At 43.3% G+C, this 131614-nt stretch overlaps 3 protein-coding genes and 1 pseudogene across 3 annotated transcripts; 1 reads left to right on the top strand and 3 right to left on the bottom strand.

Moving 5' to 3' along the window:
* The first annotated feature begins 28038 nt into the window (after positions 1-28038).
* LOC110257821 (protein CEBPZOS pseudogene) lies at positions 28039-28283 on the top strand (annotated as a pseudogene).
* An 18953-nt stretch (positions 28284-47236) lies between these two features.
* LOC146394797 (adhesion G-protein coupled receptor G4-like) lies at positions 47237-63623 on the bottom strand. The gene is given in 9 exon segments (XM_085008472.1): positions 47237-47506; positions 48669-48759; positions 50449-50504; positions 50507-50726; positions 54077-54155; positions 57160-57428; positions 60399-60520; positions 63245-63348; positions 63563-63623. Coding segments are annotated over 9 exon segments (1272 nt in total).
* Positions 63624-63975: 352 nt separating this feature from the next.
* Positions 63976-112325, bottom strand: ADGRG4 (adhesion G protein-coupled receptor G4; the record flags this gene model as incomplete). The annotated part of the gene is given in 39 exon segments (XM_085008471.1): positions 63976-64050; positions 66807-66908; positions 71927-72043; positions 72046-72075; positions 81546-81705; positions 82924-83068; positions 83071-83139; positions 93097-93162; positions 93165-93210; positions 95210-95259; positions 95262-95345; positions 97527-97601; positions 97604-97676; positions 97678-97690; positions 99741-99798; positions 101033-101067; positions 102897-102963; positions 105272-105378; positions 106925-107336; positions 107339-107368; positions 107371-107518; positions 107521-107729; positions 107989-108523; positions 108526-108596; positions 108599-108727; positions 108730-108952; positions 108954-109151; positions 109153-109307; positions 109310-109638; positions 109640-110069; positions 110346-110868; positions 110870-111081; positions 111084-111144; positions 111147-111502; positions 111505-111682; positions 111685-111857; positions 111860-111910; positions 111913-112316; positions 112318-112325. Coding segments are annotated over 39 exon segments (6207 nt in total), but the record flags the coding sequence as incomplete, so codon positions are not given.
* A 9-nt stretch (positions 112326-112334) lies between these two features.
* LOC100621767 (adhesion G-protein coupled receptor G4) lies at positions 112335-131091 on the bottom strand. The gene is given in 5 exon segments (XM_021079871.2): positions 112335-112510; positions 112513-112887; positions 112890-113102; positions 130498-130833; positions 130836-131091. Coding segments are annotated over 5 exon segments (1356 nt in total).
* Positions 131092-131614: the final 523 nt, after the last annotated feature.

Below are 131614 nucleotides of genomic sequence, written 5' to 3'. Positions count from 1 at the left end.
CTGGATACCTAAAATTTGTATTTTAAAAAAATCTCACAAGATCATCCCTAAAGTGCAGCAAGGGCTGTGACCAGTATTGGGGCCGGGAGATGTTAAGTCTGCAGCTGGGGGTCAAACTATCATTGCCTGGCAAGGAGGGAGGTCTGCAGACCATGGCAACAAGTCAGGACCTTTAAAAGTAGGGTGTTGGGGGCATGGGAGTGACCGCATTGATCAACCTACGAGGTGGCCGGCTGTCCCCTCTTCCTTTTTGCTTTTCATGGTAAAGCATTATGTCAATAGAATTCTAACCACTGTGTTCTTTCTCATGCTTTTCCCAGTGGAAATGCCACATTATAAGACACTTTGGGAATTCACTGGCTAATTGAATGAATAATTCAATCTCCAGGAAATTAAAAGCAGTACAAACATCCTTTTTTAAAACTTCCACTATGAGCTCAAGATGGTACTTGGCAAATACATTTGAAAATATGTGGATCTTATGTATTTCTGGATTCACAGCATCGATTCCAGTGGCTTTATACAGAATAGCCTCTCTAATTTTTTGTTGAATGAATGAAGGAAGGAAGGAAATGAACATGGCTCCCTTCCCACGCGATCAATGGAACTGAGCTTAGCTGCTCAGACGTACTCTAGTTTAGGAATGCATACATGTGAGACAGATCTCTTGTCTTTATATTAGTGAGTTAATGTGAGCTCTAAAATAAATTACTGTAACTCAGAATTCTCATGTGTGCTGCTACTCTCAGAAGACTTAAGTGTGTGAAGCGGAGGTAGAGTTATGACTCTGAGCTGGTATATCAATAGATCTGATACTTCCTCCTGGAATATGTGCCACCAGATCTGTGCAAGCTTACATGTTGATTATTAAAAAAAATTAATTGGGTCACAGTGTGTAAAAAATACTGGGGAATCAACAAAAAAGCTTGTAAAATTATTGAGCTAGCAAAGTTGCAGTATATAAGATCGACACACAAGTTTCCAATGCATTCCTATATAGTAGCAACACATATGTGGAAGGAAATTAACAATATGACCATTTTTAATCACTTGAAGGAAAGGTAATACTTAGGTGTAAATCTAACTATACACACACACACACATATGGTCTCTATCCTGATACGCTGATGCAAGAAGTCAAAGATTTAAATCGATGGAGAGAAATACCTTGTTCATGGATAGGAAGACTCAACATAGTAAAGATGTCAGTTCTCCCCAAATTGAGCTATAGGTGTAATGCACTTCCTATCAAAATCCCAGAAAGATGTTTTGTAACTATAGACAAGATTATTTCAAAATATATCTATGGCAAAGGAACTAGAATAGCTAAGTTAGTTCTGAAAAAGAATGAAGTGGAAGAAATCACACTACCTACTGTTAAGACTTACTATATACCTACAGTAACCAAGGCAGGGTGGTATTGTTATGCCAATGAATATATCAATGGTTATAACAATATAACTTCCTTGAATACATACCACTATATCTGTGCAAGCTTGCATCTTTATTATTAAAAATAGGTTACAGTATGTAAAAAATAGGCACATAGATCAATGGAGCAGAGCAAGGATCCTAGCCTAGGTGAACATAAGTAGGTTCAATTGAATTTTTACAGAGGCATGAAAGCAATCCAACAGAGAAAGAATAGCATTTTAACAAAGGATGCTGGAACAACTGGACACCCATACACAAAACCGAAATTTGAATGGATCTCGGTGGTATTATGCTCAGTGGAAAAAATCATCCTCAAAAAGTTATCTGCTGTATGATTCCATTTATATAACATTTTGAAATGACACAGCCTCAGAGATGGAGAACAGATAAGTGGTTGTCATGGGACAGGGGTGGGGGGTTAGGTGTAAATGCAAAGAGGCAGCACCAGGGCATTGTTTTATGGTAGTGAAAACAGTTGTGTCTTGGTTGTGGTGGTGGTTACACAGATCTCTACTTGGGGTAAAATTGCGTGGAGCTAAACACACCTAGGTGAATGCGGGTTTAAAAATTGCGAAAAAACATATAAGGTCTTTCATTAACGCTATCATACCAATGTCGGTTTTCTGATTTTGATATTGTACTACGGTTATATAAGATGTCACCTTTGGGGGAAGCTGGGGGAAGTGTGTGCAGCTTTTTCTACTATTTTTACAACTTCCTGTGAGTCTATAATGATTTCAAAGGTTTTTTTTACAAAAAAGGTCTAAAAGCCAGGTGTGTGGATTCCATTAAATTATCCTAATCATCTTTGCAGGGTCATCAGAGTTATTATAAGCTCTGTGTGGTAGTAATAAAGATTCATCGAGCACTTAGTATGTATGAGCTACTGTGCTGAGCGTTTTACATTCATTATCCCCTTTGATTCATGCTGTAGCCAGAAGAAATAGGCAGCATTTTGTCGCCTGCCTTTTATAGACCAGGAAACTGAAAATCAGAGGAGTTCTGTAACTTGCCCCAGGTCACAGGGCTGTAAGTGACAGAACAAAGGCACGAACATGGGTCTGTCTGACCCCAAAGTTTGCGCCTGAAAACAAAATGCCATTGTGACTCCATCCCTGGGCAGCTGTGAGGCCAAAGGGAGGCGTCGTATGTCAGTTGCCTGGCTCAGGATCTGAAATGTAACTGACAATCTAGTGACGAGCATGCTTTGCTATCATCATCTTCATCATTAGATGATCCCCAACTTCAATGGTTCAACTTTACAATGGTGTGAAAGCTACATGCATGCAGCAGAAACCCTACTTTGAATTTTGAACTTGGATCTTTTCCCGGGCTAGGGATATGCAGTAAGGTACTCCCTGGTGATGCTGGGCAGCAGCAGCCACGTGGTTACGAGGGAACTACCGATACCCTTACAACCATCCTGGACCCACACAACCATTCTGTCTTCGCTTTCAGGACAGCATTCAATAAATTACATGAGATATTCCACCCTTGATCACAAAATGGGCTTTGTGGGAGATGATCTCGCCCAGTGAAAAAGCTAATGGGCTAATGTAAGTGTTCCAAGCATGTTTCAGTTCGGCTAGGCTGGGGGTTACTGTTGTGGCTCAGCAATAACGAACCCGACTAGTATCCATGAGGACGCAGGTTCGATCCCTGGCCTCGCTCAGTGGGTTAAGGATCTGGTGTCACCGTGAGCTGTGGTGTAGGTCGTAGACCTGGCTTGGATCTTCTGGCGTTGCTGTGGCTGTGGTGTAGGCTGGCCGCTGTAGCTCAGATTTGACCCCTAGCCTGGGAACCTCCATAGGCTGCAGGTGCAGCCCTGAAAAGACAAAAAATAAAAATAAAAGTAGGCTAGGCTAAGCTGGGATGTTCCATAGGTTAGGTGTATTAAATGAATTTTGACTTGCTATATTCAACTTCGGATGGGTTTATTAGGACATAATCACATTGTCAGTGGAAGAAGCTCCATCGTATTTACTAAACGTGGTCTTCGCCTTCGCTCCGAGGAGTGCCTCGTCCTTATGCTTAGGGCAATGCGAATAGTGCCGTAAGAAAAGAGGCAGCGTCTCATCTGTAAAATCAGAAAAATAACGACCACACAGCGTTACTGTGAGTTTTGCATCCAATTCAAGGCGATGATGTGCGTGAAGGGGGCCCTGTAAACAGCAGAGCTGCCCAGGTGCTCGCTGCATTACGTTTTATTCTCTTCCTTCGCCCGGAGATTGGCAGCTAAAAAGCTTTTTGCCTCTCAGCCATGCCACAATCCACAAGCTCATCACCCTGCTCGCGCGCTCTGTGTTTCTATGGCATCAATCACCATAGTTTCTAGATTCTTTGACAGGAATATTAGGTGAAAGGCAGTTTAACGGAAAGAATCAGTGAATTTGATTCAAAGACCTCCACCTTCTCCAGCTCGAAGCTGCTTCGCCATTTATTGCTTCCAGATTCCTTTTGTCGAAACTTAAAAGCGATCAACTTAGAGGTTTTTTAATTTATTATTATTTGTATCGAGGTGTAGTTGCTGTACAATATTATATAATATACGTGTGTACAATATAGTGATTCGTAATAGGAAAAGGTTATATGCCATTTATAGCTCTTGCAAAATATTGGCTATATGCCTCACGTTGCACAATATACTCTTGTACCTTATATAATACCTAATAATTTATACCAAACTTAGAGTTATTTCTGAGGGGGTCAGTAATGGATAAGTGTCTCCCAAATCAGCTTTCCTCCTGGTAAAGAATTTTACAGTTGTTCTTGTCTTTACTTTTTTTTTTAGTGCTTGGAAAAAAGTAAAAATAAAAGGATAATATTTCACAGCATAAAAAGTTACCTGAAATGCCCATTTCAGTGTCCATAAATAAACCTTCATTAGAACATAGATACTCTCATTGTTCGGTCAGCATCGAAGAGTTGTAAAGCTGAAAATATTTGCTAGCTGGCCCCTTCCAGATAAAGCTTGCCAAGTCCTGCTCTGCATGATAAGAACGTCAGTGATCCCAAATGAACTTCTCCACGAAACAGAAACAGACTCACAAAGAGAACACTCTTGTGGTTGCCTGGGGGGAGGGAGGATGGAGTGGGAGTTGGTGATGGGCAGCTACACACTGCTAGATAAAAACAACAAGGTCCTCCTTTATAGCACAGGAAACTATATGAAGTATCTTGTGATAAACCACGGTGGAAAAGAATATGAACAATAATGTATATATGTATGACTGAATCACTCTGCTGTACGGCAGACACGGACACAACAGTGAAAATCAATTATATTTCAAGAAAATAAATGAATAAGAACCTCCGTGATCCAATATAGAGGCAATGGAAGCTAGCGGGTCCAACACTCCACCTACATTTAGCCCCACACCACTCTCCTCTTCACTCCACCCCCACCCCCCACATTTTTAATCACACTCATTTCCCAAACTCTATCAGAAGCTCCTTGGAGGGAAGAATCCACTTTTTTCGCTTTGTTATCCTGCAAGATGCCTGGCAGGGTTTTACTCACAACAAACGATGCGTGTTTTTTAAACAACAGAGTGGATCAAATTTCCATAGCAACTGCATTTCTGAAGTGTCACCATGCAGAATCCTTTATACCCAATCTATTCCATTCAGTGCCTGAGGTCAGATGCAGAGATGCCACAGGTGCAATAGTATTTACGTTTACACTCTATAGCAGGAAGATTCAGAAATCACGGCCCTGTTTCAGTGCCTATTGTTTTTACTCTTGGGGGAAAGAAAACCTTCTCAATGTGTCAGAAAACCCCCGAACCAGAAAAAGATGGATACACTGCATTACACGGTAATAAAGGCTTAATGCGTGGCAGAACCACCCAAACAAGGTAAAGAGACAAATGAACTGGGGAGAAAAGGGATTAATGTCAGAGAAAGAGCAAATTTCCCTAAATGAACGGCTTTAACAAATCGATAGGAAAAAGACCAACAAGCCTTAGAAACACAGCTGAAGAAGATGGACAGCTTGCAGAAGAGCAAATACAAATGGCTAAGTGACATAAGGAAAGATGGTCAGGGAGGTTCTAAGTGCAAACTTCGATGCCCATCCTGGTCAGTTCTTGCGCTGGGAGGCAGAAGAACTCGCGAGAAGTCCAAGGCGAATCCATTCTCCCGCATCTTCATCCCTTAGGGCGTGGACACTTCCTTCAGCAGTCACTTAACACACACCTGCTACCAACCAGACACTGCGCACAGTTACTTACTTAGGCGCTTCTCTTTTTTCTAGATCAAGGTAGCATCACGCCCACTGCCGATCAAAATGCAGAACATCCTCATCCCCCCGGAAAAATTTCTCAGACATCTTCCCGGTCTCTCTGACTCCCATCTTTATTTTGATTTCTGTCATCATGGATTAGTTTTGCCTCTTGGAGAACTTCTTATAAGTGGAATCACACAGAAAATAAGAGGAGACTCGGCTTGGGTAATAACAAGAGAAGTGTAAATATAAATTCCACCACCATGCCATTTTTTTTTAAACCTATAACATTAACAAAGCTTAATGACACATTTCATTCATGCAAGCGTGGGGAAACCATGCTCTCATGCACTGCGAGTAGAAGCATACATTTTCTCTGGATAAAAATACTCATGCCTAAAAGAAGTGGAAAAGAAAACAAAGCATGCCTGCCTTTTGACTAAACAGTTCCTCGCCCAGGAGTTCATTCTACAGATATACTCGTCCATGTATTAAATGATTTACACACAAGGTTAGTCTTTGCAGCACTTTTAATAACTGCAAAATATTAGAAACAACCAAAATATAAATCACTAGGTGACTGGTTAAATAAATGATTTAAATAGAATACAATGCAACCATAAGGAGAATAAGATAGTGCTTTACATAAATGAAAACCGTAGAATTTTCAGTGTAGGTATATCCTCTTCTAAAATTTGAATTTGTAACATGTAATGCATTCCTTATACAAAAGTAAATTTAATTTTTAAAAATATGTGTTTATGTCTTGTTGAGGTTTTCTTTTTTTTTTTTTTTTTTTTTTTTTTTTTGGTCTTTTAGGGCCACACCCTTGGCACGTGGAAGCTCCTAGGCTAGGGGTGGAATCAGAGCTGCAGCTGCCGGCCTACATACACCAAAGCCACAGCGACACCAGATCTGAGCTCTGTCTGTGACCTACACCACAGCTCACAGCAACCCCAGATCCTTAACCCACAAGAGCGAGGCCAGGGGTTGAAGCCACGTCCTCATGGGTAGTAGTCAGGTTCATTACCACTGAGCCACAACGGGAATGCCCATGTCTTGTTGATGGATGGTAGATACTTCAGTTTGTTTCATGGTCATTCCTTAGACCTATGCTAGACATTTCTATCTTTCAGTAATTAATACAACCTATTGAAGACAAATGGTTATTTTGAAAGGTAAGGATTTGTCAATTTAGGGAAGACTTTAGGCTATTGGTCATAAACGTTAGCACCTAACATTTGAATCTGTGGCTTTGCAATGAAAATCAAGGTTTGTGGAAATATACATACATTTTCATTTAGTCACTGGCACTGGTGGAGATGAATATAGACAAAACCTCCCGGGTCCAGTGAATCATTAATTTTGACAATGAACGTGTAAATAGGACCATGAATAGAATTTCCAATTATTCCCCTATACCAAATACATCAGATAGGTTTTAGTCATGACATATTTATAACGAGTGACATTTCTTCCTTATTTCCTGTACGCCGTTCTGGGCAGCCTAATATTGATCATGAGAGAACGAAGGGCTCTGTCTCTCCCCAGGTCTGTTTTGGTTTGTTACCCCTCCAGACAAATGTCAAATGCATCGGGATCTTTAATGGCTACCTCCTAAGTTAACCAAACGAGAAAGAGTCTCTCTTCTCTGAGGGCACTGTTTCTAGCGATGAGATTTGATTGAAAGCACGTCCACATGCATCTAAAATTGACTGGTCTGACAGTAATTCATTTTGCATATACTAACTACTGGGTCTGAACGTCCTCAAAGTCCAATGTCTCCAGTATCTAAATAATAGACCGTGTGATTTCAAAACTCTAGGACTAGCCATGCTTTCCAAGGACACTAACACGTGTTCTTGCCTGCGTGCTGATGTCCCTCTGCCATGGGCTGGGCGCTCTGTAAAGGCAGGGATTCCTCATCTTTCCATCCTTTTTTAAGCTTACTTCTCTAGGTTCTCATAATCATTATCATAGAATAAGTGTTTGGTCAGCTGTCAAATGAATAAGTACCCCCCCCATTGTTATCTACCATATTTTATTTTATTTTATTTTATTTTTAGGGCCACACCTGCAGCATATGGAAGTTCCCAGGCTAGGGGGCGAATCGGAACTGCAGCTGGGGGCTACACCACAGCCACAACAACGCCAGATCTGAGCCGTGTCTGCGACCTACAGCACAGCTCACAGCAACCCAGGATTCCTAACCCACTGAGCGAGGCCAGGGATCAAACCTGCAACCTCATGGAAACTATGTGACTCTGCTGAGCCACAGCAGGAACTCCTATCTGCCACATTTTATTTCATTTGGCTTTTGTCTTTTTAGGTCCGCACCCGAGGCATATGGAGGTTCCCAGGCTAGGGGTCGAATTGGAGCTACAGTTGCCAGCCTACACCACAGCCACAGCAACGTAGGTTCCAAGTCACGTCTGTGACTTACACCACAGCTCACGGCCACGCCAGATCCTTAACCCGCTGAGCGAGGCCAGGGATCGAACCTGAAACCTCATGGTTCCTAGTCGGATTCGTTTCCGCTGCACCACGATGGGAACTCCAATCTGCCCCATTTTAAAAAGCAAAAGTCGAGACTTACTTTATTATGTAGACTTTGGAGTCAAAGTAATAGGCAGAGAGCAAGCAGGACTCCCCGGTCGTGCTTTCCTGTCCCCATGAAGCCCTGACCAGCCACGTCCTAAGTCCTATGGTCTACAAGGACTGGCATTCAAAAAGAATCGTGTAAGAATGCCAAAGAATAAATAAGCACAGGGAGTTCCTGTCGTGGCACAGCAGAAATGAATCTGACTAGGAACCATGAGGTTGCGGGTTCGATCCCTGGTCTTGCTCAGTGGGTTAAGGATCCGGTGTTGCTGTGGCTGTGGTGTAGGCCAGGGGCTACAGTTCTGATTTGACCCCTAGCCTGGGAACCTCCGTATGCCTTGAGTGTGGCCCTAAAAAGACAAAAAAAAAAAAAAAAAAAGAAGAAAAGAAGACTAAATAAGCACTAACACAGAAGCACTGCAGTCTTGGCCCGCACACTAATTTGTGCCTTGTTAATTTTATTTTCATCTTTGCTGCTTGTTTCATTTACCAACATGGTTAAAACAGATCCAGACAATTTCTAAAAGAGAAGCTTAGAATTCAAATTGTTTATGGTTTAAACATCTGCTCATTTGTTTAATGGAAATTAAAAGCTCAAACTTCATTTGAGTACATGTCCCCACCTCGATTTACTGCTTTTATCCATGTTTGTGTCTAAACTTCTTGCTACTCTATAAACCAGGAGTTGACAAACTATGATCCATGCATAGACCAGTTACTTGTGTTTGAGAATAAAGTTTAAGGAGAACACGGGGACATCCCTTTGTTTATGTCTGTGGCTGCTTTCACAGTAGAGTTGAGTAGCTCCGGCAGAGACGGTGTGGCCCACAGACTGAAATTATTTACTATTTTGCCCTTTATAGAAAAACTTCGCTGACCCCTGCTATTTCTGCACAACCATATGACAAAAGATCTAAAGGAGGGTACATTACCTCCACAAATAGCTAATCTTTAACTGTACTCAAATATGTGTCAGACACTAGGAGTTAGAAGATGATGAGCACCCAGAATAGAGTTTGTACAAGACATCCTTTCAGCACCCAGAAAAGTGCATATTCCCATTCCAGAGACAAGGTGAACAGTGGCGCATTTGCCACCTAAACATTACAGTGAAAAGCCCCAGACATGAAGATCTGAGGCAGGCGAATCTGCTCTGCCTTTCACAGAAGCAATGATATACTTTTAGGAGAAATTCATTCCAGCAGAGAAATACCAAACAACCAACCAATGTAATGGAAAGCACGTTGGGCTGAACATAAGAAGACTCCTGACTCTATAACTAATAAATAATAATAGCTACTACATAAAGCATTTATTGTATGCCAGGCATATATATTAACTCGTCCAATGCTCCTAAAAATTCTATGAGTTAGGGGCTTTGTTCATTGTCCTCAGTTTACACATGAGAAGGTGCAGAGAAGGAAAGGGACTTGTTCAAATCACACAGCTGCTCAGTGGGACTCGGGATTTGAACGTATGTAGTTGGGTTTTGAAGTCTGGGCTCTGCCTTTGACTGATTCTATGACTTTGGACAGCTCATGCCATCTCCCTGAACCTCGGTCTCCTCATCTGTAAAATAAAAATGCTGACTTGATCTCTCAGGTTTCAAGAGCTATACTATTTCAAGATTCTTGGAATTCATAGGCATGTACATGTATCTAGCACGGTGGGAATTACAAAGACAATATTCATTTATTCAACAAATAATTAACTCGTATCTCCTATGTACCAAACTGTGTTCCAGGCACTGGAGACACAGCAGTGAACAAAACAGACCAAACAACAACAACAACAATGCAGTGCTAGCATTCTAGTGAAATGCCATGATGATAATAATAATAATAATAATAATAACAAAAAAACATTTGTAGAGCAATTACAATATGCCCGGCACTGTGCTGTGTAATTTACGTGAGTCGTTGTGTCTGCTGCTTTTCACAGCAGTCATGAGCCCTACGGTACCGATGAGAAAACAGACTTGGAGAGGGGAGGTACTTACCAAAGGTCATGGCTAGGACGTGTCAGAGCCCAGATCTGTCTACTTGCAGAGTGCCTGTGCTAACTCCTGTTACACTGCTTTCCTTATAAGGCCTTTATAACCAGTGAACTGGCTAATATACAGTCAGAGTGAATTGGCTTAAAAAGCATCTCTTGGTATTTTGATAGTTTCTTAAAAGTGAAGCAAGGATAATGGTAGGAAAGTCGCATCAGAAACTCAGAAGTGACAGGCCAGAACATAAGGATTCCCATCTCTGTGGTGACCGCTGGGCCTCTAGAGAAGACTCACACAAGGAATTTAGAGACTGAGTCTCTCATACTAGGGTTAAAATTCTGGGACAAAGCAGGAAGGCAAAGCATGCCCTAGCCGCTGGCTGGCGACTGGGGGAACACCCCAGGATGAAGGAGGACTCACTCTAAAGATAGAAAAAAAGAATGGAAGGAAGGGTGGAAGGGAGAGAGAGGGACGTGGGAAAGAGAGAGAGGCAGAGAGGGGGAAAAAAGGAGAGAGAGAACATACTTGTGTCTTTGGTCTTGACTTCGAAGTCATCAAAGACTACTTTTGGGACGCAGAGTGGCCTCCATCGCATGCCCTCTAGCCCAGATCCTACACGAACTTGTGCCTCTACAGAGTGTACCGCCAAGCAGGGAATTGACTCGAGCTTTCAGTAGCAAAACTGTGCAAGGATTGAGAGACAACTTTTGTGAATGTCCTCGAGTTTGGTGGGACATTAGGGAACAACGTTTGCAAAACCTGAATGGAAGCAACCATTCCAAAGTCCACTCTCAGGAGATTCCAGTAGGTCTTTATCGGGTCTTTAGTGCCTGTGTGGTTTTGTTTTTCATTTTAAAATACATTTTTTTTTAAACAACAACAACAAAAAAAGGAGTTCCTGGATGGCTTTGTGGGTTGAGGATCCGGCATTGTCACTGCTGTGACATGGGTTCGAACCCTGGTCTGGTAACTTCTGCAGGCCACGGGTACGGCCAAAACAAAAATAAAAACAATGCACGTTTTATTGACATAGAGTTGGTTTACAATGTTGTGTTAATTTCTGCTGTACCACACAGTGATTCAGGTCTGCATGCACACACTTGCATTCTTTTTCAGAATCATTTCCAGTACTTGAGCTTATATAGCTAAGGTAAAGCCAAAGGCTGTATCACTGTCTAATGAATTTAGAACGTTCCACTATATCCACTATTGTACAAATGTCTTAACAACCCATTGCTCCACAGGGATCCAACTGGCTGGGTAGGTGCTAGAATCTAGCTCTGACAGCGTAGTGTGTATATATGGGGAGTCCTTCAGGCTTGAATCTAAGCTAGCATTCAGACACATCTCAATTCATTCATCTCACTGAGGCTTCCCATCCATCACTCCATCGCTGCTTTCAGTTCTTCCGCTTCCTCCCACCCTCCCTTCCTGGTCCAGCTTAGATGCCATGAACCGTTATTTTAATCACTTCTTTGCAACTTCCATGTTTCTCTTTCTCCCCCGCTCCTCTCTCGCTCTCCCCACACCATAGCATTCACTTGGCAAAAGTGCAACTTTGATTGAACTCAGCACATGAGCTACTAGATGTTTCTGGAGATAATTGCAGAACTGAGATGCCCGCCTTCCCTTTTAGGTCATGATCACCAATGTCGAATGGCATTTAATATCGCCAGGCAGTCCTGGCACATTTTCCTAGTAAATTCATTATATCACTCTTCAAAGTAATTATTTCATATTTCTTTTTTTTTTTTTGTCTTTTTGCCTTTTTCTAGTGCCGTTCCTGCGGCATATGGAGGTTCCCAGGCTAGGGGTCCAATCGGAGCTGCAGCCACCGGCCTACGCCAGAGCCACAGCAACTCGGGATCCGAGCCGCATCTGTGACCTACACCACAGCTCACAGCAACGAGGGATCTTTAACCCACTGAGCAAGGGCAGGGATCGAACCCGCAACCTCATGGTTCCTCGTCAGATTCGTTAACCACGGAGCCACGACAGGAACTCCCTCATATTTCTCCTCTCTCCTCAACCTTCCTATACTCCTCATTCTCAGCAGATTATCTCACATCACACTTCACTGAGATAATAGAAGCCATCAAACAGGAATCCCCTCCTTACTGCAGTTATCAACTTTTATTAGATATTATATTAATATCTAACTATTCCTAGTCTTGCATTGAAGATTTCAGTACCTGAATTACCATCGTCTCAGCCCAAACTCTTGATATTCCTGGACTTCAACATCTAAGTTTAGGATCCACCCAACACTGTAGCTGCTCAGATCCACGACTTTCTTTCTCTCTTTCAGTGATGGTTTCCTCTGTTCCACTTCAGCCACTCAGCCCCTTAGTCACTATCCAAAAATGCACCACCTGCAAAATGTTGCCTTGAAGCATCTCCCTGGGTGAAGAGAGATACCTCCAGCCCTTCGGACTCACTTCTTCTAGTCCCCCTCCTGCAACCATTCTTCGACTCTTCTTTGGACCTCCAATCCATTCGCTCTTCCACTTTTGTCCCAACCGACTGAAACCCTCATGTCTTCGCTTTCTTCCTTATCCAACTCAGACTCCACCATCCAATACTAAGACTGGTCCCTCGCATATATCCTCAAATGGCTGGTCCCTTTCTTCCACCATCATTCTTGCCTAGCAAAAGCTCAGTGGGGGTTAAAGCCAGCTTTCCACCTCCTCTGTGCTAGCTACTGCACAGCTAAACCAGTCTGGAGGAAAACACACAACCATACTGACTGGTCTCGCTTAATAATTTGGCCCAAACCTCAAGTGGGCTCTTGGTAGTGGCTGGCTGGCCTCTTACATACCTTTTTCTCATCGGGGCCCTCTGCTTGCTATGCTTCCAGACCGTTATTTCACCCCTTCTCCCCTCAAATCTTAACACTCTCTTCACCTCTTTTTCTCTCAAAAGATGACTTTTTGGGAGTTACCACTGTGGCTTAGTGGTAACCCATGTACCCATGAGGATGCGGGTTCCATCCCTGGCCCTGCTCGGTGGGTGAAGGATCCAGCATTGCCATGAGCTGCAATTAGGTCACAGACATGGCTCAGATCCAGCATTGCTGTGGCTGTGATGTAGGCCGGCAGCTGTAGCTCGGATTCGACCCCTAGGCTGGGAACTTCCATACGCCGCACCTGAGGCCCTAAAAAAGTTTTTTTTTTAATTTAATTAATTTATTTAAAAAACAGGGGTTCCCATCATGACTCAGCGGAAATGAATCTGACTAGTTAGTATCCATGAGGACGCAGGTTCAGTTCCTGGCCTCCCTCAGTGGGTTGAGGATCCAGCATTGCCTTGAGCTGTGGTGCAGGTTGCAGATGCAGCTCAGATCCCGTGTTACTGTGGCTGTGGTGTAGGCAGCTACAGCTCCGAATCAACTCCTAGCCTGGGAACCTCCATATGCTGCAGGTGTGGCCCTAAAAAGACACACACAAAAAAGCCCCATGTTTATTTTCTTATTCTATTGAGAAAATAAACGTGCTAAAAAGAAAATTCCATACATCTCTACCACCGAATATACCCACTTAGCTGCCTCTCTATCCACATAATTCAGTTACTCGCCAATTAGAGGTCAACCCCTCTACCTGTACGCTGGATGCCATCTTCTCTTGTCTCCTGGAGAATACGGCTCCAACATCCAGGCCCCCACCCCCTGCATCAAGATTCTTTTTTTACTAGATTATTACCATCGGCACACAAAAATACGTTCTGTCATTCATCAGAGAAAAGCCAAATATCCTTCAAGCTACCACTTATTTGCTCCCTTTTATAGCAAAACTCAAAGAGTTATGTAATTTCATGGTCTCCAGTTATTTTCCTCCCATTCTCTCTGGAATTCACTTGCATCAGGATTTTATCTCCACCAGTCAACCAAGATTTCTCCTAATAATTTCACCAATGTCCTCCAAGTGTCAAACCCACAGCCCACTGCTCAGCCCTCATCTTCCTCAACGTCACGGAAATGTTTGCCACACTGGCTCCCTCCCTCCCTCCTTTTTGAAATACTTGACTTTCTGGAACCCACACTCTTCTGGTTTTCCTCTTGCCTTGGGACCATTTCATCACATCTTTTCCACCTGCTAAATGTCAGAGAGCTCCAGAGCTCATTCCTTAGACACTTTTTCTTCTCCATCGAGTGCCCATGTGTCAATGGCCACAGTTTTAAGTGCCAGCCATCAGTTGATGACTCCCAAAGTGATGTCCCCAGTTAGGACTTCTCCCCTTGGGCTCCAGACTCATCTCTTCGACTGCTGACTCTCCATAGCCACTTAGTTGTTTAAGCCAGAGCTGGCATTTCACACCTTCAAAACAAAACTCTACATTTCCTCATTAAAAGCTATCCTTCTCGTAGTCATCCTCATCTCAGATAATAGTACCACCTTTAGCTATTTGATCAGCCCAAAAGCTTAAGAGTCATCCTGGGTTACTCTCTTGCTTCCACACCAATCCATCAACAAGGCCACTCAACTCTACTATCACAATCATGGCCAATCCATCTACGTCTCACCTTCCACAGCACCATCCCAGCCCAAGGGACAATTACATCTTGCTTGGCTTACTGTAATAGCCTCCTACCTCGCTCCCCTGATTCCTCTCCTGCTCTTCTGCAATCTGTTCTTTACAGAGTAGCCAGAGTTATCATTTTAAAAAGTAAATCAGGGGAGTTCCTGTTGTGGTGCAGCGGAAACGAATCCAACTAGTAACCACGGGGTTGTGGGTTCCATCCTTGGCCTCGCTCAGTGGGTCAGGGATCCGGCATTGCCATGAACTGTGGTGTAGGTTGCAGACGTGGTTCGGATCCCATGTTGCTGTGGCTGTGGCGTAGGCCCACAGTTGTAGTTCCTAGCCTGGGAACGTCCATATGCCTCAGGTGTGGCCCTAAAAAGCAAAAAAAAAAAAAAAAAAAAAAAAGTAAATCAGATCATGGCTTCCTATTGTTGAAGCTACAGCTGCCAGCCTACGCCACAGCCCCGGCAAAACGGAATCTAAGCCGCATCTGCAACCTACACTGCAGCTCTCAGTAATGCCCGATCCTTAACCCAGTGATCGAGGCTAGGGATCGAATCCACATCCTCATGAATACTAGTCGGGTTCCTAACTTGCTGAGCCACAGTGGGAACTCCTTGATCACATTTTTTAAAAATAGCCACTTCAACACCTCCACGCACACAACCACCCAGAGACCCTTTAACCTATGTTTCTTTCTAACACGTCTTCCTCTGAAATTTTATTATATACACGGTGTTTTTAATTCTTCACTATGTGCCTTCGCCATTAGAACAAAAACTCCATGACATGAGAGTGGGGGCTTTGTCTGTTTCACGTTGTCCTCAGATAGAGCCTAAAACAGTGCCTGGTCTGTGTTCATTGAAGGAATGAATCTTCTGATGCCCGAATTCACGAGTCTACCTTCATCTACCCTCCCATCCCTGTTGATGCCACGAAAGAATCCCCTTTTTCAATGAGGACCAAACTCACTACATGCGAGCTGCCGCCCGACTCTTCCCACCCACCCAAGGCTTTGATTCCTTTACTTGTTCCCCTCTTTCCTACAACTTCAAGCCCTCTATCTCTGCTAGAACATTTCCATCAGCATTTGAACACAATCGATTATCATCTCCTTTCTTCAAAAGATGCTATACACTCCTTACCCTCTCCCAGATTTCCCTGTTTCCCTTCACAATGAAACCGCTCTGGACAGGTTGTCACATGTTGTGCCATCTCCATTTTCTCGTCCACCATCCATCTCGGTTCTCTCAGATCTGGCTTCTTTGCTCATCTTTCTACTGAGATGGCTGTGAATAGTTTCGCCAGCAATTTTTGCGTTGCCGTGTCGAATGGACACTTTGGAGTTCTCAAATTCCTTGACTGCCCAGCAGTATTACACGCCATTAACTACTCCCTTCTTGAAACTCCCCATTCCTGGCATCTGGGACATCACACTTTCGGTTTCCCTGCTACCTCGCTGCTCATTCCTTCTCAGTGTCCTCTGAAGGCTCCTTCTTTTGTGCTTGACCTTAAATATTGCAGTTCCTCAGCATTTGGACCCAGGTCCTCTTATCTATACTCCCTCTTCCTAGGTGATATTATCTGGTCCCATGGCTTTAAAGACCACCGATAAGTCAATGAAAGCTTTTGGAAGGCACTGGGGCCCAACATCTCTACTGAAGTTCCACTCTGATAGGGTGTAACAACAAAACCAGAAGAGAAGAGAGGCCTCTTTCCCACTGGCAGCAGGGTTCTGTGTAGCTTTGGTATTCCAGATGCAGTGGGAGGTAGCCATGACTACTAAGTGCCCAGCATCCTTAGAGATAGCCAGCACATGCCCAGGAGGAAATGGAAGGATTTGTGAGTACATGTGAGGCACCCTGGAAGGAGTTTATTATTGGCAACATGAGTGGGAGCCTATTCACACTGGCAAGGCTGGAGATGCACAGGATATGGCCCAAGTCCTTCTATTTTATATTTGGTGCTTTTCAGGATGTTGACATGAGTGGTTGATGGCCAGGTGGGGGGTGGAATCTGTGTCTGATTCTATCCTGCAAAAGTACTTCTCACTGCTTGCCCAACACCATTAATAAGTAGAAGAGAATGCCAACTACAGCAGTTATTCATTTGGGGGAAATTAAGGGAGGGTGGTCAAAAGGTTAAAAAAAAATAGTTTTGGGTCAGTACATTTAGTCCATTAGTTTGCAAGGCTTTTAAATATCCCAGGTAGAATGTAATAACTCTCTATGTGGCTCTCTACTTTGCCTCATTCGCTGTGGCTTGCGATTTTAAAAAATAGATGTTTTTGAGTATGGGAAGGTTCTATAATTTTATCAAAGGTCTTACCTGGGCCAGACGAATTGTCTTCCCTGGGACAGAGCAGCAATCAGGTATGACACAAATCAGTTCCAGTGCTCTTAGATGAACGTACAATAGTTAGGGTACCAATTCTTTGTGTAGGAATCCGAACGTATAGTGACCACTCCCTGGAGTGTACAAGGGCCTTAAAAGACATTTAAGTAATGCCAGTCAGTGAAACAGGTGCATCCTGTTTAAGTCTAGAATATTTTTTTCCTAAGCTTTTTATGTGTATAGAGGGGATGGGGGAAAGATTGGGGACACATTACCAATACCTCTAGGAATCCATTGCTCCTGGATTGTCTGTTGGGGATATTCTCAAAGAAATTAGTGGGAACTTGATGGTCAATGGCTGGTCTCTAACTGATGTCAGTTGCAGTAATGAACTTAGTAGAATTTTAATCAGTAAGATCTCTGAACCTTTTTGCCTCCTTAACCTTGGTCACCTTGGGGATAACATTTTAAGAATAGAATTGGGGATGAAGATATTGGCAGAGGCACAATGAAGAGATAATGAAGACAATAACAAACAGCAAAAATATGTACCTTACTGTGTCAGGACTGTGGCTGAATGCCTTATATATATTACCTTATTTAATTGTCACAACCTCCCTATAAAGTAAGTCCTACTTTTTATCTCCATATTACAGAAGAAGTTAAGGCTCCAAGAGATTAAATGAGTTGCTTGAGGTCACACATCTAATATGTGGCAGAGCCTGAATTCAAATTCAGATCTGCCTGACCCGGACTCACACTAGAGGTTGTTCCCTCTGCTAACCTGGAAAAAGGGGGAAAGAAAGGGGAAAAAATTGCCACTGGATAAAATATAAACTATTACACTCAAGTACCTAAAGATATCAATAATGTGTCTCCAAACTGTTTCTCACCCCCCTAATTTGACAGAAAAACTCAGGAAAAATACATTTCAGATGAAAATTAGGCCATTTTTACTTTCCCTCAATCATTTATATTTTCCTTTTCTCTTTTCCGAGAAGCCACTCACGGGTGCCATGCTATGGGGATATTTGTCCTTATGTTGAGAATATTGAGGTTTCAAAACTCAATTTCCTAACATAGCAAGTTAATTGCAGTCTTATGCTGCCTCTCAGGGTGATCTTTGATGCAAGAAGCCCTGGCCCCGGTCACTAGCCACAGCAAGCAATCAGCCCGTAGCCCCACGCTGCTGGCAGGGTTCCTGTCTGAACACATTACTCCCCGGCCCTCCTTGCCAGTGCAGAGAAGTTGGGCCTGGGGGCAGCGAATTAACCAAAATACAGGCCAAAGCCGGTTGGATGTGGATCCCAAGGACTGGAGGCTAAGATGGAGAATTACCCAAGGCAGCCAGGGGCGAAAGAGGCAGAAGTACAAGTTCAAGGGCTTAGTGGGTACTGAGACTCAAGCTAGGGACGCCAGTGCAGTCACTCCACCCCACCCCCCCAGCAGAAGGACGGAAAATGGGAGAAAACAATGGGAGCAGAATAGAAAGAAGGTTGGCAGCTGGTTGAGAAGACCCTCGAGTAGTGAGTGGGCCTTACCAACAGCTTCGCTGGGCATTCGGAGAGCTCCCACGTCCTACCCAGCCTCCTCTCTCACCTTTCTCCCGTCACCTCGTGTCACGAACACAGAAGGTCCTTCCACACCCCCTGAGGTTTTCCATATGCTGTTCCCTCAGCCTGGATGACTTACCTTCTACATCTTCGCCCAGAGAAACCAATTCATCTTTCAAGGACCTCCTTAGACGCCACCTGCTCTGCGAAGCCTCCCTCACCCTCCCCGACTCAAAATTAGTCACTGCATCTTCTGTGTTGTCATCAGCTTTACTTGGATCCTTCATCACCAGCAAATTCTCTGTTAGAAGGTCCTCGTTTGTCATAAGGTGTCTCATGTCTGCCTCTCCTGCTCATGTTTAAGCTCTGCGACGGCAGTGTTTTCTTCCTTATACCCAGTTCTTTGAGGAACTTTTTTGTCCTATTTATCTTTGTGTCCCCAGGGCCTAGCAAAGGAGCTAGTGAAGCCGTTGCTAAATGGTTATTGAATAAATGAATAACGGATGAATGAGGCGTTAGTGAATGAATGCCAGAGATCAACTACGGCATAAAAAAATACTGAAACAGCAGCCAAGGCAAAAACAAACAAACTAACTCAAACACCAAACCCCAACCCGTTTTATCCGCATACCAACCACCTTTTGCCAGAAAAGCCTTGCCATGGCTTGGAAGTCACGTATGTTTAGGTTAGGACAAATATAACATTAGGACATTGCTGAAGAGGACAGCAAGTGAGCGATTTTTGCTGCAGCAACTAGTCTCTTGGTTTAAAGCAGGAAGAAATAAAAATCCATCTCCAAAAAATCCCATTTGCTGCTTTTCACTCTTGACAGCAGCACACAACTCTCGGTAAAACAGCAATGCTCTTGCAAGAACTCAGACACACAGGATACTAACGCACGTGTCCTTTCTCATTAACTTTTTGTTATTCTTTTCTCAGCACTAACTGGCAAAGTACACAGGTGAGACAACAAATGTCAAGGAGAGATGAAGAAGAGAAGTGTTAAAAAAAATAAAGATTCAAGGTAAAAGATGAAGCAACCTTTGCCCACTGGGCTATGCTGTTAAGTGAGTCAGCTGTCCTTAAATCGAACAGCCACCAACTTCTAAAGAGCTGAAGAAACTTACTATGAGAGAGAGAGAGAAAGATACAGAGATACAGAGACACAGAGACACAGAGAGACAGAGGCAGACAGAGGACATATACCCGGGTGTATGAAGGAAAGATAAGAAAGAAAAAGCAGCAACTCCATCAAGAAAGGAGGAATAAGGGAGTTCCCGTCGTGGCGCAGTGGTTAACGAATCCGACTAGGAACCATGAGGTTGCGGGTTTGGTCCCTGCCCTTGCTCAGTGGGTTAACGATCCGGCGTTGCCGTGAGCTGTGGTGTAGGTTGCAGATGCGGCTCGGATCCCGAGTTGCTGTGGCTCTGGCGTAGGCCGGTGGCTACAGCTCCGATTCGACCCCTAGCCTGGGAACCTCCATATGCCGCGGGAGCGGCCCAAAGAAATAGCAAAAAGCCAAAAAGCCAAAAAAAAAAAAAAAAAAAGAAAAGAGGAATAAGAATGGACTTGGACCTGCAGATAGAAAGTTCTTGCAACTGAATGGCCGAAACTGTTTTGGCCTTTCTGGCAAATCAAGGCAATAATTCATGAAGGGCTATAAGTCTCTCCTTGTCTAAAGAAAACCTGCCCCCCGAGAGTAAGGCATCAACTTTGAGCTATTTCTCCAGGAGTAAGGATAACTGTTTGAAACCTTCCCCCACTCTCTTGGCCAGGGTCCTTTGCAAGTTGTGACCCACGCTGGCAGGCTTGGCTGTGACCTTGAGAAGGGGGGAACCTGAGAGGCCGACAAGGTTCTCAACGTGAGGAATTGCTAGCTCTGTGCTCCTACCCACTGAGCTGCCCAGCTTTGACAAGTGATTGATAAGAAACTTGCCTCCAAAAAACCATATTTTTTCAAGCAAAGGTTAACACTTAAAATACAAGCATTTAGGTGATTTACTTTGACTTCTTTTTTAAAAGGAAGCCGTTGAAAATTATAGCGATGGATTCTTTAACTTATCAATTTGGAAAACCTTTTCAGAACATAGGGAAGCAATAACTAAAATTTTCTATTTGTTAATAAATTTTTCCCATTGCCAACAGCTTAAACCAGTCCCCTCCTCCCCAGAAAGACAAGTTACAGCTAACGCTTAAGCATTCATCTCCCTCTTCTAATTGCTGTGTAGGAGTTATTCTGTGATTCTGGAAGGAAACTTCAGTGAATAAATGAACGACTCTCTCATTGCTATTTGGAAGTTATAAAAATTACAAGACATCATTCCATTATATTCTCTCATTTCCTTGTCATTGGAAAAGGTTCCAACCTTTCATCATATTAAAAAGCAATTATCAAAATGTTTTATTCCATAATAAGTTTGACTACTAGGAGAGAAAGTATTCAGAAATCAAAATAAGGGGGTTCTTTTTAGCATATAAACAGGTGAGTCAACCTTGCAAATCTGAAAAAAAAAATATCAGTGAAAGATTACCCTTAAAAGCAACTTTGGGAACTTTTTTGCAATTTTGGTCTCTGATTTTTCTCTACAGACTAATTCCTGTGAAGCCATTGTGATTGCATGAAAGACGTTATCTTCTTGCTGACTCTGCAAGCTGATGGACTTGAGTAATAGCTCCTTCCAAAGTTGGCACACAGTGCATTTGCCAAGGTTGCTGGGCTTTGTTTGAATCTGCAGAGCGCGCCCTTCTGGAGTTAGCTGGTCGACCAGTAGTAGGCTCTGAAGCCGCCACGTGCAGGGCACTGTGCTTCCAAGCTCGGGAGAATTACAAAGGGATTTAAAGATATGCCACCTAACCCCTTTGTAATAATCCTTAACATTTGTACAGAACCTTACAATTTACAAAGGACTTTCCCCTCGGTTATCACTCTTGATCCTCACAATAACCGAGAGAAGCCAGTACCAATCCTCATGTGATACATGATGAAACCGAGGCTCAGAGGCTTTAGGTGCCTTGCCTGACGTCATGAAGTGAGTAAAAAAGGAGCCGGGGCTTGGAGCCCAGGTCCTGCCATGAAGAGTACAGTGCTCTTTCATGCCGTGTTGTTTCTCACACATCGACAAATGCAGGGGCACTCGTGAAAGGGACAGAGCAAAATCAAATTGTACACAGAATCAGCAACCTGATGTAGGAGTGGGGAGGGCTGGAATGTAACTCAAAGCTGCGGCTGCTAGACCGCAGGGCAGCTTTGAGTGACCTAGAAAAAAACGTGCCCCCTTCTGATGGATGCGGTCCTGGAGGTGCGCAGAGCTCAAGAGCCTTTGTGGGAAGTAGAAGAAAAGGAAAAAAGAGAAAGCCGCCCTTCTTCCCAGCAGCTTTGGCCAGTGCTGGGGTATAGGTCCTGGTGAGCATGGTTCAGCTTTCAATCCTCAATATCCTCCTCTGCTGAGTGCCCTGGTGCCCAGCAAATCTAAGCAGCCACACATAGCGGTCCTGACTTAAGTGACTAGGAGCCTTGAGAATTAGGGAGAGCTGGCTAGAGTCTTGGCTACTCAAAGTGTGGTCCTTGGCCTGGCAGTATGGGTTTCACTTGGGAGCTTGTTAGACGTGCAGAATCTTCCAGACCTCCTGATGGAGAATCAGCATTGTAATAAAATGCCTGACGGATGTGCGTGCATATTTAAGTTCGAGAAGCAGCGGGCTACCAACTGGAGGAAGGCCAGGAATCGGAGGTGGAGACAGGGCAATCAGTGCTTATGCAGAGACCGGCAAGCAAGCTGGTGTAGCTGCAGAGGGCGGCACTCAGAGTAAGGAGGAGCCCTGCCCTCCAACAGATGGAGCTGGACTTGGAACTCAGTGGGGCAGGAACTTGGACTCTTCCTGTGTTACTTCATTGGGTGCTGTTGGGAGCATCTCTGATGCCTTCGGCCCTACATGTCTGAAGGTCTAAAGCTCATGATGCCACAAGAAGGCCACTGTCTGGAGATAAGAGAGAACATTCAATCCACTGCAACAGGCACCCCGGTGAAGCTGTAAACAGAGCACTGGGAGAGCACGAAAGAGCAGCAAACACCTCTGCCTGTGAAGGATTTGAATGGAGAGTAAGACCATGAGGAATTAGTAGAAATTGCCATAACATACGTTACTCGACACAATCAAATATACTTGAATTAAAAAAATTAATTTTTTTTTAAATGTAAGGAATTGCTCACACAGAGAGGACAAGGGTGTCTCTCCAGGGAGAGATGTTTATCTCCCTCGCTGAACTGCGCGCCTTTGTTGTGGGTCTGGTTTCGTTCCAATCTTCCTTTCGTTCTCTTATTTCAAGGCCTAGCACAGTAGCCAGGGGACAACTGTGAATGAATGCTTGTTAAATGACTGCCAAACCACTAGGCTGACTGGATAAATAAGCTTTGGAAAGAGGAATCACAGAGACTAACATGGGAGGGGGACCTTCTAATTGCCCAGCATGGATGCGGTTAAAATTTGCATTTGGGCTATGGCTGGAGAAATGAAGGAAAGATCTAAGAAATTCTCTACTATGCTAAGATTTTTTTGTCTGAGCGGAAAATGTAACAATGAGACAGAGACATGCTTAAAATACACCTTCGTTAAATCTGAATACTCCTGAACAATGAGCCGAACGAACCGCAATCAGATCCATTCTCTCCAAATGGGTTGAGTGGAGGGCCCTGGAAAGGCTGCTACCAGGAATTAGGCCTGCTTCTTCCAGCTCTCCGTGGGGTTCCATTTTGCTTTGGGTGAGAGAATCGGCTTTTTTTTTTTTTTTTTTTGCAGATCTTCATTGCACCGGATAAGTCAAGAGTCCCCTGAATGAAATTTGCTCATTAGTCTATCTTTTACAATCTGTATAATGCTTCTGGGGAGCGGCAGGGGGAGAGGTCCCAGGCCAGCAAGCCCAGGACCCAAAGGGGCTCAGGTGGGCCCTGTGAGTGCTAGAAAGCACACAGCAGCCCAGCAGCCCAGAGCGTCCTTGCACCCAGTATTCAGGTCTGCAGCATAACTGGCTTGGAGCCTGCATATACTGTAGGTTGAACACAGATGCCATATAAGCAAGTTAGGCTCTGCTCCTTAGTGTAAAATAGTATTGGACTTTCAGGGAAGGCTATGTAGTTTCAGATGGTTGAAGCCAGTAGAGTTGGTGAAGGCTGAGAAGGGAGGAGAGACTCCATATGAAAGATGCAGAGAAACGCTGAACCAAAGTCTGTGGTACTTGGAGAAAAAGCAGGCGATAAGGACTCCAGAGGCATTTCAATTTTAGTATATGTGCTGCCGATGGGAGCCCTCTCCAGAGGCATTTCAGAACTGGGGAACAAATTGAATGTGGGTGGCCAGGCATTGGAGAGAACTGAGAATGACTCCCAGATTTCTTATTTGGGCAATGGCATAGGCCGAGGCAGATGGGATGAAGATAATGAGTGTGAGTGTGAACACGTTGAGTCTGAGGTGACTAGGAGTCATTTAGGTGCAGATGTCCAGTAAGAGGCGGAAATATAGGGCTTGGAGTTCGGTGGAGAGGTGTGGGCTAGAGATACAGACATGAAATTTACAAGCACATTATTGCTAACAAAAGCTGTCCCTTGGTTCTCCATCCCCGGGAGAATACACAAAGCAAGAAGAGGAGAGGACTGGGGAGAAAACCCCAGGCAAAAGCCCACAAGAGCCAGGACCCAATGGTGTCAAAGAGGCTCAGTGGGGACAAAATTTAGGCACTGATTGTCATTAATGCCCTGCAATTGTCTGTAAGTTTGAAAAAAACAAGAACTTTGAGGATGAGGGCTGAGAGGAAATCATCAGATTGGTCCACGAGCAGGGGTTTGATGATCTTCGGCAAAGCTGACATTTCCATGGTGCAGCAGAGGAAGGAGCTAGGTTGCCGGAAGGGAAAGATAATGGCAAAATGAGACCTTGGGGGCTGTGAGGGATGTGGTGTTGGAAGAAAGAAGCATGGGGTGCTGGCTTGTGGGGGAGACAGGTTCTGGGGCAGGAATTTTTGTTCGCCAGAGGTTTGGGTTGCGAGCAGAGAAGAACAGCTTTGGGTAATGGAAGAAAGGGAACTGATGGAGGTAGGTCTCTGAGGAGGTGATGGATGTGGGTGTCTTAGCAAAAGAACATCTTTCCTTTAAAACACAAAGGAATTAACAAATAAACACGATAGAGTGTGATGCTTTGGAGAACATCTTTACCATTAATAGAAATATTAGTGCCTGGAAAATTAGCAAAGAGGAAAGATATAATCAGGCTTGGCTGCGTAAAAGAATGTCTCATTTGAATCACTCACGCTAACAGCTCACCACTTATGTTTAATTAACATACGGCACGCTAACTCTTGTGTATACCAATACATACTTGTCAGGTTAACTCCGTTTTCAGTTTTCCTTTATTTCACAACTGAACTCTCTTCAGGTCTGCTGAAGCGTCCTAACCTGGAGCTTATGTAATATTGTTTGTTCACGGTCTTAAAAAAGATTTTAGAAGGAGTATTGGCTTAGGAGAAAATTCTCAGATGTCAGTTTACTTCTGTGACATTTAACTTGGCAATTAGGGGATGACAGAGGAAAAAAATAATGTATATCCAGGAAAAAAAAGGAGGCCAGCATTATGGCCTTGTCACACTCAACAGATATGCTCCCTAATGGAGGTGCTTGTCCCATTTTGAGAGAAGATTATGTTTTTGAAAGAAGCTTTTTTCCTAGACCTCTGGTAGTTATACATAATTACTGCATCCTAGGGAACACAAATGTGATGAAAACTCAGCAGATGTGTTTTTTGGAGGTCATCTGGTGAGATGTGGTTCAGTGTGCACCAGAGCAAAACTTATTCTGAGATTTTTTTTCCCCCCACACAATGACTCATCTGCTGCTCTAGACACTAAAATCTGTATTATTTTAAAAGGTATTGGAATAGGCTTTTCATTCTATTTTAATTTTATAATGTTTACTGGGGAAAATTCTAAAAGGAAATAAGTGACTTTTATTGAGTGCCAACCATGCGATAGACATGTTACATGTACTGTCTCAGTTCCAAAAAATTTTGTGTGGAATATTTAATGTTTTTCATTAATGTTGAGAGACAGACAATTGTACAGATCCCTTCTTACAGAGGAGGGAGCTGAGACATCAGCGGCTACCGACCTCCTATTTCTTTGTTTGTTCTCTGAAGCAAACACCACCGAAGAGCTGCCTCTGCAACCTGCCTCCAGTTTTTTCTGAGAGCTACTCCAATCAGGCTCTTGCCTCCACCACTTTGTTTTTGTAATTTTTTATGATTTTAAATTTTTTATTATAGCTGATTTACAATGTTCTGTCAATTTCTGTTGTACAGCAAAGCAACCCGGTTATACACACACACACACACACACACACACACACACACACACGTTCTTTTCCTCACATTATCCTTCATCATGTTCCATCGTCACTTTATAAAACCTGCTCCAGTGAAGCCACCAATGACCTTCACGTTCCCAGTCCAGGGGTCCGTTCTCAGTCGTAACCATCTAGGACCTGATGGCAGCATTTGAGACAGTGGATCACGCCTCCCTCCTCCCTCCGCCTTAGATCGCAGGACCCCTCGCCGTCTGGGTACTTCTCCGACTTCTCGGACCCCCTCGTCTCCTTTGCTGGTCGTGCCCCATATCTGACCTCCCGATGCTGTGGGGCCTCAGGACTCAGTCCTTGGAGCTCTTCTCTAGTTCTACCCCTCCCCCCAGGTGGTCTCATCTAGCCTCATGGCCATCTTCATGCCTGCAACTCCCAGATTTGTACCTCCAGCCCAGACACTCCCCTTGAACTTCAGACGTGTGTTCCTACTGAGCATCATCATCACTAGGATTGCTTTTTTTTCCTTGGCGCACCCAGGAGTTCCTGGGCCAGAGATTGAATCTTAGCCACAGGTGCAACCTACACCACAGATGCAGCAATGTGGGATCTTTTAACCCACTGCCCCGGGCCAGGGATCAAACCCTTGCCTCTGCAGCGACTGGAGCCACTGCAGAGACAATGCTGGATCCTTAGCCGGCTGCGCCACAGCGGGAACTTCCTCCACTAGGGTTTCTAATAGACATCTCAACATGTCTAAAACGCTGTTCCTGATTCTTCCCCACCATAAACTAGAAAGAAGGAACACCTGCTCCAAACAACGCCTTTCATCCGATGTAGGCAGGATTTCCGTCCTTCTGGTTGTTCACGTACAAAACCTTAGAGTTATTCTCAACATCTTTTTCACAGTCCCCATACCCAATCTGTCATGAACTCATGATGGAGTCACCTTCAAAATGTGTCCAGAATTCAACCATTCCTCGCCCCCTCTACTGCCATCTCCCTGTTCCTTGATCTTGTCAGGAACACCTCTGTCCATCACAGGTAGCCATATGGCTAATTTCCTCTCCTCTTTGCCCACATGCCACCTTCTCAATAAGACCTAACCTGACCACCCTATTTAATAGTGCAAGCTGCTCCCTCTCCCCAGCAACACAATGCCCAAGTATTTAACTCAACTTTTAGTCCATGACACTTTCCACTTTCTAACTCATCATATAATGTACTTCTTTATTGCACTGTTTGTTGCCTATCTCCTGCTATTAGAATTTCAGCTCATGAGGGCAAGGATTTCCATCTGTTTTGTTTGCTACTGTACCCCAAACACCTGGAACAGTACCTTGCGTATAGCAGACCCACGAATGTTTGTTGGATTGTATTAACAAGCTTAAGGGTCTTGCTGAAGTTGGTTCCACAGTGACAGTTCTAGCATTCGAACTCCAGCCTCTCTGATACTAACAATTCTACTGCTTCCTGTTGTAGCCTGGGGCAGTGGTTCTCAGCAGGTGTGCCCTGAACCCCTCTGGTGAGCCAAGAAAGACATGTGCTTTTGTTATGACTCAATAAGCAAAATATTATGGTGATGATTGTCATGAAGAATATTGTGGGGAGTTCCCTGGTGGCTCAGCAGGTTAAGGCTCTGGCATTGTCACTGCTGTGGTATGAGTTTGATCCCTGGCCAGGGAACTTTCACATGCTTCAGGTGTGGCCAAAAAAATTAAAGTAAAAAAAATTTTTAGGAGTTCCTGTCGTGGCTCATCAGAAACGAATCTGACTAGCATCCATGAGGATGCAGGTTCGTTGAACCCCGGCCTCACTCAGTGGGTTAAGGATCCAGTGTTGTCGTGAGCTGTGGTGCAGGTCTCAGACACGGCTAGGATCTGGTGTGGCGTAGGCTGGCAGCTGTAGCTCTGATTTGACCCTTAGCCTGGGAACCTCCATAAGCCTTGGTTGCAGTCCTAAAAAGACAAAAGCAAAAAAAAATTTTTTAAAGAAAAGAATATTGTGTTGAGTAGAGGCCCACGTGTACTTGCCTCAGGATGGCCTGCACTGTGGAACCACTAGCAAAGCAGATCTTTAAAGGAGTTTTAGTAGCTGAACTTGTGAGCATTTTTGGAGCATATTTTTTTGTTTAAACAAATGAACGTAAGGCAAGATTTCAGGCAAATGATAAGTTAAGAAGTTTCCCTTCATCTTGGAAGTTTATTCCATATCCATTGGATACTCTGGAATGTATGGAATCAGAGAGTAAGAGCAAGAAAAATGGCTGAACAGCAAAAATTAGGAATTTGACCATCAAAAAAGGTTTGCCGTATTTCATAGCATCAGGCAAGATTAAAACTCCAAAGTTGACATGGATGGATTTTAGAATATTTAAGGTTAAATGAAAATTCTAATGAAGCAGAAGTTCTATTCTTCAGACTGTGAGGAAGTTGATAGATGGTTTATTTATTATGTTATAAATGGAGTTTTTTTACTACTCAAAGTAGTTCTCCCTTAAAAAAAAAACTCCCCTATAATTCTCAATATGTAAACTTTCCAAAATTGATAAGAGAGAAAAACATCTATTTCTGGTATTTATTACATCTTTTCTTTTCCATTACAGTGTATTGCAAGATGCGGAGTGTGGATCCCTGTGCTTTGCTTCAGGCCGTGTTTGTCTATTTCGTATAGAGCAGTTTGTGTTTGCTGCTCCCAGACTCCTCATTTATCCCTGCTAACCCCCTTTCCCCGTTGGTAACCAGGGGTTTGTTTTCTGTGTCTGTGAGTCTGTTTCTGTTTTGCAAATATGTTCATTAATATTACATTTTAACCCACATATAAAATCGTATTATCTAAAAAAAAGTAACTACAAATTTTGCTTTTGTCCATTTTCACTTTACCTGAAACAATATTCAAACTCTGCATCAATGTCTCTGGTACTACCAGAGCCACTTAGTTGTTTGTTTTTTTTCCCGTCTTTTTGTCTTTTTAGGGCTGCACCCATGGCATATGGAGATTCCCAGACTAGGGGTCGAATCGGAGCTACAGCTGCCGGCCTACGCCAGAGCCACAGCAACTCGGGATCCAAGCAAGCCGCGTCTGCAACCTACACCACAGCTCACGGCAACGCCGGATCTTTAAAGCACTGAGCGAGTCCAGGGATCGAACCCTCAACCTCCCACTGTGCTGCGGTGGGAACTCCCTAGAGCCACTTTGGAATAAAATTCATCCTAAAATTTTTAAGAGAGAATGCAGTGTTCAGTAGATCATGCAATACAGAATAGACTGGACTTCGACTTGGGGTGGGGGGCAGAGGCAGCGGCAACAAGAAACAACATGAAATGAATGTCAAAGAGCAGTGTCATCCTGGTGTCCAGAAAGGCAGCGCGTTCACCTGCTTCAGTGAGGGGCTCAGGGTGGGGGACGGTTCCACTCAAAAGGCGACCCGAGGTTGACATATGTGATAAACACGTTGATAAACGTGGACTTGCTACCCCAGGCCCAGTGAGGCTTTGTTGTAATGCAGTAAAGACTACCTTATTCTTATTAGCGACTGGTTTAGTAAACTTTTGAAAGCCCTTCAAGCTTGCTGCCAAAAATTCTAATGTCCAAAAGCGTGTCATATTTCAGTAAAAGGGTTTTAGAAAAAGGGTGTCCTAGATTTTTAAAAAGTGGTTGTGGGAGCTCCCATTGTGGCTCAGTGGGTTAAGAACCTGACTAGTATCCATGAGGATTCAGGTTCGATCCCTGGCCTTGCTCCGTGGGTTAAGGATCCGGCATTGCCATAAGCTGTGGCACAGGCCGGCAGCTACAGCTCCACTTGGACCCCTAGCCTGGGAACTTCCATATGCAGCCAGGGTGGACTTAAAAAGCAAAAGAAAAAAAAATTGTTGCGAACCCTTGCAAGCAGGTGGTTTCACTGGCTTTAACCACTCATCTCCTGTGTAAGCAAAACAGGGACTTCCCCCGTTTTCCAGTTTTTATTTTTAGATTTAAAAAAGATGATGATGGAAACCATAGGATGGAGCTGAGTTCACTGGAGATACAAATCACAACAAAAGCAGGAGAATTCTCTTGAGTTGAGGGGCAGGGTTCAGGGAAGGGAGTACAGGACTCCGGAGACCTGAGTCTCGTCTAAGTGTGTGACCTTGGCCAAGTCATTTCTCTTCTCAGGGGGCCTCCGTTTCTTCCTCCATAAAATAGGTGGTGAGGTGAGGGGCAGCCCTAGAAGAACAGCGCCCACTCCCTCAGCTCTGATTCTGGCTTGGAGATAACCGTGTTGTTTGAAACAAAGTCTTCAAGAGGTTAGGATGTGTTTCAATTCATTTGTTTAATCTCTGTATTGTTAGGGCCTTAAATGCGGAAAGTTGAGTTGATCACACCCAGGTCGTGACGCATTTATTATCATTGGAGTCTTAAGGAATTTCTCTATTTCCGGCCAAGCAAACAGCTCAATCCCACTTCCTTCTTCCCTGGATGGCCATGGTTCTCTTCTGCTTAATTACTGTATTTGTGTTGGTATGCGTTCATAGAAAGTGTGTATTATATTCACTGGAAGTCTTTTGAATTTCTGTAAATGGTATCACAGTATATATTATTCTGTTTCTTGCTATTTTTCTCCCAGCCTCATGTTTTAAAAATCTATATATGTTGCTCTTCCTACAGCTACTCCCTTGCTTCTAATTGCTGAAAACCGCTCCGACGTGTGTGTCCACCCCATTGTGCCGCTCTGCTCTCTGGGCGATGAATGTCACATTACCTGCATAAATAATGCTGCCATAAAAAGCATTCCAATTCAGAAAAGAATTGTAGGTGAGGCTGCGAACAGGAAAGGCAGCTGCTTCTGAGCTGTGACCAGAATGATGAGGTGCTGCTGTTAGGTCTCCTTTTCTCCAACTTGCCTTACAGCCTCGGGTGATGGAATTCAATTCCAAAGCTTCAGCTGGGACGGAAATCAGGATCTGGGCTCTTGTGGTGCCAAGTAATTATGTTGGCAGGTTTTCTTCATGGAATCAACTAGTTGTTTGAATCAATTCACCCAGTTGGTCAGACGCGTTGACATTGTGTAGCCCCTCCACCCGTCACCCTCACTCCCAGGAGGTGAACTCACCCCCCCCTCCCGCCTTCAAATTCTTGCGTCCCTACTCAGAGCTTCCTCCTGTTCTCCATAGCAGCTTTTTAAAAACCTTCTCCATCACTTCTCCCCTCACTCTCAGTGGGTTACATCTCCTCCTACTTCATAGAGAAAATAGAAGCTTTCAGATGAGGGCTCCCTTAAATCCCTATTACCAAACCTGTAAGTTTGGCTGGGTCCACTCCCATCCTTTCCTCCTTCCTTCCTGTTACAATGGAGTGCTCCACCTTCTGTCTAAGAGGAATCCTTCCATCTGGGCTATGGATCCCATGCCCTCCTTCCTCACTTGGTTGGCTAAACGGTACCCTCTCCCCTTCAATATTTCAATCGCTATACTTCTGTCAGCTACTTCCCATCACCATGGAAACGTGTCCAAGTCTTTCCAATTTTAAGATTATATTTTAAAAACTCTCCCTCGACCTCCATCCCTTCCCGTGATCCCCATCTCCACCACCACCTCCTGCGACGTAGCAACTGAATTTAGTGAAAGAGCTGCATTTGTCCCCATACCCACTCAACCTCCTGGAGTTCACCAAAGTCTCCTTGCCTCTAAATCCAGAAAGACGTTTCTCCTCTTATCATATTTCCATGCTCACCAACACATTGCACCTACTTTGTTGTGAGTCTTTCCCTCCTTGGCTTGCATGACACCTCATGCTCCCAACTTCCTTTCTACCTCTCTAGACAGTCTTTCCAGATGTCTTTTGCAGGCTGATCCACTTACGTCTGCCCCTTGGTGTGCCTCATTTCTGGTCCTCCTTGCTTCCATTTTTCCTCTGTATACGATCCCTCATGAATCTCATGGATTCCTATTAGCGGCTTTGGTTGCCAACCACATCCCCCAAATCTCAGTCTCCATCCCTAACCCCTCCCCTCTGGTCCAGACCTATGGATCCAACTCCTTTCTAGACGTCTACACCTGAATGTGCCGCAGGCATCTCCCAACCAGATGTCCAAGACTGAATTTATCACCTTTCTCGACAATCCCCCTTGGATCGCCTCCACTGTTACTATCTTAGTGAGTGAATGCTATCACCAGCCATTTGATTTCCCAAGCCAGGGAAAAACTCAAAGCACTACACATAATTTTATCATTACTGAAGTTTTAAACTACAAAAAGTATTTTTGGGGGACTTTTTGTCTTTTCTATGGCTGCACTCATGGCATATGGAGGTTCCCAGGCTAGGGGTCGAATCGGAGCTGTAGCTGCCAGCCTACGCCAGAGCCACAGCAACGCAGGATCTGAGCCACGTCTGCGACCCACACCACAGCTCATGGCAACGCCGGATCCTTGACCCGCTAAGCGAGGCCAGGGATTGAACCTGCGTCCTATCGGATGCTAATCGGGTTCGCTAACTGCTGAGCCACAACGGGAACTCCTAAACTACAAAAAGTATTGATGCTTTAATTTCATACAAATTACAACTATCCATAACTATGTAGAATGAAAAGTGAAAGTCCCCACCAATCACTCTCTCCAGAGGTAAACCACTATTAACTAGAAGGTGTGTCTCCTTACAGACTTTGGGGTACATATATACAGATATGTGTACAGTTTCACTTTGACATATACTTTATCATACTGTATGTACTGTTTCACAACTTGCTTTTTAGCATAAAATATATTAGGATATCTTTACATTATTAATCATGTTGATATAATTTATTCTTTTGATTAGCTGCATATTATCTCACATTATACACAGCCCACTTTTATGTAACCATTATGATATTGTTGAGCTTTAGTTTATTTCCATTTTCACTGCTCCAAGTTTTCAGAAAATAACTTTGCCCATAAATCTTTGTATTTCTGTGCAAGGATAAAATGCTAGAACTGGGATTTCTGGGGATAATTCCATGTACATTTAGGTTGGATGGTATAGCTAAAGTACCCTCCAAAAAGCTTTTCCCTTTCTACTTTTCAACTGAGAGAGAGCATATGTACAGTAAAGTGGATAAAGAGCTCTATTGTGAGTGTGCAGCCGGATGAACTTTTTATGCGTATATTCTTGTGTAACCAACATCTTGATCAAGATATATACCATTTTCAGCAGCCCAGAAGGTTCCCTTTTGCACCTTCCCAGTATATACCCCTCCCTCAAAGATAACCACTATTCTGACCTCAATCATTTTTGCCTGTTCATATAGATGAAATCATACTGTATAGTCTTTTGTGTCTGGCTTATTTGACTCAAATATATTTTTGACATTTACCCATGTTGTTGTGTGTATCTGTAACGCATTCTTTTTTCTCTATGATGTCATATTACTCTGTATGAGCCTCCCACAATTCATCTATTCATTCATCTGCCGACAAGTATTTGGGTTGTTTCCCTTTCTTGGCTGTTATGAATAAAGTGGCTATGAACATTTATGTACAAGTCTTCATGTGGACACTTGTTTGCATTTTCCTAGGGCATATACCTAGGAGTGGAATTGCTGGGTCATATAGTTGTTTATAATTTTTTATTAGAAACTACAAAACAGTTTTCCAAAGAGGCTAATCTGTGTGTCCTCCCACCAGTTGTATAAATTGGAACCTTCAATAATAGTGTATAAGAGTATCAGGCACTGTATTGGTTTTTGGTTTTTTTGTGTTGTTTTCTTGTTTGTTTTTTAACAAATGAGCATCATAGATTTTACTTAAGATTTCTTAGAGGAGTTAGAGGAACAGTTTACAGCAGTCACACCAAAGTCCACTTTTAGACATTCTTGTTCTCTCCAAATTCCTCCTTCCCACAGTAAGCAGCCTAAGGCACCTTTCCTCATTTCCTGGATTACCTGTTGGAACCTCAGATTCTGGGTTTTTTTTTAATGATTTTTATTTTTTCCATTATAGCTCATTTACAGTGTTCTAACAATTTTCCACTGTACACCAAAGTGACCCAGTCACACATACATACATCCATTCTTTTTCTCACATTATCCTCCATCATGTTCCATCATAAGTGACTGGATATGGTTCCCAGTGCTATACAGCAGGATCTCATTGCTTATCCATTCCAAATGCAACAGTTTGTGGGGTTTTTTTTTTGTGTGTCTTTTGTCTTTTTAGGGCTGCACCTGTGGCATATGGCGGCTCCCAGGCTAGGGGTCAAATCGGAGCTGTAGCTGCCAGTCTACACCACAGCCACAGCAACGCCAGATCCGAGACATTTCTGTGACCTACACCAAAGCTCACAGCAACGCTGGATCCTTAACCCACTGATCGAGGCCAGGGATCGAACCTGCAACCTCATGGTTCCTAATCAGATTCACTTCTGCTGAGCCAAGACAGGAATTCCATTTGTGTTTTTTTTTTTTTTTGATTGCATGTATGCCAAGCACTTTAATGGGTTTCACACACTGTATTGTCATTGGCCACTTGGTTTTCTGTCTCCCCAGGCAGATGTAGGAATTGTGTTTGTCTTATTCAGCATCTCAAACATAGTGGATTCTCAATAACTACTTAAGAAATTTGATTCATTATTAAGTGACCATTGTATATTATGCCTAAGGGTCTCTATCACACAATTTGAAGAGTGAATATATGTTACTGGGGACAAGTTGTTTCAGGTGTGGATGTTTATGACTCCCAAGGACAGTCCCCACTTGTTATGGGTAGCACTGTGGCTTAGACATCATTGTATCCTCTATGGTGGTTAGCATAGGACTGGGCTCAGACGAAACACCTGTCATGACCGGTATGCTCTACTTGGTTAGATAATCAGCCTAAAAGAATGTCAGACCTCCCCAAGAACTTGACTTGCTCACCTTTCTGGACTCAGGTCAAAAGGAGGCAGAGAAGACAGAAATCCTCTTCTATCACTCACTAGCTGCATGGCCACTGGCCCAGTGCAAGAAATGTTCCTCCAAGCTCAAGTACACAATCCAATTTCTTTTCTTTTCTTTTGACATAAGCAGAAGTTATTTGCTACAGCATTTTTAAGGGTGTTTTTAAAATTAAGTACAGTTGATTTAGAGTGTTTTGTCTGTTTCTGCTTGTACAGCATACTGCCTCAATCGTACACATATATACATTCTTTTTCTCTTCTTATCTTCTATCATGGTCTATCCCAGGAGATTGGATATAGTTCCCTGCACTGTACAGCGGGACCTCATTGCTTATCCATTCTAAATGTCACAGTTTGCATCTACAAACCCCAAACTCCCCATCCAATCCCACTCCCTCCCTACTCCCCCTTGGTCCTAAAGCATTTTTTTTTTTTAAGTAGCAAAAGTTTGGAAGCCTTCATTAGGAAATCTGTTTAAAAAGGTATGGTATAACCATACAATGGAATATCATGCAGTCTTAAATGAAACCCAGATAAACAAAATTATAAATGAAAAAGGAGAAATCACAACAGATACTGCAGAAATACAAAAAACCATAAGAGAATACTATGAACAACTATATGCCAACGAATTTGACAATCTGGAAGACATGGAAAATTTTCTAGAATCTTACAGCCTGCCAAAACTGAATCAAGAAGAAACAGACCAACTGAACAGACCGATCACTAGAAATGAAATTGAAGATGTCATAAAAACACTCCCTACAAATAAAAGTCCAGGACCAGATGGCTTCACAGGCAAATTCTATCAAACATATAAAGAGGAACTGGTACCCATCCTCCTTAAACTCTTTCATAAGGTTGAAGAAGAAGGAATACTCCCAAAGACATTCTATGAGGCCACCATCACCCTCATTCCAAAATCAGACAGAGATACCACCAAAAAAGAAAACTATCGGCCAATATCATTGATGAATATAGATGCAAAAATTCTCAACAAAATCTTAGCCAACCAAATCCAACAACATATCAAAAATATCATACGCCATGACCAGGTAGGGTTCATCCCAGGTTCACAAGGATGGTTCAACATACGCAAATCAATCAACATCATACACCACATTAACAAAAGAAAAGTCAAAAATCATATGATCATCTCAATAGACGCAGAAAAAGCATTTGACAAAGTCCAACATCCATTCATGATCAAGACCCTCGCCCAAGTGGGTATAGAGGGAACATTCCTGAACATAATCAAAGCCATTTATGATAAACCCACAGCAAATATAATACTCAATGGGGAAAAACTGAAAGCCTTCTCACTCAAATCTGGAGCAAGACAGGGATGCTCACTCTCACCACTGCTATTCAACACAGTTTTGGAAGTCCTAGCCACAGCAATTAGATAAACAAAAGAAATAAAAGGCATCCATATAGGAAGGGAAGAGGTAAAACTGTCACTGTATGCAGATGACATGATACTATACATAGAAAACCCTAAGGACTCAACCCAAAAACTACTTGAACTGATTCATAAATTCAGCAAAGTAGCAGGATATAAGATTAACATTCAGAAGTCAGTCGCATTTCTGTATACCAGCAATGAAATATTAGAAAAGGAATACAAAAATACGATACCTTTTAAAATTGCACCTCACAAAATCAAATACCTCGGAATACACCTGACCAAAGAGGTAAAGGACCTATATGCCGAGAACTATAAAACTTTAATCAAAGAGATCAAAGAAGATGTAAAGAAATGGAAAGATATTCCATGTTCCTGGATTGGGAAAATCAATATTGTAAAAATGGCCATACTACCCAAAGCAATCTACAGATTCAGTGCAATCCCTATCAAATTACCCATGACATTTTTCACAGAACTAGAACAAACAATCCAAAAATGTATATGGAACAACAAAAGACCCAGAATCGCCAAAGCAATCCCGAGAAACAAAAACCAAGCAGGAGGCATAACTCTCCCAGACTTCAAGAAATACTACAAAGCCACAGGCATCAAAACAGTGTGGTACTGGTATCAAAACAGACAGGCAGACCAACGGAACAGAATAGAGAACCCGGAAATAAACCCTGACACCTATGGTCAATTAATCTTTGACAAGGGAGGCAAGAACATCAAATGGGAAAAAGAAAGTCTATTCAGCAAGCATTGCTGGGAAACCTGGACAGCTGCATGCAAAGCAATGAAACTAGAACACACCCTCACACCATGCACAAAAAATAAACTCAAAAATGGCTGAAAGACTTAAATATAAGACAGGACACCATCAAACGCCTAGAAGAAAACATAGGCAAAACACTCTCTGACATCAACATCATGAATATTTTCTCAGGTCAGTCTCCCAAAGCAATAGAAATAAGAGCAAAAATAAACCCATGGGACCTCATCAAACTGAAAAGCTTTTGCACAGCAAAGGAAACCAAAAAGAAAACAAAAAGACAACTTACAGAATGGGAGAAAATAGTTTCAAATGATGCAACCAACAAGGGCTTAATCTCTAGAACATATAAGCAACTTATACAACCCAACAGCAAAAAAGCCAATCAATCAATGGAAAAATGAGCAAAAGACCTGAATAGACTGCTCTCCAAGGAAGATATACAGATGGCCAGCAAACACATGAAAAAATGCTCAACATCACAGATCATAAGAGAAATGCAAATCAAAACTACCATGAGATACCACCGCACACCAGTCAGAATGGCCATCATTAATAAGTCCACAAATAACAAGTGCTGGAGGGGCTGTGGAGAAAAGGGAACCCTCCTGCACTGTTGGTGGGAATGTAAACTGGTACAGCCACTATGGAGAACCGTTTGGAGATACCTTAGAAATCTATACATAGAACTTCCATATGACCCCACAATCCCACTCTTGGGCATATATCCAGAAAAAACTCTACTTAAAAGAGACACATGCACTCGCAGGTTCATTGCAGCACTATTCACAATAGCCAGGACATGGAAACAACCCAAATGTCCATCGACAGATGATTGGATTTGGAAGAGGTGGTATATATACACAATGGAATACTACTCAGCCATAAAAAAGGATGACATAATGCCATTTGCAGCAACATGGATGGAACTAGAGAATCTCATACTGAGTGAAATGAGCCAGAAAGACAAAGACAAATACCATAGGATATCACTTATAACTGGAATCTAATATCCAGCACAAATGAACATCTCCTCAGAAAAGAAAATCATGGACTTGGAGAAGAGACTTGTGGCTGCCTGATGGGAGAAGGAGGGAGTGGGAGGGATCGGGAGCTTGGGCTTATCAGACACAACTTAGAATAGATTTACAAGGAGATCCTGCTGAGTAGCATTGAGAACTTTGTCTAGATACTCATGTTGCAACAGAAGAAAGGGTGGGGAAAAAAATGTAATTGTAATGTATACATGTAAGGATAACTTGATCCCCTTGCTGTACAGTGGGAAAATAAAATAAAATAAAATAAAATAAAAAACCTCTTTATGTCCTGATACATTGCTAAATGTAAAACAACAACATCAAAAAAGTCAGGGTGCAGCGAAGTAGCTACATTACACTACCATTTTGAAATTAATAAAAGAGGCAAAGAAGGATTAGGAGAATATTTTCTGGATAGGAGAGAGCTGGAAGTCAATCCAGCTTTCTGTTAGCCTTCACGCCTGATTTCTTAGGTCCGCTGGCTGGGGGAGACTGATCACTATGAAGTATACCCCTATGTCTATACCTTCGAAGTGGCCAGTGTCTAAGGATTTGATGGAGCCTCTTAACTAGGTGTTTATTCTCCCTCTATAATTGTGCTAAAGTTTTCCGTTCATCTGGGAATTGGTGGGGCTGAGAATTTTTTTTTTTTAAATCTTCCTTGCATGAACTAGGCCTTCATCAAAATTCACTGCAACTCAGATTCATTTCCATTTCTAGTCCCATAGCTGCCCATAACCAACTAAGCATGATGGATGAGCTGGCTCAGATTTTGAAGGTGAAAACTATCTATCTATCCATCTAACCATCTATCTAGCATGTCCCCTGATCTGAGTGCCTTCCCCCTATTAATGCAGCACATCCTTCAGGCTCGCCTCCCCTCTCATCCAAGTGATACAGTGTGTAAGCACAAACCCCCCACCTTGTTTCTACGACGAATACTGGGTTCACATAAGTAAATCTTGAAAACTTGCAAATTTGCCAGTCTCAACTTTTTGTTTAATTTACATAATCATTTGCATAGGACTGCATATGTTAAGGAAACATCTGTAGTTTTCTTATGCATTTAGATGAGATTAATTTTTTTCAATATTTGAAGTTACCACTTCTTATCGATTTCTTTTGGGTCTTTTAAAAATACCAGGGAGTTCTCCCGTGGTGCAGTGGATTAAGGATCCAGCACTGCGGCAGCTCTAGTCACTGCTGTGGCACGGGTTTGATCCCTGGCTCAGGGAAATTCCATATGCCGTGAGTGCAGGTGGGGAAAAAAAATACTCACAGCAGGGTTCTCCAGTGCAAGGCCCTGAATTCCACATGCCTCTCCCTTTTCTATCAGTCTCACCTTGTGAGTATCAAGCCATCGGCCCGGGAAAATGGGAACAGTAAGCCAATTTCCTTCTCAGGCAACCGAGTCCCCTTAATCAGAGCCGAAGGGTCTTAGAAGTTGGGATCAAACTATATTTTCAGATATTTGGGGGAACTCTCAGAAAACTGTAAGGCAAAGCGCCTTCACGAAAGAATGTAATCCGTTGTGAACTCCTCTGGAGCGATGTGACAACACAGGCCAATAATCAAGTTCTTTTTCACATATCGATTTTCTTTAGGGCGAGGTCAACCTGTGGCTCCAAGATCTCCAAAAAATCACCTTTTCTAACAGGACTCCTCTACCATTCTAGGAAGATGTGGTCAGGACTCGACGAAAGCTTGGGGGTCGACCAAGGAATGAAAACCAGGGTTCGGGGTCTCTGTCTTATAATCCCCTGGGTCCATCTTCATGCAAGGGTCAGCTATTTTGTGGCCCAGGAAGAGCAAACCCAAGGATGCCTGAGGGATATTGGATCAATGTTTTCCCTACAGTCTCAAACCGTCTGCTAATTTGCAGTAAACCCATGTTTTGCTAATTAGCGGGAGGAGTCCTGAAAGGAATCATGAACTTTTCTATAAAATATCGTTTCTGTTCTTGACAGCATGTCAGGTCATTAGAGACAAGCTGTACATTCATCACCCAGCAGCGGCGGCGGCGGCAGCACAACAACTGGAATCCTATTACTCACTGAAAAGAAATACAACCATGGGCTTTTTTACAGCCCGCAATGATACCCCCCAAATCAAAACATCTGCAGAAGGTAGATATTTGTAGATTGGCCAAGTACACCCAAGTCATGTCCCTACATCTGTTTTTGGATGCAGGTGACTTAATATTGTCAACATTTTCTAACATTCAAGACACTTCGTGCGTCACATTCTGTCAGACTTTTCTCCCTCAGTCAGTCACTCGCTTCCCCGCCTCCTCCAAGAGAAAGTCCTCATGAAGCCCCATGGGGACCATGGATGTGGAATTTCTTTCTTTCTTTTTTTCCACACCTACAGCATGCAGAAGCTCCCGGGTCAGGGATCGAACCCACGCTGCAGAAATGACCGGAGGGATTGGCATTTCATGAAGACAACATTTCATAGGCAAAGGGGTTGAGTCTGAGGCAGATACCCAGAGGTCTAAGGGCCTAGCTACATTTTTTGTTATGTGAGATGGAAGAGGGAACAAAAAGGAGCCAAGAGCTTCACACCAGTGACTGGCACACACCACTGTTCTAGTCTGTTTAGTAGTCAGTGTTAAATCTTGCTTAGAGGGTCCCATGGGATAGTTGTTTTTTTTGTTGTCGTTGTTGTTGCTGTTTTGTTTTTTAGGCCTGCACCCACAGCATATGGAGATTCCCAGGCTAGGGGTCTAATTGGAGCTGCAGCTGTCGGCCTACACCACAGCCACAGAATGGGGCCAGGGATTGAACCTGCATCCTCATGGATGCTAGTCAGATTCATTAACCACTGAGCCATGACAGGAACTCCTCCCATGTGATAGCTTTAATGGGGTAGACAGGGCGGGTGAGCCATGGGGAAGTGAGAGGTGAGTGGGTTGCAGTTAGAAAGAGAAAGTCGTTAAGGTGTGCCTCGTGTCACTGTCCTGGAAAATGTATAGCCCTCATCTCATGCAAACCTCACTTTAACTCTGTGATAAATTATTACTGTCCCAAGTCTCACATTGAGGAATCACTATCATGTCTCTGTCCAGAGCTGGGATTTGAACTCAGCCCCGCTGTCTCTGTAGCCCACTGCACCGCACACATTTACAAGAGTGATGGGGGACTAGATCCGTGGTGTTGAAACCCAGGAATTTTTCTTTCTTTCTCATAGGAATGGTGCAATTGTCTTTATTTTTCTTTCTTCCTTCCTTTCTCTCTCTCTCTTTCTTTCTTACTTCCTTCCTCCCTTTCTTAGCTAGACACATGGCATGTGGAAGTTCCCAGGCTAGGGATGCAACCCACAGAGCAGTGACCTGAGCCACTGCAGTGACAATGCCAGACCTTTAACCTGATGAACCACTGGGGAACCCCTTATTTATTTCTTGAAGGGCAGTACACTCTCTCAGTGCAAGGTTTGAAAGCTATAAAGAGGTCTGGGGTGAAAAGGAATCCTCCCTTCCTCCCTGTTCCCAGATACCCAAATTCCCCTTCCAGAAAGCCACCACCGACATTAGTTGCTTGTGTATTCTTCCAGAATGTTCATCTCTTTACTCACTTCTACTTCAAGCCAAATGCAAGCAGCCTGCCTAGCTGGGAAGCCTTGGTGACAGCATTTGGGGTAAAATTAGGAAGGCCACCCACCATGCTTAGCCACAGGGTGTGAGGAACAGAACATTCATCTTCAAGGGCCCCTCTGTGGCCTTTGGGGGACTCTTCTCGCCTCCATCCCCCCTACACTCCTGCTCACCCTGACCTGCCCTTTCCTCCCTAGGGAGAACCACTGGCTTCAGAAGCTCCTGTTTTGTTGTCTTTCTCTGGACCCCGGCTGCTGTGCCCTCAGGGGTGTCTCGGCTGAGAAGTTCGCCCCCCACTAAGGAACTCATGGGTGTCCGTGGACAGATGAGCTACCTTCTTCGCAAAACATGTTGACATTTTAACAAAAGGCTTCAGTCAAAAGCATGACTTGAATAATGGGGATTTCAGGCACTTTGTCACGACAGGCCAACAGGATGACATTTTTTCCCCCAAAACATATGACCTTGTGGCTCTTGTTATCTACTTTCTGGGCGGGCATCAGGCAGTGGGGTACCTGGAAACACTGACCACCCGACATGGCTTTACTCTCAGCATAGTAAGGACCCTGATCATTATTTTTTCTCTCTCTCCAGATATGGACACTTAGAGTTGTTTTCATTTGCTGGTTTGTTTTTTGTTTGGGGGGGATTTTTTTGCTTTTTCGGGCCACACCTGCAGCATTCGGAAGTTCACAGGCCTGGGGTCAAATCGGAGCTGCAGCTGCCGGTCACAGCCACAGCTACAGCCATGCCAGATCCAAGCTGCGTCTGCAAGGTACACTGCCGCTAGCAGCAACGCCAGATCCCTAACCCACTGAGGGAGGCCAGGGATCGAACCCATGTCTTCATGGATACTAGTCGGGTTCTTAACCCACTGAGTCACAACGGGAACACCTTAAAGCTTTTGAAACCAAATCTCCGATGTTATATACAGCTTACATCTACTATATCATACCTCCAGACTCAAATCTTCCCTCCCAAAAAGTAAGAAACAGCTATTACAATGAATAGAATTAGTCTGGCTTTCATATTCACCAAATGCTATCTCATCCTGCCCCTTCCAAAACAATATTGAGAATACGCAGTTGGAGCAGATGGTTTTCACAAACTCAACATTTCCCCCAATCTGGGGGTGGGGGAGGCGGGTATCTCTGCTCGGATTTATTGGAGAAATCTTTGTGAATGGAATTCATTTTAATTTCCACAGGTAATATTCTTCTCACACAATTAGGCACAACTTCACAACTCAAGGGAGGGAAACAGTTGGGATCTTCCTCAAAGTCATCTGCATTAAAGAAAAAAAAAAAATCAAGCATGCTCAGCCGTGGCATTAGGGACTTTGCACCCAGTAGCGTCATAAGACATGTTTATCAAATGAAGGCGTGAATAGAAGAATTAGAAAGCAAGTAAAAGTGGCAGTGCTTGCCTGGGAGGGTTTAATGTAAATCTGGGGTGAATGAATTCTTCCCGACAGCATTGTTAGGCAATTACAGATGCATCTGTTCTCCTTGCCTGTGACTGAGGGGCTCTGTCATTCACAGTCACCTTCACCTAGGGGAGGCTGAGGATGGACAAAGCCGTGGAGGCCTCCAGCAAGAGACAACATAAAATGGTAACACACCTATATGTCTCCCCTATGAATCTGATATTCCTGCTGTGAAGGTTTAGCTGATTCTCAAGCCTGGCAGTGCCTAGTGGTACAGAGGGCACACGTTTTCACCCGATTCTAATGGAATCGAGTTTCTGGCTGCCATTATGTCTGATGGCCGCATCCAGGTTGCAGTTTTAGACCCCGTGGCCCAAGAGGCTGGACTCCCTATCCCACTGGCTGAGGGACAAGATGTCACAACTGAGGAACATCTGGATGCTGCCTCTCCAGGTCTATAGCTTGGTGCGACAACTTTAAAATCTTGGACATAGTATTTACTATGAAAAATAGGTACTTGGGGCTGTATATGTGCTAATGAAACAACATTCCTCAGCCCCAATTCTCATCTGCTAAGGAGCTTCCACAATGTGTGCAGTCTATACGCCATGGCTCCCTAGGGGCTCCACGTGAGCACCCACATATCTGCAAGGTAGCTGGCCAGAGTTTGATGGATGCTGGTGGCAGGGAAAGAGTTTTTCCATATGCACCAACTTTCCCACGCAGAAATGGAGACTCCCACGCAGTCTGCAAAAATGGACTCGACTGGTACATGGCATTGCCTCACGCAGTCCTGAAACTGGTAAAGCACTTGGGAGATAATCCATCTTGCCCACCCCCCCCCGGCCCCCACCAAGTTGAAGGCAGAAGGAACATAGCTCTGGGTAGGGAAGCCATGTCCCCAAGGGCACGGAGTTAGCGATTAGGGTCAAAGCCTTCTGACTCCAAGTTTGGTGCTTTTCTTTCTTTTTTTCAACCCACCGTACTGCTTCCAGATTGGCTGCAGCCCTTGGAAGTAGAACTTCTGGTGGAACCAATATAATGAAAACAAGTGGACGAGGGCAGCTCTAGCGCCAACAGTGAGATGGTGAGAGGATGACCAGAGCCAGGCCCCCACTGGTGTTCTGTGCCCACTGGAGTCTGCTTGGGTCTTTAAGAAAGGGAAGCAAAGGCCATGGCACTCGGGTTTCACAGGATGCACAGAACACGGAGCCATCACAACCTCACCTTGAGGTTCTTAAGTTCTTGTTCTAGTTTGCCTTTCTCATGACTTCAGGCCTTTACACCAATCCTTCCCTGACACTTCTCCTCCTAACACCTGTCTCCACCTCAACATCTGGTTGTGTACCTAGAAGCTTGGCTTCCTGTGGATGAAGGGGAGCACGTTTAGTTTTGAGGAGGCACCATTTCCCAAGTCCATGCCTATGGCCTCACATTCATTCGACACCTCTGGAATCTAAGTGTGGATGGCAGAGGCTTTTGTCTCCCCCTTTTTGGAGCTTATTTCTGAAGGAGTGCCTTGTGTGGGGCCTAAAGATCTCAAAATGGAACTCGTTGCAGTTATCCTGAGGGAGGCTGTGCTCAAAGGTCTTCTTCGGTCTTTCCCGCTTCTGCCCAACATTGAGCCCACATCTGCAGCGACACCCCAGACAGCTAAAAACATGAAACTCGTCCAATTCTACACTTCCTGTGGGTAAATTATGTCTCAGGAATCCTGTTAAAAATATAAAGCCCAATGTACAGAGCATTCTCTCTGGGTGCCTCAGAGAGTCCGTTTTTCTTTTCTTTTCTTTTTGTCTTTTTAGGGCTGCATCTGTGGCATATGGAGGTTCCCAGGCTAGGGGTCGAATCGGAGCTGCAGCTGCCAGGCTACACCACAGCCACAGCAACACAGGACCCGAACTGCATCTGCAATCTACACCACAGCTCACGGCCATGCCTAACCCACTGAGGGAGGCCAGGGATCAAACACGCATGCTCTCAGACACTACGTTGGGTTCTTAACCCACTGAGCCAAAACGGGAGCTCTGCAAGTCAGCTTTTCTATGAAGTTGTGAGGCATCTGAACTCTAACGTGTGGTACAGGCAGAGCCAATTCACTCACCAAGGATGCCTGCCTTCCCAGCACAGGGACCAGCAGGTTACTGACGTGCCAGCAAAACAGAATGAGAGGAGTTCCCATCATGGCTCAGTGGAAACGAATCTGACTAGCATCCATGAGCACGCAGGATCGATCCCTGGCCTCACTCAGTGGGTTAAGGATCCGGCGTCGCCATGAGCTGTGGTGTAGGTTGCAGATGCGGCTCGGATCCCACATTGCTGTGGCTATGGCCTAGGCCGGTGGCTACAGCTCTGATTTGACCCCTAGCCTGGGAACCTCCACATACCATGAGTGTGGCCCTAAAAAGACAAAAAAAAAAAAAAAAAAAAAGGAACAAGATCTCTGTGCTACTTATAGAATCTTCCAGTTCAAACACCGCCTTACATAAAGGCAATAAGCTGAGGTTTGCACCGAGACTGAGTGAAGCTATCTGAGTTGGATGGAAGAGCCTTTTGAAGGAGAGAAAACCAGTTTGCCTGGGCTGGAGATACCCTCAGAGGCAACGCCAGAGTCCACTACATCCCCCACTGTGCAGGAAGGGCCATGGACCCCTCTGGGCAGCCCACCAGCTGGGCATCTTAGGGATGCTGACAAGTTCTCTCCTCCTGCATCATCATTCATTGCTTCCCACATCCACTCAGCCCACTGTGGGCTACGGGCCAGAAGGCCCCAGGGACTCGGTGCCTGGAACGCAGCAGGCATTCAACTAATGTTCCGTTAATTGAACTGAGACCCAGAGGACAGCAAGGAGAAGCGGTCTGAGGACCAAAGAGAACTTCACTGCGTCCAAATACGGCCCAAGTCCCATCCTTCACCTGAATTCATTCATCTCCCCACAAAAGTACAAATCATCTTCCTGACATGGAAACAGCCTCCGTTTGATGCTGATCCTGCATGAACTCATGTCAGGAGACAAGTTCATCTCATCAGCTTGTAAAACCTGGAAAATTCAAAACCTTCTGCACGCCGGCCTCTTACCAGAACAGTTGCCCAGCCACAACCACCTGCAGCAGAGAGGCGGCTGCATGGTCTCGGCCACGCCCCCTTCGTCCCGCAGTGAAACACGAAAATGAGGACGCCTCAGCCAGGAGAAGACGCTCAGTCTCTCTCAGCTTCTTTCGCTTGCCGTCGCCAATGCCTGGACTCAAGCCTGCTTTTGCCACCATCAATACTCCAAGGAAGCCCAAGGCCATCACTGGCTTTCTGAGGTCACCATTCTAGCCTCCTTCCCAATGGCGTGATGGCAAGATCTGTATCAAGATTGCATGTCAACCACAGTTTTCCTCCTGGGCTGCTGTCCATCCTAGAGCTTGAGAGATCAGGCTCTCTGCAATGGGGACCAGCCTCTGTGCTGGCTCTCAGTGGTCCCCATATCCTGGTTTGCACAACCTTAATACTCTCCTCCCACGCGGTACCAACAGAATATGGCAGAAGTGATGGCACGTCACGTCCAAGGTTAGGTAATAAAAGACATTTCCCTCTGTCTTTCTCTCTCTCTCTCCCTCCTCCAACCTCTGCCCCCTCAGAAAAGGATGACCCAGATAAGATTCAGAGCTGATAGAAGTGACAATGGCAATCATGCTACAATATATAACCTGTCAAATCAACACGTTGTGCACCTTAAATGTACACAACGTCGTGTGTCACATATTTTTCCATTTTTAAAAAAAGAGACATGAAAACTAGTGGTTACCGGGGGAGGGGGAGGGGCAGGGGCCACGTAGAGGGAGGGAGGAAGAGGTACCAACTATTAGGCGGAAAATAAGCTACAAGGATATATTGTACAACACAGGGAGGAGAGCCAATACTTTATGACTCCAAATGGAGTATAACCTTTAAAAACTGTGAATCACTATATTGCACACCTGCAACTTATATAATATTGTACAACAACTATACTACGATTTTGTTGAAAAGAAAGGCAAAAAGAGACGTTAAATACTCTGTTTTATAGAGTGGGGAGCTCCCTGTCTCCGGGAGGTTTCAGGTGGAGGCCTGTGACTTCCTGTCACTCAATGGGCAGTTGGAGGGGGGGGAGGTCTGGGTCCCCCGGCCCCGGCCCTGAGGCGCTCTGATTCCAGGTGGGAGACAGCAATCCGGAGGCTACATGGAATGACGCGTCTCATTACCTCCCCCGAGGGCTTTATCTCCATTTGTAACGAACAACTGTGGTGATGAAGCCAGCAGCGTTCACTCTTCTTCTGGGCAGCGGCCACCTGGAAGGTGGTCCAGCTGCCTGAGGTGAGCAAAGCCCCGTCCCCCAGCAGGTAAAACTCCTCCAGCTTTAGCAAGAACAAGGGGCAATGGTTAAGCAGCACCTCTTACTGCTCTGATTTCCTGCATGGAGTTGAGCGCGTTCTCAGACTTAAAGGTTATTCTGTGAATTCGAATGAGCTGCCTGCCAGCTCTCCCCCTCTGCCTGACAGCCTTCCCTTTTCTTTCCAATAACAGATTGATCTGCTTACTCACCAGCACAGAGGCATGGGGGAAGATGTCAGGTTTTTGTCACCTGCATTTTTATTTGTGAATCCCTCCTTCAGATATGGCTCATCAAGAGCATCGTTTCTTTCACACCTGACTGCAGGGCAACCCCCTTCAGCCAGAATTGCATACTTGCCATCTGCCTTTTCAATGGTTAATTTGTCCACTTGTCCCATTGCATTCTCGTTTGGAGTATTTGGGAGGTGTGTGCATGTGTAACTTGAGTTTGAATCTCAGAGCTCCCCAAACACCCTCTCTGCAAGATGGCACACTTGATCTTGCAGGCGGGACTAGGAACTAGGAAGGCTTGGAGCTTGATTGACATAAAGCACATCTGACAGGGACAGCCTGGTTCTGTTGATGCTGGATCCTTGGGACTCCGGTTCTCGTCCTCGGGAGAACTCCTTTTGGATTCTTTTTCTTTTTCTTTTCTTTTTCTCTTTTTAGGGCCGCACCCTTGACATATGAAGGTTCCCAGGCTAGGGGTCGAATTGGAGCTGTAGCCGCCGCCCTACACCAGAGCCACAGCCACTCGGGATCTGAGCCGCGTCTGCGACCTACACCACAGCTCACGGCAACGCTGGATCCTTAACCCACTGAGGCCAGAGATTGAACCTGCGTCCTCATGGATACCAGTGGGTTCTGAACCTGCTGAGGCACAACGGGAACTCCCCCCATTGGATTCTGCATGGACCCATCTAGCCTTCCCATGATGACACTACCCTCTCCTTCCACTGCAGGGAGGAAGCATCCACTGCTCTGCAAACACCCCTCCTCCCTTCTAAGCTCTAAGCTTCTTTGCTTTTTGGTTTCTGGTCAGTTTTCCCTTGAACCCCTCTTTCCACAGGGTTAAGTGTGTTTCTCCTCGGAATTTGTGAGCCCATGAAAAGCCTGGAGTGGTAGCTGAGGAAGAGAGCCGCTTCGGTACACATTCTAGAGCAAGGCCGCTTGTTCTCCAAGCACCGTGCTGCTGAGACCAGGGTATTTCAACGGAGGCCAGGTAGCATCAAGAGGGAAAAAGGGCAGGACCATCACCAGGGCCTCAGCCAACGATCTGGGATGCAACCAAGCACCGATAGCCTGATTCTGCCCCTACTGCCGGAGGATTAAAGGTGACCTGTGGTGGGAGAACAACGCATTTGGTGTCTTTTTACATTCCCATCGGAATCGGCCATACGAGGTTGTGGGAATCCCAGGGGACAGTCTCATGGCTCTAAAATGCGATGGTTTCTTGAATCACAGGACTCGAGGTCAAAAACTCTACCTTACTGCCGATTGCTCCCCTATTCCCCTGCAGCACCTTGGGGACACCTGGCTTAAAATAACTGCATTCCAACTCATATTTCCCAAGGTTCCTTATGGGTTAAGCACCACAGTGACAAAGGATTCTGAGGTCTTTAAAATGCCAAATTTAAAACAAAATTTTAGGAGTTCCCTGGTGGCCTAGTGGTTAAGGACCTGGCGTTGTCACTGCTGTGGCTCAGGTTACTGCTGTGGCCTGGTTTCGATCCCTGGTCCAAGAACTTCGGCATCCTGTAGGCAAGGCCAAACAAACAAACAAACAATATGAACAAAAACTAGAAAAACAAAATTTTACAGTTTTTTCCCCCAGCAGAATTTCTCAGAGCTTTTATCACACTAATGCACATGGTCCCATTTCAATAACGAGGAAAGGTAGTTTTCTGCATTTCCCAAATTTCTTTGACCATAGAACTCTTCCTTGCTGGAGCATCCTATGGGCCCACCAGCTCACTGTACTCTGGTAAAAGTATTTATTGAATGAAAAAGTAGTTAAGAGCAGTAAGAGAGAGCCTAACTCCATGCACTGCCCAAGTCGACCCACAACCTGCCCCCAAAGCCCAAATGAACTGGGCCAAACTTGAAGATAAGAGCATGGGGTGGAATTTGATACACCCAGGAAACCATTCTGCATGCTTCTTCCTGCCAAGATGTTTCCTGAGGCAAAATCAGGTTAAAATGAACATCAGCAACTATTCAAATGTGTGTTAACCAGACCCCTAGCTTTTACTTCTCATGACATCTTTGGCCTACCATATAATGATATTAATCATTTGCTCCTTTCACCAGAAATTAGAAAGGAGATGAGAGAGCTATCAAGCTATTAGTTTAGGATTGTCTAATTCAACCAGCTGTGGTGACTTTTTCAAGGGTGATTTGTAGCAAAACCAAAACCAGAACCTTGACCTCTTACCATGCCCAACTGCTCTCGGCTCTTCACCTTCAATCCTTTATGGCGCTGCAATTTCCTAACGTGGCTCCTTCCTAGAGTATTAGGATATCCGAAGCAGCCAGAGTCTATGGTGTCAACAGTTTGATGTTTTTCCTGTCCAGTAATTGTTATGTTCAATGCGTTTGTGTGCTTCAAAATGTCAACGCAAGTGTGAATCGGTACACTGACAAGCACAATGCCTGGATGCAATAAATACTGTAGGAAGTATTGCCATTAAGGGTTTGCCGTAGACATTGCCAGCCAGCTGGAGTGGCGTTAGCTATCCGGGCTTCTCTCCACAGCCCTGAGGAAGAGAGAGTAGGTTCATTTAATGAAGCCCTAGCATTGAGCCAATGGTTCTAACAGCTGCCTGTCAGTCATTGACAGCAGAGGTCTCTGGGAGTATCTTTTCCTCCTTTGAATCCCCAAAAGGTGAGACTTTCCAAAGCAGCAAAAATCTTGGTGGCGGTCACGCTAACCACAGAAAGTACAGAGAAGCAACGGTTAGCTTGCAAAGTGTTAAAGATGGCAAAAAGATACAAGAAAAGGATCCTTACAGGTCCCGAAGCCAAAAAAAGGCAAAGCCACAGATGAGGCCAAGTAAGAATGTGGGGCTTGTTGTGCCCTTGAGGTCATGCAGGGTCATCTTCCGCCGAGGCTTCTGGCTTTGGGATTTCATGGCATTCGGTTGAGCGAGAACAGTGCCGAGCATGGCGAGCTTCGTGAGAAATGTGAGGCAAAAAGAAGCCCCCACTGAGACGTAAAAGACAGGATCATCTTTAATCCAACAACTGGAAGAGACCAACGAGAGAGGCCATGGTAAGGAAGAGAAACATAAACTTCTATTTTCTCTCTCTCATTTTTTTTTTTTTTTTAAATTTTGGCCACACTCAGGGCATGTGGAAGTTCCCGGACCAGAGATCAAACCTGCACCACAGCAATGACCTAAGCTGCTGCAAGGATAACACCAGAGCCTTAACCTGCTGTGCTGCAAGGGAACTCCATAAACTCCTACTTTTAATGAGACTATGATCACTGGGTCAGTTCCATTTCACAGATTGCCTAGGCCTAGAGTGCAAACCAGCTCCACAGAGCTCACACTTGCTCATTGGGGGCAGGGCTGGGCCGAGAACCAACCCCGGTCTTCTGAGCCCCAGGGCAGGGTTCTTCCCAGCATGAAGTTAGAAATCCTAGAGGCTGTTCCTGCCCTTCGCATGCAGAAACCTCTCAGAAACTCCCTGGGAGGCTATTCTCTTCCTCAACAGCAGAAAAACAAATTATGTATTTCCCCCCAAAGTGGCTGACACCTGAGCTTTTATTTGCAGACTCAATTCTGCTTTGCATGATAAATATCACAGTGAAAAGACATGGGCCGTGACTGGCTTTTCGGAATGCCATCTCAAAGGATGATGAGATTATCAGAGTTAATGAAAATGCAACAAAAAGAGGACAGCTCTGGCTGTCTTGCTTTCAAATAGGATGTTTATTTCCAACCTCCCACCACAGCTACAGGTTTGAACTACAAAAGGCAGCACTGGCTATTGGATTGCTTAATGGCACTGCAGTTTCTATTACAGAAGGAACACGCTGTGACTCATGTGAACAGACACTTCATCTCATAACAGTTCCAATGGCTAAAGGCACTACCTCTGATTTTTGAACAGAGACAGGCCTCACTCACTGAACTGCGTGTCACCTTAGCTGAGACCTCTTTTCCAGAACCAGGAAACTCCCCTGTGGTCACACTGCTCGTGGTGGTGTGGATTCTTTTCTGTGGATGTGAGTTTGTGTGGGTTGGGAGGGAGTGAGGGGGGAAAAGCATTTCATTTCCCCCAAAAGAGTCTAATACTTAGGGTTCCCCGAATACCATCTTCAGCCTTAAGAGATACTTAAGAAAACTTTTTATTTTTTGGCTGTGCCCACAGCCTGTGGAACTTCCTGGGCTGGGGATCGAACCCGAGCCACAGCTGTGACCCAGCCTGCTGCAGTGACAATGTCAGATCTTTAACCTGCCATGCCACAAGGGAACGCCAAGAAAACTCTTCAATAGAGGCAGCGCTGTATGTTTGGATAGAGAATCATCTCCAAGGCTTATCGTTAAGTACCAAATGGTGTACAGCTACCATTTAGGTAACAAATGGTATCGTTCCAAATTCCCTGGTTAGGAATAAGAGTTGCATCAAGGGAGAGAAACTGGGGCGCTGGATGTTGGGAGTGGGCCTCATTTTTCATCCTCTACCCTTTTGTTCATTTGAATTTTGTACCTTGTGCATGTATGATGTCTTCAGCATATCATTATTTTTTAAAAAGCTCTTAGAGCCGTCTGCTTCTCACTAACCAATTCGCGTCTGATAGCGGTCTTTTCAGGGCGGGGGCGGGTGGAGTTAGTTTTGTTCTGGTTTTGCTTTTGCTTTGGGTCACCATCCGCTAGACATGGGAGGCCTTTTAAGTCACAAAAAAAGGCAATGAGGGAGGACGGAGGAGGAGATGAGAAGGAAGGGAAGAAAAAAGGGAAAGAGAGGGTAACGGGCATTCTAATTAGAAGGCATCTGCTGGCGGGGGCAGTATCATTTTGACCCTCTGGCCACTGTCATCTCAATATGAAAGCCGGAGGAGTTGGAGGGGGCAAGACCTCGTGCATTTGACTCCAGTCCAGTGGGAGAGGAAAAATCTATAGCGGAAAAGAACTTGAGAGGCTCAGATACAAAGAACGGGCACGGGTGAGTAAAAGAAAAAACAATCCAAAGTGTGAAGGACCGCATGGTAACTACTACAGGCCTGTGAAAGAAGGTTCTACAGAGGTGGAGCCACGTGAGTGGCTACTCTCTGGTACCTGTGGGGGAGCGAACAGAAGAGCTGGGCTTATAGACCAAACAGAGAAAAGAAAAAGAAAGAAAGCAAAGAAGAGCAACAGGCCAACAAAGCTGAACCAATTTACAAAGGAAAGTGGTGGAGTCTAGTTCAGGGGAGACCTTTGTCGTTGAAACACAGAAAATGTTTTCCAACCTGTTTCAGTGTTTCCTTACAGTGGCCACTGCAACTGCAAAGGTCTGCAAACTTTCTTTCTTTCTTTTTTTTTTTTGTCTTTTTAGGTCCGCACCCGCGGCATATGGAGGTTCCCAGGCTAGGGGTTGAATCGGAGCTGTAGCCACCGGCCTACACCACAGCCACAGCAAACCCAGATCTGAGTCAAGTCTGTGACCTACACCACAGCTCACGGCAACGCCGGATCCTTAACCCCCTGAGCGAGGCCAGGGATCGAACCTGCAACCTCATGGATCCTAGTCAGATTCATTTCCACTGTGCCACAACGGGAACTCCCAGTTCTGCAAGCTTTCTCATCACCATAGTGGCCAGACGTCTGTAACGTCGATTTCTTTTTTTTTTCTTTTTCTTTCTTTCTTTTTTTTTTTTTTTTTTTTTTTTTTTTTTTTTTTTTTTTTTGTCTTTTTGCTATTTCTTGGGCCGCTCCCTCGGCATATGGAGTTTCCCAGGCTAGGGGTCAAATCGGAGCTATAGCTGCCAGCCTATGCCAGAGCCACAGCAACGTGGGATCTGAGCCGCGTCTGCAACCTTCACCACAGCTCACAGCAACGCCGGATCGTTAACCCACTGAGCAAGGGCAGGGACCGAACCCGCAACCTCATGGTTCCTAGTCAAATTCGTTAACCACTGCGCTACGATGGGAACTCCTCGATTTCTTTTATTTACGTTTCCTTGCATTGTAATTCTGTCATTATTCTCTTCCCAGGGAATAAATTGAGAGCTCTTTGCCTGCCACAAAAGTAAAATAAAATAATTCAAAATTAAATTAAATAAATAATAGCTGCGGGTATGCAGCGCTTACCCTGGCAGAGGCCACCCACTGAGTACTTTATGTACATGATGTCATTTTAATCTGCACCCAACACAGACAGCACACATTATTATCCCCACTTTCCAGAGGAGGCAAAGGAAGGTAGAGGTAAAGTATGTTGTCCAAGGTCCTACGGAGCCCAGACACCTAACCATTATACCAGGGCTCCCATGAATGACCGTGTTAGGGTAAAAAGGCTGAGGCCAAGCCCCTCCCTGAAACCAGTGTCACGACCAAGCCCCACGCCAGGAACACCAGCTGAGAAGCAGAGCGGCTGGTACTTACAACGGAGTCGTTGAGCTCAGAGTCCCAGCCCTACACTTTTTCGCACCCAATATGATGGCCACCACCAGGGCTGGGATCCCTAGAGTGGGGAAGCAAGCCAAAGGCATCCAATTAGGAAGCGGAGGAGCGCTCCTAATCAATGACTGTGGGCGCGGATACATTAAGACACTGTTGAAATGATACACAGATGTGCGGGCATCAAAATACCATTGTTTGCAAAATGTTTGTGAATTCTTCCAAGTTAAACATTTCTAGGAGTTCTCCAATCTGCTAAACTAAACAGCATGCCAATGGCACCAATACAACACCCACAGGGTATTAAAAATAGCACAAGTGCCAAAAATCAACTTGGCAATGAAAGTATCTAGTTCATGGGAATGCAAGTTCACTTCAAGCCTTTCTTCTCAGACGATGGAGCTGCCAATTTGTCTCCTTTTCAATGCTGCCCATTAGCTCCCGGTAAGCTTTGTCTAGGTCACCTTGGAGGAAGGGCACAGGCAATCAGCTGCAGCCTTCAGTGCTGTTCTGACAGGGGAGCTGTTTCCACACTCGTTACTAGTTTGACATTTTGACTAGATCGACCAGTTAACGACCAGTCAATTCAGCCAGAGTGTATAATAAAGCAATCAGTTCAGTCAAAGTGGTCAAAGCGTGACATGAGTATAGACACGGGGTTTTCAAATCCAATTACATGTACATTTGCAAAACTTAAATGATTTCTTTATTGCTAATAGTGTATTTCTCCTAAACTAGGAGCATTACCCCCGCACATATTTTAGGGGTTTTGTTAAGATACTTTCCAAAGCTGTGTCAAACCCCAGAGTGCCAAGCATCTTAAAAATTCCTCCATTGTCCCGTTCTGTGATTAATAGGACAATCCCTTCTGATGTGTATAGGGCACACCTAGCACAGTGCCCAGCGTGAGGTAGATGCTGAAAAAGTACCTGTTGGAGGCCGGAGGGAGGGAGGGAGGCCTCGAATTTTAGGAAGGAAGTTGTGAGACAGTCCTCAGGTTGTGTTTACACTTTGCTAATTAAAAAAGAACCCGACTGGTTATTAAAAAATGTGGACAGGCAGATCTGCCGCCTCAGACAGAGATTTAAATAAAGGAATGAAACCTTTTCAACAGGTTGCTTTGGCATTAGGAAGGCAGAACTTCAAACAAATAGAAGCTAATATTTATTTTCCTTATAGTTGATTGCATCTGTCTAATATTTAAATGCTCTGAAACTCCCTGTAGTGGCCGGCTCTGCCATGGCTCCCTGGCCAACCTCGCAGGTGTCCACAGAGGCCAAGCAGGCAAAGGCTTGATCCACAGCTGACCTGAATTTTGGCAGAATGCCTTGTGATCCTCTATGAATTCCAGACGCCAAGGCCATCTCCTGTCGCCAGCCCACGTCCTCTGGGAGGCTGTCACAAGACAGTTTATAATCACCTCCTGGGTTCTGAGGGGATGTGGGGCTTTGCTCCCTGCCACCCCCTCCCCAAGGAACTGCACAATATAAACTCGAACAGCTTCAGTTTAGAGCTGGCTTCCCAGCAGCGGGGGATCTCATAACTCATGTGGCAGCCATGTGTTTCCTTTTGTTTTGGTGTCATTCTTTATAGTGTGGGGGACAAGGACTTGGAAGCTGGCACCTTTTCACTGTCTACATAAGTAATCGACTGAATCTGAGAGCAGCTCGTTGTATCTTTACTGGTTGAGCCAGTCAGGGCTTGGCCTTGGCTCGGCCTTGGCTTGGGTGTGTACTTGACACTCCCCAGGTTTTTCCTGCCTCCCCCTGCACCCCAGCAAGTGTGTATGGCCTATGCCAAGATCAAAGAGATGGGAAGCCAGCCTTGGGGAACACCAACATGGAAGAAGCAAGTCAAGGAGGAAGGGTTGGGAGAGGAAGCTGAGAAGGAGTGATGCCGGGGGATGGAGCGCTATTTCCAGCCCCTTCACAGTTAACCAGATGTGGGTTATCGCTGTGGGGATTAGTCATGAAGCCTCTTCCACATTTTTCTATCTTTCAAGAGTTGAGGGTCGCCAGGCATAAAGGGGGGTGTACAGACTGCTTTTGGCTTTGTATTTCCGATGGATTCGGAGTCTACTAAAACCATTTTTTAGATTATGCTTTACTATTTGCCTGTCTCTGCATCCCACGTTAGCATGGATAATAGCACTAACTGCATCTCTAAAGAAAGCAGGTACAACGCTAATGAACTCATTAAAAGGATGAGTAGCTAGTTGGGCAGCTCTTGTCTTCACAAAGGCAGTGGGAGATAAAACCTATCTTGCCAGGGATCCTGTGCATCCCACTTAATACACATCTCCTACGGATACAACCCATTCTCTGAACCCAAAACCATTTCGAGTAGGCGAAGGGTGAGAGAGGAGCTGAATTAACCACGTCAGCTAGAAACACAGGGAAGCCGACCAACAAAATGACATTTAAATTAGGAACTATTCATGCTGTGTTCCTCCCTGGCTTCGTCTACAGGGCAGCAGTGATGGGGAGAGTCATGAGGTATGAGCGAATCAGCACCCTCTCTTACCGCACCAGTCCTTTCCAATCCCAGCCATGCGAATTCTGGCAAATTACCTAATCTCTCTGTGCCTCAGTGTCCTCGTCTCTTAAATAGGGATAACGCTGAAACCTTTCCCATAGAGATATCCTGAAGATGAAATAAGTATGAGACACTTAGATTCAAAGAGACACTTAGGACCGTGTCCAGCTCCTGCAGGTACTACCTCAGTACTGGCTGTTATATCCATGAGAATTCGTTGGGATCGTAACTTGAGTAAAGGAAAGGATAAAAGCCGACAGGCTCACTCCTGCAGATGCAGCATTCAGCCTGGCACACAGGCAGGTGCTTGGGAAATATTTGTGGACCATTTCCTCACCACTGAGGTTAAAAGTTGAATTTATAGAGCAATACAGGCAGAAAAAGAAATGCCCACCCAAACACCAGTAAGGCAATCATTAATTCCTTGCCTATGATAATAATGGCAATTTGGTCCTGAATAACTTGTCTAATGGAGCTGGAGTTAGACACAGGCTTGAAACAGAGACATCAAGGACGGTGGCAGAGATACTCACCCCAACCAACCAGACAAAACTTAAGAATATAATTGGGAATGTATATGTTGAAGACTTTGACTAGAGCAAAATACACGTGGACCGCCTCCGGGCCCATCCGCGTCAAAGAAACGAGCAGGAAGTAATGAAGTGCCATTGCTGCTGGGATGCAAAGTCCCACTTTCTTCAAGGATGACGACCAGCAATTGACCAGAAATACCAGGTTTAGCCTCAGTAGTGCTGCACACAGGTTGATCAGGATTTTGGAAGGATGGTCTTCCCAAAGTTTGCTAAAGACACAATGTCCAGTTAGGTAAGGTCTCTGTTTTTGATCAAGCATTGCCATATTTTATCTGCATGAAAAGTGCAAGAATAAAAGAACTGCCTATTAGTATCTCTTTTATTTAAACAATTTTGTTTTATTCCAAAATTGTTTTACTGTGATTGAGATTGTTTAGAAAATCTTCCATTCTCTTTACTAGGCTATCCTTCCAGGATTTGATTCACTATCCCTTGACGTATTTTGTAAGTAAATAAAAAAAAACCCCAATCTTCTTTAAAATAATAAATTTACTTTTGAATAAAAAAAACTGCCTATTGAAATTAAATTACTCATATGACTTTATATGCACGGAGTGTTTGAGCCCCCATCCTCTTTCCAGGTAGAGTCGAAGTATCATAAATACGGCGACCTTCACGAAGAGGAATAATAACAGCCTCTCTGAGATAAGCAGCTCCCCTCTTTTCTGTTTCTTTTTCTCTTTTGAAGAGAAGGAAGGAGTCTCCTGGATACTGCAATTCCACCATCACTTTTTCAGCAGATTCAAGGCTGGATCTACATATGACCAAACAGCAGGATGAGTATGGAAAGCATTTCAAGTAGTTCCTTGGGTATTTCCTGCGATCCAGTCATTTGGCACCATGGAAATATGATCTTAAGTTTCACCAAGTGTTCACAATTGTACTTTGTGGAAACTGAGCCAGTATTTTCCAAATTTATAGAAAAATTATCTTTCCGTTGGATTCTTTTTCATTTCTATTAAATGTCTATTGATTTAAATTTCGCCATTTTCATTTTGGGTGTACGTGGGTTTTTTTAAACTGAGGTAAATAGTAAAGTATATAAATCTTAAGACTGCAACTCATTGAATCTTTACAAATGAATACACCTGACGAACCTCCACCCAGATCAAGAGGTGGAATATTTCCAACATCTCAGAAGGCTGCTTCGTTCTGTCTCCCATTTATCCCGCCCCCCACCAGAGGTGATGGATAGTCGAACTTCTTTCCCCATAGATTTAGTTTTGCCTGTACTTGGAACGTCATATCAATGGAACCACACCGCAAGTTGTCTTCTTTTCCTCATTTCCTTTGCTCAACTTTCTGAGATTTAGATGTTCTGTTATATTGTACACAGTACAAGCACAGGTGAGCCTTGAATAATGTGGGAGACAGGGATGGTGACCCTTGGGATACTCAAAAGTCCACATATAACTTACAGTTTTTCCTCCATCCCTCCTCCTTGTCTGTACTTATAGTTTTTCCTCCATCCCTCCTCCTTATCTGGGTCCTGCATCCTCAGATTCAACCAGCCCCCAAACATGCAGTCCCGTGGTATTTACTATTGAAAAAAATCTGCAAGTAAGCGGACCTGCACAGTTCAAACTCCTGTTGTTCAAGGGCCAGCTGTAGTTCATTCTTTTTTACTGCTACAAGCATTCCATTTTATGAATATACCACAAGTTATTCAACCAGTCAACTATTACTATATGTTGGGGTTGTTTCCAATTTGGAGCCGCTGTGAATGAAGCTGCTGTGAATATTCTTGTATCTTTCAGTGCACATATGCTGTCATTTCTAACAGTGAAATTTCTGGGTCAACAGCTAGATAGATATTTATCTTTAATAAGTGTTGCCAAAGAATTTGCCAAAGTGTCTGTGACATTTTGTAGTTGTTTCATATCCTTGTTGACTCTTGCTATTTTCAGTATTTTTAATTTTAGCCATTCTGGTGGGTGCACAGGAGTAAAATTGTGATTTTGATTAGAATTTTTCTGATGAGTAATGATTTTGACAACTTTGTCGTATGCTTGTTAGCCATTTGAGTGGGCGTTAGGACTAGGCATGGATATCTTCTTTTGTGAGGTGCCTGTTCAAGACTTTTGCTCATTTTTAATTGTATTGGTCTGTCTTTTGCTTTTTGCTTTGTAGTTTTTTTAATGCATTCTATATACAAGTCTTTTGTCAGCTATATCCATATGAATATCTTCTTCCAATCTGTGGTTTGCCTTTTCTTTTTCTCTTTTTCTTTTTTTCTTTTCATGGCTGCACCTGTGGCATATGGAAGTTCCTGGGCCAGGGACTGAATCCAAGCTGAGCTGTGACCTAATCCACAGCTGCAGCAATGCCAGATCCTTCACCCACTATGCTAGGCTGGATATTAAACCTATGCCTCTGCAGCAACCCAAGCCCACAGTCAGATTCCTTTTTTTTTCTTTTTATGGGTGCACCTGCAGCATGTGAAAGTTCCCAGGCTGGGGGTTGAATCGGAGCTGCAACTGGTGCCTATGTCAAAGCCATGACAACACCGGATCCAAGCCACATCTGCTACCTACGAAGTAGCTTGTGGCTATGCTGGATCCTTAACCCACTGAGCCAGACCAGGGATTGAACCCACCACAATGGGAGCTCCTTCAGTCAGATTCTTAACCCACTGCAGGAACTCCTGTGGTTTACCTTTTCAATATCTTTATAGCATCTTTTTATGAAAAAAAATTTTAATTTTAAAAATTAATGAATTAATTAATTTAATTTTTTGGGGGGCCACATCCATGGCATATAGAAGTTCCTGGGCCAGGGATCGAACTCGAGCCACAGCTGCAAACTCAAATCGCTGCAGTGACAACTCTGGGTTCTTAATCGGCTGCACCACAAGGGAACTCCAAAAAGTTCTTCATTTTAATTAAGTCCAATTTATCAACTTTTCTTTTTATGGTTTAGTGTTTTTACAGCCTGTTAGAGAAATCTTTTCCTACCCCAAACTTCTTGCTTTTTAAAAAATCCAATTAAAATCTTTTTTTTTTTCCATAGGAGCCTTGGTGGCTTTTATTTTTTTAACCTGCTCACCTCATAATCTAATGGATCTGAACTCTTCCCATTGTGATGAGTGGTAACTTTTTGTGAAATCAACAAGGTTACAGTGACAATAGCATCCATCAAACCAAATTAAACTTACTGAAGCAAAGATTATATCAACTTACTAAAAAGCTATGTGTGTCACCATTGCAACTCCCAGGAAAATGGAGAAGATTCCACATCCCATGTATGTTACAAGCACTAATATTCATTCATTCACTGCATCCACTGCCCACCTGGATAAATCCTAAGGAATGCAATGTATTGTGTTTTATACATTTGACAAGGCAAGTTTATGATCAAAACACTTCCAGTGCTCACTAATGGGAGGTTCCCAGGATGTATAGCATCTCTGTTACAGCTCTTATAAAAACCAGAGGATGTGGATGGATATATGATAAGACTGCATATTGTTTGTTGACTATGCCTAGTGCAACTTACTGGGTACAGGGCATGACGAGCCATCAACAGCACTGGAAGAACATTTAGTCCTTAGTTTTATTGTCATTAACATGTTCCACACTTAAAATATGACCAAACTAATAGATGCGAATTTAGGGTGCAAAGTGAATCATTATCTGAACTGAGCGTCCCCAAACACTGCACAGAACATCAAAAAAAAAAAAAATGTTCCTTTTCCTCAGACCTTAAATAATGTTTATAAAGTTGAGACAAAATAGACCTTAAGACCACATAAACCAGTAATTTCTTAACCTGAGGGCCATAAAAGACCTGAACTGATATGCAAAATTATTTGAAAAATGTGTGCATTGTTCTAGGAAGATGGTCCAAAGCTTTCATCAGCTGGTGATGGAGATTCAGTAAGAAGCACTGGTCTACTCTGGTATTTCTCAAGGGCACAATTTGACACCCCCCCCCAACCCTGGGACATCCGGCAATGTCTGGAGACATTTTTGGTTGTCACAACCGGGGAGGGTGCTACTGGCATCTAGTGGGTAGAAGCCAGGACTGCTGCTAAACATCGTACAACACACAGAAGAGCCCTGCACAACAAAGAATTCTTTGGCCCAGAATATCAATAGTGTTAAGGTTAAGAAATACTGGTCTACTCCAATCTTTCACATTTCAGAAGACAAACCTAGGGTCCAAACAAGTGAAACAACCTGACCAAGATCACATATGTAGTTAGTAACAGAGCTAGACTGAGACTGTGAGCCCTGGTCTTTTGACTCCTGCTGTAATGTTCTAACTAATATGGAGGGGATTAGACAAAACTCTTACTGTTCAGCATCAGCGAAGAAACTCATTTGGTTGAATAGATACGGTAAAAAAAAAGAAAGAAAGAAAGAAAGAAAGAAAGAAAGAAAGAAAGAAAGAAAGAAAGAAAGAAATATAAAACAAACACTCAGCTCTCAAGAAGTTTACCATGAGTAGAAGAAAGAACTCATACACAACACATTCGGATAACAGTATATAATATATATAATAAAGTAACTTAAGAAAACTAAGAAAGGAGTTCCTTGGTAGCTCAGTGAGTTAAGGACCTGGCATTGTCACTGCTGTGGCTCAGGTGGTTGCTGTGGTGTAGGTTCCATCTCTGGCCCTGGAACTGCCACATACCACAAGTGTGGCCAAAAAAAGAACCAAAAAAAAAAAAAAAAAAAAAAACTAAGAAAGTATCCAGGGGTGGGTAGAGAAGAAGCAAACACATTTGAGAGCCATTTTGAAGGAAAACTCGTCAAGTCCCAATGTTAGGGAGGACTACAGGAAACAAAGGAGATGCTTTAATTAAAAAAAAAAAATCAATGGAATATTTTTTAAAAATTAAAAAATTAAGATGGTTATGAGACAAAAAAATAAATTTGCCTGGGTTCAGTTAAAAAAGAAGAAGAAGGGTTAACAAGGACTCTGAGGCTCTAAGCCTGGATATGCGGATTAATCAGATAACTCTTGTTTGGTGAAATACTGCACGTATTTAAAAGAATATCTTTCCTATACTGCAACTTCACAATAACTATTAAAATTAAATATTTTAATGACCATACTCTTTAACCCAGGAATTCTACTTCCATCAATTTATTCTGCAGAAATACTTACACCAATGTCAAAGGACAAATGAATAAAAATGTGTTTTACAGCACTGTTCATGACGGAGAAAAATAGTAACAACTAAAATGCCTACCTATAGGGGATTGGGTAAATTCACTGTGTTAAATCCACACAATGGAATACTACAAAAGTTTTTTTTTAAAGTAAAGCATCGTTGGTTTACCACATTGGGCCAATTTCTGCTGTACGGCAAAGTGACCCAGTCATACATAATAGAAAAGTATTTTTAAAAATTAAAGTAGGTGGGAGTTCCCATTGTGGTTCATGAGTAATGAACCCAACTGGTATCCATGAGGATGCAGCTTCAATCCCTGGCCTCGCGCAATGGGTTAGGATCTGGCATTGCCATGAGCTGTGGTGGAGGTCGCAAATGCGGCTCGGATCCCGCGTGGCTGCGGCTGTGGGGTAGGCCGTCAGCTGCAGCTCCAATTCAACCCCTAGCCTGGGAACTTCCATATGCCATAGGTGCCGCCCTAAAAAGATAAAAAAGAAAAAGAAATGAAAGTAGATGGATATGTATTTGCCCAAAAGTTGTCCAATATATATTGTTAGGTGAAAAGCGAGTGGTCAAAACAGTATGAATAATTTGACCCCATTTTTATAAAACACATATTAATACACACATGGGAAAAAAATCTCAAGGAATATACATAAAGGTCTGAAAGGCAGTGATCTCTTGTGAGGGGGATTATAGATCCTTTCTTTAATGTTTGAATTTTGAGATGCTTATTTTTATAAGGAGACAAATAAATATTTGTCTCTACTTTGAACAAGTTGAGGGGCTTCTTTCCGGTGGCATGCCTGCCACTTTCTCCTAATTTGCTTCACACACATGTACCTGGTCTGTAATCTCAGAAAAATTGTCAAAATTCTATCAAGGTGTGATGAAGAGACCACTGGCCATGAAGACCCCCAAATGGGGGAGGGGGTCGCACTGACAGACCGTGTAATTTCCCTTTGTCTCCTTGACCTCACAGCCTGATGATCTCCATCCGCCTTGCCCATCTGCAAGAGACAGAAGGGAATTTCAAAGCAATTTTGCTTTTCTCAGAAATGCTTAACTTTTCATTATATGTACTTTCGGAACGTGTGCTATAATTAGTATTGTTTGTTAAGACAGCAAGAGAGGTATAATTGAACACTGAAATTAAATTAAGTCTAATAGACTAAAGTGACTTGTTGGGGACTTCGTAAAAGGCATAACTTCTTTGGTTCTCACTTTTCCTGTTCTTGCACAGGTTAGGACAGACTGTAATGATGAATGACAGCCCCGCCACCATGCTGGAGTAAGGACTGTTTTTCAAGTAGCACAAGGGGGAAACAGGTAGACCTACAACTTTTGGAAGGGCATGAGCTATGGACCATCAGCTGATACATGGGCCTCATCAGTGGGATGGGAATATATGTTTGAAACAACCAGCTCCACCCAGAATTCAAATGGTCTCAAGTGCTTTGCATTCAAGCCAGATCATGATCTGGCGCTCCTTCAGGCCAATTAAAGCCTCTGGTCTAGTTGACACCTGCCTAGTTTCTCACTCCTAAGCATAGTGAGGGTTCTAGAACCAACCCACATACCTCCATAACCTATAGATCCTGGTACCTCCAGGGTAGTACTAGACCAGAGGAGTTAGCTTAGGGCAGGCAGCTACGTGTGGTCAAAATTTGTCCATCAGGGATCACGCCATAGATCCCAGAAGTTCTGGGTCCCTAGACAGATGGGTAGGGACAAAAGGTGACCTGAGAGGAGCCCAGCAACGGGCCTTAATGAACACACAGATCAACTTATTCAGGCTGTGGGGGACAAAGCTTATCATTTTATGGGAATCTTAGCTTGGGCCACTTGGAGGGGACCAGAAAAAAACAGTGCTACCTCTGTTGTAGGAAAATAGTAGTATTCTTACATCCCAGGGAGTGCAATGGGAAGACAATCTCCCCTTTTTCTCACAATTCCAAGGATCCTGAAAAAGGAATATTCTCAGGCAGAGCTTCCGCAGGTGGAAGGACTGGTCCCAGGGCCACTCCTGGTATTCCAGGGGCAGTTGATTCTGTGTGGGAATTCTCGGAGATCTGGCTATCTCCCTGGAGATCCCAAGTGCGATGGCCAAGCTTAAGAGGAGCCTATTCAGCAAGCCCCTGCCCCGACCCCCTTCTCTTACTGTCCAGAAAGACTCATATCCAGCCCAGCAGGAAGGGCCCTTACAGAGCAACCAGGAAGTCTTATCCCCTCAATGAGAAGGTAAGATCGAGGCCCCCTAGAGAGTAAAGGGACCCCCCAGGGTCCCACAGTCAGGGTAGAAGAGAAGAGGGGAAAAGGGAAGGAGATGGAAGATGTGGCCAATCTCATGCAAAAGCACAGAGAAAGAGCCAGATCTATCTTCATTCCTCAACTTCCTTCAAACAGCTCACGGCTGTTCTGCACTGAGTGTTCCAACTTTCTTTCTTCCAGCTTGCTGAGTTGTGTGATTTTTCTGATCTCCCAAATAAGTGTCTTCTCAAAAAGAAAGTTTAAAAAAAAAAAAAAAAAAAACCTCCCATGACCTAATTAGATAATGAAACTCACGTTTGTATCTTGGTCATTCGGAGTTCCCTGTAGGGTCCAATAAGACAGTAGCTTCAGTACAACGCACTCCCACTTAACTGCCAAATAGGAAAATGGTCAGAGGTGAAGAAAAGTCTCAAAAGGCAGAGTGAACTTGATCATAATTCTAGAAAAAAAAACCCAAAAATCAGAGGTAAATAATTTTCCTTGTGATAGTTACCATACAATGACAACTATACACTAGTTGTCTCAATGTTTTGTTTTGGTTTGGTTTTAGGGCTGCGCCTGTGGCATACTGAAGTTCCCAGCCTAGGAGTCAAAGTGGAGCTGCAGCTGCTGGCCTAGGCCACAACTGCAAGGCCAGATCCGATCCTCCTCTGCAACCTACACCACAGCTCTCAGCAATGCTGGATCCTTAGCCCACGGAGCAGCGGGCCAGGGATCGAACTTGCATCCTCATGGATACTAGTTGGGTTCCTTTCTGCTGAGCCACAACAGGAACTCCCTTGATGTTTTCCAAACAGTAGATACACACACACACACACACACACACACACACACACACGGACCGTTTGTGAGTTGACATTAAGACTAACCCCGGAGTTCCCATTGTGGCGCAGTGGTTAACGAATCCGACTAGGAACCATGAGGTTGTGGGTTCGGTCCCTGGCCTTGCTCAGTGGGTTAAGGATCCGGCATTGCTGTGAACTGTGGTGTAGGTTGCAGACTCGGCTCGGATCCTGTGTTGCTGTGGCTCTGGTGTAGGCCAGTGGCTACAGCTCTGATTAGACCCCTAGCCTGGGAACCTCCAGATGCCACGGGAGTGGCCCTAAAAATGGCAAAAAGACAAAAAAAAAAAAAAAAAGACTAAGCCCAAGTATCTTGGGGTTTACAAGTGAGAAAACATCATATTACTGCTGCATGGTGATCTGGTATGTGTCCTTTAAAATACGTGGTAACATAAGATTTCGCCACCTCCTCCTGGTGCCAGGCCTTGGAGGAGGCTGTGGATAGTCATGACATGTCTGATGTGTGCTGGGTGCTTCTTGTGGAACTTTGGAATTGGGGGCTCACAGCTGAGGTCAAGCCTTATGGGCCTGAGATTGAGCGGCCTCCTTCTTAGGCCTAGGGAGCGTTCTTGACACCTCACCAGCACTTGCAGTCTCCAAGGAACTGGAGCGCAATGAGAAATTGGTTCTGGGGGATGCTCGGTAAGCTGCAGCCCCAGCCAGCATGAAGAGATCTTACCTACTTAACAGGGTTCAACTGGTGTCTATTTTTTTTAGTCCCCTACCCCACTCTTCCTTCGTCCCTTCTAGAATTAAGACCTATGAAAAATATGCTGTACCACACGGTCTTTCAGACTGGGGATGAAGGAAGCCATCAAGGCTTCACCATGAACATACATGCACATCAAAGAACGAAACAGCAGCTCATTTTTAGACCACGGCTAAATTTGATCACTTAGTAATATATGCCTTATGTTACGCCATATGACTTTGGTTTTAATCCTTTGGTGATAATTAATCCATATTTTAATGCTCTTTACGGAAATTCAAAGGCTTAAAAATGTTCAGTTATATTAAATGAAGTTGTTTGCCTCCTTCAAAAAGAAATGGAATTAAATGTCATCTAGAGTGATGGGACAACCCAAAGATCCACCGGTCCCCAGTCACTTCTCCGCTGATCTTCCACAGTGCTAGAAACCTGCTATTAGTTATCCCTTTAGGCTACAGCATTGTTTCCAGCAGTCCCCCATTACAATACTCCTCTGCTACCTGGAGTGGGCGATCTGCGTTAAGTCTTAGAGTCACATCTGTTAACTAGCCAATTGTTTTTAATGGAGCAATCGGGGAGGGGTTCTGAGACTTTTTTATTCTGAAATGAAAATGGATATGTTACCCAGATTCCTTCCATATGCTACAGGGTAATAAATGACCACTAGGTCTGCCAAGTCTTGAAGGGACGTATCCGAAATGCTGGCACTCACAACATATGTGGTCAATGCTTTAGCGACATTTTTTGTCTGCATATAAGGTAGAGGAGTTCAGGCCCTAAATTTCCAATATCTTGCACATTAATAATCAGTCTAGAATTTTGAAGTACCACACAGCATTAGGTACAGAAAGGTGGAAAATAAAATCGCAAGCTACGAAGGAATTTTTAGAGGGAATTTAGCTCATTTCCTGTCTTCGCATCAGGACTAAATTATACCCAGACAGACCAGTTCATTAATCCCTCCATATATCTCTCCAACAAGCATGGCTTTTGCACCCGCCGCTCAGGGCTGCACTAGCAACAAAGTGAAACTAGTGCCTACTTTGATAAGTCTCTGGACCTTGATATTTCACAGCTCATCTCAATTCTAACCCTCACTCCTCCTTACTTACTTAGAGGGAGTCCTTCCTTACAAGGAACGTAAACCCATCATGGGTTGGTTATAAGTCTCTTCCTGGTCCATCCTCGCCGGACATGGAAGCAGTCTGATTAACATCCAGCTTAGCCAAGCTGTCCTCCCTGGCCACCGTGAACTCTGAGGCCAGAGCACAGGCATCCGGTGTCCTGGTGTCCCCCACCTGGCCTAGCACACAGCAGGTATTTTATCTTGTACCCACGGTGAGCCAGTTACTTCGTTAAGTGTTATCCTGTATGTGGAAACACTGTCACACTGTCTTCAGTCGTCACTGAAACAATATAGGCATTTTTCAGATAAACCCAGGCTTGGAGAGGCTCAAAAACTTGGACGAAGTCACACAGCTGGTGAATCATAGGGCAGGGATGATTCAGAAACACTGGGTTCAAGGAAACGAACTAGAATATAGCCATTGAGAGGCACAGCTTGCTAATTAACAGGGCCAAAGTGCAAGGCCAAGGCTCTAGGAGGTGAGACACACCTGAAGAGACAGGAGGGAGAGGAAGCTCATCCACCGAGGACTTGACAAGAAAGTCTAGAGAAGTGGCGCGAGAATGACGGCCCTTGAGGAGCCCACAGGGCCACTTTTAGAAGATGCCAAGCCCTCATATCTCGGAGCCCTGCGGCCACTGAGAACTGAGGAGCTGTGAACACAGCCTGGGGCTCTCCTAGGAAGCTACTCACTTCCTGTTGCTCACCAGCTCTGTTGCTCCAAAGCCAGCCTGGTGGTTCAGTGCTCCCTTCCTAGAGGAATTTCCCTGCGGTGGTCTGAGGCAGAGGAGGGTCGGCAACAAGACCTGGTGGAAACGACCCAGGCTGATGCCAAAAGACCAAGGCCTAGCCCAAGCCCTCTTTCTGGAAAGTTCCTTCTCCTTTCCAGGACACTGGTGACACAAAGGAAGGTGGACCAAATGATACCTAACAGCCCTCCTGACATTGTGTAAGAGATGCAGTTTTCTGTAGTGAAAAGGCCAGAGGAGGAGAAACACACAGCGACCCAAGACTGAGTTACCCTGCTCTCCGGCTTTATTTCCCTGACCAACAAAATGGTGGCCGTGCAGGGAAAGGAACTAAAGAAACCCTTGCTCACTCTCCCCACCTCTGACTCTAGGCTCAAGTTGGATCTATTTCACTTCTGAAACTTTACAGAAATGGTTCCCTCTGCCCGAAACACTCCTCCCTCCCCCCTGCTCCTCACGCTTTTTCATCTTCTGACTGGCACTCCACCTAGGTCTCAGCTGACACCTCTCCTACAGTAGGCCTTTCCTAATCTCCCAGATGGGGTAGGTGCCCTGCCTGTGCTTCCAGAGCCCCTGGGCTATGTGTCCTTGCCTCCTGCTTTGTCCCTCTCCCTGAGGACTGCCCTGTAGTGGAGGGGTGGAAGAGGAGGTACATGTTTTCCAAGAGTGGTGTCTTATCAAGGATCTTAAAGGTGGTATATTGTAATGACAGTTAAGATTTTGATCAGAAACAGATCCCGGACATGGAGAGCAGACTTGTGGCGGCCAGGAGGGAGGGGGGGAGGGAATGGGATGGACTGGGAGTTTGAGGTGAGTAGATATAAACTGTCACATTTGCAATGGATAAGCCAATGAGGTCCTGCCCTACAGCACAGGGGACTGCGTGCAATCTCTTGGGTTAGAATGAAAAAAAAAAAAAAAAAGAATGTACATATATGTATGACCAGGTCACTTTGCTGTACAACAGAAATTGAAGGAACATTGTAAATCAACTATACATTAATGAAAAAAAAATTTTAAAGAGTTTGATCAAAAGATGTTAGAAAAAGCAGAGTGAAAGCAAGGCTGTAAGGCTCAGAACTCAGGGAGAGCGGAAATGTAGTTAAATGGCAGCATCTCTTGTTAAATGCTCGCTCCCCAACAACCAGTAGCCCACATGCCAGCCTTGGGGTCACCCCTTCCATGTGAGAACATCCCTGCCCATCCAGCACCACACAAGACACATAGTAGGAATTCAATAAATATTTGCTAACTGAATAAATAGCTGGGTGAATAAATGAATGCATTGTCACCTCCAGCAGATCCCTTCCCCTCTCTGGGTCTCAATATTGTCATTGGTAAAATGAGGAGATGGGACACAGTGAGTTATAAGGACCCTTCCGGTTCTGAAATTGATGGTAGGCTAGTTCTAATCCTTCTTCATCTGGCACTATGACGTCTGAAGGCTAATTTTGGCAAAGATCTTTAATCTCTTTCAGTGGAAGGTGCTAGTGAATAAAAATGACTTATTAGGTGTGAAATCTATGCAAAACAAGTTTATCTTTTATTCTATGCAACAAGCACAGCCCTCTGAAGAAAGGAGAGAAACTAGACCAAAATAACGGCATCTGAGATAAAACATTTGAGAAATTATAAGCTTACCAAAAGAGTCTGAGTGCTATGGACCACATTCTTAATTTTTATTAAAATATTGGTTCATTAACTGACTTTTCCTGGGTCCAGCCTAATTTTTTCCATTAAAAAGTCTAATAAATACATAGTTACTGAAAACACGTTGGATTCCTAGCCCTGTGCGAAGTGCCATGAAAATAAAACATGCCTGAGCCATGACATATGCCACAACCTCCTTGGGAAAACCAATCTAGTGACAAGGCAAATGTATAAGACGAGAACACAAACAGGGGGTGAGGAGGAAAGCAGGGGTTCATGAACTCCAGGCAAACTTCCTGGATGGGATTTGAGCTAAGACCACAGGAACAATTAGAATTTAGATAGAGAGGGGAGCAGCTAGAGAATTCCAGAACAGAACATCCTATCGACATAGCTGGAGACGATGTGTTATATTTGAGTAGGTATGAGGTATGGGTATGTGGTATGTTTAAACTAGCCCAGTACAACCTCCCCCAAAATAACCCTGAACATTTGGCCATTAGAAATTCATTTCTTTGGATAGTCTCTTTAGAAAATGCAAGCACAACTGGGCATAAATGTATGAGCCCCTCAAATACTTGAAGTCAGACAGCCTGGGTTTGATTCCTAGTTATGCCACTTCCTAGCTGTGTGACCTTGGGCCAAATTACTTAACTTCTTTGTCTTGGTCACTTAGGGTTGCTATAGGAAAGTACTGATTAGGTGGCTTAAAAACAACAGAAATTTGTTTCTCATGGTTCTGGAGGCTGGAAATCCAAGATCAAGGTGCCTATGTGGTTGGGTTCTAGTGAAGGCCTGCTTTCTGGTTCATAGTCGGCACCTTCTCAGTGTGTCTGCACATGGTGGAAGGGGCGAGGGAGCTCTCTGGGTCTCTTTCATAAGGGCATTGATTCCACTCATGACGACCCCAAGCTCATGACCTAATCACCTCTCAAAAGACCCACTTGCTAATACCATCACCTTGGGGGTCAGGATTTCAACACATGAATTTTGGGGGGGGGGGACACAAACATTCAGACCGCAGCACTTTTTGAGTCTTGGCTTCTTGCAAGTAGATGAGATATGAAGTATAAATACTCGCGATCATCATCAAGAACATCATGCTCGGAGTTCCCGTCGTGGCTCAGTGGTTAACGAATCCAACTAGGAACCATGAGGTTGCGGGTTCGGTCCCTGGCCTTGCTCAGTGGGTTAACGATCCGGCGTTGCCGTGAACTGTGGTGTAGGTTGCAGACGCGGCTCAGATCCCGCGTTGCTGTGGCTCTGGCGTAGGCCGGCGGCTACAGCTCCGATTGGACCCCTAGCCTGGGAATCTCCATATGCCGCGGAAGCGGCCCAAGAAATAGCAAAAAGACAAAAAAAAAAAAAAAAAAAAAAAAAAAAAAAATCATGCAAACTCTGATCGCTATCCTTCCAATAGCTAGGCGGAACAGAACAGGCTGGTGAAATGGGCTTTCTGTTAGGCAGGGACCCAAGATAGGCCGATAATAAAATCAATGCAAACATTTACATGGTGTTTCTTATGTGCGAGGCAATATTCTAAACATTTCATATGTATTAACTCCTTCCACAGCCCAGCGAAGCACCACCACTCTCCTGTTTTACATAGGGGGAAACTAAGGCAGAGAGGGTTGAGGAATCTCCCCACAGGTCCACCCAGGTAGACAGTGGCAAGGCCAGCTTTAAATTCAGCATCCGGCTTCAGAGTCCATGCAATTAAGCACCGCGACGTACTGCCTCCCTGTTTGCATAACAGGTGGGGATGGGGGTCCTCAGAGAAGGTCGCGTTGAGGCGGTGGGAACGAGCAACAATGTCTGCAGGCAAATGTCCTGCTGGACACCGCTCAGCTTCAGATAAATTGGCCCGAGAGAAGGGCATGCTGGCTTTGAGGAGCCCGGGGAGATTTGGGAGGGAAGTGCTGACAAGCCGAAACAGCATTTCATCAGGAGAACTCGCTGTTCTTTTCGGGTTTTGAAACATCTTGAGGCCTCTGTTTGGTCACCAGATAATCCTCAAGGTCCCTTCCAAAGCTGAGAAGCTGTGAAAATGAGAAACTGTAGAACGCCAGTAGAGCAGACACTGATTCCTGTGGAGGGTCAGGGGTTGTGCTGAGAGACTTGTGGAATAAATCAGAGAGCATATTCTAAAATAAACAGTCCATCGTGAAAATAGCAAGAGTTCCTAATTACAGTGAGTCAGCGTGTGTCAGTTCATGACAGTTACCAGAGGCAAGAACTTACCTAAAAGAATGAAGTCGGGCCAAAAAAATGAATGAATTAATTAAACAAGATGGTATGTGAGTTGCGAAGAGGAATTGTCTCTCTCAGAGATTTAAGTAAATATATGGAGGCCAACCCCCGCCCCCCAGAAGGACGTCACCTGGGAAAATCTGCCAGGAAACGGCCAGTGGAGTCATCATCCATCAGCCGGAAGTCGTCCCCCCCGCCCAGTCCCCGTCTCAGGGGCGGGGCTGAACGGTGGGAACCAACGCCACCACCTCCGAGGCCCTTTTCACACGGACACACCCACGCATGCGCCATCAGCTCACAGACGGAGATGCGACCCGGGGCTCAAAGACCCAGACGCACACCTACCACCTTTTCCTTCCTCAGGCTGTCCTCGAGTTTCTCTCTTTAATCTGCTTCCACCTGGGTATTCATAGTGGTGGAAAGAGGAATGGCACATAAGGTGATTTGCCAGGATTCTCAGAAAGAAAGGCCAGCCTTCAACAGTAGGCCTCCTTCTCCCATACAGTTGTGATGGGAAAAACAGAAAAACAAACAAACAAACAAAAAAACCCACACCAAACAATAGCCTTAGGGACTTGTCTCAATATTTACTGAGCAATGCTTTTGTTAAAAAGTGAGCCAGGGGAGTTCCCCTTGTGGCAACCGAACCCAGCCAGTATCCATGAGGATGTGGGTTCCATCCCTGGCCTGGTGTAGGTCGCAGACACGGCTTGGATCCCACATTGCTGTGGCTGTGGTGTAGGCCAGTGGCTATAGCTCCGATTCAACCCCTAGCCTGGGAACCTCCATATGCTGCGGGTACAGCCCTAAAAAGACAAAAAAAAAAAAAAAAAAAAAAAAGAAGAAACTCCTGGAGTTATCATGTGGCACAGTAGGTTAAGGACCTGACATTGTCACTGTAGCAGCTTGGGTTGCTGCTATGTCGAGGGTTCAATCCCTGGCCCGGAAATTTCCACCTACTGCAAGCATGGCCAAAAAAAACAAACAAACAAACAAAAAAAAACAAAAAAAAAAACCCAAAAGAATATACTTCTGGATAATCCATAGGTCAAAGAAGAAAGGAAATATTTTGACTGATCATGAAAATACAACATATAAAAATTTGCATACTATGGCTAAATTGGTGTTTAGAAAGGTATTTATAGCTTTTTATGACTATATTAGAAAAGAAGAAAGGTCTAAAATCAGTGTTCTAAGGATCCACCTTAAGAAGCTAGATAAGGAAGAGCAAGATAAACCCAAAGTAAGTACAAGGAAGGAAATAATAAAGATAAAGGCAGATATCAACAAAATAGAAAACAAACAAAAAAATTAACAAAGCCAAAAGTTGGTTCTTGGAAAGGATGAACAAATTTGAAAAACCCTAGCTATACTGATTAAGAAAAAAGAGTAAGAAAAGAAATTATCACTATCAAGAATGAAAGCTGGATTATTACTATAGAATATAAACTGACAAACTGGTCAGCAGGCCATGTCCTACCAAAGGCCTGTTTCTGTATGCCTTGAGCTAAGAATGGCTTTTACATTTCATTTTTTACAGGGTATGAAAAAGAAAGAAGGAAGGAAAAATGGGAGGAAGGAAGAAAGGAAGGAAAGAATAAAAGGAAAGAAAAAATGTGCGCAGACAGAGACCATTTGTGGCTTACGAAGTCTAAAATATTTGCTATCTGCCTTCTACTGAAAAAGTTTGCTGACCACTCTTTTATTTATTTATTTATTTTTGTCTTTTTGCCACTCTTTTAAATCTTACAGGCATTGGGAGTTCCTGTCGTGGCTGAGTGGTAATAAACCCTACTAGTATCCATGAAGACATGGATTTGATCTCTTGCCTTGCTCAGTGGGTTAAGGATCTGGCATTGCCATGAGCTGTGGTGTAGGTGACAGGTGCGGCTAGGATCCTACGTTGCTGTGGCTGTGGTGTAGGCTGCCAGCTGCAGCTCTGATTCATCCCCTAGCCTGGGAACCTCCAGATGCTGGGGGTGCGGCCCTAAAACCAAAATAAAGAAAGAAATCTTACAGGCATTAAGAAGTAATAAGGGAATATTATGAACAACTTTTGCCAGCAAACTCGATGTCACATGAAATAAACTCTTAGAAAAATATAACTAACCAAAACAGTCACAAGATGAATCAGAACATTTGAATAGCTCTATATCCATAAATAAATTGGATTTGATATCAAAATATTTTCCATAAAGAAATTCCAGGCCCAGAAAATTTCCTAGTGAATGCTATCAAGCATTTAATGAAGAAACAACACTCCTTTCTGAAAATAGAAGAGAGACCATTTCCCAAGTCACTTTTACAAAGTTGGCCAAACCCTAATCTAAAGCCTAATAAAGAAATTAGAAAAAAATTTTTCAGGCCAACATCCTTCATAAACATAAGTGTGAAAATAGTTAAAATGTTAGCAAGTTGAAAATACCAATATAAAAGTGATAATAGGAGTTCCCGTCGTGGCGCAGTGGTTAACGAATCCGACTAGGAACCATGAGGTTGTGGGTTCGGTCCCTGCCCTTGCTCAGTGGGTTAATGATCCGGCGTTGCCGTGAGCTGTGGTGTAGGTTGCAGATGCGGCTCGGATCCCGCGTTGCTGTGGCTCTGGTGTAGGCCAGTGGCTACAGCTCTGATTCGACCCCTAGCCTGGGAACCTCCATATGCCGAGGGAGTGGCCCAAGAATAGCAAAACAAACAAACAAAAAAAAAGTAATAATACATCATAACCAGTAGAGTTTCCTCCAGGAATGCAAGATTGGCTTACCATCTTAAAATCAATGTAATTTACCATATTACAAGATAAAGGAGAAAAGCCAAATGACTATTTCAACAGATACAGAAAACTCTTTTAACAAAATTCAACAACCATTCACAGTAAAATTTTTTTCAGCAAACTAGGAACAGAAGGTAACTTCCTCAATCAAATAAAGGGCATCTCAAAACAAAACAAAACCTTGGGAGTTCCCGTCGTGGCGCAGTGGTTAACGAATCCAACTAGGAACCATGAGGTTGCAGGTTCGGTCCCTGCCCTTGCTCAGTGGGTTAGTGATCCGGCGTTGCCGTGAGCTGTGGTGTAGGTTGCAGATGCGGCTCGGATCCCGCGTTGCTGTGGCTCTGGCGTAGGCCGGTGGCTACAGCTCCGATTCAACCCCTAGCCTGGGAACCTCCATATGCCGAGGGAGCGGCCCAAGAAATAGCAACAATAACAACAACAAGACAAAAGACAAAAAAAAAAAAAAACCTAAACATGGCTAACATCACAGTGATGCTAAGATTGTGAACACTCTTCTCCTGAGAGCAAGAATAAGACAAGGATGTCCACTTTAACCACTTTTAGCCTCCATTCTATTGAAAGTATTAATATCAAAATAAGGCCAAAGAAGGAATAAAAGGAGCAAAAAATATATAAGGAAGGCATTAAACTGTCTTTATTGTCAGATGTCATTACACAGAAAGTCCTAAGGAATTTCTAAAACAACTACTACAACTAATAGGTGAGTTTAGCCAGTTCATAGACTACAAAATTCATAGATGATAAATATAGATAGACATGGCATATCAATTTTATTGTTAAATACTTGCAGCAAATAATTGTACAATTAAATCTAAAAACAATTCCATTTGCAGCAGCATCAAAAAACGTACAATATTTAAGAATAAACTTAACAAAAGACACGATACCTCTCCACTTAAAACTATAAAATATCGGAGTGCCCTGGTGGCTCAGTGGGTTTAAGATCTGCTGTTGTCACTGCTATGGCTCTTGTCACTACTGTGGAGTGAGTTTGAACCCTGGCCCAAGAACCTCTGCATGCAGTGACTGTGGGCCAAAAAAAAAAATGTTTTTGGTACAAGTTGCTAAGCACATTTGAAAATTCACATGGACGTGCAAAAAGCCTGGAGGAACCACAGCAATCCTGAGAAAGAACAAAGCTGAAGGACTCCTACTACTTGACTTTAAGGCTGCAGGATAATAGCATAAGAATCTATAAAAAAATTCATAGAACTGAATAGAATACTCAGAAGGAGACCTAAATTTGCATGAGTATTTGATATTTTGTCAAAGGTCCCAAAGCAAGCCAGTGGGAAAGAATCTTCAATAAATGATGCTAGAATAACTGGACATCTAAATGGAACAAAATTAACTCCAAACCATACACCACACCATACACAAAATTCAATTCAATTCATTAGGATTATAGGCCTAAACATAAAAATTAAAACCATAGAACTTTTAAAGGAAAGTACAGGAGAATAGCTTCACGACCTGCTGGTAAGCAAAGATTTCTTAGACAGTCACATATTGTTATTCATAAAAGAAAAATCCCGAAAGATCATACCTCATCAAATTAAAACTTATGCTCATCAAAAGACACCACAGAAGAAATGAACAGGTAAGCCACAGAGAAAATATTTTCTTAAAAAAAAAATTTTTTATGCCACACCTGTGGCATACGGAAATTCCCCAGCTAGGGGTTGAATTGGAACTGCAGCCACCAGCCTACACCACAGCCACGACAAGGTCAGATCCCAGCTGCATCTGCGAACTACATTCCAGCTTGCAGTAACCCTGGATTCTTTTTTTTTTTTTTTTTTTTTTTTTTTGTCTTTTTAGGGCCGCACCCACAGCATATGGAGGTTCCCAAGCTAGGGGTCAAATCAGAGCTGTAGCTGCTGGCCTACACCACAGCCACAGCCACACCAGATCCAAGCCGTCTCTGAAACCTACACCATAGCTCACGGCAACGCTGGATCCTTAAACCACTGAGAGATGTCAGGGATCGAACCTGCAACCTCATGGATGCTAGTCAGATTCGTTTCTGCTGAGCCACGATGGGAACTCCAACCCTGGATTCTTAACCCCTGAGCAAGGCCAGGGATCACACCTGCAGCCTCACAGAGACAATGTCAGGTCCTTAATCTGACGTGCCACCACAGGAACTCTATGGTAACTGTTTTTAAATGCACAGTTCCGTGGTATTAAACACATTCACAGTGCCATGCAACCATCATCACCTTTCATCCACATAACATTTTCCATCTTGTAAAACTGAAACTCTACATCCATTCATTAAACAATAACTCCCTATTTTCCCCTCCCCCCAGGCTCTGGCAACCATCACTATACTCCCTCTTTTTTTTTTAAATTACTCCAAGTACCTCATATAAATAAAATCATATAATAAAAAATGGTTCTATCTATATAAAGCTCTAGAACAGGCAAAACTATGATTAAAAAAAAAGGAGAACAGGAGTTCCCGTCATGGCGCAGTGGTTAACGAATCCAACTAGGAACCATGAGGTTGCGGGTTCGGTCCCTGCCCTTGCTCAGTGGGTTATCGATCCGGCGTTGCCGTGAGCTGTGGTGTAGGTTGCAGATGCGGCTCGGATCCTGCGTTGCTGTGGCTCTGGCGTAGGCTGGTGGCCACAGCTCAGATTAGACCCCTAGCCTGGGAACCTCCATATGCCGCGGGAGCGGCCCAAGAAATAGCAAAAAGACAAAAAAAAAAAAAAAAAAAAAAGGAGAACAGTGGTTGCCAGTGGAGGCAGTAGTTGCAGGAATTGACTGGGAATAGGCCAGTCAATATCTTTTTATGAATATACCACCATTTATTTATCCATTCATCTGCTGGTGGACGTTTGGATTGTTTCTCCTTTATGGCTGTATAAACAATGTTGCTATGAAATTCACATACAAGTTTTTTCTGTATGGATTCACATGATCAAATCTCTTTGGGTATCTATTTAGAAGAATTATCATTCATGTCGTAACTCTTTTTTTTTTTTTTTTTTTTTTTTTTTTTGTCTTTTTAGGGCTGCACCCGCGGCATGTGGAGGTTTCCAGGCTAGGGGTTCAATCAGAGCTACAGCTGCTGGCCTACACCACAGCCACAGCAACATGGGATCCAAGCCATGTCTTCGACTTATACCACAGCTCATGGCAACACTGGATCCTTAACCCACTGAGCGAGGCCAGGGATCAAACCCCCAACCTCATGGATACTAGTTGGGTTCATTAACCACTGAGCCACGACAGGAACTCCATGTTCTCATCTTTTTTTTTTTTTAATAATGGTTTTTATTTTTTCCATTATAGCTGGTTTACAGTGCTCTGTCAATTTTCTACTGTACAGCAAGGTGACCCAGTCACACATACATGTATACATTTTTCCCCCTTCTATTTTAAATGATATCCTTGCTGGATAGAGTATTCTAGGTTGCAAATTTTTTTCTTTCCAGCACTTTAAATATATCTTGCCACTCCCTTCTAGCCTGTAGTGTTTCTGTAGAGAAATCAGCTGATAGCCTTATGGGGGTTCCCTTATAATTAAAGCTTTGTTTTTCTCTTGATGCCTTTAGAATCCTCTCTTTAACTTTTGCCATTTTTATTATAATATGTCTTGGTGTGGGCCTATTTGGGTTCAACTTGTTTGGGGCCCTCTGTGCTTCCTGTATCTTAATATCAGTTATCTTTAGCTTTGGAAAGTTTTCAGACATAACTTCTTCAAATATATTTTCAATTCCCTTTTCTTTTTCTTCTCCTCCTGGAATTCCTATTATGCATAGATTGGCCTGCTTTATATCATCCCACAGATCTCTTATATTGCTTTTGCGTTTTTTCATTTGGTTTTCTGTCTGCTATCCTGATTGGGTGATTTCCATTATTCTATCTTCCAAGTCACTAATTCTTTCCTCTACATTATTCATTCTGCTCTTTAGTGGCCTTAGCTCAGTTTGCATCTCTGCAAATGAATTTTCTAATTTTTAATTTTTCTATCTTCCTCCTTATATTTTCCAGTTCCTTACTAAAGTAATCTGGATTACTTTTGATCTCCACTCTTAATTCATTGATATTTAGCCTTAATTCCTTCAGTATTTTCACTATCTCCCTTTTGAACTCAATGTCTGTCAGACTGCAGAGGTCTGTTTCATTGTTTGCTGCTTCATATGAATTCTCTTCTTTTAACTGGGAATGGTTCCTGAGCTTCTTCATCTTGCTTATGTTTTTCTTTTTCTCCGAGTTCAGGGAAGCCAAACTATAGTCTAGGGGGGGCTACTTCTATGCAGGAGAACCCCTTTGTATTTTGTGGGGTGTCACTATTTATTTTTGGTGTGGGAGTTTGGATATTTGCCGTCTCTTACTTCAGTGTGAGCAGACTGATATCCCCAGGGTGCTGAGTATATTTCCAGGGAGAAGGAGGCAATGGGTAGGGCTAGTTGTCAGTGCCTGGTTGCTGGGCTCTTAACAGCAGCAAGGATCTGCAAGGAGGGTGGCGCAAGCTACTCCTAGTTGCAGGGCTCTGGAAAGTGGTAATGAGCCTTGAGCAGATTTACAAAGTGCCCAGAGCATTTGGCATCAGCAGCAGCAGCAGGGTGTGTGAGTTCCCAGGGCAGTGAGAGCAACAACAGGGAGTGTTCGACTGCAATGCCTTCCCTTGAGGTGATTGAGGCTCCAAGTGGTACCTATTCATGGACCCCTAGTGGTGGCAGGCTACACCCACCTCTGGAGTCAGAGATAACTGTGTTGGCTTGTCCCTGCCACCTACAGACCATGCAAGAAGCACCCCGTCCCACTTAGGCCCCACAGGAGGTGCTGCACAAGCTGCTCCTAGTTGCAGGGTCCTGGGAAGGTACAGTGATCAAGCATCTGGGCATTGCCCAGAGTGTTGGGCAGCAACAGCAGCAGGGTGGGTGTGTTCCCAGGGATGCAAGAGCAACAGGTGGTGTTTTGTCGCAATGCCCTCCTCTGTGGTGCCCTCTGAGGTGATTCAGAGGGCAAGTGGTTCCTGCTCAGGGACCCCAGTGGCAATGGGCCACACCCACCTCTGGAGTCAGAGATAACTAGGTGGCTTGCCCCTACCACCTGCAGACCATGCAAGAAGCACCCCGTTCAGCTTAGCCCACTCAGAAGGTAATGCACCAGCTGCTCCTAGTTGCAGGGTCCTGGGAGGGGACAGTGATCAAGCATGTGAGCGCTGCCCAGAGAGTTTGGCAGTGGCAGCAGCACGGCGGGTGTATTCCCAGGGGAATGAGAGCAACAATGTGTGGTTCTAGGTTGCAGTGCCCCATTTTTTTTTGCCAACCCCCTGAGGTGACTGGGGCCGCAGGTGGAGCCCACTTGCAGGCCCCCCGTGGTGGCAGGCCATGCCTCCCTCTGGCCTCTGAAATGACCTGCCGCCACCTGTAGATCACGGAAGAGGTACCACCGTCGCGGCCCCCCCAACGCCCTTTGCCCACACATGAGAGGTGCCCAGCCACCTGTAGCCCACACGAGAAGCGCCGGGTCGGTCTCCCCTAGCCCAGAGCAAGTGGCTTCCCGGTTCCTGCAGCCTGCGCCAGAGCCGCCCGCCCTCTGAGCCCGGGGCATGCGCAGATCCGGGCAGGCCAGTCCTATGGCGTCCGTACCCCCCAGCAATGGCACCTTGCTTCTCCTGAGGGCCGGACTTTCTCCCGGGTTCCCTCTCCACTCCCCAACCCGTGGCGCACTGCTCCTGAGCCCCTCAGGCTGTCCCCACACAGCCATCCCAATCCTCTCCCCAGAACTGACCTCTGGCGCCTGCGTCTCAGCACCCAGCCCCCGCCGAGCATCTCAGGCTGTGGTGTCCCGGCTGGGGCTTCGGAGGGTCTGTGCGGCTCTCACTCTGCTTTGCCCGCCTCAGTGCAGCTGCTGCGCTTTTCTCGGCGACTTTGAGGTCGCTCCATTTCAGCTGATCTCCTGGTTGGTTAGATGGCTTCCCGGGCTGTGGGTTCTTTTCTCCTTCTCCCTATCTCAGGAATGCTAGTCCCATCCTGATTCCTTTTCTCTCTTTTTTCTTTTGTTCTACCCAGTTATATCAAGAGTTTCTTGCCCTTTTTGAAGGTCGAAGTTCTTCTGCCAGCATTCCATAGATGTTCCCTGCCAGTCGTTTTACATGCAGATGTGTTTCTTTGATGCGTTTGTGGGAGACGGTGAGCGCGACCTCTCGCTCCTCCGCCATCTTGACTCTCCCAGTTTTCTGTCCTGACAGGAGTCTGAGTTACAGCGATGGACATGTTTGTCAAAAATCAGAGAATGCACGCTTAGAATTTATGCATTTCCCTGTCTCTAAATTTTATAATTTTTTAAACTATAAATTTTAAAATGTTGCTCTTCCAAACTTTTCTGAGCTTGGTGGCCTATGGCCTGCCAAAGGCTGAGGTAGTAGGGAATAGGGAAAAGGGCCCAGACTTAAAAGCCAGCCAGACATAAGTTTTAGTCCTGGCTCAGCCATTAGGCTGTGTGTCTTTGGGCAAGTTACTTAACTTCTCTGTTAACTTATCTGTACAGATGAAACAGCACAATGGCCAACATATAATTAGCGCTCTATAAATGATAACTAATCATATACTGATATTTGAGATGATTTGGGGTCATATGGCAAAGGTGGTATCATTTCACATCTTGTGGATACCACACCAACCAAAGTGTTAGCCTACTAAGGATTATATATGTATCTTCTCCGAGATACTTGTATTTTCATAAGGTCCCCTGAAACCTTAAAAAAAATACCCTGTCTCCCTCCAAGGAGTAAATGAATGAAGATTTGGAACAATGCTTGGCTGATTAGCTCTCAGTACCCTGAGCTGCACTCACCTTGGGTTTTGTGCCTTCTTCGTAGGTGCCGGTCCTGAAGGCCATGCCTTCAGATGTGTGGTCCACCCGCAGGACAGCCAAAGCCAACCTGGCTACTGTCAGATTTGCTGTCCTAGAAAACTCCATCTTGTGACCAGCATGCTCGATTATCCTCAGAATTCTTCAAGGGACAACAACAGGTAAGAGAAGGGCATTCCTAGCTCTTTAATGTAAAACCCATCCTCCTTACAAGATTTCTTCAATGTAAGGGTGTTCTTTGAGTTTTCATTACCATCTTTCTTTTTTTCTTTCTTTCTTATTTTCTTTCTTTCTTTTTTTTTTCTTTTTCTTTTTTTTACTGCTGCACCTGCAGTATAGGGAGGTTCCCAAGCTAAGAGTCGGAACTGCAGCTGAGGCCTCTGCCACAACCATAGCAATGCTGGATCCAAGCCACATCTGCGACCTGTGCCACAGCTTGCTACAATACCAGATCCCTAACCCACTGAGCAAGGCCAGGGATCGAACCCGCATCCTTACAAAGTATGGGTTCCTAACCTGCTGAGCCATAGTGGGAATTCCATCACCATCTTTATATTGCTTAGAAGTTAGCAGATAAGAGTCAGATTGGCTGAGGCTTAAAGCTTAGCTCCTCTAATTTCTAACTGTGTGAGCAAATCAAATGACCTCAACCAGCTTCAGTCTCCTCACCTGAAAAGTCTGTTACTATGAGCACTCATCTCAAAAGACTGTGTCAAAGATTAAATGACATTCGCATATGTAAAGCCAGATCCTGCAGTGCCTCACAGAAATTTGGATTTTAGTCTATATGTAATGGAAAGCCACTGAGTGGTTTTAAAAGCAAGAGAATGACATGATCTGATATATGCATTAAAAGATCATTCTGGAGACTACATACAAGATAGACATAGAGAGGCAAGAGGAGAGGCTGGGAGATCAGCTAAGGGGCTATCATAAAAGGTCAGTTGAGAGAAATGATGCTAACACTGGGGTGGTAGTGGTGGTGGTGGAGAGAAGTATAAGACTTGGTTAGTTGAGGTAGAGGGAGGTAACTAGTGTTACTCTCAAGTTTTCTGCTTGAGCGCGGTAGCTGCATTTTATGGAAATTAGGAATATTCAAGGCGCACCAGGACTGGGAAAATAGACTGGAGGTTTGGTTTGGGGTAACTGTTTGGAAAGATGCTATCATTAAGGTTCAGTTAGAATTTGAATGCATTCTTTCACAATTGGGATTTCAGTAGGATGACGCCATTTTATCGTACTGAGTTTTCAATGCATAGCTATCTGACCTTTAAAATTGGTGATGACTGTATGCGAAGGAATTAATAATATATTTCAAATATTTTAAATGATTTATTTTACCAAAGTATTAATACTTAACTCATAGCTCATTTCATGCAGATCAGATACTGAATTATTTTGCTTTCCCAAAGCAACATTGATTATTTGCAATATAGTCTGGGTTAGTTCCATACTTATTCCATCATTTTGTGAAATATTGGATACTTTGGAAACAATAATCTTGTTTTTTCTTCATCCAGAAGAGGGGATTCATTTATTAAATTTAAAATGTGTTCTGCAACATCATTCGCATTCTCTGGGGAAAGAAAATTGAAAAGTAAAACCTGCATTATCTAGTTTGCAGCCATGTTGGTCTGCTTCCCTCCCTTTAAAAATTAAAGGCAGTGAAATGGAAATACAGACCAGGCTAACAAAAGTTACAGAGGGAAATGCTGGACCTCAATTTCTATAATCAAAGGAGTCCCAGAAAGTGGCACCTAAGTCAAGTTTTTATTCATTAAGTCATTTTTTTTTTTTTTTGTCTTTTTGCTATTTCTTTGGGCCGCTCCCGCGGCATATGGAGGTTCCCAGGCTAGGGGTCAAATCGGAGCTGTAGCTGCCAGCCTACGCCAGAGCCACAGCAGTGCCAGATCCGAGCTGCGTCTGCAACCTACACCACAGCTCACGGCAACGCCGGATCGTTAACCCACTGACAAGGGCAGGGACCGAACCCGCAATCTCATGGTTCCTAGTCGGGTTCGTTAACCACTGCACCACGACGGGAACTCCTCATTAAGTCATTTTTAAAATACTCCCCCAGGGAAACCTTTTTTGTCACTGAAGATTATCTTGCAATTAGATTATAATTAAGACTTTTGACTATTGGATTGAGTTAAGTAGATACCACCTCTGCTCAAATGTCAGCATTCAATCTGTGTTTTCATCATCATGGGTGGTGATTATGTTTTTGAATCAAGAACCAGCAACATGCAGAAAAAAGTAAATATGGACCACACAACAATAAAAAGCAACTTGAATCTAGCTTTTCTAGAGAGTAAGAACAACCGGTATTAACTCATCCACTTTTTTCTTCACTTTTTATCATGGAAATTTCAAAATATGCACAAAAGTAGAAAGAAGAGTGTAGTGAATCCCCATGTACTTCATGAATCATCCAACTTCAACAAGTGTCAATGAATATCTAATCTTATTTTATCTACAATCCCACCCACCTTCCTCCAACCCTACATTATTTTAAAGCAACTCCCAGACATCATTTCATTTCATCCATAGATACTTGAGTATGCATCTCTAAAACAAGGGAACTTTGTTCATCATAACCACACTACCAGGAGCGTGTCTTTTAAAAGTTAACAATACTCAAAATCATGAAGTAGCCAGTCAGTGCTCAAATGTCCTTCTGTCTCAAATGCTTTTTTTTTTTAAGACAGCTTTTTGTTTGAATCATCACCCTCTTTTAAAGTTAAGAGCTTCAGAGTTCCCATCGTGGCTCAGTGGTAACGAATTCGACTAGTATCCATGAGGATGTGGGTTTGATCCCTGGCTCAGTGGGTTAAGGATCTGGTGTTGCCATGAGCTGTGGTATAGGTTGCAGACGCGGCTCAGATCCAGCATTGCTGTGGCTGTGGTGTAGGCCAGCAGCTCTAGCTCCAATTTAATTCCTAGCCTGAGAACTTCCATATGCCGCGGGTGTAGCCCTAAAAAGCAAATAAATAAATAAAGAGCTTCGTTAAACAAATACAAAATTAGGCAAAATTAGATTTTAGTTCCATATAACCCATGTAAAGCTGGGCTCCCTTGTGGTGCCCTCCTAGCTTAAAACACATTCAAGTCCAGTTGCCAAAATATAATGGAAAATAATTGAACAATAAGCTCAGTTGAAAAAACTCCAGAACGATATTATACTCTTAACACAATTAACCCAGGTTACATTACAAATAACCAACTCTTTCTCTCTGTTTCTCCCTCTCTTTCCCTGTCCTCCACAGTTGGCAGCATTACCCCAAATCTCTCTTCTACCCTAGCTCCCCCTTTCTCTTTCATTTTCTTGCTTTATCCCCCCACCTCACATCTCCCTGTTCTTGTCTCTCCTTAATCATCACCCCAGTCTGTCCAACAATGGCTTACACAGGAACTGAGGCAAGAAAGAGGGTGCTCTCTGGGGAGATGGAAGGGAGAAGACTGAACAAGTTGAAATTACTTCTAAATTAATATTTTGTCTGTGTTACATCTATCTTCTGGTCAGTTAAAGAAACTGACAAAACAATAAGACTAGGGATGGAAGAAAAATAGAGCAGGTTCATTCACAGATCTTTCTACTGCTTTTTTTTTTTTTCTCTTTTCTGGGGCCGCGCCGGCGACACATGGAGGTTCCCAGGCCAGGGGTCGAATCGGAGCTGTAGCTGCCAGCCTACACCACAGCCACAGCCATGCGGGACCCACACCACAGGTCACGGCAACGCCGGATCCTTAACCCAATGAGCAAGGCCAGGGATTGAACCCGCACTCTCATGGGTCCTAGTCGGTCGGATTTGTTAATCACTGAGCCATGACAGGAACTGCCCCCCCTTTTTTTCTACTACTTTTATTAAATTGTGCAGGCTGTGTTGTAAATGGGATAGCCAGAGCTGCCCACCTGGGGTCATTATTCTTTGGGCTTTAGTGGTGTAACTTCACTTCATGCAGTCCCTGCTGTAGCAGAATGAAAGTAAACAACAGGCCAATGGGAGACTAACTATATTGTGGAAAGTAATTACAGACTTTTCATTAGGAGTTGTATGATTTTTAAGGAAAATTCAGGACAAATTACACTCACTGTGTAAAAATTCCAAGTCCCCAAGCAAAAGCAATAAAAGGAATCCTCCTTTATTAGTTGTAGGATACGTAGATCTCCATCACTCGAAATAGTTTAAATTAATCTGCCAGTAATTACAACAATTAAAACAAAAATAATCTCTGTTATTTATTGAGCAATTTCTGTAAGCCAGCTTTCCAGTTATCTACCACTGCATAACAACCCCCAAACTTAATGACTTAAGACAATTTATTTTTATCCCCCATGGGTCTCTGTGTCAACTAGCCTCAGCTGAGCCCTTCTTACTTGGTGTCTCTCATGAAGGTACATTCAGATGGCAGCTGAGGCTGGAATCATCTGAAGGCTAGCCTGGGCTGGAAGTCCAAGATGGCTGCCTCACATGGCTGGCAATTGATGCCACCATGGACTGGTCAATTGGGGCTGTTGTCATTTGAAGTTTCCTTGGGTCAGTTGAGGCTGTTCTCCCACTGGATTAGGCTCAGTGGTACACTGGATATAACTTATGGTGTACTGGAGCCAGTTTGTATCAGCTTGGGAGAACCAACTGTTACATTTTCAGGAATTTTGTGAGCCCTTATTGAAAGTTAAATTATATAAACTTACAAATAATTATATTAAAAACAATGACAATACTCAAAACATCACTTCCTAATTACTACATTTTGATTGTTTTTTAAATTTAATTTTTTATTAAAGTATAGTTGATTTACAGTGTTGTGACAATTTCTGCTGTACAGCAAAGTGTCCCAGTCATACAAATATATACATTCCCTTTCATTTTTTTTTTTTTTTTTTGCTTTTTAGGGCCACAGATGTGGCATATGGAAGTTCCCAGGCTAGGGATCAAATCGAAGCTACAGCTGCCAGCCTACACCACAGCCACAGCAACACAGGATCTGAGCCACATCTTCAACCTACACCACAGCTCACAGTAATGCTGGATCATTAACCCATTGAGCAAGGCCAGGGATCAAACCTGCATCCTCATGGGTCCTAGTTGGGTTCGTTAACCACTGATTCACAAAGGGAACTCCCATTCCCTTTCTTATATTATCTTCCATCATGATCTATCCCAAGAGACTGGTTATAGTTCCCTGTGCTATACAGTAGGACCTCATTGCTTATCCACTCTAAGTGTAATAGTTTGCATCTACCAACCCCAAACTCCCCGTTCATCCCAGCCCCTCCCCCTCCCCCTTGGCAACCACAAGTCTGTTCTCCATGTCTGTGAGTCTGTTTCCGTTTTGTGGATAGGTTCATCTATGCCATATTTTAGATGCCACATATAAGTGATATGGTATTTGTCTTTCTCTGTCTGACTTCACTTAGTATGAGAATCTCCAGTTGCAGCCATATTGCTGCAAATGGCATTATTTTGTTCTTTTGTATGGCTGAGTAGTATTCCACTGTATATATGAATGGATTGAGAAGATATGGTACATATGTTTAACTATATTTTAATAATCTATGTTTTTGTGATTGTTTATGTCTACTGCGTCTGTGGTTCTCTTACCAACTTCATGTTCCATTACTACATGTTGTAGTTAGTATTCAGCCATGGGAAGAGTATTACAGCAAGGAAATCAACAAATGCTACAAATTATTTTCTTTTTTGGTAGAGCTGACTGTTAAACATTTTCCAGCACACCTCTGTTTGGGCTTATTATATCATGGTATCTGGGTTCTGAGAGGAAGAATTCCAAACGAGAATGTACTAAGAAAAAGGAAGCAGAAGCTTCCAGGCTTCCTAATAGTTGGTCTCATAATGGGGACAGTATCACTACTGCCCAGTTCTATTGGGCTCAGCAGTGACAAGCCAGCCCTGATTCAACTCCCAGCTGACAAGGAGGGAATAAAATTGATGGTGGCTGCTTTGGAGACAACATACCACAGCAGGGCATCATACAAACATTTTTTCATCTCATCATCATAATAACTCTATGTGGTGGGTACTAGTATTATCCCCTGTAGATAAAGAAATTAAAACAGAGAGGTTCTAATGCAGATTTTAATCTGGGTCTGCTTGATTCCAAAGCTAATGTTCTTCAATATCACTTTCAACAACAGCATCTGTGCCTTTGTCCCCTTTCTCCCTGGTGCTGGGGATTGGAATAGCTGTGCTTTGCAGGACTCCTCCCTGACATTGTGGGAATTACCTTGCTCTCTCTCAGCCACACAACCCTTGCGCCCTGCTGGTGGGATGAACACAGACAGGAGACAGTTTTGTGAAAAGTTACAGCCAACTTCAGAGTGTGATGCGCCTTCAGTATCATGGAGGTAACAAAAAATGAGCACAACAAAGAACCTACAGAACTCTGAAACAGGAGTACCTTTTCTAACTGTATTTATTACTAAGGAGTTATGTGAATTGAGGATTAAAGTAGGGGAACTGCTAACTTTTCTCCAACCGAGATATTGAATACTCATCAGCTAGACTGAAAGCTAAAGAAAAATTGTGTCAACGTGAATGCATCTTTCTTCCCTTAAATGTACTCATTGTTCATTAAGCTCCTAACTGACAAGAAGAGAAGGATTGCTCCAAAGATAATGCACTTGGTAGTTTATTTTTCAATTATATACATTGCAGCCACCTTCTAACTGCTGGTTCCTCTGCAGTTTGTTTGTTTTTTTTTTTTAAATAAAGTGACTGCTGGTTAGTTTTCTAAATATCCCAACCCTGTGCAATGCTTCTGTTGTTGTATGGTTGTTGATTAACTTTATAGAGAAAATTCTATTAACACATTGAACAAAAATGTGTCACTCAGAAGAAGGGAGGTCAGCAGGAAACACAGATGTCTCTACCTTGTCACCCACTCACTTCAAGCCACACTGCTCTCCTTTGCCCTGACTCATGATTTCAGATCTAGAAACCATCAGAGCTGTGCTTGCTCTTCTGATTCTTCAATATCTTCTTTGACAAGGATCTCAAATTTACATCTTCTGCAAAAAGCCAAGTCTTAGAAGTTCACTGCCTCGAGGCTCTTCCCTGGCTCTTTCGCAGGGCACTGGAATGCTTGTACCTCAATATTTCCAACTATTCATCATGGGAGGAACCCACCTTAGGCAGTAGACTTATGCCAGACAAGGAGTGTACAAACGGAAATTCTGTGAGGGAAAGCTGTACACATACTTTAAAAAAAAAAAAGAACACTGATAAGGAGAGGTAGATCAAAATTAGCAAAGACAATCATTCACAGTCTCTGGAGATTGATGGGAGATCTTACAACAGATGGAGAAACATTTATTCAACAAAATCTACAGAATCTTGGTTAGTGCAGCGGGAGGCCATGGCATTTGAGTTAGGAACTGTACCCATCCCCCACAGCTCTGCCTTATGGAAAAATTGTTCTGTTGGGCTAGGAGGCCGAGTGGCAGTTACCATCTCCCGCAGGGCCCTGAAGTGAAGAACAATTCTTTTTTTTTTTTTTTTTTTTTTTTTTTGCTTTTTAGGGCCACAGGTGTGGCATATGGAAGTTACCAGGCTAGGGGGCAAATCAGAGCTACAGCTGCCGGCCTACACCACAGCTCACAGCAACACCAGATCCTGAACCCACTGAGCAAAGCCAGGGATCAAACCTGCATCCTCATGGATACTAGTTGGGTTTGTTTCCACTGAACCACAGTGGGAACTCCCATGGAAGAGCTATTCTGAGTGGATTTGACAGGAAGCAAATATTAGTGGTTCCCACCTTTCTGACTGGGCAGTGGAAGATCCATACTGGGCCATGGCAACAACTGAGTGTCAGTGATAAGTCCACCTTTATGCCCAAACACACATAGCTGCTGCTCCATTGGGAAGACCCTAGTGAAGTACTACTACCACCCCTGCCCAAACTCTTGCCCCATAAGAAAGATATTTTGCCTAAAGGAGGTTAGGAGAAAGCCTCACAGACTGTTAATACTCTTCCTCTGATGAGGAAACAGACTTTTTAAGTGGATCAAACTGTGGGGCAATTTATGCCCCAGCATTTTGTCAAAAACAACAGAGCAATCAACTATCAATTAGGAAGCTAACATCTGGGGGTGATACCAGTAGAGGCAGACCAGTACGAAGCTTAGTGGGGAAATCAGAGGAAGAGAAAGACTCAGAACCACAGTCATCCCTGGTGCTCAGGGAAGGTGTACATTCCCAAGGTTGTATTTCGCAAGGATCAGCATCAAAGGCTATACACTGCAGAGGAAATAGACTTCACTGAACTGGTCTAGCCAACAGCATTTTTACAGAGATAAAGCAATGGTAAAATTCACATGGAACCACAAAAAATCCTGAACAGTCAAATCAACCTTAGGAAAGTAGAACAAATACATCACACCCCTTGATGGCAAAATATATTACAAAGCTACAAGAATCAAAACAGTAAAGTGCTGGTCTAAGACAGACATATAGACCAATGGAACCAAACAGGAGGCCTAGAAATAAATCCACACATATACCATCAACTGATGTTCAACAAGGGTGCAAAGAATACACTCTAAGGAAAGAGTTTCTTCAACAAATGGGGAAAACTGGGTATCCACATATAAGAGAATGTAACTGGACCTTTATATTATACCATATACAAAAAAATCAACTCAAAGTAGATTTAAGACTTAAATATAAGACCTGAAACTCTAAAACTTCTGGAAGGAAACAAGGGAAACTCTTCATGACATTGATCTTGGCAATGATTTCATGGATACAATGCCAAAAGCACAGGTGACAAAAACAAAAATAAACAAGTGGGACTACATCAAACAACAGCTTCTCGTAGCAAAGGAAACAATCAACAGAGTGAAAAGACAACCTACAGAGCAGAAGAAAATATTTGCAAACCCTATGTCTGATCAGTTAATCCCCAAATATACAAAGAACTCCCATGACTCAACAGCAAAAAACTCAACATAATTTAAAAATGAGCTAAGAGGAGTTCCCTGGTGACTAATCATCAAAGAAATGTGAATCAAAACCACAGTGAGGTATCGTAACTGTCAAGATGGCAGTTATCAAAAATCAACAGATAAATGTTGGCAAAGGGTTTGGAGAAAAGGGTGCCCTTGTACACTGTTGATGTGAATGTACACTGGTTCAGCCATTATGGAAAACAATCAAAAATTTTCTTTTTTTTTTTTTCTGGTCTTTTGTCTTTTTAGGGCCGCACCCAGTGGCATATGGAGGTTCCCAGGCTAGGGGTTGAATTGGAGCTGTTGCTGCCGGCCTACGCCAGAGCCACAGCAACGCCAGATCCGAGCCGCGTCTTCGACCTACACCACAGCTCACGGCAACACTGGATCCTCAACCCACAGAGCAAGGCCAGGAACTGAACCCGAAACCTCATGGTTCCTAGTTGGATTTGTTTCCACTGGGCCACGATGGGAACTCCACAATCAAAAATTTAAACGAGGGAGTTCCCATTGTGGTGCAGCAGAAATGAAACTGACTAGGAACCATGAGGTTGCGTGTTCGGACCCTGGCCTCACTCAGTGGGTTAAGGATCTGGTGTTGCCGTGGAGCTGTGGTGTAGGTCGCAGACATGGCTCAGATCTGGCATTGCTGTGGCTGTGGTGTAGGCCATTGGCCACAGCTCCGATTAGACCCCTAGCCTGGGAACCTCCATATGCCGCAGGTGGGGCCCTAAAAAGACAAAAAGACAAAAAAAAATTTTTTTTGAACTAGAACTACCATACAATCCAGCAATCCCACTTGTTGGGTATATATTCAAAGGAATTAAAATCACTATCTCAAAGACAGGTCTGCACTCTCATGTTCACTGCAACATTATTCACAACAGTCAAAGTATAGAAACAACCTAAGTGCCCATAGAGAGATAATTGAAAACTAAAATGTTATTATGCATATATGTAGACATACATACACAGTGGAATATCATTCAGCCTTAAAAAAGAAGGAAACCCTGCCATCTGCAATGACATGGATGGCATTTTGCTGGAGGGCATTTTGCTAAGTGAAATAAGCCAGACTCAGAAAGATAAATAGTGCATGATCTCACTTACATGTGGGACATAAAACAGTCGAACTCACAGGGGCACAGAGTAAAATGGTGGTTGCCAGGGGCTGGAAATAGGGAGTTACTAATTGACAGGCATAAACTTTCAGTTAAGCATGATAAGTTCTAGAGATCTGCCATAAACATTGTACCTATACTCAATAGTAATGTACACTTAAGAAATTATCAAGACGGTAGATCTTATGCAAAGTATTCTTACTACAATAGGAGTTCCCGTTGTGTCTCAGTGGAAACGAATCTGACTAGCACCCACGAGGACGAAGGTTTGATCCCTGGCCTTGCTCAGTGGGTTAAGGATTTGGCATTGCTGTGAGCTGTGGCATAGGCTGGCAGCTACAGCTCCAATTTGACCCCTAGCTTGGGAACCTCCATATGCTGTGGGTTCGGGCCTAAAAAGACAAAAGACAAAACAAAAACAAAAAACCCTCCAAAAGTATTCTTACTACAATCAAACAATTAAAAGAAGAAAGAATGAAAGCAGATTAGAAGTTTCCAGGGGCTGGGAGGAAGGGAGGGAAGGGAGAGTGACTGCTAACGTGTACGAGGTTTCTTTTTTCTTTTTTTTCTTCAGCTGTAACCTGGTTAATGTTCTTTTTTTTCAATATTGAAATATTACCTATGAAAACTTTTTTTTTTTACCTTTTATTGTTTTTCTACTGTACAGCATGGTGACCCAGTCACACATACATGTACACATTCTGTTTTCTTACATTATCATGCTCCATCATAAGTGACTAGACAGAGTTCCCAGTGCTGCACAGCAGGATCTCATTGCTAATCCATTCCAAAGGCAATAGTCCGCATCTATTAATCCCAAACTCCCAATCCATCCCACTCCCTCCCCCTCCCCCGTGGCAACCACGAGTCTATTCTCCAAGTCCATGATTTCCTTTTCTGTGGAAAGGTTCATTTGTGCCGTATATTAGATTCTAGGTATAAGTGATATCATATGGTATTTGTCTTTCTCTTTCTCCCATCCAAGTACTAACCTGGCCTGACCCCGCTTAGCTTCCAAGATCAGACAAGATTGGGCACGTTCAGGGTGGTATGGCCATAGACCTGTCTTTCTCTTTCTGCTTACTTCACTCAGTATGAGAGGCTCTAGTTCCATCCATGTTGCTGCAAATGGCATTATCTTGTTCTTCTTTATGGCTGAGTAGTATTCCATTGTGTATATTGAAAACTTTTTTTAAATTAAAATAAAACCAAAAATAATAACTAGCCAAAATTTATAAAATAATAAAAAACCCATACAACCCCAAACACTGACAGTTCCAACTCCTCATACTTCACTCCCACCTCCACCAATAGTAACTACCTAGTTGTCAGGTAGATTTTCCTACATGAGCTTTGCCTGTACTCTCTCTGGCCTCAAGCCAAGTAGACAAACCAAGGTTCCGTCATTTCTCTAACGTGGACAGAACAGTCTTACTGTCACTTATTGTGATGTTAGCAAGATCCAAAATCTTATTCGGGAGTCCTTGAAGCAATTTGCAAACTTCGGTTTTTCCCAGTGACATTTGCCAGTATTGGTATTGTTAAGGAGCTGAAAAAGAGAGGAGAGACAGACAAAAAGCTTCATCGTTGGAAGATGAGGCCAGAAGAGTTCGGACTGGACTGGTGAAGGAACGGGCTATCTTCGGCATGCCTCCCAGCTCTCCTAGCCAAGGTGGGAGCTCAATTTGTACAACGAAGAAAGCTTTGCTCTCAGGGAGCGAGTGAAGCCAGGGTCCCCACACAGGAGGTATAAACAGACAAGTGAGCCCAAGAAGGGGCAATGACTAGCAGAACAAGAGCCAAGGCAGAGATTTTACCCCTCTGGACGTGACTCCTATGCTCACTTTTGTTTCTTACCCTCATTTTAAGAGGAAATTCCTGTTACAGTTGTGGCCTCTCAAAACCACAATGAGATAGCCCCTCATAGCTGTAAGAAGAGCTGTTATCCGTGGGATGACAGGAGTGTTTTAAAATGAGATCATGATGACAGTCGCACAACTCCGTGAATATTCGAAAAAAATCATTGAATTTACATTTAAAGTGGGTACATTTTATGCTATGTAAAGTATGTAATAATTTTTCAAAAGGCACTCTAAAAATAGAATGCAATTCTATTAAAAATTTAAAAACTAAAAAGGAAATTGTCATCTCTATTTCAGCATTTTAGCTTACTCAAGGCAGTTACTATAGCACCTTCTGCAGCTCATTGGCCCTCAGCACTCACCCTCCACTATGCCCCTTCCAATTCAAGCCAGTTCACTGCCAATCAGCTAACATATTTACTAGGAACCTGCTATGTTCCAGGACTGGCAGCAGGTACTACAGCCAAACAGAGCAAGGTCTCATTCCTTGAGGAGCTTGTAACTTGGTGATTTGAGACTGTACATGTAACTACGTTTATGAGGCAAGATATGAGATGAAAAACTGTGTAAACAAAACTGAATCTATTGGACCACCAAGCAAGGAGAATTTATTTGCAACTTTTGAGCTGAGCTGGGCACTAAATGGACAGAGACGGAGAAAGCCCCACCTCCCACCCCCATCACCAAGCAGAGCAAGAGACCAAAGTCCAGGATGGCAATGGCCCTTTTTGGCTGGAGTGCATGATAAGGAAAGGAGCCTGTGAATCTCAAGTACTTTATTTAGGCGTTTGGACATACTTCTTTGAGGTAATATGGACCTGGAGTGGAAGATTGATGGAGCGGCAGCCATATTTTAGGAAAATCGCGCCGGTGGCCATGAGAAGCATAGCTGTGGGGTAGTGGACTGTTAGAAGGCCAGAAGACTGCTCTAATAGTAGGCACCCAGGGAGGGGCTGTGGGGTCTGAAAGAAAAGGCTGCATGTGAGCTCTGATTGTGACCATAAAAGCGGCATGACTCGCTAAGTGATTAGATGCAGGCAGAAAGGGGTAGGACCCAGTCCAAGATGTGGCCTTCCAAAAGAGAGCTTTTAAGCTTTTGTCCAAACCTGCTGCCCCTCTGGTCTTACCCACTTAAGTTAATGGCATAAACCAGTAGCAGAGAGTAAGAAAAGAGGGGCTGATGATTTTAAAAAGGAAAATGTTAAAGTCAACAATAGAAGAGTGATTTAGTAAATTATTATGGCCCATCAACGAGGTCGCTTCTGAGGCAGTCTTTTGAAATGGTCATTAAGAAGATGAATGTAAAGCATAGAAAATGTTTGATAAACCATTCAGTGAAAGGGTAAATGACATTATTGCAATAAGGACAGTGAATACCACTACACAAAATTTAAAAGGCATATGGTGAAAAGGCTAGATGGAAAAATAAAACAAACTAAAAACAGCTGTGTTCAGGTGGTGGGGTTATGGGTGCCTTTTTTTTCTCTTTTGTCCTCTTGATAATTTTTCTGGAATGTTATTATGCAGCATGTGTATGCTTAAGTGGGTCCAAAAGGTGGAAGAAAGAAAGGAAGATGGGCAGTAGAGGGAGAGAGAGGGAGCACGCTTAGACAAACGACATGGAAACATGCCCCAATTAAGCAGATCTTTGTGTATCTGAACTAGCAATTAGAATTTGGCTGGTACATAAGAGATTCTAGCAGCGTTTCCATCCTCATTTTTTATGCATCTAGTTGGGCTGCCTCGGTAGGGTTGGTTAAGAGCCACTTATATGTCCCTTTGTATTGAGAGGCTGTTTCTGCAGCTTTGCACTTTCCGGGATCTACAGAGAAAATGTATGCACATTTGAAAGGGCAAAAGGCACTTAAAAGTTTCGTGAACATCCATTATGACCCATCATTATTACCTTGCACATAAATATCACAAATAAAAGGGGAAAACTTTTCTACTAGGCAATTTAAATCCGGCTGAAAATAGCATTAAATGAAGTCTTTGTAAAAAAATAAGGCTCCCAGTACAGCCTCACATTTGGTCCTTTGCATTAAAACTATCAGTTGATGGGACAGTTTTTCTGCCTTGGTTTTTTTTTTTTTTTTTTTTTTTTTTTTTTTTTTTTTTTTTTAGTGGTACATAGGCATTGAAAAAAATCAAGCCACAGAAAGGGGTGTAGAGCAAGTCAAATGTCCATATCTGCCAATTGCTGTCCTTTCGAAGGCAATTGTTAACAGCCTGAGGTGCAATGACAGGAGTATAGGTCAGCTTCTCTTTCTGGTAGCTCCTCCTTAATGGACTCTGGGGTAGATTTGGTTTTAGGAAACTCGATGTATCCATTGTCAATAATATAGACAAGGGACCTCTGTTCTGGTGTTGGTGTTGAAGGCAAGGTTTTGCTGCCAAGTCTTGTAGCCCGGGCTAAGTTTAAGGTCCCAGGTTTTATTGACCACCCAGGGGGTTTGTGATCCTGGTTCCAGAAATCTTTCTGTCAGGTGTTGACAGAGTGACTGGAGGAGCCGGCTAGCCAGCCTTGCCCAGCCATCCCAGCCTCCTCTCTCCGTGTTTTTTTTGTTTGTTTTTGTTTTTGTTTTCTTATTTTGGAATTTTAGTGTTAACAGATATCAGCTTCACCGGTTAAAATACCAAAATACTGGAAAGGCACTGTCTCTGCAGCATGAGGACGCAGGTTCGATATTGGACAGGCACAGTGGGTTAGAGGATCCCATGTTGCTACAACTGCAGCTTAGGTCACAGCTGTGGCTCGGATCTGATCCCTAGCCCAGGAACTCCATATGCCACAGGGCAGCCGAAAAAGAAAAAGAAAAAAAAAATAGGAAAACATGGAGGGGAACTGACATCCAAATCGGACCCTTCCACCCCATGAATTTAAAAGCTTGCAGGGATTTTGGTTCATACTTGTGGTAACCAAGAGCTGTGATTGCCAAGCTCACAGGTAAGCATCCAGCCCTGCTACCTGTCCTCTTTTTGAATCCACTCGGAGTTCCAAGGGCTCAGAGGTCACATCCCTGCAGAAGGTGGAAGACTCCTTTCCCTTCCTCTCGCTCTCAGACACCTTCCTTAGCGCCATGTGCACAGTGGGCTTTGTCCGTGGCTTCAAGACTTCCCTGCCTCCCACGTCACACTCATCCTTGCGCGATCTCAGCCTGCCCTCTGCCACTTCCTGAGCTTGTTGCTGAGCTTGTGCCTTCTAAAATTTCTGTGTTATCTGGGTTAGCCCCGAATCTTCCCCTCAGTCTCCCAGGAAAAAGGAAGAGAGTGGGTGGCAACGGGAAGGGTGCGGTGTGGCCCAGTAGACTTGCTCTTTTCCCATTAAAGCCTTGCTAATCCAAAAAGAAGAAGCCCGAGAAATTTTGGACTGTTCCTGGATCACTTTCTGAGATGAAGAGGCTGACCGAATGGATCAAGAACTCAGCAAGTATCTACTGGGAAGCTATTGCGTGTAAAGAAGGAGCATGCCAGATCTCTGAATATTTAAGCCAGAGAGACAGCCTTCCCACTCCATTGATGGGCCGGCCACCGCTGATGTCCAGAGCTGATCAATGGTCTCTGGCAAGCCCTCTGGCATCCTGTTTTTTTTAACAAGCTCTTCCAGGTAGAAAGGTTGTCAGGACAGGTGAGCCCTGAGGATGTGGAAAGGAAGGAGCTTGAAGACAGTTTCTCTCCCCCTCTGAACACAGGATCTCTTACTATGTTTGTTTTTAAACTTATTTTTTTCGTTTATAATTAAAGTATAGTCGATTTGCAGTGTTGTGCCAATTTCTGCTGTACAGCAAAGTGACCCAGTCATACACACATATACACTCCCTTTTTTATTTTCTCTTCCATCATGGTCTCTCCCAAGAGACTGGATCAAGTTAGTGTTAATAGATGTGCTATAGAGTAGGACCTCATTGCTTCTCCATTCTAAATGGAATAGTTTGTGAGGATCTATGGATGCATCTGGAGCTTTTATAACAAAGGGGATAAAAAAAACCCACCCCCAAATTACCTAGTTTTTTCACTGCAATGTGTTCAGACTTTACTAAAAATATCAGTTGATCTTGTGTGACGTCTGCATGCGTGAGTTGCCATGTGTTTTACTTTTGATCCTGATAATCAGCTCAATGGGTGCTAAAGAAGAGTTGGTCTTTATGATGACTCTGACAAACACAGCTAAAAGGCAGAGCACAAAAGAAAGATGATGCAGTTATGGCCACAGAGTGCATCTTGGCCTGTGGAGCTGAAATTCTGTGCAGATGACTTAATTAGTAGTCCATAAATACCAAGCATTTTATAGCTATTAAGTGGCAAGTCTTAAGAAATGATGGAAGACAGCATATCCCAGTTATCTGATAAATGTTCTCATATCCAAAACAACTCAAAACCCATTTTCAAAAGAACCATCAGCAACATTTGCATTATGTTAAAATTAACTAGCCATGCAATTTCTACAAGTTCGTGATAATTAATAGAGAAGATGGAGTACTCAGGATTTATTACTTCACAGAAAACCTTTTATCCCTCTGGTCTCTAATTTACCCATCATTACCGCAATGAGGCAAACAGGCACACGCTCAATTAGTCTATAAAGATGTGTTCTACAGAAGGCCTATTTCCATAATAGAATGATGATGATGATGATAAGAATAGTAGCCAGCATTCGGAGTTCCTGTCGTGGCTCGGGGCTTAACGAACCCGACTAGCATCCATGAGGACACAGGCTCAATCCCTTGCCTCTCTCTGTGGGTTAAGGATCCAGCATTGCTGTGGTGTAGGACACAGAAGAGGCTTGGATCCCGAGTTGCTGTGGCTGTGGCTGTGGCGTAGGCCAGCGGCTATAGCCCTGATTCGACCCCAGCCTGGGAACTTCCATATGCTGCAGGCGAGGCCCTGAAAAAAACAAAACAAACAAAACGAATAGTAGCCAACATTTGTAGAGCTCTCATTAGCATGTTTTAATTCAAGTTGTCTTCACAAGAGTCGTATGATGTAGTGCTATTATCACCCCCATTCTACAGATGAAGGAACTGAGCCTTAGCCAAGGTCACACAGACCTAATATCTCATTTCTGAATAGCCTAACCACTAAAAGATATGTTCGGAAAGAAAAGGGCTGTCCTTAACCTCAACCTCTGTAGCGAAGTCCTCAACCATTCAAAATTCCTCTGTTCTTCCATTACAGAGGACATTTCGGATTCACAGACTTACCTCTGCCTGTTCTCCAGTTCCATTTGTAAATACATCTTTTTTAGGAACACATTTCCTATATTTCGTACCAGCTTTGAAACGTTAGATGTGCCTGTTTTTACTCAAAATTTCTATGTCTAATGGAAGCCGTGTCAGCCCCCACTGAGCCCCAGGTAGTGAAGTCCCTGTTCATCCTACCATCCCACTGGTAGCCTGTCTCTTCTCAGCTCTCATCTTAACAGTATGAAGAAAACTCCTTTTTAAGCCTCTTCTCTTGCTGCAACAGACCCTCTCCTCTTAGCACCCTGAATATTTTAATAATGACCTTTCCATAAGCCTTCCATGGCTATATGTCCCTTTTTTTGTGTCTTTTTAGGGCTGCACCTGCTGTATATGGCAGTTCCCAGGCTAGGGATCGAATTGGAGCTGCAGCTGCCGACCTACACCACAGCCACAGCAACGCAGGATCCGAGAAGCATCTGTGACCTACATACACCAGAGCTCACAGTAACTCCAGATTCTTAACTCACTGAGAGAGGCCAGGGATTGAACCAACAGCCTCATGGATACTGGGAGGATTTTTAACCCGCTGAGCCATGATGGGAACTCCTATATGTCCTGTTTCGAGTTGCATCAGGCAGACCGGCAACAGCCGGTGTTCCCGGAGGAGCTGGACCATGACTGGAATGGGACCAAGGCTGCTTTCCACGCTGTTTTTCATTTTCCCTGCTGAGTATTTCATGGGCTTTTTTCTCCCACAACAACAAACACTATTGCCCCATCCCCAAATGATGACAACTTTGGACCCCATGTTCTCTTCACTACAAAGAGTCAGTAGGCAGAATGCTAGGCTGTGCCATGACCAAGCAAAACAACTTCTTTCATGATGACGACAGCACAATTACAGCACCTGTAAAATAACCGCCAGGTACTTTGATCTCCTTTTGACAATTCTGACCGACAGGATGCACATGTGGAATTAAATGGAAGGAAAATCAGAACTAAATGTACCAGCTATGAATAAACTCAGCTCCCACCTGCATGGTACATGGGAAATTGTAGCCATTTCTTGCTCTTGTCTCTGTTCCAGGTAACGCGAAAGTACGTAGTCACCGAAATCTTTAAACCAATGTCAAAACTGCCTATGGGGCTTATCGTTAACAAGCACAATCACAATTATATTTTACACTTATGTAACCCATTGCCATCTACAAATCACTCTCAAAAACATCAACGCACTTAGTCCTGACACCAACACAGCTGGGTGGGTAATAGAGGGAGGCTCACCCTGTTTTCTAGTCTCAGAGACATTAAATAATGTGCCCAATAGCCCACAGCTGATGAGTCACAGAACTGGGAGCAGAGTCAAAGCCTTCAGGCTCTAGATCATCCGAACATGGTGATATTAAAAACATGACAATGTTAAATACCAGCAAGATTTGACTATGCTCTGTGTACTGTGCTAAGTGCTATATTGTAAATGACCCCATTCCATCTTCCCACCAGCCCTGTGAAGAATGGTAATATTATTATCCCCATTCTACAAATAAGGAAACTGAGGCACAGGGAGTTTAAGTTGCCCAAGGTCTCACAGTCAGGAAGTGGAAGAGTAGGGATTTTGACTCAGGCAGCCTAACTCTGGGGACCACATTATCTCCAAAATGCTTTTACACTCACCTATTGCGAGAAAGTTTAGTTATATCCTGTTATCTATAATGTTATTAAATTTTTAAATTCTGACTCAGGTATTTCCAGAAAATATTTTAAATGATGGCAGGTGATTTGGAATGCACTGTAGCCTTGACTGTATTTTGTATAGTCAAAATATCTATCTCAGGTTTAAATACCTTAAAACCTGTGTGCTTACTAATCCTTTCAGAGTCTAACGTCATAAAGCTGTGAGGCACTAGAGAAGATGATGGAAGATAGTTTTGTTACACTTTAAATCTATAGGAATAAAAAGTGAATTTATTATGTGAATGTCTTGCAAACAATTGCATCACTCTTGGAAAAAGCAGGCCTTTTTCCAAGATGTCTACCACCAAGAAATTCTGTTTACCATTTACGACCTCCAAATCATTCCACACTCCCATAGCCCACAAGATGTGCCTCAAACAACTACCATATAGACAGTCCAGAAGAGCAAAACATGGTTTTCTTAGCGGCTTCTCATGCAGATCCCAAAGAAAGTCATGTAATTTGACCTGCACTTATCACAACTGAACTTTGCCTGATAATATACACTTGGATGGAAGAGCTATTGACCTGTATCTAATCAAGTATAGGATGAGTTACAAGTAGGTATGTTTTGAAAAATTACTTACAAATGTTTGGTCCATTATTATCTCTTCCTCAGTAGTTTCTCTGTATCAAAAGCATCAAAAATTATAGAAAATGAATTATAGTATCAAATACATGAAGGAACAAGTTTAGGAGGAAGACAGCTCTGAGGCAGAACAGTAGAATTCCCCTAGCTTGGAATTTGAAAAATACTAAGGCTCCAATGGAGGATAATGTGAAAGAAAGAAAAAAATATATATATATATAAAAAACTGGGTCACTTTGCTGTACAGCAGAAATTGACAGAACACTGTAAATCAAGTATAATAAAAAAAAAATTTGGAGTTCCCGTCATGACTCAGCAGTTAGTGAACTCGACTAGCATCTAAGAGGACACAGGTTTGATCCCTAGCCTTGCTCAGTGGGTTAAGGATCCGGCGTTGCCGTGAGCTGTGGTGTAGGCCGGCAGCTGTAACTCCAATTCAACCCCTAGTCTGGGAACCTCCATATGCCACAGGTGCAGCCCTAAAAAGAAAAAAAAAGATTTTTACAATGGCCACATATTACCTTTGTAATAGGGAAAAATCATAGACACAGTTTTGTTTGTTTTTGTTTTGTTTTTGCTTTATGGTCGAACCCATAGCATAAGGAATTTCCCGGGCCAGGGATTGAATCCGAGCTGCAGCTGCGATGTGACCTATGCCACAGCTGTGGCAATACCAGATCCTTTAACCCACTGCGCCAGGCTGGGTATCAAACTCTCAGCCCTGCAGTAACCAGAGATGCTGTAGCTGAATTCTTAACCCACTGTGCCACAGCAGGAACTCCATAGACACAGTTTAAAAAAAAAAAAAGTCCAGTTTTCTCTTAATAACCTATCATGAATTTACTTCCATTACTTTCCATGAACCTTCTTGAAACTATTTATATTTGCGCATGCTTAAGAAGCCAAAATCTCAGTGTGTGGAAGATAGGCAGCCATGTTCAACATTTTTAAAATCGATTTACCACAGTATACCAGAACCATCTTATTTCCAAAGGGATTCCTCTGGATGTCCCTTGAACAGAGGACTAGTGTATGTGCAGGGCCAGAGCAGGGAACTACCTCTCAGATGACCAGTTGCCTTGGTCATGGTCTTCCGGATACTACTCAGCGCCTGCCAATTTCACTGCAATCATCTCTCCAAATCTGTGCCCCAGACAAGTTTTGAACTAGTCAGCATTCCCCACTTTAAACATTTCAAGCTCCCTCGATATTTCTAATTCTTGAAAGTGCATTATCTGGAAATAAAAGACCTGGAGTTCCCGTTGTGGCTCAGTGGTAATGAACCTGACTAGTATCCATGAGGATGCAGGTTCAATCCCTGGCCTCGCTCAGTGGGTTGAGGATCCGGTGTTGCAGTGAACTGTGGTATAGGTCGCAGATGCTGCTCAGATCCCACGTTGCTGTGGCTGTGGCATACATAGGCTGGCAACTGCAGCTCCAATTTGATCCCTAGCCTCGGAACTTCCATATGCCACAGATGCAGCCCTAAAAATAAAAACAAAAATAAATAAATAAATCCTCAGGCATTGGCCATCCCCTAGGCTTTCATCCCTTTTAAGGCATGATTTTTTTTTCTAAGTCACAGAATCATAGCATTTTAAAACTCAAAGGGGCATTAGAGGTAACCGGTAACCTGTAACCGGGTCCAATTCCAGTGTTTCCCCTATTTATTTTCCTCTGTTCTGTTCTCCCATTGGCTTTACACCCTACAGTAAGAATACAGGGTTCTTCCTCATCCTAAAGAGAACCTACACTCAGAAGTGAAGATGCAACTGAAGATGCTGCAGTCCCTTAAAATCAGTCCAAAAGCAAGGAAATCCCCTAGGGACAAGAACAGACGGATCCACAATAGATGCCACTCACATACCTGCTTCGAATTTGAATAGCCAGATTAGCAAGAGCAAATCCACTTTCCTGAAATAGAGAATTCAACTGTAAAAGACCTATCAATTTTAGTATTCCTGCTCCTCTTTCTTTACCTTGCAAAGTTGCCTTAGATGATGTGATGCACTCATTATTTCAGTTGGTTCAGACGCTCCCTGGTGGTCTAGTGGTTAGGATTCTGCACTCTCTCAGTTGGTTCAAAGTTTCCTCTGCCTCACTCAACTTTTCAGTTTACATTTTACCTACTATTATGGGCTGGACGGTGCCCCACCCAAAATGCGTAAGTTGAAGCTCTACCCCCTAATGTGACTGTATTTGGAAATAGGACCTTTAAGGTGGTAATTAAGGCTAAATGAGGGCCTGAGGGTTGAACCCTAAAGCAATAGGACTGATGCCCTTATAAGAAGAGGAAGAGACACCAGAGATCTCTCTTTCTTTGTACACACACACACACACACACACACACACACACACACACACACACACATACACAGAAGGCATCACACAGTGAGGATGTGGCCATCTGCAAGCCCAAGAGAGAGGTATCACCAGAAACCACCCCTGCCAGCACCTAGATCTTGGACTTCCAACCTCCAGAACTGTAAGAAAATAAATAAACACATATATAAAACTGAATCCCGGGGGGAGGGAATGGGATGGACTGGGAGTTGGGGTTGGTAGATGCAAACTATCATATTTGGAATGGATAAGCAATGGGGTCCTACTCTACAACACAGGGAAATATATTCAATCTCTTGGGATAGACCATGATAGAGGATTGTATGAGAAAAAGAATATGTGTATATATATATATAAAATCTCCCTGGGTCACTATGCTGTCCAGCAGAAATTGACACAACACTGTAAATCAACTCTACTCTAAAAACTGAATTGCTTTATCGTACACTTGAAACTGATACAATGTCGTAAATCAACTATACTTAAATTTTAAGAATGTCTCATTTAAACCACCTAGTGCATCCTATTTTGTTATGGCAGCCCTAGTGGATGAATACCCCACCCGTTTTCAAGCATTTAGAATCATGTAGTATATACTTGAAAATAAATGCTGATGGGTAGAGAGGGAGACGGGCATCATCATTTACTATTGGTGGGGGTGCAAGTTGGTATCGCCTATCTGGGAGGCCACTTAGTGACAGCCATTAAAATGTGATGATGCAGTGGCTTAAGGATCCAGTGTTGTCACTGCTGCAGCGCAGGTTTGATTCCCAGTCCCAGAACTTCTTCAGGCTACAGGTGCAGCCAACAAGTATGTGAAATATTCATGCCCTTTGATCCAGCAATTCCAGTTCTAGAAATTTATTCTATGGAAATACTCAAGTGCGCCCCCCCAAATGTATTACAAGGGCATGATGGTCATTATTGTTTCCATATAGATAAAGAAATAGAAACAACCTAATATCCACCAAAGGATGTCTGGATTAAAAAGAAGTATTACAATACAACCATCTGGTGAAATCCTATTAAAGTGTATGAAGTAGATCTATATTTACCTGCATGAATGTGCTCAAGGATACAGAGTTAAGGGAAAAGAAAGCAAGTTGCAGAGTAGCAAAATTAGTATGATTCCAATGACTCTTGTAAAAGAACATACATACATCACTGTTATTATGTGTATAGAAAAAAATCTAAAAGAATATACTTCAATCTGTTAAGAGAAGTTAATACAAGAAGTGATATTGGCGGGGGGACATTTACTTTCTGGGTTTCAGATTTCAGTGTCTGAATTTTTTTACAGAGAGTAGGTGTTACTCTTACTATCAGAAAAATGTAAGGATAAATAAAACATTTACTGTATAAAAGAGAGAAGAAACTAAGGGTTTTTTTTGTGGCTGCACCTGTGGCATATGGAAGTTCCTAGGCTGGGGATCAAACCTGCGCCTCCACAGCGATCCTGGCCACTGCAGTCTGATTGTTAGCCCACTGCACACAGCAGGAACTCTGAGAGACAAGAAATGAAAATGCATAAAACAAAAAATATTGAAGTACATTGGCATAAACTATGTGATCACATCTCTCCTACATTCCCCAAATAGGGAAATTTGGCAAAGACCCAAAATTCGTGTCAGTGGAGGGAAATACACAGTTCTAAATGAATTAAAATAATAGCATCCTCATTGGCACTATGAGAAACCACATACATCCTCATGCTATTGCTTACAAAGTGGATAGATTTCAGCAAAAAAAAAAAAAAATCAAAACCAACTTGCTCTGAAATGTCTTATGAATAGAAAAAAAAGTGAAGCCTAGTTTTAATCATGAGTATATATATTCAGTGATGTGAATGTGAATGTATGTATGCACATATTTTATATATAGCATCAATATTCAAAAGATTATTTTACCCAATTTTTGCAAATTTCTTTACAACACTGGTAATAGGGATCCTTGGCTCTTCATCAAAGACAGAGAAGCTCATTTCAATATTGTCACAAGAAACTGTAATTAAAAGTAAGATTAATTTCATCCATTTAGTTCAAGAAATTTAACTTCCGTAAATTTGGTCAAAGCCATTCTTCATTTTAAAGAAACCAAACAATTAAGTCTCATTCTTAAATTTTGCTTAATTTAACTACAAGGTCAAGAAACAGTACTTTCTGGAGTTCCCTCCATAGCTCAGTGGTTAACAAACCTGACTAGGATCCATGAGGATGTGGGTTTGATCCCTAGCCTCGCTCAGTGGGTTAAGGAAACGGTGTTGCCATGAGCTGTGGTGTAGGTCGCAGCTGCAGCTCCAATTCAACTCCTAGCCTTGGAACCTCCATATGCCTCGGTTCAGCCCTAAAAAGACAAAAATAAGTAAGTAAATAAATAAATAAATAAATAAAAAGTAATTTCAGTTCCATATGCAAAAGCAAACCAGGATGTACTGTCCCATTTCATTTCTGCTTCAATTATTTGGGCTGTTCTCTGATTTCTATACAACTGATGGACATTCTACAAACCCTCCAAATCCTAATTTTCATTGGCTGACAGATTTCTGGTCCTTTTGATGGCCAAGCTAAAGTTATCTCACAAATAGATTGATTTGTACTGAGAAAATACTTATTTCTTCCTGTGCCCTTCTTTATGCTTCAGGCTTTTCTCTATTTCCCTCTTTTCCTTATCTGTGCTATCAAATTTCAATCTTGGAATATTAAAAGTTGAAGGAAAACCTGACATTTGAATGATTTGGAAGGCAAATACTCCCTGGCCACAGATAAGCACTAGAAGCCAGCTGGAGGTGGAGTGTCAAAATGACTGAGACCCATGTAAAAAGGATTCCAAAAGGGCAAGCGAGAGTATCTTCTGGGGTTTTCTGGTATGTGGTCAACATGTCTGACCTAAGCCTGCATAATCCTTTTATAGGGAAGGAACTGGGTTCCTGATCCAGTTCACAGTGGCAGAGTCAGAGTCAGAGCATCAAGAATAAAATGGATGGAAATGAGGTTTAGAAATATACTGAGAGAGGAGTTCCCGTTGTAGCTCAGCAGGTTAAGAAACTGACTAGTATCCATGAGGATGCGGGTTTGATCCACGGACTCACTCAGTGGGTTAAGGATCCGGCACTAACTATCACAAGCTGTGGTTAAAGTTGCAGATGTGGCTCAGATCCTGTGTTGCTGTGGCTGTGGTGCAGACCGGCAGCTGCTACTCCAATTCGACCCCTAGCCCGGGAACTTCCATATGCTGCAGGAGCGGCCCTAAAAGGCAAAAAAAAAAAAGTTACTGATCAAATAAATTAACATTACTCTTAGAAAAAAAAAAAGAAATATACTGAGTGAAAAGATACACTGGCACCATATTTCAAAGAAGCAAAGGTAAGCAAGACATCTAGAGAATTCTGTGTTTGGACAAGGTCCTCATGGTAGCCACTGTCTGAGGGAGATACGAAACACCTGCACCCTTCGCTTTCCCTTTCTGCCTTCAGAGAACTGGCTACCTTGGAGAACACATGTCCCATTGTGCATGCATTCAGTTATGCCACACACATTGTGGAACATATCTTTGGATTTAATGGCATTAGAGGGCGTTGAAGTTTCCATAGCTAAAAAGGAAGGTGTAGAGTCTAGCCAAGTTGTCTCAAAAGAGGAACAGGGTAGTGAAGATACAGATGCTGTAAAAGGATGTGTTACTCCAGCGGATTTGAGTGGAAATGGGGCTCCAGGAGCAGTGGATGTGGTGGTGGCTATATTTAGAAGGGAGTCCTGTGTCGGCTTAGAAACAGCTAAAGTAGGGGGTGTTGATGCAGCAAGGGTTCTTCTCCATGTAGATGTTGTTGTAGGGCTAGGAGGAAGCCTGGAACCAATAGATAGGGTGTGGTCAATTGTAGGATGTTGTTTACTCATTCAGCTAAAGGATGGAGCTTAAGACACTGTCTTGGAGTTGATGGTCACAGTGATTCTGGAGAAGGATCCAGGGGTTTGGAAATGTAGGTACTGTCATCTGTGGTTTTATAGACATAGGGAAAGAAGTTGGGAAGCCAGTAGTGACATTGCCCACTGTAGGTGTAGGGGTGGTTTGGGTGAGTGTGGCACTTACACCAGCAAAGGGTAGTGTCAGCTTAGTGAGTTGGTGAGTAAGTCGTAGCTTTTACACTTTTTTGGGTCAGTCAGAAATGTGGATTTTGACACCTTTCCTGGAAAGGAGGTTATAATGTGAGGAGTATCAGATACAGATGCCAGAGGGGAACCTGAAGGAACACTAGATAAGATCCAAGTCAGCATGGGTGAAGTAGTAGCCTTTGAAATGATAGTTCCTAAAGCAGCACCAGAAGGATTTGATGGCTGTGTGGTCCCAGGAGTTACAGATTTGTCTTCTCAAATGTGTGCTCGGGAGTTCCCGTCATGGCTCAGGGGTTAACAAATCGGACTAGGAACCATGAGGTTGCGGGTTTGATCCTCTGCCTTGCTCAGTGGGTTAAGGATCCGGCATTGCCGTGAGCTGTGGTGTAGGTGGCAGACGTGGCTCTATCCCGCATTGCTGTGTCTCTGGCATAGGCGGGTGGCTATAGCTCCAATTTGACCCCTAGCCTGGGAACCTCCATATGCCGTGGGAGTGGCCCAAGAAATGGCAAAAAGACCAAAAAAAAAAAAAAAAGGTGTGCTTAACGTCGGCCAAAATAGTAGGGATAGATGGTGAAGATACTGATGAAGGGCTCGCAGACATCCCCATGGTAGGAAGAATTCCTATTGTGGACATCGATGATGTTGCCATAATGTCTCCAGATACAAGACCAGTTTGAGAGGCTGTGAGTGTTGACGAAGACTCTGGAGCAAGGTGAGGACTCTCTGTTTCCGTCTCATTGAGTGTAGTTACATGAGCAGCGGTAGAAGTTGGAAATTGAGAATCTTCAACTGTGGGTGTGTTCCAGGAAGTCATAAGCAGAGTCTGGGTGTTACTAGATGTAGTTCTTATTCCCAGAACTGGAAATTCAACAATTTGGGATGTAGGAGGAAGAGAAATCTTTGGAGCAGAGACCTTGGCTTCAGTACTATGAGGTGAAGAAATAAATGTGGTCAAAGAGAGTAGGGTTGCCCTGGATGGCCTTCATGGAGGGTATGAAACAGCTGATTCCCAGGCGTGATGCCTTTTATTAGTTTGGCTGTTGGAGTATCTTCTGACAAGGAAGTCCTCTTTTCTGTATTCGAAGAAAAGTAAGTCGTAGCTTTTACACTTTTTTGGGTCTGGGAGTGCTCTTAAGGCTAGTCGAAGATGGCGAAACCTGAATACTCAAGGAAGTATGGAGGTTTTCTGAAGGAGTAGATGAAAGCACACTTTCAGGAGCAGTGGTTCTGAAGTAAGTATTTGTAGAGCTGTTACTTTACCACCACTTACAGTAGACAGAGAGCTGTTAGTAATCTCAGTGAATATGCCCAAAATGGTGGCCTCGTACCCTTGTGATGGTTGTTGGGTTGTTGATAGAAAAGGTGAAGACTTGGTCTTTGGAATGGAAGAAATAGCTTCAGTGTCCTTAGAACCGAATGGAAAAGAGGGAGGGGTGCCTGTGAAAGGAGTCGCGATCCCAGCGGTAATAGTGGGTTGGCACGGTTTTCACAGAGGGGGACGTTGGCTCTTCTGGGGAGGAAAAGGATGTAGGTGTGATCCCGGAGGAGACCTCTGTTATTTCTGAAGTAGTGAAAGCAGAGGAAGCCACTACGCTTTTGGAAGTAGGCCCAGGATATGTCACAGGTGTGGCATCCCATGTCGCAATGTGTGTACGGTCATAGCAGGCTGAGGGTCATTGGAGACAACAGAGTATGGAACGAGCCACCTGCTGTGGAGGCGTCAGAAGAGACAGCTGGAGGTGGGAAAGCAGAGTCCTTAACTGACACTGAGGACATCTCAGAAACAGGCCCAGATGTGGCGACAGAGGGACTTTGCAGACATCCTGGTGGGCTGTTTTAGAAGATGTAGTCATTAGTACCGTGGGAGTGCCAGAAATTCTTGGGGAGGTGAAGGCAGTGACACTAACTGGCCACGAGGCCATCTGGGAGATAGGAATGGACGTTGCCACAGACATTTGCCCGAGAAGCGCCATAGGTATGCTTGGCGTAGAAAGGGCTATGGTGATCCTGTCGGGAGAGGGAGCTGGAAAACCGGTACTAGACAGTCGAGCTGTGGAAAGACAGGGACTCAGAGGAGTCTGCGTGCTTTCAGAAATGGAGGAGGCAACTGAAGACCCCGCAGGTTGAGTCCTAGGTGAAGGCGAGTGTGAAAGAGTCGATGTTTACAGGATCCGATATCCTGGTTGTTCTGGAAGATACCGTATCCACAGGTGAAGTTTCCTGTGGGTGTGAGGCAGGGTGAGTCCCAGAGGCGGTGCTTGCTGTCATCTTCTCAGTCCTGGGAGTAGCTACTGAGAGGGCATGCATGCTCTCTTTTTCAGGAGACAAAAGTGTGGTAATTGTCAGAGCTTGTGCAGGAAGGGCTGTTTTCCCAAGACTGGCAGCTGTTTCTGAAACGTGGACTGTGCTACTTGAGGTCGAGGTAGCTGGAGTCTGTGTCCTCCCAGAAGTGGGAGATGAAGCTGAAATCCCATTAGGTGGCGTCACAAATGGAGTCTCTGAAAGTGAATGTGTTTGCTGACTGGAAATGTCTGTGGTCCCAGCAAATCCTGTATCTGTTATTTTCAAGGATGAAGTTCTCTGGGAGTCTGAAATAAAAGGAATCTTTTTTTTTTTTTTTTTTTTTTTTTGCTTTTTTGCTTTTTAGGGCCACACTCGCGGCATATGGAGGTTCCCAGGCTAGGGGTTGAATCAGAGCTGTAGCCACCGGCCTCCGCCACAGTCACAGCAACGGGGGATCCGAGCCACGTCTGTGACCTACACCACAGCTCACAACAACACCGGATCCTCAACCTACAGGGCAAGACCAGGGATCGAACCTGCCTCCCCATGGATACTAGTCGGATTCATTTCTGCTGTGCCACCATGGGAACTGCTAAGAGGAATCTTTGATGGGGACATTTCTGTCATGTTCATAATTCTAGAGGTGTCTCCCAGGGGGATGATCGTCTGTTCTTTCTTAGACGATATGGTAGAAATGTCAGTCACTAATAGGGTGGGAACCAGTGTGTTTACCAGACGTGTGGAAGATTGAGAAATGTGACCATCCACTGAAGTAATAAGCTTGGTGGCAGAGGTGTGTGAGGATGTGGTCTCACCAACAACGAAAGCTGCTGTGGTGCCAGTAGCCAAGCTAACATGTCCAGTACCACTGAAAGTGTATGGAAAGCCGAGGGCATGGGTAGATGTCTCCTCCACTTGAGCTATGGGTTGGGTTGCTAATGGTGTAGATATAGCTGAGGTCACATGAGTGGAGGACACAGCGGGAGTGTTGTCAGGGAGAGGTTTAGAGCAGGCAAGAGTGGGTCTGGAAGGGGTTAGTGTGTCAGCTGAGGTATAGAGAAGGATGGGCTCAGCCTTAGTTGCCACAGGAGTAGGAGGTCTCAGCGGAGGGGACTAGAGTTTCTGTCAGAGAGGGAACTGCCATGGGCGTCATCCTGACAGAGATCCCTGTGGCCTCTGAAGTGGTGTGCCTAGAGTCTCTGGGGAAAGGCATGGTACTGCAGGTTGTGGAAGCAGTCTGATCCAATGGTGGCACCGATGCTGTGGTTACTAAGGCTGATGACAGTGTTGAGACATCTGAGGGCACAAATGTGGAGGAAGTGTAGAAGGCTTGGACATGGTAACCTTAGTCTCCTCAGACACCACCACAGAGGTGATAGCACAGACATTAACAGTGAGAACACAGGGGTAGGAGGTGCAGGGGTTGCTGAGGAATGTGTATCAGGAAGCTGTGCAGGCCAAGTACCAGCAGACAAGGACAGCACTGTCCTGTCTGTAGGGACAGTGGCAAGCCTCATCCCCAGTATCCTCATGGTAGACGCACCCAGGGCCTCAGGAAATGCCTGTGTCCTCCCAGAAGTGGAAGGTAGAGTCGGATTCCCCTCGGGTGGAGTCTCTGAAGTCCAATGTGCTGTGTAGATGTGGGTGGAATTAAAGATTTCTCTAGTTCCAGTGCATGAACTCCTAGGTGTGGTTTTCACTGATTTTGTAGAAAGCCAACTTCCTCTCACCTGTGTGTTGCAGTTTTCTTATCCAATCTGGTAGTCAGCTTCTCTGGATCAGGAAAAGGGGAAACGGATTCATCTGTTGCTTCCAACATTGTTGCAAATGGAGAAACCTCCATTGTCTCTGTTGGAGTTGATTTTCCCTTAAGATAATGGGCAGTTGTTTCTTCCCTTAAGATAATGGGATGGTTGTTTCTTTCCTTGTTGCAGTAGCACTGAATCTTTGTGTTACTGCAGGCTCCAGTCCAGGGGCGGTTGTCTCTCCAAACGCAGTTGTACCATTTGTCTCTGCTTGTGTGTTCTCAGGTGCACTCTCCTCAGAAGAAAAATTGGGTTCAATGTGAGTATGGGTAGGTATATCTACTGGTGAACAACTGTCTCCCTTGGCTTTGAAAGAAGTTTCTTTCCTGTGTATGTGGGCGGGGGGCGGCGGTTAGCAGTAAGGTGACAAGTTTACACTCAGGCAGTTTGGTTACAAATGCGGTTCCAGAAACTGTGGAAAAATTAGCAAACCATGAAGATGTCAGTTTGGATAGAACTGTTGTATTTCTATCTGCGGTAGCATCATCGGTAGTGGTGGCCTCACTCTCTGTAGATGCTTCTGGTTGGAGGATTATATTGGTGGTTGCAGATGAATGTTCTGTATGAGAAGTACTCTCATGGAATGCTGATGTCAGCAGGATCTGGTCTGGCCTGGCTGTCCAAGTGAGCTCATTGGTTGAGGATAGGTGGTCACCTTCGTCAGTTATTAATGTGGAACCAAACTCAGAAGCCATGGATGTGGAGGCTCACCTAGTAGAGATCAGAGGGAACAGGTTTTCACCATCTTGTGGGTGTATTCTGATTTCAAGGAAATATAGGATCCATGGGAGCAGCTGTGAAGAGGAGCACAGACTCAGGGGGCAGTGTTGATGCAGTACCCATGAGAGTAACTGTAGCTGAAGTCCATTCCACCGTGGATTGAAGGACACTTCCAGCAGCTATAGATGCAAGAAACTCCTGGCTAGTTATGGAGAGGGGCATGCCGCAATGCCTACAGATTTGTGTTTGGGCCAAGATGTCGTAGACATGGATGTTGGCTCAATAGATGAGAGTCAACATGTCCTCGTGAGAGCCAACTGAGATCCAGTCACTGAAGTTTCAGATACAACTGAATTCTTTCTAAATCCAGATGTGTCCAGGAAACTAGTAGCTACAGTTGGATGAAAGTTCTCACTACCAGTGGATTCAGCCACTTTTGGTGTCCTTGTGCTCTCTGAAGATGAGGATTTAGTTATTTTCATGGACTGTGTAGCACGGCCTGTGGAGGTACTCTTGGTAGACAGAGCAATGGCTGCTGACATAAACAAAATATCTGCTGTGGATGTAGCTGTCTCGGCTATGCATGTCTTTAAAAAACTTGATTCATCATTGTTTCCAGAGGTGGAGATGTCATATTGAAATACAGTCAGGTTGTATGATCAGTTGCAAATACAGGCATGTTTTTATATACCACTGTAGAAGAATATACAGTCTTCTGGGATTTGAGTGCAGTAACTTAGGATGGAGTTGTCAAAGCTATTTGTTGTGAAAGAGTGGTACTAGTTTCTTGAGTTGTTATATTTTCAGAAACAACTGAAAAATGACAAAGCATGTGTTACTTTGGATTCAACTTTAGCAATCAGAGATAATTCTTTAAAAAAGAGCTTTATGGAGTTCCCATCGTGGCTCAGCAGAAACGAATCTGACTAGAAACCGTGAGGATGCAGGTTCAATCCCTGGCCTTGCTCAGTGGGTTAAGGATCTGGCGTTGCCATGAGCTGTGGTGTAGGTTGCAGACACAGCTCGGATCTGGTGTTGCTATGGCTGTGGTGTAGGCCAGCAGCTGCAGCTCTGATTTGACCCCTAGCCTGGGAACCTCCATGTGCCATGGGTGTGACCCTAAAAAGACAAAAGACAGAAAAAAAAAAAAAGAAGAGAGCTTTATAATGTTTTTTCATATTTTTTAACAGGAGATAAGTATCAGATATAAATCAGAACATGTGATTACAATTGACCTTTGAATAACAGGGTTTGAACTGTATGGATCCACTTATGTGCTGATTTTTTTTCAATAGTAAATACTATAATACTACACAATCCATGGTTGGTTGAATCCTTGGATGTAGAACACCGTATATGGAGAAATCACAGAGCCAGAGGGCCGATTACAAGTTGTAAAGGGATTTTTACTGCCCAGGAGGATCAATGTTCCTAACTCCCACATTGTCCACGGGTCAAGTGTACTTGGTTTTTCTTTAGATGATTTTCTACTTTCCAAAATCTATATATAGTTCTCATAATGCCCTGGTGACAAGTAGAAGGACACCCATTCCGTGGTGTCTCCATTAGAAAAATATAGGCACTACTGGAGTTCCCATTATGGCTCAATGGAAATGAATCTGACTAGCATCCATGAGGACTCATGTTCGATCCCTGGCCTCGCTCAGCGGGTTAAGGATCTGGCATTGCCATGAGCTGTGGTGTAGGTCGCAGATGCAGCTAGGATCCCGTGTTGCTGTGGCTGTGGTGTAGGCCAGTGGCTACAGCTCCGATTCGACCCTTAGCCTGGGAACCTCCATATGCCACAGGTGTGGCCCTAAAAAGACAAATACATATATATATATATATATATATATATATATATAGGCACTACTAAAAGAGGGATGCATGTTAGAGTAGTATACTGATTAAGAGGATTAAGAGGATTAACTTTGGGAAATGAACCAATTTCCTGAAAAACCCAAGTTAACAAAATCCACTTAAAAGATAGATGAGTTGAGTCCTATATCTATTATATAATTGGATTGTATAGTTAAAGTCTTCCAAAAAAGAGGACCCACTTTGGATTCAAATGTATGTATTTTTAAATCCCCTAGAATTGTGCACCCCATTTTGAAGACTGCTGGAGCCTAGCTTATGTCTTATTTCAAGTCAATTAAATTTAATAGGTATTGTGAATACTATTCTAGGTTCGTTGAGAAATGTATGGAGTCCTTCAAAGAGCTCACACTCTTATTGGAAAAGTCTTATATTGCTAAAATATTTTTAGACAAATTATAACATAATATTTAAAAAACAAAAACAGGAAAATAATGTAGTTTATAATAAAGTGAACAATGGAGTATTCTCAGGTTTCATATGTTTGTAAAGGACAGGGGGAGATCAGTGCACTGCTTAATGAGGGAGCTTTTTCTGAGAAGACATGGGCCTTTTGAGAAATGATGCTGTTTGGGTAGAGAACATAAACGCACATGGCGATGAACGTGGAGGCAGTAAAATGATCAGTCTAGCTGGGAGGGGACCCAAAGGGAGAGTGAAGAGACAGATAAAAGAAGGTAGCAGCTTTTGTGTACTTAGCCAAGCACTCTTGCTACATGCAATCTCATTTAATGCACCTAACAACCCCGGAAGTGGATATTATAGTCACCCACATTTTAGAGTTGAAGAAACCGAGTGTCAGAAGCTTTACATAAATTGCTCAAGTTCGCACGGGGTTCAAACCAAGGTCTATCACCTATGCTTTTAACCATTACACCATTTGGAAAGATGTAAATTCTTGAGCAAGTAGAATGAGTGGATAAAAAGTAGTCTTTGGAGTTCCCGTTCCTGGCTCAGCAGAAACAAATCCAACTAGGATCCATGAGGACACAGGTTCAATCCCTGGCCTCGCTTAGGGGGTTAAGGATCCAGCGTTGCCTTGAGCTGTGGTGTAGGTCGCAGACGCGGCTTGGATCTGGTGTGACTGTGGCTGTGGTGTAGGCCAGCCTGGGGACCTTCATATGCTGTGGGCACAGCCCTAAAAAAGACAAGGAAAATGAATTTCACAGCACTGTACAGGATGAGTAGGAACGGAAAGAAACTGAAGACCAGGAGATTCTTTAGGACACCGATAGAGTCCTCCTCTCCACCTCACTGCTGCCAGTGCCAGGCCAACCCAACTACCCATTGCCTCCATACCTGCAAACAAGCACTGCTGACACAGTTACACAGGAGGATGAATTAGTACTTCTTTTCTTTTTTTGCTTTTAAGGGTCGCACCCAAGGCATATGGAAGTTCCCAGGCTAGGAGTCGAATTGGAGCTGTAGCCACTGGCCTACACCACAGCTACAACACCACCAGATCCAAGCCCCATCTGCAACCTACACCACAGCTCACGGCAATGCCGGATCCTTAACCCACTGAGTGAGGCCAAGGATCGAACCTGCATCCTCATGGATGCTAGTTGGGTTCGTTAACCCCTGAGCCATGAAGAGAACTCCTGAATTAGTATTTCTATAAATTCATGATCACCAATCTCAAATAAGCCTTTCACAATGACCATTCAGCCTACTACTTTTCTCTGATCAATTTATGCTCCTACTCTCTGCAATAACTATTGAAAAACTCCCCCATTCTCAAACTTTACCTTTGCATGTTTAAGTAACCATCCCTTTTACTTCATAGAAAAAAACAGCCGAAGTCATCAGATAGAAACTTAGCTGTGCAACCCGCTCAGAAAGCTGACACCAGCCATCATCCCTGCTTTCTGTAAGGAGCCTTCCCTTGCTGATTTAAAACATGTTCCAGTCTCTCACAATAAAAAATAAAAACCTGTGTGTTCCCATTGTGGCTCAGCAATAACGAACCAGACTAGTATCTATAAGGACGAAGGTTTGATCCCTGGCCTTGCTCAGTGGGTTAAGGATCTGGCTTTGCCATGAGCTGTGGTGTAGGTGGCAAATGTGGCTCACTTCCCAAGTTGCTGTGGCTGTGGTGTAGGCCGGCAGCTGTAGCTCCGATTAGACCCCTAGCCTGGGAATTTCCATATGCTGTGGGTACAGCCTTAAAAAAAAAACAATAAATAAATAAATTTAAAAAACCTCACATCCTCCTACAGGTACTGCCCAATCATTCCCCTCCACATCACAGCCAAACTTCTTTAAACAAAATTTGTCTCTACAGGCTGTCTCCGTGCTCCCCTGACCCATTCTTTAGCTAACACTGATCTGGCTTCTGCCATCATCATTCAACCAAACAGCACTCACTAAGGCCATCAATGGCCTCCATGTAGACAAATACTATGGATACTTTTTCAGTCCTCATCTTTCTTGACTTTTCAACAGCTTGTGATAATGTTGACCACTCTCTCCTTCATAAAATACTCTTTGAGTTGACTTCCATGACATAACACACTCTTGTTTTTTCTCCCACTTCTCTGGCCACTCATTATGGTTATCACCTTTGTAGACATAGCCTATTTCACCTGGCTGTTAAATATTAGGGTTCCCCAAGTGTTGGTCCCAACACCTCTTTTCTTCTCACTGTACAGTTTCTCCACAACCTAGGATTCCAATTTATATCTATACACAGATGAATCTCAAAGTTACATGTCTAAACCAGATCTCTGTCCTGAACTCCACATTTATATAACCAATTGTTTATTTGACATCACCTGTTGGATATCTCAGTAACACCTCAACTCATTCGGTCCCAACTTGAACTCTCTCCAAACTGGGTTTCAATATTCCCTCAGTGAATGGCTCCATCATGTATTCAACTGTGTAAGCCAAAACCCTCTCCCTCTGTCTCCTCCTTTTTCTCTCACCTGCTATAGCCAACCCATAAACTTGTCCTATGGAGCTTATCTGCTAAGTATCTCTCAACTCATCTGTTTCTCTCCATCTTTATCACTTACCACTCTGACCAAGTCACCATCCATCTCTCACCTGGACCACTACAGTAGCTTCCCAACTAGATTCCGCCTCTACTCTTGGGACCCATCCAGTCTGTTCCATAGTGCAATCAGAATGATCTGTTTGACACACAAATTTGATATTGTCTCTCTCACACACATCCCTTCACATACTCAGATCCTTTTAGTGACCTTGTGTTACTCATTGGATTTAAAAAAAAAAAACAATTTTCTTAATAGAGCCTATAAAGCTATGCAGGGTTTTGTCCCTATCTACCTCTCCAGCCTCAATTTGTACTAAGTTTCTCCCTTGTCCCACTAAAGACCTCTGCATATGCTATCACCTCGACTTGGAATGATCTTCCCACCCTTCTTCATCTGATTAACTTTTATTCATCCTCTAGAGCTCACTCATGCACCACTTCCTCAGGGAAGCCTGCCAGCCTTGGCCCCTGTGACTAGATCAGACTAATCTATTCTGGGCTCTTTTGACACCTCATACCTCTTCTTTATAGTACTTGTCACAGCTGCAGTTTTACATCTGTGTGTGCTTATTAATATCTGTCCTCCTCACTCACGGTATGGGCAGGAATCTCATCTTTCTTTGCTCATTCGCCATTGTATCCTCAGCGCCTAGCACAGGGCCTGGCACATGGCAGATGTCCAGTAAATACTTGCAGGCTAACTGAACAGGTGGAAATGATGCGGGCCTGGAACGAGATGAGAGTGGTGTAGGGATTCATAATCCTACAGCTACTGAAAGGAAGAATTGACAGGTTATATTAGCAAAAGGGTAGAAGGGATGAAGAAGACAGAAGTCTCAGAGAACTCAAGCATGTTACTTTGGAGCTACTTGGAGAATAGTGGTGATACTCAAAGACGTGGGAAAATTGGGACGACAGCCTCACTTGGAAGAAAAACACCCAGTTCAGGCTTGGATAAGTGGAATTTGGAATGATGGTGAAACATCCAAGTGAAAATGGTGTGTAATAAAATTCAAAGCTGAGTCATAATTTTTCTCCAGTTCAAATCACCCCAAATGAAATCATGCATATTTACCGCTGGGAAATTGGCATTTTGAATGCATTCACCTAGGAAAGATAATACCTATGACGTACAAATAATTATGGCGGCAGACAATCTACTAACTCATTTCACTGTCTTGAGCATTAGAATTACTTTTAATTTGATATATAGAAATTCTGAAATGTGTGGGGGATATTTTTTGGAACTTTGTGGTCATTCACAAGCAGAATGAGTGACAATCAGAAACCTGCAACTAACTGTATAGATGAGTTGACAAAAGTACACACATCAATAAAAACTCAGTTATATAAGAAGTACTTTCTCGCTTAATTTTACAACACTGTTTCAGTGATCTGAGATTCGTATTCTGTTAAGCTGTATCAAGACACCAGTATATTTCAGCCACACAATATTTATTTCAAGCTTTCTGCCTTCAAGTTTGTCCACAACTACAAAACAAGTAGAAGGAGAGTTGTCAGAACCTTGGTTTCCATTTTTGCAGCTGGCTTTACCACAGCCAATGGGGCTTAGCAAACCCGTTAAAGAGTCACTTACATGACATTTCAGGAGTGTGGCATCCCATGAATGCCCAAATTTGAGAGAAGAGTTCACAATTCCTATTCTTTTACAAATGATTAATCATTGAGCCACATCTAATTTTTAGGAAAATAATAAAACTCTAAATGCCACAAAAGCCTGAATTATCTTCTTTGATGCAGCATTCAAACTGCACTGTCAGAGAAATCCATAATAAGTAATGGGAAACTTTTTTAGAACACAGGACAGGAGTTAGGCATGATGTTTTTATCTAGGAAGGACTGAGCTATAGATGTTAATTGTTGTTAACACTTCCGGTAAGCATCTCAAAAAGAAGCAGAAGATGTAAAAAAAGAAAACCAAATGAGTTGAACAAAATTGCCAAGCAGGCAGCATTTTAAGTACCAGATATGTCTTAGGAAATAATGCAACTTTCATTTTAGTCGAAAGCCTGGATTTGCTTTTTTTTAAGTTTATATGATTTTTATTTTTTCCAGTATAGTTGATTTAGGGTGTTCTGTTAATTTCTACCATACAGCAAAATGACCCAGTCATACACATATATATATTCTTTTTCTCACATTATCTTTCATCATGTTCCATCACAAGTGACTAGATATAGTTCCCTGTGTTATACAGCAGGATCTCATTGCTTAGCCACTCCAAATGCAATAGTTTGCATCTAATCTTTCCAATGAAAGGTTTATTCCCAGAGAGATGACTGTCTCAGGTATTTCCTCTAAACTCTTTATTGATAAAGACTCAAATGGTTCTTTAAATCACAGAATTTTAGAACTGTCTTGGAGATTGTATTCAATCTCCTCATTTAGAGATTAAGTCCAGAGAGGTGCAATGTTGAGAAGATGAGATTTCCACAGGTGAAATATGCAGAGAAGAAATAAGACAGTGTGTGCTAGTGCTTCAATTATCTGATATCTGTAAGTATATACCCTCAAATTACACAGAACCACCACAAACCCCTGAGAAAGAAGAGATTCTACCTCAAAGAACCAAGAATTGCCAAACTTAGATAATAAAAGCCAAGTTCTGCAAATGCTGAACTGCTCGAGAGAAAGCAATCACCCAAAATAGTGAGACATATTAGATCCTAGAAGAGAGCATCATGGTGCTAAACCAAAACATGAAGGTGCCCTTGCAAGCCCGGGCATTGAAACCCAGCTGGGAGCTCCATTTACAGCCTTGCCCTCAAATAACACTCCTTGAATAATCCCTCATACACCAAATACCAGCAATCCAATCAAGGATCTGTAGCTTTTTAATGATGATCCATAGGAATTAAAGATTCCTTCAAACCCTAAATCTAGCAATTAACTACAATTGCTAACAAGCATGTTCAGTTGATATAGAAAATCATTTGACAAAATCCCACATCAGTTTATGATAAAAAATCTCTTGGCAAGTTAGGAATGGAGGGTATTTATATCAACTTGATAAAGAACATCACCAAGAAACCTATGGGTAACATCAACCATAATGGTAGAAGGCTGAATGCCTTCCCACTAAGACTGGGAACTAGACAAAGATGGCAGCTCTCACCACTCTTATTCAACATAATACTGGAAGTTAGAGGCGCTCCAGTAAGAAAATAAAATGAAATAAAAGGCATTTTAGATTATGTGATTGTCCATGTAGAAAATCCCAAGGATCCTAAAAAAAAAAAATTCTGGAACTTCAAAGGAAATTCAGGAAGGCTGAGGGACACAAAATTAACACTAAGAAACAAGTTTTTAGATTTAACACCAAAAGTATGTGCTATAACAAGAAAAATTTATAAATTAAACTTCATCAAAACTAAAAGTTTTGCTCTGTAAAATCCCATGTGAAAAGGATAAAAGAGTGATCTACAGGGAGTTTCCATCATGGCTCAGGGGTAATGAATCCAACCAGTATCCATGAGGATGTGGCTTCTATCCCTGGCCTGGGTCAGTGGTTTAAGGATCCTGTGTTGCTGTGGCTGTGGTGTAGGTTGGAAGCTGCACCTCTGAATTGACCCCTAGCCTGGGAACTTCCATATGTTGCAGGTGTAGCACTAAAAAGCCAAAAAAAAAAAAATTAGAGAGAGTGGATCTACAGACTAGGAGAAAATATTTGCAAAACATACATCCAACAAAGGCCTAGAATATACTTTTTTGCTATTTTGGGGCCACACCCACGACATATGGAAGTTCCCAGGCTAGGGGTCAAATCGGAGCTGGAGCTGCCAGCCTATGCCACAGCCACAGCAACACAGGATCCGAGCCACATCCGCAACCTACACCACAGCCCATGGCAACGCTGGATCCTTAACCCACTGAGCAAAGCCAGGGATCCACATCCTCACAGATCCTAGTTGGGTTCGTTAGCAGCTGAGCCTTGAAGGGAACTCCTAGAATGTATTTTAAAAACTCTCAAGACTCAACAGTAAAAAAAAAAAAGTCCAATTTTTTTTAAAAATAAGCAGTAAATTAGGAGTTTGAGGTTAACGTGTACACACTACTATATATAAAATAGGTAAACAACAAAGACCAATTGTATAGCACAGGACTATACTCAATGTCTTGTAATAACCTATCATGGAAAATAATCTGAAAAAGTAATATATACATATATATTACTGAATCACTTTGCTGTACACTTGAAACTAACACAACATTGTAAATTAACTATACTTCAATTTAAAAAAAGTTAAAAATGGGCAAAAGACATGAATATGCAGTTCACTGAAGAAGTTATACAGATGGCAAATAATCACAGGAAAAGATGTTCAATATTATTAGGCATCAAGGAAATGCAAAATAAAACCACAATGAAATATCACTACACACTTATCAGAATGGCTAAAATTTTAAAAAAATTGAAAACACCAATGCTGGCAAGGATGCAGAGAAACTACACCACTCATACATTGCTGGTAGGAATATAATATATTAAGCCACTTCGGAAAACAGTGTGACAGTTTCATATAAAATTAAATGTGCAACTACTTTAAGACCAGCAGTTACTTTCTTGGGTATTTATCCCAGAGAAATGGAAGCTTACACTCACAGAAACCTGTACACGAATGTTCATAGAAGGGTTTTTTTGGTAATGGCCAAAAATTAGAATCAGCCCAGATGATATATATATATATATTTATTTATTTATTTTTGTCTTTTTAGGGCCACACCCAGGCATATGGAGGTTCCCAGGCGAGGGGTCAAATGGGAACTACAGCTGCTGGCCTACACCACAGTCACAGCAATGCAGGATCCGAGCCATGTCTGCAACCTACACCACAGCTCACGGCAACGCTGGATTCTTAACCCACTGAGCGAGGCCAGGGATGGAACCCATGTCCTCATGGATTCTAGTCTGGTTCATTAACCACTGAGCCACAACCGAACTCCCCAGATGCCTTTTAACAGGTGACTGGATAAATTGATACATCCACACCAAGGAATCTTACTTGGCAAGGGAGAGAAACAAACATAGACACAACAACCTGATAACTCTCCCAAGACTGATGCTAAGTGAAAAAAGCTGATCCTAAAAGGTTACATATATACTATTCCACTTATTAACGTTTTTGAAATGACAACATTTTAGAAACAGAGGACAGAATAGTCGTAGTTGTCAAGGGCTAAGGATACAGAAAGCAGAGGTGGAGGGAGGGCGGTGGGTGTGTTTATAAAAGGGCAACAAAATCCATTGCAGTGTTGAAACCATTCAGGGCCTTGACTGTGGTGGTGGCCATGCAAAACTACACAGGTGATAAAATTGTACAGAACTTAAGAGACACACACTCAAATGAGTACAGATGAAACTAGACAAATCTGAATAAGAGAAATCTGTATCCATATCGATATTCTGGTTGTTACACTGTCATGTTGAAAAACATTACAGCTGGAAGAAACTCGGAAGTATACAAGGGATCTCCAGCTGTGTGTGAATCTACAATTATCTCAATAAAAATTCAATTAAAAAAAGCAAATGCAGGAGTTCCCACTGTGGCGCTACAGGTTAAGGATCTGATGTTGTATCTATGGTGGCATGGGCTCGATCCCCGGCCCAGGAAATTCTATATGCCATAGGTGTGGCCATCAAAAAAAAAAAAAAGGCAAGGCAAAACATTCTCTGATATCAGCCTTACAAATGTTTTCTCAGGTCAGTCTCCCAAAGCAACAGAAATAAAAGCAAAAATAAACCAATGGGACCTAATCAAACTGACAAGCTTTTTGCACAGCAAAGGAAACCATAAAAAAAAACCCAAAAAGACAATTTATAGAATGGGAGAAAATATTTGAAATGATGCAACTGACAAGGGCTTAATCTGTAAAATATACAAACAACTTATACAACTCACCAGCAAAAAACCCAACAACCCAATGGAAAAATGGGCAAAAGATCTGAATAGACATTTCTCCAAAGAATATATACAGATGGTCATCAAGCACATGAAAAAATGCTCAACATCTCTGATTATTAGAGAATTCAAATCAAAACTACTATGAGGTACCACCTCACACCAGTCAGAGTGGCCATCATTAATAAGTCCACAAATAACAAAGGTAGAGAGGGTGTAGAGAAAAGGGAACCCTCCTGCACTGTTGGTAGGAATGTCAATTGGTACAACCACTATGGAAACCAGGATGGAGGTACCTTAGAAAACTATACATAGAACTACCATATGATCCAGCAACCCCACTCTTGGGCATATATCTGGACAAAACTTTCCTTGAAAAAGACACATGCACCCACATGTTCATTGCAGCACTATTCACACTAGCCAAGACATGGAAACAACCCAAATGTCCATCAACAGATGATTGGATTAGGAAGATGTGGTATGTATACACAATGAAATACTACTCAGCCATAAAAAAGAAAAAATAATGCCATTTGCAGCACCATGGATGGAACTAGAGACTCTCATCCTGAGTGAAATGAGCCAGAAAGAGAAAGACAAATACCATATGATATCACTTATATCTTGAATCTAATATAAGGCACAAATGAACCTTTCCACAGAAAAGAAAATCATGGACATGGAGAACAGACTTGTGGTTGCCAAGGGGTAGGGGAGGGAGTAGGAGGGACTGGGAATTTGGGGTTAATAGATGCAAACTATTGCCTTTGGAATGGATAAGCAATGGGATCCTGCTGTATAGCCCTGAGAACTATGTCTGGTCACTTGTGATGGAGCATGATAATGTGAGAAAAAAGAATGTATACATTTATATGTGATTGGATCACCTTGCTGTGCAGTAGAAAATTGACAGAAGAACACTGTAAATCAGCTATAATGGAAAAAATAAAAATCATTATAAAAAAAAAAAAAACAGGAGTTCCTTTGTGGCTCAAAGATAACGAACCCAACTAGGATCCATGAGGATGTGGGTAAGATCCCTGGCCTCGCTTAGTGGGTTAAGGATCCAGCGTTGCCATGAGCTGTGGTATAGGTCACAGACACGACTCGGATCTGGGTTTGCTGTGGCTGTGGTATAGGCCGTCAGCTGTAGCTCCGATTCAACCCCTAGCCTGGGAACCTCCATATGCTGCGGGTATGACTCTAAAAAGCAAACAAACAAAAAAAGCAAATGTAAAGCCCACACTGTGCAGGTAGTTGAAGGATAAGTGACTGTCCATTTGTACTGGAGGAAGCACTGGAGCGATGCCGTCTGGCTTCCATCTTCGAAGGGCTTTGCAAATGTGTTTTGTCACATTCATTCTGTTGCCATTTGTGAACAAGTGATCACTTGCACAAATGATTTGCATGAGTTTGCTGTCTCTGTATTTTAAAGTGGGGATAATCCATGCTAATTCATGGGGGCCTGTGGGCTTAATTGCCATTTGCTCCTTCACTTTAGACAAAATTGTATTATTGTAATCATTGGGAGCTGGAGAACAGAGGTATAGAGTAGCTGAATATGTATGAGGCATTTTGTTGCAGATGTACCTGCCAACAGAATATTAAGTAGAACATTTGCTAAGGCACCAAATTCTGCTTGTGATTTGGGTATATCACCTCATATTAACGCTTTGCGTTTTTCTAGCCCACATTTTGCATCTGGTTTTTCTTTCCATCACGACCTATGGAAATATAATTCAGAGCGTGTTTATTAGATTTGTGAGAGATAATGGTGACCAGAAACTGCCACAAGCACATCTGCCTGTGGGGCAGGGAAAATGTGAAGTGAACACCTTTAAGAGGATGAGGGAAAAAAATTATTTTCAAAATGGTGTCTGTGTTCAGTTTCCAGGCAAGGACGTGAAAAATGAATTCTGTGACGGGGAGAGGGACAGGCTAGAGCATCCACCTCTGAATCCATAGGCGAAGGTTACCCTGTGCAGGAGAATACAAATAAGGAGGTTTGAACCGACTACAAACAGCTCTTGCTTATCTTCCATGATGAAAAATGAGGATAGAGCAGAGACTTGATGTACAGGGGCAAAACCAAATTGCCTTTTAGCTAGACGCGCCCATCATGATGACACCTTTCCTATCAGAGCTGATAACTGGAGAGAGGGCCTAATATCGGGCGGAAAAAGGCCTTAGGAAGTATGCAAACTGTATAATCAATCTCTGCATATTTTAAGAATAGTTAGCTCATAAAGGAATTCAAAGCAGCTGGAGCATTCGATCAATTAATAAATCTCAGCAAATCGATAGCTCCACACATACAGGGACCCTATGCCTTGATACAGAGTAGATTTCGCAGGATGGACTCAAGTCATGTTACTTCATTCTTTTCTAAGAAGGGATTTCTCAGGTGCACGAAAAGTGGTTTAATATGCATACCTTTAGGAAAATGCCTCATCTGCAGACATTCCCAAGTCAGAACAAATCCTTTGTTGAATCATGTGTCTGAGCTGGGATTAGGAAATTATACTCAACATATCTGGAGAGGAATTTTAATCGTCACTTCAAGAAATTCCTGTCACCATCCTCCAGTATTGTCACTGCAGCTATGGCGTAGGTCACAGCTGCAGCCCGGATTCAATTCCTGACCCATGAACTTGCACATGCTGTGGGTGCAGCAAAATAAAACATTCCTGTCACCATCCATTCCTTTTAAAAATACATTAGATGTTGTCACAGCTAAAACCTGGAAACAACTTAAAAATCCTTCAAAGGTAGCTCAGTGAATAAATTATAGCATATCCCTGTTCTATCATACGAATCAGCACCCACCCCATGGAAAATAATCAGATACCTCTATATTTTCTGATGTGGAAATATCTCCAAATATGTTATTAAATGTAAAAAAAAAAGGTACAGAGGACTATGCTTATGATGATAATCTTCACTGTAAAAAAGAAAAACGAAAAATATTTACATGTAAACTCAAGTTTTAAATTGTTTCTGCGAGGATATATTTAAAAATTGTTAACAATCATTACTTTTACGGAAAAACACTTGGGATAAGGGATTGAAGAGAAAGGAGACTTTAATTTATAGCTTTCTGCATTGTTTGAATTTTAATTATACTTGTCTATTAGTTTTATTTTAAAAAATAAATTCATTTTAAGAATTGTTAATAAAATATCAAAAACGGTAAATCAATTTAAATTGTGAAAGCTTATATCCTTTTCTCCTGAAATTGTCCTTTTAATAAGGTGTCCTATGAAATTACAAGCCCACTTATACCAACATTTATGTACAAGAAAATTCCTTGCAGCATTATTTGTAACAGCAAAACTTTGGGAGCCATTTAAATGCCCATCAATGGTGACCTAGTTAAATTACAGTATATCTAGGGAGTTCCCAAATGGCCTCGTGGTTATGGATTCAGCATCGTCACTGCTGTGGCTCAGGTTCGATCCCAGGCCTGGGAATTTCTGCATGTCGTGGGCACAGCCAAAAAAAAATTATAGTACATCTACACAATGGATGTATATATAGCCCTAAAAATGGATAAGGAGAATATAAATGTACTAATGTATCCATGATAATATTAAGTTAAAATAAATCAAATTGCAGAACAATATGCATATATTAGTTTCGTTTTTTTAAACTGTGCACATCCATACACACTCATGCTTTTTTTTTTTTTTTTTTTTTTTTTTTACTGCTGCACCTTTGGCACATGGAAGTTCCCAGACCAAGGGTAGAATCAGAGCTGCAGGTGCCGGCCTACACCACAGCCACAGCAACACCGGATCCAAGCCGCATTTGCGACCTATGCCTGAGCTTGTAGCAATGCTAGATATTAACCCACTGAGCAAGGCCAGGGATCAAGCCTGCATCCTCATAGACACTATATTGAGTTCTTAACCTGCCAAGCCAGGGCAAGAACTCCAATTTTTTTGGTTTTTTAAAAACTATACACACCCATACACACTCACACATGTGTACACACACTTATCATAGATCCATAGGAAAAAATTATAAAAAAATTAGACACCTCTGTAAAGAGTATGCAGGCTAGATTCTACTTTATACTTCATGTACTTTTGTATTATTTATTTTACTCACAACCATATTGTTGCATTTGTAATTTTTAAAATTAAGAAAAAATGCTTAAAAGCCACTCCAAAACTAAATTACTAGTGACTAGCACCTTTGCTGTTATTGTTATTTATCACTGTGCTGCTTAAATATTCCTGAGACATCTCCAACTACAGCGAATACTTGTTTATTAAACCCAGGTAGCGTTCATGGTTTTCGGCAAATGTTCCCCCAAAGCCTTGTTCTCATGAATATATAAATATATACATATATAATTTATGTGTAAATAGATTTATTGAGATTTGTAACCTAGCAATGGGCTCATTAAAATTTATTTTGAAAGGTCATAATCCTTCTATGGATCATAAATACCAATTTATTAGGCAAAAGCTGAAGCTAGGCATGTTATAACCACTCCTATTTATTCAGATAATTGCCCTCTTTTTCCCAGATGTCAGATGGCAAGAGGGCGGTAGAAGAAATTCTATGGTGTTACAGTCCCTTCAGTGGTGGGCAGGCAGTGGCTGTAGCTGGTAGCCTGATTTCCCCAGGTGGGTTATCAGCACCAGCAGTTTCCTCCGAAGGAAGCTTCTAAGCCAGTAGCTCATAACCTTTTGGGGGCCACAGACTCCTTTGAGGTAGTCCTGCAAGGTGTCGGGGGTGAAAAGAACATGGGCTTTGCAACCAGACAAATCTTTGTTCAAATCCCAGCTTCCATGCTTATTTGATGGGTGACCTTAAGCAATTCATTGAAACTCTCAGAGCCTCTCTTTCTTCATCTATAAAATGCCTGGCACATGACAAAAACTTAGTAAAAGGCAGCAATTGTCAATATTATTTTAGAATAGAATGAAAACTATAAACTGTCCTCAAAGAAAAAATTTCACCTTGCGTTTTTAGAATGCTGCATGCAATTTCAAGGGCTTTGCCCACTCGTCAAGGCCATTCTGGACCTCAGGGCAGGAACTCCTGGTCTAAGGTTTAGAGAGAACATTTGAAGAAACCCAAATAGTAGAAATAATATTTTCTACTCCTTTTACTGATTGTCATTTTAGGTTGTGTTTTCTTTTGCTTGTTTATTATATTGGATATTTGTATATTATGCCCACTTGGGCCTAATCAGACCAAGAAGATAGATTGTACATTTAAAAGTGTACGAAAGAGCAAACTAAGTGAAGGTTGTCTAACACTTGAAGACATCAGTTAGATTTGGCCATTTACCAGCAAAGTGGTAGCAAAGCCCATGGCAATTCACTAGCCAGGTTAGGTTTTCAAAGACCACTGCCAAGCATATGGATTTAATAGAGCCATACTTCCAGTTCCTTAGCTCAAAGATAAAGTTACTTTAAAGTGCTTTGAGTGAGCTGTTCAGGCCTAACCTACTAGTCCCCAGCTCCGTTTTGTAATCAGAGCCAACTAGGACAATTCTCTTATTTTTAAGGCTTCAAAAAAGAGAAAAGCCTAATGCCTTCAGGTAAGTAGCTCAAAGGATAGCTTTCCTGTTGCTTTGCATTAGTCTGATCTCAAAGAACCACCCCACCCTACTCCACCCTGGGATGTGCTTCTGCAGTTAACTCATACAGCATCCAGACTCCTGGCGACAATGGATCACCGTGGTCTGTAAGAGCCCTATTAAGCGTAGGTCGAGCCCCACTCCCTCACTGTCCCTTCCCAAATCCATAGGAACCGTAAATAATGTTCCTCTCAGAATAAGTGAACATTTCAGGAAATGAGAAAAAAAAATCCTGTCTTGATGCCGTTATCACAGACTTTCATCCACGCTTCAGGACTGCTGCTGCTCCTGCCGATGGAGAAGATTGGATTTGAGGGGAGAGTGGGGTTGGCAGAGAAAAACCATCCTATATTTCCTCCTCGAAACTGGAAAGAAGGGGAGAAATACATGCATACTTCCAAAGACCCTGTCATCCTGCAGGAGATATTCCACTCCCTAACAGTTGTTCCATATCATCATTGCTCTCAAGAGGAAAATGAACTGGCTTATCAATCCCATTCCCCACTAAAGGGAACTGGGGCTCGGGTAAAATGGCTGATTCTTGGGCTGAGTGGGAAAAGTACAAGATGAGCCTGTAACATCTTGTTGTGCTAGAAAGTAAGGAAGTGCTCGAAAAATAATGGGAATGTGTCAAAAGGACTCAAGAGCCAGACTGAAGGACTCCCACTGGCCAAATCTTGGCCAGTTTGAGCACGGAAATAAAAGATAGCAACAGATTGTAACCCATTAAATAAAATAAGAATCCATGAGTTCATGCTGATGTAAACACATAACTGAAGGAATAAATAAATGTGGAAGAAGAGAACACTCTGCCTTGCAACAGAATGCTAACTAATAAATGCAGAAAAATGATGGAGTTTTAAAAATCATTATTTTGCAGTCATCATAATAATAAGTGACTGAGGCAAGAATCATCAAAAGATGTAAAACTACTTGGTGAAATTTGATAAGAACAGGATATTGACATAGACTCCAAATATCTCCCCGGAAATTACTCAATTACAAAAGAAAAAAAAAATAGTAACTTTGCAGTGGAGAAATCTAGCCATTATCATCAGAAGCAAATGATGAAAGTTATCACCAGCAGGAATGGGAGAAATGGGCATCATGAAAGACAAGGAAAGACCAAGGATCTCTTCCAGATTAGAAACTGAAGAGACACCATATGTAAATGCAATGCATGATCTGAATTGGATCCTGAACTAAGTGAAAAAATAACTGTAAGGGAATGATAAATCGTATGGGGAAAATGTAACAGTCACTGAAGCTGAGTAAAGAATACATAGAAATTTGGAGTTCCCAGTGACGCAGTGGAAAGGAATCCAACTAGGAACCATGAGGTTGCAGGTTCAATCCCTGGCCTCGATCAGTGGGTTAAGGATCCGGCGTTGCCATGAGCTGTGGTATAAGTCGCAGATGCAGCTCAGATCCCGAGTTGCCGTGGCTGTGGTGTAGGCCAGCAGCTGTAGCTCCGATTCGACCCCGAGCCTGGGAACCTCCATATGCCGCCTGGGTGCAGCCCTAAAAAGCAAAAAAAAATTTTACAGATTCTTTTTTTTTAAAAAAAAAAAGAATACCCAGAAATTCTTTGTCCTAGTCTTGCAATTTTCTGTAAGTTTAAAATCATATCAAAATACAGGACTGAAAAAACGATTTGATCCATATTAAAAAATAGACAACAAAACTTTGGCAATCTTGGGCCTGTCTGAGGAAGACTGAGCCTGGGCCTAGGAGTGGGTATTTGGAGTAGCAAGCTGGAGGGACTGCTTTACCGCTACCCTGGCTAAGAAGGACTATTCCTAAGTTACTCACAGCAGCGCAGTCTCACGTCAGCAGTTGGAAGGATCTCCTTGACAATTCAAACATCTTCTTCCCAACTAACCACAATGCCGCTCAAACACTTCATAAACTCTTCAGTTCAAAGGATGTGGTCGCAGAGTTGAAAGTAGTGCAGGCTGCTGGTGAATCTGGGAACCATGCCTTTAACCTGGTGGTCCCTCTTCGTGAGAAAATGTTCTAGAACCAGAGTCCCATTAGGTGCCAGTATCCTTTCTATATTCAGGAAAAGCTCTAATCTGCCCTTCACACCATCCCATAGCAAGCACATCGGGTGCTACTGAAATGGAGTCAGGTGGTAACCGATGTACAGGTCTTGGCCAAGTTGAATGCTATTAGCTGCTGATGGTCTCCTGCAAGTCCAAGTTCTATGTCCTCTCTGCCCAGGAAGGTGTTACTAGGAATATAGGAGGCCACCCAATCACCTGATTTGTCACCCACAAATACCAGGTCAAGGCACACTGTGGATCGACTGAGTTAAGGAATGCCATTGGTCAGGCTCACATACGTGTCAGCTCTTCTGTAAAAATCCAGCCTTTTTCCTTGTAGTGAACATGCATCTGTCCGCATTTTGGGAAAGGAAAAGAGGAACTAATAAAAATTCAGTTACCAAAAAAAATCAATTTTATTATCTTCTTTAGCCATTCAGTCAAATCCAGATTATACAACACTATTATGAGTTAATACTGGTGCAAATAAACCAAATTACTAGATATACAAAAATCATCTCTTTTTGACATTGGCATGACTTTTTTGGCAGAAGAACTTCTTCCTAATTATATTTTGCCTGGGCTGATGAGAAAAGTTAGATTAGTGTTCCCAGAGCACCTGCCACCTGAATATTTTGGGGAGGCAGTCACTAGCACATGGCGAGTGCAGAGGAAGAAGCCAAGGAAAAGGCAGCTGAAAATTTCCTTCACATAATCCTCACTCATCTCATTAAAGGATGGCTCTTCCCATCTACCTAACTGCCTTATTGTATTCACGGTACGACAGCTATTTATTTCTCCAACGCCTTTTCCTGAGCCAAATTACCTGATTTCTTTGGTCTCTGGAGACTGCGTCTCACCGAGGCACTGACAAGGCCTGAAGG

Source organism: Sus scrofa, chromosome X (genome assembly GCF_054392235.1).
Source record: "Sus scrofa isolate SSC_HxYL_T2T_F1_AM1 chromosome X, Sscrofa_HxYL_maternal_Yorkshire_Landrace_v2.0, whole genome shotgun sequence".
NCBI classification, from domain to species: domain Eukaryota; kingdom Metazoa; phylum Chordata; class Mammalia; order Artiodactyla; family Suidae; genus Sus; species Sus scrofa.
Note: the sequence above shows the minus strand (reverse complement) of the source record. Positions and strands in the feature narration are given on the sequence as shown.